General features: G+C 35.2%; 6 protein-coding genes and 1 pseudogene across 14 annotated transcripts; 5 read left to right on the plus strand and 2 right to left on the minus strand.

Annotated features, from left to right (window-relative positions):
• Nucleotides 1–29383: 29383 nt before the first annotated feature.
• Nucleotides 29384–30048, plus strand: LOC141685163 (glutathione S-transferase T3-like). The gene is made up of 2 exons (XM_074490282.1): nt 29384–29578; nt 29620–30048. The coding sequence occupies exons 1-2, from the start codon at nt 29384–29386 to the stop codon at nt 30046–30048; spliced, it is 624 nt and encodes a 207-aa protein (XP_074346383.1).
• Nucleotides 30049–49178: 19130 nt separating this feature from the next.
• On the plus strand, nt 49179–53216 carry LOC141687274 (uncharacterized). Of its 3 annotated transcripts, none has more exons than XM_074492484.1 (9): nt 49179–49462; nt 50046–50221; nt 50312–50376; nt 50733–50773; nt 50964–51052; nt 51147–51260; nt 51641–51718; nt 51929–52116; nt 52809–53216. In XM_074492484.1, exons 1-8 carry the CDS (start codon nt 49336–49338, stop codon nt 52100–52102), a joined length of 864 nt encoding a protein of 287 aa, XP_074348585.1. In that variant the 5' UTR covers nt 49179–49335; the 3' UTR covers nt 52103–52116; nt 52809–53216. The 3 variants fall into 3 exon arrangements, with proteins under 3 accessions (XP_074348585.1, XP_074348583.1, XP_074348584.1); XM_074492482.1 differs by having other exon boundaries at nt 49183–49462; nt 51929–52072; XM_074492483.1 differs by having other exon boundaries at nt 49184–49462; nt 50058–50221; nt 51929–52072.
• A 2409-nt stretch (nt 53217–55625) lies between these two features.
• LOC141687079 (transcription factor BHLH062-like) lies at nt 55626–58498 on the plus strand. 6 transcript variants are annotated; one of them, XM_074492233.1, is made up of 6 exons: nt 55626–55844; nt 55969–55983; nt 56346–56409; nt 57173–57288; nt 57396–57523; nt 57923–58498. In XM_074492233.1, exons 3-6 carry the CDS (start codon nt 56384–56386, stop codon nt 58295–58297), a joined length of 645 nt encoding a protein of 214 aa, XP_074348334.1. In that variant the 5' UTR covers nt 55626–55844; nt 55969–55983; nt 56346–56383; the 3' UTR covers nt 58298–58498. The 6 variants fall into 6 exon arrangements, with proteins under 6 accessions (XP_074348334.1, XP_074348338.1, XP_074348333.1 ...); XM_074492237.1 differs by having other exon boundaries at nt 55790–55983; nt 57923–58018; nt 58086–58299; XM_074492232.1 differs by having other exon boundaries at nt 55790–55983.
• A 7746-nt stretch (nt 58499–66244) lies between these two features.
• LOC141688321 (5S ribosomal RNA) lies at nt 66245–66363 on the plus strand (annotated as a pseudogene).
• Nucleotides 66364–67338: 975 nt separating this feature from the next.
• Nucleotides 67339–70475, plus strand: LOC141686666 (HVA22-like protein a). 2 transcript variants are annotated; one of them, XM_074491707.1, is made up of 5 exons: nt 67344–67588; nt 67765–67791; nt 67987–68109; nt 69429–69672; nt 70070–70475. In XM_074491707.1, exons 1-5 carry the CDS (start codon nt 67518–67520, stop codon nt 70139–70141), a joined length of 537 nt encoding a protein of 178 aa, XP_074347808.1. In that variant the 5' UTR covers nt 67344–67517; the 3' UTR covers nt 70142–70475. The 2 variants fall into 2 exon arrangements, with proteins under 2 accessions (XP_074347809.1, XP_074347808.1); XM_074491708.1 differs by lacking the exon at nt 67987–68109 and having other exon boundaries at nt 67339–67588.
• A 615-nt stretch (nt 70476–71090) lies between these two features.
• On the minus strand, nt 71091–73731 carry LOC141683808 (F-box/kelch-repeat protein At3g06240-like). The gene is made up of 2 exons (XM_074488572.1): nt 72240–73731; nt 71091–71523 (listed from the first exon to the last, which is right to left on the minus strand). The coding sequence occupies exons 1-2, from the start codon at nt 73538–73540 to the stop codon at nt 71469–71471; spliced, it is 1356 nt and encodes a 451-aa protein (XP_074344673.1). The 5' UTR covers nt 73541–73731; the 3' UTR covers nt 71091–71468.
• Nucleotides 73732–75490: 1759 nt separating this feature from the next.
• On the minus strand, nt 75491–78796 carry LOC141687316 (putative F-box protein At3g21120). The gene is made up of 2 exons (XM_074492551.1): nt 77430–78796; nt 75491–75709 (listed from the first exon to the last, which is right to left on the minus strand). The coding sequence occupies exons 1-2, from the start codon at nt 78713–78715 to the stop codon at nt 75655–75657; spliced, it is 1341 nt and encodes a 446-aa protein (XP_074348652.1). The 5' UTR covers nt 78716–78796; the 3' UTR covers nt 75491–75654.
• Between the last annotated feature and the right edge of the window lie 65383 nt (nt 78797–144179).

A 144179-nucleotide genomic window follows, 5' to 3' on the forward strand; every position in this document is an offset into this window, starting at 1 on the left:
GAGAAGCCCAATAAAGGAGGCCCAGTAAGTTTTGAAAAAGCCCAATAAAGGAGGCCCAGTAAGTTTTGGAGAAGCCCAATAAAGGAGGCCCGGTAAGATTTGGAAAAACTCAATAAGGCCCAATAAAGAAGGCCAGGCCCAAATCCAATTAGCATTTGGAAAATACAATACCTTAAATTAAAGTCAAATAAAGAAGGCTAGTGGAAGACCAGGATTCAAGTCGAATTCCAGGTCGTGAATCCTGCTCGAAAACTTTCGAGCAGGCACCCGAAAATAACGGATAAAAAAGACCAGGATTCAGGTCGAATTCCAGGTCGTGAATCCTGCCCGAAATTTGTCGACTAGATACACGAAAACAACGGAAAAAATAGGACTGAATTGAGGTCGAAACCTCGACCAGGAATGAGGTCGAATTAGCCAAGCATCTTTCAAGAATAAGGATTAAAAACCCAGGTCGAAGCTCGACTAGGATCCTGGTCGAATTCCAGGTCGTGGATCCTAGTCGAAATCCTTCGACCAGGAAGCAAGAAAACCAAAGAATTTTCGAACAGGATTCAGGTCGAAATGTCGACTAGAATCCTAGTCGAAATCCTAGTCGATAGGCTCATGACCAGAAGCTGCAAAAAAAAGGTGGGGGAAATTTCGACCTAGATCCAGGTCAAAATTTCGACTAGGATCCTGGTCGAATTCCAGGTCGTGGATCCTAGTCGAATTCCTTCGACCAGGATGGCAAGGCTAACCCCTATTTCGACTAGGATCCAGGTCGAAATTTCGACTAGGATCCTGGTCAAAAAAGGGCTGGAAATTTCGACTAGGATCCTGGTCGAAAAAGGGCTGGAAATCTGAAAAATCCAAAAATTAAGGATAAATCCCAGAAAATTAGGGAAAAATCCAAAAAATTAGGGGAAAATCCAGAAATTAAGGATAAATCCCAGAAAATTAGGGAAAAATCCAGGAAATTAGGGAAAAATCCAGAAATTAAGGATAAAATCCCAGAAAATTAGGGAAAAATCCAGAAATTAAGGATAAATCCCGGAAAATTAAGGACAAATCCCAGGAAATTAGGGAAAAATCCCGGGAATAAGGGAAAAATTCCTGGAAATTAAGATAATTCCTGAATAAAAGGAAAAATTCATTGTAAATGTGTAGGTCGCTCCACATTTTACGCGAAAACGAAACCCTGTAAGGGAATAAACAGACTTAACTTCTGCGAAACCTAATCAATGTTTCCCAAAAGTTGGGGGGCAAATGATAGGGATAAATAAATTATGATAGTATAATTAAATACTGCAAGGTGTGGGCTGCTAGGCCCAATAAAAAGATATATGATACTCAGACCAGAAAGGTTAAGCCTGATGGACCAGATCAGGCCTGATGAAATAAAGAAGGCCCAAAAGCCCTGATTATTAATTAATTTCGTAATTAATTAATAAGGGAAAAATCAGCTATTGAGAAGAGTCCCGATAAGGATATAAATCCTTATAGATTAGCCTCAAGGGGACCTAAAAGGATAAGGAATCAGTTTCCTACTATCTAGGACTCCAAAGTCCATTCTAATTATGAGACTTGCCCACCAAGTCTCCTATACCAAGTCCAATTCAAGGACTCCCAACATCTATATAAGGGGTCTCACCCCCACCAATCAGAACTACATTTTTTGACTTGATCCTTGGCAATCAGCAAGGTACGTAGGCATCTTGTTAAGGCAGATTGAGTCACGAAACACAAGAGTAGTCAAAATCGAGCCTTGAAGCTCACGTTCCTTATTATTAAACACAGCAATTATATATATTAGTTTTAATCCATAACACAGATGATCCTCATCATCCGTCGAGTCTACATCTGTAAGCACTCCATCTACCAAATTAGGTTCTAGTTTCTCTTTGTTCTTTTTCCAGGCTTCATCACAGAAAGACTCAATTCCTTGAACTTTGGTGATTTGAGCATGGACATCCCTGGATGTTTTCCATGCTTTAATTACCTCTTGTTCACGCTCGAGCTGCTTCTTTAAAATTTCATCTTTCTTCAAGGACTCGGTTAATTCCTCCTTGGCAATTTTACACTCAATTCTTAATTTTTCAAAATCAATAAATTGAGACTCAAGCACATTATTTCTCTCACTCAAAAACAGATTGTTTTCTTTGATTTTAGCATTTTCTTTAGTAAGAGACTTAAGTGTAACACGCAAATGATATAACTCTGTAGACATGTCATTTATGGCATCATTACACTCAGCTTTAGATAAATGTGCAAGGTTTGTAGTAATTACCTGATTACTTGAAGAGCTTGTTTCTGTCTCATCAGACTTGGCCATTAGGGCTAGATTGACATAGCTGACATCTCCATCTTCATCCAGACCATCTGTTGCCCAGTCATTTTCTTGTGTTATGAAAGCCCTTTCCTTTTGTTTGAGCAGCTCAAAGTATTTTTGCTTATAATCCACTGGCTCAAACTTTTTCTTACTGGAATCTGACTTCCTACACTCACTGGCAAAGTGCCCTGCCAAGTCACATTTGAAACATTTGAATTTGATTTATCCACCATGGTTCTATTTGGCTTGGCTGCTCCAAAGTTCTTTCCTGAACTTGAGCTTGGCTAATCTCCTGGAAAGAAATGCTAGGTGTTCATCAATGTCTTCCATGTCATCTTGGCTCAAAGAATCTTCACTTTCTACTGCAAGCCCCTTGCCCTTATTCTCACAGACCCTTGAAGTTGATTCAACAGCTTCCATCTTCACTTCCTTCTCCTTTTTCAACTCAGCAACTAGTGCAATGGATCCTCCTTTCTTCTTTCCTCTCTCCATCCTTTCATCCTGCTCTATTTCAAGCTCATAAGTTTTCAGGATGCCATACAGTCTCTCCAAAGTAAACTCCTTATAATCTTGTGAGTTTCTTAATGAGACTGTCATTGGTTTCCATTCCTTTGGAAGAGATCTAAGGAATTTCAGATTGGAATCTTTTGTCTTTCATGCAACTTTAGAGCATTTAGTAGTTTTTGAAACCTACTAAAAATGTTAGTGAGAGACTCACTTTCTTCATTGTGAAAATGCTCATATTGCTGAATCAAGAGCTGCATCTTGTTTTCTCTAACTTGCTCAGTGCCATCACAGATTATCTGTATTGTATCCCAAACATCCTTGGCAGTTTTACAGTTGATAATGTTGTCAAACATATCTCCATCAACTCCATTAAACAGGATGTTCATGGCCTTTTTATCCTTCCTGACTTGTTCAATGTCAGGATCAGACCATTCATGCCTTGGTTTGGGGACTGATGGCTCGTTTCTTGTTGCTGCTCTCATTGGAACATGAGGGCCTCTTTCTATGCAGTCAACATAGGCCTCATCTTGAGAAAGCAAATGAAGATGCATCTTTACCTTCCAATGATGGTAATTATCTTTATCCAGAAAAGGGATCTTGACTCCAACATCCTTCTTGTTCATCTTGCTGTATTGTTTTGATCTTTAAACTCTTTGTAAGTTAAGAGCTTGCTCTGATACCAATTGTTAGTCCCTTAACAATATGACAAGAATTACAGAAGGGGGGTTGAATAAAATTCTTGAAACTTTTTCTTGAAATAGAATGTTCTAACTCAGATATAAATATAAGTGTATTGATTAGCACAATGCGGAATAAAAACTTAAGTGAATAAAAACACAAGTAATTAAAAACAAGAGTCTTTAAAAACTTTCTGGTGGATTTGAATGATTCCACCAGAGATATATATTATATATCGAGAGAACCCTGTGTGCAGAAATGCTCAAAACTGCTTACAACAATTGAACTTCTAAGACTACAGAGAAATGCTAAGAATCCTGCTTACAAATGTTTATCTACTTTCTTGCTTAGATCGATAGTGTCTTAGTTGCTACTACTTGGTTTATATATCACCAAGATTACAAAGTAATAAGACAAGATAATAAAACAAAAAATATCTAGTCTATTACAATGCTACTTCATTACTCTATTCCAGCATCTTTGAATATCTTCATAATAGCATGGAAATGGCAATGCTTCTTTGTTCTCGAAAACCCAGTTCAATAGGCTACCACATTCTGTTAGTCCCTTAATAATATAGCAAGAATTACACAAGGGGGGTTGAATGGAATTCTTGAACCTTTTTCTTGAAATAAAAATGTTCAACTCGATTATAGATATATTTGTTTTGATTAGCACAATGCGGAATGTAAACTTAAATGAATCAAAACATAAGTAATTAAAAATAAGAGTCTTTAAAAACTTTCTGGTGGATTTAAACAATTCCACCAGAGATATATATAATATATCGAGAGGACTCTGTGTGCAGAAATGCTCACAGCTGCTTACAAATGGAACTTCTGAGAATACAGGAAATGCTAAAGATTATGCTTACAAAGATTTCTCTATTTTTGTGTTTCTCAGCTATCTCAGTTATTTTTCTATTTGCTACTCTCTTGATTTATATAATACCAAGATTACAAAGTCAAAAAGACTGAACAAATATAAAATCTAACAGTCTTAATCTTTGCTGCTTTTCGTCCTCTATTACCCAGTTAATGGGCTTTTACAATGTGTTTGTATATAACTCGACGGCTGTGTGTCAGCTTTCACTGTTCAACTGATGTTTGAATTCTTGATATGATCATCCATCGACTTTCAGATCATCCATCGACTTTCAGATCATCCGTCGATGACTTAATTGATCATCCGTCGACTGCTATGTTAAACATCCGTTGATAGTCATTTGATCATCCGTCGAAGGCTTTGTTAATCATCCGTCGGTAGCTATTTTGGCACTTGACTTTATTTCACTTATACAGAATTACAAGACATTACTTATGTACAATTAATCAACCTATTCTGCATATCTAGTTAAAGTCAACATGACTTATATGCTACTACAGATTCTATACAAAGGTGCATACATCACTGTGCTACAAACTTATTATTACATAAGCTACTCACTCGATGGATAATAAGTTAATCATCCGCCGGGACTATAATGAGTTATCCGTCAGGACTATAATTCTTATCCGTTGAGTGCTACATTATTTCACTAAGTAAAATCTACTTAGATGTTTTGTTTAAGTGATCATCAAGTACACAACATATTCACAACAATCTCCCTCAATTTATGTCTACTGGACTTGAGCCATAAATTAAGAGATACTTGATGATAACAAAACATCCTAAACATATATTTTTAAAGATAGGTAGATAAAACTGAAAGTGCTTCAATTAAACAAAATGTACAAGGTTTGGCTCACAGTCAGTTCAAGATGCTCATCTAGCCTGAGCAGGTTTTTCTAGTTCCTTGAAGGTCTGGATCTTCTTCCAAGCTTTCTGTTGTTTTCTTTAATTTGATTCTGGAGCTGCCTATGGAATTCTAGTTCATCAGATTCTGAGAGATCTAGCATTTCTTGCATCTCCAAGAGAGTCTCATTGCTAGAGATACTCAATTGGTCTTCTAGTCTGAAGAATCTTCTCACACCCTTGTCATCCATGAATTCCATCAGCCAGTAGGGCCTTAGATGCACTCTTCTCCCTGTGTATGGGATGATAGAGTCTTTGGGAGTGCATCTTTAGCTCTAACACTCCTCAGCTCTTCAATCCTCTTCAATACTAGTCTTCTTACAGTTACATTGAACCCAAAGTTTTTCTTGAAGGATGAATAGACTTTGATCAACACAGCTTGGCTTTCTTGAAGTATCCTGTGAAGAGGCCACTGCATCTCCCTTCCTCCTTTGTACTTGAACACCAACCTTTCAGGTAGATTTCTGTATGCATCAATTGCCCTTACTTCATCTAGTTCATCCAGATAAAGGTTTAGGTCTGAGAATTCTTTGATGTCACACAAGTACAAGTAGTCTCCCCTGTTGACCTTGGGTTGAGCTTTAACTACTGACTTGGATTTGAGAGGTGACAGCTTCACTTTCTTGACTGCCCTTGATTTTGTCCTTTTTGGCTTGGTAAGGATTGGCAAGTTGAAGTCAGGAATTGGTAATGTATCCCACTCTATTGGCTCATCCTTTGGCACAATAGGCTCTCCATGTATGTTCCTGTAGGGGTCCACCACCCTTATGTCTTCAAATACCACAGAGGGCTTTGATGCTTGAGTTTTAGCTGGTGTAGATTCCTTAGGAAATTGATCTTCCAATTCCTTGTCAACAACATCCAGTTTCCTTTTTGTTCTTCTAGCCAATTCTTTCTTTCTTGGGGATTTTTTATGTTCTTCAATCTTCTTCTTTGATTCAGCAGCTTCAGATGGTTGAGAGGGAATTTGTTGAGAAGAGTTTACAGCCTGTAGCTTGGCCAAGATGATAATCCGCTCTTTCTTTTGTTTAGATTTCTTTGCATCTAGAGTAGCTTGCCTCTTTTCCTTCTTTAATCTTGCTTTTTCTTCTTTCTTTGCTTGAGCAAATTGTGGATGTCCAGCTACCACACAAATTTCCTTTCCATTTCTGAATATCTTAGCAATTCTCCTTTTTGAGGCTGAATCAGATGGATCTTTATAGAAGACAATGGATCTTGATAGAAGCTTCTTTTCATCAGGCTTGGGTGTCTAATACACAGTGTCCAAGGGATTCTTCAAAGATGACTTTGGATAATTTGCCCTTGGTTTGAGAATTATTTCAGTCTTTTGTGATTTGATGCAGGAAGATTGTCCTTTCTCCAGATAGTTCATGCTTATCTCATTCACACTGATTGGCTTGACATGAGAGTGATGGATGGCTGACTTAACTGGCTCCTTGACTAGTTCAAACTTTTTCTGTATCTCCTCATCAATCTTATCCCAATTGATCAAACTCAACTTTCCTTTTTCAGCAACTTTCAAATTTGTTGCTGCTGCTTTAATTAGATCTATACCATCTGCAACTGGTGGCTTGGAGATAGTAATTGAAGGTACAATTACTTTGCTGATTTGTACTTGAAGTTTCTCCCCCTCTGTTGGTCCTTTCTCCCCCTTACTTGATTCTCTCTCCCCCTTTTTGTTATCATTAAGTTGAGGAGTTAGGCCTTGTGCTTTAGTCAGTTGCATGAGAAGATTTGTCTGAGTCTGTTGATTTTGAAGAAGAATAGCCACTGAATCTTCAATAACTTGAACTCTGTTTTCCAGCTTGGCTAGCTTCTTTTCAGAGTCTAATTCTCTCCTCAATCTTAGTAGTAGATCTTGCATGGTACCATATGGCATTACTGAATCCAGCTTCTCAGAGTTATAGGTCTTCAAGTCAGCTATATCTCTTTTCAATTCTTCCACACTGAGATTTTGTCTTAAGTGCTGGATCTTCATTAGATGTAGGGAGTCTAGGTGAGCTTGAAGAACAACCTTGGTACCACAATATGAAGTTTCCTGAAGGGCCTGTTAAATAGCCATTACTTGTTTGACCAAAGACACCTCAAATTGTCCTGGTGTAGATTCCTTTGCCCATGCCCATTCAGGTAAACTTAAAGCAGAACTTGGGCCTTTAGCTCCCCCTAAGTTCATGCTTCCATCCAAAGAACCAGAGTCATCATCATTAGAATTTACTCCAAATTCTTCAGATGGCTCTCCAGCTTGAGAAGGCATCCTGTTAACAGCAGTTTTATCTCTTTAAAGAGATTCTGTGGTGTGCACTAAATTCAAAGTCTGCTCTGCCTCCACATTGCCCTGAGCAGCCAACAATTGATAGGCTGACACAGGATGAGTAAAAGTGTCAGCATCCAAGGAAATGTTATCAATTTCAGCTTTGTAATGTTGCTGAAATTGTCTTTCCTTTTCAGCATCATCCACAATCATTGACTCACTAGCAATGGCTGGATCAATTCTTATTTCTCCTGTACCTGCCTTTCTCTCATAATCTCTCTTTTGTTCCATCAGGGTCTCACCCTGGCTCCCCACCCTCACACCCTCACCTTCACCTACTAAGGTGGGACTCCTCTCACTCACTTTTGCCAATCCTGAAGAAATGGATTGCTGAGATTCACTCTTTTCCTCTCCTTTTGCCTGGGAGCAACCCAGCCTCTCACTCAAAGCACTCTCATCTCTCAGTCCTAAGACTGACTGTATTATCACTAAATCTTCTGCACTTGAAATAATTGAAGTTTGAAGTTGTGCAGAGACACTCGACGGATAAGTGATATATATCGGGTGAGTGGTAAAGCTATCTGACGGATAACTGCTGTTAAGCTTATCCGTCGGGATACAATCACTACTCGACGGATGAGCAATATCCATCGAGAGAGTAGAAGTGAATGAGGTGGGAAGAGAAACTATTGTTGACTCTGTGTTGATTGAAGTTATTTGAGGCACAGATGTCACAATAGTATCTGAAAGAATTGGCAAGTGAGCCAACAAATCATCTAAAAGATGATGCTCACTTGCACTAGATTTTGGCTTCCCCAACAGAGTTAAAAAAGGGGAATCAGGAATTAAAGTGTTTATCATATCCACTTCCAGTGAGTTAGTTGGTGAGTATGGTGTTTCAGTGGCTTCTATTATAAGAGATTTTGGTTGTGACTCCACATTTATTGGAGCCACATCAATCTGAATTTGAGAAGGTACAGGGACTGTGTCTTTAGCACCAGTTTGCACTGTGTGTGTGCCCTGTGCATCCCCAGTTATTTTGGATTTCTTCTTTCTAGTGTAAGTTTGGGGTGAGCTTGTATCCCTAACCCTTTTGGTCTGTGCTCTTGGATGAGAGCTTTGTTCAATAGCCACATCCTTTTGGGAGGATGCAGCTAGAAGTGAGCTTTTGTTCCTTTTAAGCACTGCAGTTTGTTGGGAAACTGCAGTGTGGCTAGCATGGGATTCACTCAACTCTCCAACCTTATCCTTGGGGTTTCTTTGATGTTCACCCCTTCCCTCACCTATCTGACCCTCCTTCACACTCCCCTCTTTGGCTTTGGTAGATTTTTCAACTGGTACCTTTTGAGAGATACCAGAGGGGGTTTTCTTTGATTTGGATTTGGAAATTACAGTTGTTTTGGAAGCTTTGGTAGGCAACTGTTTGGTCATTGTCACAGTTGTCATAGCTATGCCTGAACTCAAAGAAAAAGAGGAGATTGGAATAGTTGAGGGTATGGATGAACTTACCTCACTTACCTGAGGTGTTTGCATTACAGGAAAGTAGAACATTGGCACATCCCTATGATGGTTGGCTCTGTTCAAATCTGCAATGATTCTTCTCTCTTGAACCCAACAAGCTAATTTGTTGTTTGGGTTCTCAAGTACAATCTCTTGACAAAGATGGTTAGCCAATATCATGAAAAATCTAGCATAATATACATTCTTTCCCCTTTTGGCTAACTCACCTAGTTTAAAACCTAACTCATACAAGACAAGGTCACTGAAATTGTAAAATTTATCTGTAACTAGCATGTATAGCATGTTAAGCATGGAAATGTTCACAGAATCAAAATTACTGACTTTTCCAGAGAAAACTTTAGTCACAACATCACACATGAAACTCCATTCCTTCCTAAGACTTAATCTTCTAATTTCACTTAGCTTATTAGTAGGAAGTGCATAATGCATGGAATTAAGCATATTGATAATATCAGTGTCAGTGTGTGGTGAAGTTACATTATCGTCAGGAATTTTGAAACATGCTTTTATCACATCACTATTGATACAGAACTCATTACCTTTGATAGTTAGATTGATGGTTTTGTCAGTAGAGTTGTAGTTTGCAGTGGTCCACATCTCTTCAACAACTTCACAGTAAACTGTGGGTGATTCAAGCATGGCATAACTTAACTTGCAGTTCTTCATGAAGTCCATCATCTTGTGATAGTCTTCTGATTGTTGAATACCCTTATTGACCAAAGCAGTGAAGTTGTTCTTCTCATAAATGAACCCAGTCTGAGACATGATCTTTACTACAGGTGCCATTGTTAGAGAATGAAAGCTTGAAGAGAAAGAGGATATTTGTTTGAGAGAGAATAAAATAAAAGCAGTTGAATTTGAGAATGATAAAAGAAAAAAATTGGAATGAATTAAGCTTTTATACTCCCTCAAAAACAACGGATGAAAATAATAAGGAAAAGTAAATTACCCAATAGAAATTGCCTAAATTAGCCATTTAAAAAAAATAAACTGTAAAAATTCCACCCATTATCCGTCGTGTAATGCTTACAAACTGTAAGTATACTCGATGGATAATGTTCAGGGAATTAACGGTTAAGATTTAGACACTTCGACGAATAAGGATAAACTGTTATCCGTCGAGTTTTAAAAGATTCCAGAAAAATAATTGATTTTTATTTGCACATTGTATATCGACGGATGACTCAACACGATGGATAGTGGTCATCCGTCGAGATGCAAATTTTGACTTAGCCAAAATTTCACTCAAGACTAAAAATCAGTTAAATTTCTGGCTACTTATCAACTTACAAAATAACTCAGATAGATTCAAGAGTAATTAAGCATACCTAACTCACTTACCAACCTAGAAAAGGTGGATTCATCCAGTGGCTTGGTAAATATATCTGCAAGTTGCTTCTTACTTGGAACAAAATGTAACTCTACAGTACCATTCATTACATGTTCCCTTATGAAATGGTACTTGATGTCTATGTGCTTTGTCCTTGAATGTTGCACTGGATTTTCAGTGATGGCAATTGCACTTGTGTTATCACAGAAAATAGGGATCCTCTCAACTTGCAAACCATAGTCTAGCAATTGATTTTTCATCCATAAAATCTGTGCACAGCAACTGCCAGCAGCAATATATTCAGCTTCAGCTGTAGAGGTAGAAACTGAATTTTGCTTTTTACTGAACCATGACACAAGCTTGTTTCCTAGAAATTGACAAGTTCCTATTGTGCTTTTTATGTCAATTCTGCAACCTGCATAGTCTGCATCTGAATAACCGGTTAGATCAAAACCAGAATCTCTAAGATACCAAATGCCAAGTTTTGGTGTTCCCTTGAGATATCTGAAAATTCTCTTAATAGCTATCAAGTGAGACTCTCTAGGATCAGCCTGAAATCTAGCACATAAATATGTAGCAAACATTATATCTGGCCTACTAGCTGTTAAGTACAAAAGTGAGCCAACCATGCCTCTATAGCTTGAAATATCCACAGACTTTTCAGTAGTGTTTAATTCAAGCTTAGTGGCAGTGGCCATGGGAGTTTTTGCAGATGTGCAATTCATTAGATCAAACTTCTTTAAAAGATCAAAAATATATTTAGTTTGACTAATGAATATTCCATTACTAACTTGTTTAACTTCTAAACCAAGAAAGTAGGTTAGTTCTCCCATCATGCTCATTTCATACTTACTTTGCATTAGTTTGGCAAACTTTTTACAAAGTTTCTCATCTGTAGAGCCAAAAATAATGTCATCTACATAAATTTGGACAAGTATGCTAAAGCCATTAACATTTCTGAACAATAAAGTTTTATCTACAGTACCTCTTGTGAAGTGATTTTCCAAAAGGAACTTTGATAAAGTGTCATACCAGGCTCTAGGTGCTTGCTTCAGTCCATAAAGTGCTTTCAATAGATAATAGACATACTCTGGGAAATTTGGATCTTCAAAGCCAAGAGGTTGACTAACATACACTTCTTCCTCCAAATCCCCATTCAGAAAGGTACTTTTGACATCCATTTGATAGACCTTGAAATTGGCATGGGCTGCATAGGCTAAGAAGATTCTAATGGCTTCAAGTCTTGCAACAGGAGCAAAAGTTTCATCAAAATTTATTCCCACTTGCTGGCAATAGCCCTTAGCAACCAATCTGGCTTTGTTCCTTACTACTATGCCATTTTTATCCATCTTGTTTCTGAATACCCATTTGTTGCCTATTGGATTCTTTCCTTTAGGCTTGGGTACCAGCTTCCAGACTTTATTCCTTTCAAATTGGTTTAGCTCCTCCTGCATAGCTAAAATCCAATCAGGATCCAACAAAGCTTCTTTTACCTTCTTTAGTTCTTCCTTTGACAGAAAGCTGCTGTATAGATATTCTTCTTGAGTTGCTCTCCTGGTTTGAACTCTAGAAGAAACATCACCAATAATCAGTTCAAAGGGATGATCTTTTGTCCATTTCCTTGGTTGAGGTAGATTAGCTCTAGATGAAGAGACCTCAATGTTGTCTTGATGTGTGATTGAGTTATGATTGCTAGAAACTCCCCCTGAGTTTGTGGATCTTTGATTTGAGAAAAGGGTACTTTCTATGGGTGATCTGCCTTGACTTCCTGCTCCTTTTGATAACCCGACGGATGGTGAATCTTGAGTACCGACGGATGAGGCAGGTTGTCTACCAACGGATAACACAGATTGCCTTCCGACGGATGAAGCATTTTGCAACTCGATGGATGTTGAGTTTTGTGCTTTATTGGTGGTAGATTTGTCTGCATTATCCTTAGATACTGTTTCTTAATCACTTTCATCATCACTTCCATCACTGACCATCTCAACATTGTCGAATTTGAGGCTCTCATGGTAATCTCCATCTCTCAGTCCTTCAATCTTTTTATCATCAAACACAACATGTATAGATTCCACAACAATGTTGGTTCTTAGATTGTAGACTCTATATGCTTTACCAACAGCATATCCAACAAAAATTCCTTCATCTGCTTTAGCATCAAACTTCCCATTTTGATCAGTTTGATTTCTCAGAATATAGCATTTACAGCAAAGACATGAAGAAAGTTTAGAGTTGGCTTCTTGTTCTTGAACAATTGATAAGGTGTCATGCATCTTGCTTGATTAATCAGAGAGATGTTCTGAGTGTAGCATGCAGTGTTTACAGCTTCAGCCCAGAAATATGTTGGTAATTTTGATTCTTCAAGCATTGTCCTTGCAGCTTCAATAAGAGATCTATTCTTTTTTTCCACTACTCCATTCTGTTGTGGAGTCCTTGCTGCTGAAAACTCATGCAAGATCTTATTTTCTTCACAAAATGCTCTTATGACATGGTTTCTGAACTCAGTTCCATTGTCACTCCTGATTCTTCTTACTTTGAAATCAGGATGATTGTTAACTTGCCTTATGTGATTGATGATGATTTCACTAGTCTCATCTTTAGACTTTAGGAAATATGTCCAAGAGAACTTTGAGAAATCATCTACAATTACTAGGTAAAATCTTTTCTTTGAAATTGACAATACATTGACTGGTCCAAACAAATCCATGTGAAGCAGTTGCAGAGGCTCTTCAATTGCTGAATTAAGTTTCTTCCTGAATGATGTTTTGATCTGCTTCCCTTTTTGGCAGGCATCATACAGTCCATCCTTTGTAAACTCCACTAGAGGAATGCCTCTAACTAGCTCTTTCCTTACCAGCTCATTCATGGTCTTGAAGTTTAAATGGGATAGCTTCTTGTGCCATAGCCAACTTTCATCTTGACTTGCTTTGCTGAGAAGACAAGTTACAGATTCTGCTTTGGTTGAGTTGAAGTCAGCTAGGTACACATTTCCTCTTCTCACACCAGTGAGAACCACTTTGTTGTTTTGATTGTTAGTCACAACACAGGCTTCTTTGTTGAAGGTTACTGAGTTGCCTTTATCACAAAGCTGGCTGATAATCAACAGATTGTGTTTGAGACCATCCACTAAGGCAACCTCTTCAATGATGACATTGTCCTTTGAAATCAAGCCATATCCCACAGTATAACCTTTGCTGTCATCTCCAAAAGTAATATTTGGGCCAGCTCTCTCCTTAAACTCTGTGAGCAGGGTAGAATCACCAGTCATGTGTCTTGAACAGCCACTATCCAAGTACCAAAGATTCTTTCTATTTCCCTGCACACATCAAAATCAAATCAAGTTGATTTTGGTACCCAAGTTTCCTTGGGTCCTGCCTTGTTAGCTTTCTTCTTCTGTTTCTTAGGTCTTATCTCATTTGACTTAGGAATTTCAGATTCTTCCTTAGTCAATTGGGTTGTACCTTTGAAACCACTAAATACAACAGAATTATCATGCATGTTATGGCTAACAGGAAATGGCATGCTTGGTGTAAACATGTTATTCCAGTAAGGCATGCTAAATGGCATTTGAGGCATATTGTATGCAGCATAGTATGGATTAGGTGCAAATGGCATATTAGCAAACTGTGCATTCATATTCTGTGTAGGCATAGCATTAACAGGCATGGCATTCATGTTAGAAAATTGAGGCTGAACAGACATGGGAGTAGGCATGGCAGATTTGCAATTAACAGACAAATGATTTACACTACCACACTTGACACAGATTTTTCTGGGGGCATATTTATCAGGTGTGTAGTTATTGTGTTTGTTAATCCCTACTTTAACATTCCTATTGTTTTTCTTTTTAGTCTCTGTTTTGACCTCTATCTTCTCAAGTCTGTCACTTAACTATTTGACAGTCATGTGACCAACATTAGCCTTTTTCTCTTTCTTAGCTTGACTTGACTCTCCTGAAACAAAGTTCTTGGAAACAGACCCATACTTTTCATTAAGCTTGACTAATTTGGCTTTGCTAATGGGTTTGCTTACAGCCGACGGATGAAGATTTTTATCATTCGACGGATAACACTTTTTGTTATCCGACGGATAGTCCTCATCATCCGTCGAGTCTACATCTGTCAGCAACCCATCTACCAAAATAGGTTATAGTTTCTCCTTATTCTTTTTCCAGGCTTCATCACAAAAAGACTCAATTCCTTGAACCTTGGTAATTTGAGCATGAACATCTCTGGATGTTTTCCATGCTTTAATCACCTCTTGTTCACGACTGAACTGCTTCTTTAAAATTTCTTCCTTTTTCAAGGACTCAGTTAATTCCTCCTTGGCAATCTTACACTCAATTTTTAATTTCTCAAACTCAACATATTGAGACTCAAGCACATTATTCCTCTCACTTAAAAACAAGTTGTTTTCTTTGATTTTAGCATTTTCTTTAGTGAGAGACTTAAGTGTAACACGCAAATGATACAATTCTGTAGACATGTCATTTAATGCATCATTACACTCAGCTTTAGATAAATGTGCAAGGTTTGTAGTGATTACCTGATTGCTTGAGGAACTTGTCTCTGTTTCATCAGACTTGGCCATAAGGGCTAGATTGATATAGCTGACATCTTCATCTTCATCCAAACCATCAGCTGCCCAGTCATTCTCTTGTGTAATAAAAGCCCTCTCCTTTTGTTTGAGTAGATCAAAGTATTTTTGCTTGTAATCTACAGACTCAAACCTTTTCTTACTGGAATCTGACTTTCTACACTCATTTGCAAAATGCCCTGCCAAGCTACATTTGAAACATTTGAATTTTGACTTATCCACCATGTTTCTATTTGGCTTGGCTGCTCCAAAGTTCTTTTTGAACTTGAGCTAGGCAAATCTTCTTGAAAGGAATGCTAGGTGCTCATCAATGTCCTCCATGTCATCTTGGCTCAATGAATCTTCACTTTCTGCAGCTAGCCCCTTACCCTTGCTTTCACGGACCTTTGAAGTTGATTCCACAGCTTCCATCTTCACTTATTTCTCCTTTTCCAGATCAGCAACTAGTGCAATAGATCCTCCTTTCTTCTTTCCTCTCTCCATTCTTTCATCCTGCTCTATCTCAAGCTCATAGGTTTTCAGAATGCCATACAGTCTCTCTAAAGTAAACTCCTTATAATCTTGTGAGTTTCTCAATGAGACTGTCATTGGTTTCCATTCCTTTGGAAGAGATCTGAGAAATTTCAGATTGGAGTCTTTAGTCTGATAGACTCTTCCATGCAACTTAAGAGCATTTAGTAGTTTTTGGAATCTACTAAAAATGTCAGTGAGTGACTCACTTCCTTCATTGTAAAAATGCTCATATTGCTGAATCAGGAGCTGCATTTTATTTTCTCTTACTTGCTCAGTACCATCACAAATTATCTGTATTGTGTCCAAAACTTCCTTGGCAGTCTTGCAGTTGATGATGTTATTAAACATGTCTGCATCAACACCATTGAACAGAATGTTCATGGCCTTTTTATCTTTCCTGACTTGTTCAATGTCAGGATCAGACCATTCATGCCTTGGCTTTGGAACAGATGGCTCATTTCCTGTTACAGCTCTCATTGGAACATGATGGCCTCTTTCTATGCAGTCCACATAGGCCTCATCTTGAGAGAGCATGTGAAGATGCATCTTTACCTTCCAATGATGGTAATTATCTTTATCAAGAAAAGGAATCTTGACTCTAATATCTTTCTTATTCATCTTCCTGAATTGTTTTGATCTTTAAACTCTTTGTAGATTAAGAGCTTGCTCTGATACCAATTGTTAGTCCCATAACAATATAGAAAGAATTACAGAAGGGGGGTTGAATGGAATTCTTGAACCTTTTTCTTGAAATAAAAATGTTCAACTCGATTATAGATATATTTGTTTTGATTAGCACAATGCGGAATGTAAACTTAAATGAATCAAAACATAAATAATTAAAAACAAGAGTCTTTAAAAACTTTCTGGTGGATTTAAACAATTCCACTAGAGATATATATAATATATCGAGAGGACTCTGTGTGCAGAAATGCTCACAGCTGCTTACAAATGGAACTGCTGAGAATACAGGAAATGCTAAAGATTATGCTTACAAAGATTTCTCTGTTTTTGTGTTTCTCAGCTATCTCAATTATTTTTATATTTGCTACTCTCTTGGTTTATATAATACCAAGATTACAAAGTCAAAAAGACTGAACAAATATAAAATCTAACAGTCTTAATCTTTGTTGCTTTTCGTCCTCTATTACCCAGTTAATGGGCTTCCACAATGTGTTTGTATACAACTCGACGGCTGTGTGTCAGCCTTCACTGTTCAACTGATGTTTGAATTCTTGATATGATCATCCGTCGACTTTCAGATCATTCGTCGATGACTTAATTGATCATCCGTCGATTGCTATGTTAAACATCCGTTGATAGTCATTTGATTATCCGTCGAAGGCTTTGTTAATCATCCGTCGGTAGCTATTTTGGCACTTGACTTCATTTCAGTTATACAGAATTACGAGACATTACTTATGTACAATTAATCAACCTATTCTGCATATCTAGTTAAAGTCAACATGACTTATATGCTACTACAGATTCTATACAAAGGTGCATACATCACTGTGCTACAAACTTATTATTACATAAGCTACTCACTCGATGGATAATAAGTTAATCATCCGTCGGGACTATAATGAGCTATCCGTCGGGACTATAATTCTTATCCGTTGAGTGCTACATTATTTCACTAAGTAAAATCTACTTAGATGTTTTGTTTAAGTGATCATCAAGTACACAACATATTCACAACACATTCCATTTGCATCCACTCGACGCATGTGACTGTGTTGTCACTGTCAACAGATATTTGAATTCTTTATCCGTCGGGTTCATGATCATCTGTTGAGTTATTGATCATCCGTCGGGTTATCTATTTGATCATTCATCATCGTCAACTTCATTGTAGGTTATCCGTCGGGTAGCAAACTGGCACTTGACTTCATTTCATTTACGCAGAATTACAAGACATCATCTATGTACAATTAATCAACCTATTCTGCATATCTAGTTAAAGTCAACATGACTTGAATACTACTTACAGAATCTATACAATGGTGAATGCAGAAATGTGCTACAGACTTATTGTTACATAAGCTACTCACTCGGTGGATAATAAGTCAACATCCGTCCGGACTATAATGAGTCATCCGTCGGGACTATAAATCTTATATGTCGAGAGCTACATTATTTCACTAAGTAAAATCTACTAAGGTGTTTTGTTCATGAAATCATCAAGCACACAACATATACACAACAACAATTACCTTGCTAACTTGTATGTTGAGCACTTTTCCCCCTCACTTGTTGACTCCTCCTAGCTAACTGGAATAATAGAGTCTTTCTCCCCCTTTTTGTTAGCATCCAGTTGAGTGGAGGTAGAGATTTGTGCAGCCACCAACTTTTGTAGAAGCAGTGTTTGTTGAGCTTGATGGAGGTGTATTTCATTGATTGAGGTTTCCAGGGTCGTGATCCTAGTGTCCAAAGAGTCCACCTTTTTGACTAGATCAGAGTTTTTCCTAAGCTGTCTGTTGATATCTAGCATTATTGTGTTAGGAAATTTAGCCTCCAATCTTGCAGTAATATCCTTTTTGACTTGACCAATTTCAGTCTTGGGCTTCTTTTATGTTCACCCTGTCCCTCACCAGACTTACTTCCCTTTACACTCCCCTCTTGGTTTTTAGTGGATGTTATAACTAGCTTCTTTTGAGACAAACTAGAGGGGGCTTTCTTTGACTTGGATTTTGAAATTTTTGGTTGTGTGGCTTAGGTAGGCACCTGTTTGGTCACTGCCACAGGTGTCATAGCCACAGATAATTGTAAAGATATAGGTGGTTGAGAAATAGTAGGGACAGAAACAGAAACATTTACCTCACTTACCTGAGGCATTTCCATGATCGGCATGTAAACAAGAAGAACCTTATTGAGGTAGTTTGCCCTGTTCAAGTCAGCAATAACCCTTCTTTCTTGAACCCAACAATCAAGATTGTTGGTTGGGTTCTCAATGATAAGATCTTCAGAAACAAAGTTAGCCAGTAACATATAGAATCTAGCATAATATATGTTTGTTGTGCAAGACATGCCTGTACTTTAACAAGACTAAGCCAAATTGACAACCCTAAGTAAGTTGTATTGTAATCTTAGTTTGCATTTGTACTTGTAACTTCTAAAGTCTGTAAAAATGAAAAAGGAGCAGACTGGAGTCTTTTTGTTTAAATAGTATCAAGCCTAAGGATTCTATCTGGAAGAAGATCAAGAAGATCATGCCTCAGAAGAATTTTGAAGAAGTTTGGAGTTGAATAAATCTGTTTGGATAAAAATATTCTTAAGTCAAAGATCTCTACAAGTCACAGATTTAGTGTTATAGAGAAGTCACTCGAGAACTCCAAATGACTTATCGAGAAGTCAGGAAAGCTACTAGAGAAGTCACAGAGATATCGACAAGCCAAATTGAAGACATGAAGATTGGAGATATTGACAAGTCATTTCTTTACTAGAGTACTCAGAGTTATCAACAAGTTAACATTCATTAGAGAACTCTGAGTTATCGATAAGTCAAATTCCGCTAGAGAACTCAGAGATATAAGCCAAAATTTACTAGAGAACTCTGAGTTATCGATAAGTTAAATTTGACTGGAGAAGTCTGAGATATCGATAAGTCAATAAGCCCTAGAGAACTCAGAGATGTCGATAAATCAAAGTGAAGAAATGAAGACTAGAGATCTCGCCAAGCCAAATTCTCTTATAGAGAACTCAGAGACCTCTACAAGTCAAATTAACTATGGAGTATTAGAGATCTCGATAAGCTCATATACTTATCGAGATGTCAATTTCTCTATAGACCAAATGGAGATCTCGAGGTAAAATCTTAAAGTACAATATTACAGACCAGTTCAATATCCAAGATCTACAATCAACAAACAATCTAAACAGCTGGATTGACAAGTCTACAAAAAGCAGCCTGAAGGATGTGCAAGATCAATGGTGAAGATTAACTGACAAAAGTAAGGGCATTATTCAAGAATTCTCAGCTGCTAGAACACCTCAAGAAAATGGAGTAGTTGAAAGAAAGAATAGAACATTAGTTGAAGCTGCTAGAACAATGCTGCAAGATGCCAAGTTGCCAACAAGTTTCTGGGAAGAGGCTGTTAACACTGCATGTTACACTCAGAACAGATACCTCATTAACAAGGCACATGGAAAATCACTTTACTCAATTATGTCTAAGAGAAAGCCTATTGTAAAGCATCTTCATGTGTTTGGGAGCAAGTGTTACATTTTGAAAGACAACTCTGAATATGTGGGAAAATTTGAATCAAAAGTTTTTAAAACAATTTTTCTGGGATATTCACTGGAAAGAACTGCCTACAAGGTCTATATGATAAATCAAAAGAAGGTTATGGAAAGCACAGATATGACTTTTGATGATGACAAGTGTCCAGGCTTGGAATGCCTTGATGAAAATGAAGCTGAAGCCCTTGCATTTGTAAACCTCAACATTGATAGTGATTCTGATGGTGAAGATGAAGTCAATGCACAACAGATTTTGAATGAAGAGATTACTGAACAAGAAAATCATGAGAATGGAAGGTCATCTCAAACACCTGAATTTGATAGCACAAACTCATGGGGAGAAAGAGAAGAAGGATCTAGCAGTCATACCAATAATGAAGAGAATGATGAAGGCGCAAGTCAACAAACTCATACAAGGAAGTAGGATAGAAGTCAAACTAGAGAAGCAATTATTGGTGATCCTACTGCTGGTGTGAGGACTAGAAGTGCAACTGCAAATGAATGCCTACATGCATGCTTTCTATCTCAGATAGAACCCAAGAAAACTGAAGAAGCTCTAATGGATCCTGATTGGATATCTGCTATGCAAGAGGAGCTTAATCAGTTTGAAAGGAACAAAGTTTGGAAGTTAGTTCTTGCACCAAAGAATAGAAGCATTATTGGAACAAAATGGGTGTTCAGGAACAAGATGGATGAAAATGGTGTAGTTACCAAAAACAAAGTAAGATTGGTTGTAAAAGGCTACTCACAAGAAGAAGGAATTGATTATGATGGAACTTTTGCTCCAGTTGTAAGACTTGAAGCAATAAGGATTTTCCTAGCATTTACTGCACATTCAAATTTTAAGTGTATTAAATGGATTTCAAGAGTGCCTTCCTGAATGGTGAGCTAGAAGAAGAAGTTTATGTGCAACAGTCACCTGGCTTTGAAGATCCATAATTTCCAAATTTTGTGTACAAGTTACTCAAGGCTCTATATGGAATAAAGCAGGCACCTAGAGCTTGGTATGATATATTGTCAGAATTCCTATTGAAGCATGGATTTACTAGAGGTACTATAGATAAGACTCTCTTCTACAAGAAACATGGGGAAGATATGATCCTAGTTCATATCTATGTGGATGATATCATCTTTGGTTCTATAAATGAAAAGCTTTGCCAAAGATTTTCTAAGCTTATGCAGAGTGAATATGAAATAAGTATGATGGGGGAATTAAGTTACTTTCTTGGACTACAATTCAGACAAAAAAGTGATGGGATCTTCATCAGCCAAACTAAGTATGTCAAGAATTTATTGAAAAAGTTTGGTATGGTTGATTGTTCACCTACTTCTACACCTATGTCTACAGCAATAAAGTTAGATGAAGATAGAAAAGGCAAGAGTGTAGACATTTCAAGCTATAGAGGAATGATTGGATCACTGCTTTACTTAACTGCAAGTAGACCAGACATCATGTTTGCAACATGTTTATGTGCAAGATTTCAAGCCAATCCAAAAGAATCACATTTGATGGCTGTGAAGAGGATTTTCAGATATTTGAAGGGGACTCCAAACTTAGGATTATGGTATCCTAAGGGAACTGCTTTGAAGTTGTTGGTTACATAAATGCAGATTTTGCTGGATGCAGGGTTGATAGAAGGAGTATTAGTGGAAGATGTCAATTTCTTGGACAAAGACTTGTATCCTGGTATAGCAATAAACAACAATAGGTATCAAATTCTACAGCTGAGGCTGAATACATAGCTACAGGAAGTTGTTGTGCTCAAGTGCTTTGGATTAGAAATCAGCTAATGGATTATGGCTTAGTGTTACACAAAATTTATATCATGTATGACAATACTAGTGCCATTTCTACAGTGGCTAATCCAGTTAACCATTCTAGAACAAAGCACATTGATATAAGGTACCATTTTTTATTAGAGAACATGCTACAAATGGTACCATTGAGCTCATTTTTGTTCCAACAGAAAAACAATTAGCTGACATTTTTACTAAACTTTTGGATGAAGCAACTTTCACTAGACTTGTAGGTGAAATTGGAATGCTTAATTCTTCATCCTAAGACAAGAACTCAGCTAATATTTTGCAGCAGATTAATTTCTAGTAAATCAAAATTAATTTGATTTAATTGGAAATTAAGTGAATTATGAATTATAAATATTTCAGAAATCTCTGCATATTTATTTTTCTAATTCCAAACATCTATTTTTGAGTTCTCGACAAGTCATTTGCTTTTACTATAAATACCCAGACATCTCGATACATATACATACTTACAACTTTCGAGATCTCAAGTGTCCTAGATTTCAATCCAAAACCGATTTCTCTCTCATTTTTCCTCTTTTATCATAAATCTCTTTTACCCACTAAACTTCATACTCATATCAATGGAAGCCAATAATCTTGTACCCTTTATCCTCAAGGATACCAACTTTCTTGCATTTATTGATGCAAACCAAGCACCTGAAGCTTTTTAGTGCTTTGCCAAGTTCCTTTTTGAGACCTACTTTGTAGGTGCTCTTACCGCTAATCATGTGTTGTATTTGGATGTGTTAGGGGATTTCTGGAACACAACAACAATAAGGACAGTCGTGAATGAGAATCAAGCTGCAACCATAGTGATAAACTGCACAATTAAGGGACAACAAGTGGAGATTCTTGAGGATAATGTCAATAAGGCTTTGGGCATTCCTACTGACAAGCTGGTGGATGCTCCAACTCAGGATGAGCTGTATGAGTTCATGGAATTCATCAATTATTCTGAGAGGATCAATCTGGTCAGCATGAACAAGAAGTATCTGAGGAGGGAATGGTCATTCCTGTTTAATTCTGTGATAAGCGCATTCACTTGCAGAAATTCAGGATTTGACAACATTTCAAGTGTTGTCCAAAAGCTAGTCTACTCAATGGCCCTCAACAAACACATTAATGCAGGTCACTACATAATGGAGGAGCTGAGCACCAGACTCATAATGTCATTGGAGTCAAGAGGTAAGGAGATATTTCTTCCTAGATTTATTATGTCAACTTTAAATTATAAAGTTAATGACATACATATGCTAGAAGGTGTAAACAGAACACTAATTGGCAATTGTAAGCAAGTATCCAAAATTTTATTTGGATCACTTCTTACTAAGAATAAGGTTCCAGTAAGTCTTAAGTTAACACCTTTCATGATTGAAAGATTTAAGACTTACCCTTATTCTATGCCAGACATGAGAAGTAGTGGAAATCAACCTAGTGCAACAATGGTTCCTGAGCCTCTGGAAGCACAAACACAGACACACCCACAGGAACCTACCCATGTTGAGCATGTTCCTTCAAAACCTGTAGAAGCTAGGAAACCAACCACCTCATTCTCTCAAAGAAGAGAAATGGGGTAACCATGACAGTTTTGCAAGAGAGTGGTGAGAACCAAATTGAAGCTGAGTCACCCTTGGTCAAAAGACCAAAGAAGAGTAAGAAATCTGAGCTGAACATTCAGGACACCTCTTTACCCTCCCAACAGGGTGCAATTGTAAAAATGGGGACTAAACAGACTCTAGATGTATCCTCTCAATAGGGTGTGTGTATTGAAAAGAGCATTCACCCCAATGCACCTTGTACAGAGTCTGCACAGCCTGCACTTAAAGCAATTCAAATGTATGGTAGGAGGAATAAGGATGGCACACACAATGAGGGCACATCTTTTGAAGCTCCCTCATCCATTCAGGGGGAGCTGCCAATACTCACATCTGAGCAACACTCCTTAATCTCTAAAATTTCTTCTCTTCCAACTGCACTTGAATCTAATTTTTAAGTGCAAGAAAAATCGAGTGACTTGGTTCAAGAAACCTTGCTCATGACCCAGACACTATTTTATATGGTGAGAGGCTACTAGTTGGGGTAGACCTTGATGACACCATAAAAAATATGGGGGATTTATCAGTTTTTACTGAAGACCCCATGAAAACTCTAAATGCACCTTCATGTGCAAATCAGTCTTCACAGACTATAAGGTTTGAGGGTAGTACTCCTGAGGGGGAGCTATTTAAATCCTCTTCAATTCAAGTGGAGGTTCCTCATGAAGGGACAACTCCCCTCAAAACTCTAGCAGAAATTGCCTTGGAAGTTGATGCTAGGAGTACAATTTCCAGTGATCCTGTCATAGGGGAGGCAAAAATAGCACATTCAGGTGATAGTGTGGTGTAAGATACACAAGGGTTTGAGACTGGTGCACATGGAAGTAACCCAGTCAAATCCCCTTCAATTTAATTGGAGGTTCCCATAACTAGTGTGGAACAACTAGCCATAACCACAGATCAATCTGTGAGTAAAACTGTGACTGCAATCACAGGTATTTCTGAACCCTCAATTTTACAACTTCAACAACCAAAACTTCTCTCTCACTGGCTACAAGAATCTAGCTCTCAACCCACATTTGTAGATGATCTACTAGTTGAGCAGAATTCTGGACTGGCAAACATTTCACACCATCTACTGACTTCAAACATGAGCAATAAAGATTATCAAGCTATCATGCTTGCATACAATGAAGAAGTTGAGAAGCAAAAAGAGAAAATTGTCAATGATGCAGAACAAGATGGAAATGTGGATGCATGACTCTCTCAGAACTTTGTATTGAAGTTGGACCAAGTCTTGGCCAGATTTAGGGAAGAATACATCACTATTCTGGGAAGTAATGCAAAGGCCTTGACTCCACAAGATGTATATGATGCAATTACAGAAGTGTACAAAGCTCAGCTCAAAGCATTTCTTCTTTTTGGTAAAGCTCTTGAAGTCAAGCTAACTGGTCATGAAGATAAAATTAGGAAGTTGGTAAATGAGAAGATGGATGAGATTTTACCATCTCAAGTAAAGATCACTTCCAAATTCAAGCACTTTGATGAGCAAATGTCAAGGATGGATCTTGCTTCTATTGAAAGAGAAGTCAAAAATCTTAAACAATCCTTTATCTCTCTCCATACAGTTGTCCAGCAGCAAATGACTCTAAGGTCAAGCTGGACCAACTTCACCAGAGCAGACATGAGCCTTCAGTCTTGCTTATGGAAGGCATCAAACAGGCTTTAGAAGAAACCTTTGGCACATCTACTAGCTCTTATAAGCCAGGCTCAACTTCCACCAATCTGCAAAGCCAAGTCTCAGCACTGCAAGACTCCAATACTTCTCTCACTGTACAAGTTCAAGCCTTGACTTATCTAGTCAAAAGTCAACAAACTGACATCCAGGCCCTGGTGGACTCTCATAAGCATCTTCGAATGCAGAATTTTGTTGCTTTGGGAGCCATCATGGAAAAGCTCAACATTTCACTGTCTGCCTTACCTGAATAAATTAGGCCAGAACTTCCAACTCCCCTGCTCATGCTTGTTTCCAAGACTAAGGGGGAGAATGAGGCTAGGATTTCACAATCCAGGGATGCTAAGACACAATCTCACAAGCTTGTTCAGGTGGGACAAAGCTAAAATACTCAAGTTGATGTTGGAAAAGAAAGACTACTAAGGGTTGCAGAAGGACCTAATCAAGTTCAGGAATTCAATGACCTTCTTGCAGCACTAAGAGTGTCTCTTTAACACAATTATATGAGTTGCAAGAAAGATTTAGGCAAGAACATCAATTTTGTAAGAGCAGTGGTGATAAAGATTGACAATTCCTAGAGAAAAGAATTGTGATGAACATAGATGATGGTGGGGTGGACAGTGTCTTCAGGTTAATTTGGGAAATCTTCAAACATTGAGAGCATCTGAATTGGACGTTATGATTGACAAAGTACACCAATGAATTCCTGAAGACACTCAACTTCTACATGAGCTTAAAAGGCACAAATAGCAGCTTTTCCAGAAGCCTATCTATCTCCAGACAAGTGAATTGTTTATGTATGCCCTTCAACCAAGCATGCCAAGCATCTCTATATTCCCAAACATTGTGTCAGATCAAACTTAAGGCTGTTCATGACTTTACAGTCTGATTTAAAGATCAAGAAGAGCAAGAAGCATGAGGATGTGGAGATGATAAAGATCTTCGAAAGATACCTTGTAGACTATGACAACATGTTGCCAACTACTAAGTACAATCTAAGGAAAGATGAGGATGATGATGAGCAGAATGATGATCAAAAACCTTCGGGCTCAAATCCAAGTCAATCCTCCAAGGCAACTAGTAGCAAGGAAAAAAAGCAGGAAAATAAGAAGAATGATGAGAAGAAAAGAGGAAGTGAAAGGAGAAACAAAACGACTCATGATAGTTCAGAACCACAGCAAACCCTAAAAATCCAAACAGCTCTAACTCAACCTCTAACCAAAACTTCTGTATCAATAACCTCAATCAACAAACCACTCTCAACCTCTAAGCCAAAAATTTTGTACAAACAAACAGCCAACTCCTTCCTAAAAATTCCAATCATCATAAGCCAAACAAGTCTCAAGAAAATCACAACCTTACCTTTAGCCAAGCCTTCACTAAAAGTCAATCTCAAATATGTTGGGAGAAAGCCTAAGAAATCCAAGCTTACAAAGAAAGGAGAAGTCACTGAAAGGGCCATCTGGAACTGTTTCAAGCAATCTGACTTTCTACCTTTAAATTGGTGCATCTCAGATGAAGATCATTTTCAACAACTTGCTGAGGAAATAGTCAGAGTTTGGGTTGTATCTCTTAGGAAAGTTAGAATTTTTTTATAAAGATGGGTCATTCACCTTTCTTGGTAGTGATTTAATGGATTCTCTTTCTCCAACAGAAATAAGAAAATAACAAGTTTGCTAAAGGATGTGACTGTCAGGTCACTATCAACTGCTCTTTTGAATTTGAACATTCGTCGAAGCCTCATTGAATCATCCGTTGAAACTCAGATTGATCATCCATTGAAACTCAGGTTGATAATCCGTTGAGACTATGTGAATCATCCTTTGAAGCTTAGTTGAGCATCCGTTGAAACTTTGTGAATCATCCGTTGAGACTGTTTTCTTGGCAGTTAACTCCATTTTATTTATACAAGATTACAAGGCATCTAATATTTATAATTAACCAACCTATCTTGCATATCAAGCTAGTAGTCAACATGACTTAAACATTCTGTAACATCTAGTTCACTAAGTCATTATAATAATCAAGAATGTGCTACTAAACTTATTATTACATAAGCTACTCTTTCAACGGATGTTGAAATGATCATCCATTGAAAGCTACAAAATCACTTAAATAAAATCTACTGAGTGTTTTGTTCAAGTTATTATCAAGTACACAACATATTCCTAACAATTGTCATAGGAGGATGGACTAAATTAAAATATATGTTGAGATGAGCTAACAAGTAATGGACTTGGATTGAACTAAATAATTAATGGACTAAACATATAATGAGAATGTAACTCAATTATATAATGGGGTGGGTTGTATTGGGTAAGGGTTTAAATTTGTTAAACCTTGACCCAATCCAACATATTCGGGATTTAAAAAAATGAACCCATTAATACTTCGATTTCGAATGATTCGGGTTGGTCGGCCCAAAACAGGGGTTGGTTGGGTCAGTTTTTTGGGTTGATCAGGTTTTTGTTCAACCCTAATTGCTAGGCCTTGATCCTAAGTTAAACACCTACAAAAGCCTACTCTCTGTATTTTGTAAGCTACAAATGCTAGAGCAACTTGAGAAACTTTTTAAAATGTTACAATCAAGATGATAAATCTTGAACGTTCTTTTAATCATATAATGATGAAAACATAAAAAAATTCTAGAAGCCATTTCAAAGCTGAAAACTTGTTGTTTATAATGAAAGAGGCTGAAATTGAATCTACAATTACAACAATTCATTTGCCAATAATCTCTTACGGAAGTTCAAGCCATCCAATTGAAGTTGAAAAAGTTATACGTTAATTTTTTTTTTATTTTTTTGTGAAAAAATTTGAATCTTAACCTTTTATTCACAAAAAATAGAAAATTTAAAAATAATTAACGGAGATATGTTGTCAAATCAGCTTAAATTATGTGCAAAAGTTATGACCATTAATTTGGGATAGAGGGAGTATCTTTAGTCCTAAATATAGGAGCAGCTATCCACTTATGAATTTACAGAACTAATTATAATTATAAATTAGAACTAATTATAGTTATACATTGGAGTGCTGATTTTACAAAGTTATTTCTATGTTATAGTTATGGAACCAATTACAACAATCAGCCCCTAACTTTTCTTACATCTAATTTACTTGCCTTTATTTTTTATTCATTTGGATATCCTGCAGTCCCTACTTACTTCAGCATCAGAGTCCCCTTAGAGCATCTGTAGCGCGGTTTTTTTCGGCGCCCAACTCCCGCCTCGGACAGTGCAACTTGACCTTGGGCTACCTTTTTACATTAGAGATAATTAAAAAACTGGGCAGGTGGTCACTTTGGCGGCCACAGGCCAACTACAATGCACGCCTTTCAATAAAATTATTTAACATTATCTTTGATTCTTTATATTCTTTTGTGTCTTAAAACTGTACTAAAATATGAAGAAGTAATATTAAAATATAGAAAAGTTGGGCAGCCCGGGTGGATCAAATTGGCCGCCTTTTATTCCTGGCCATTTTTTGCTTATATGGACTGAACATGGGGTAAGAAATCAGGATAAGTAGTTCGGAGCGCTGGAGATGTTCTTAGAGCAGCCCCAACCGGAGTCCAGTTACATGCCTCGGGACTCCCAAAATGACTTGACCATCCATTTTTTACAAAAATTGCATTGAATGAGTTCTGACCAAATTGGACAAGCCCGCTGCGGTAGCCACTGCCCATTTCATTTCTTACTTATATTTTAATATAGTTAAATTACTTTGCTCCCTCGGTGACTTACTTTTTTATTTGTTTTTATTATTTTATATGCTAGTAAATGGTCTCTTGCATTGTATAAAGTTGGCCATTACCATTTTTTGGTGAATTGGCATAAATGGAGCCCATTAAAACTGGGAAGTGGTCTTGGAGCATTGGAGATGCTCAACCCCTCCAATGTCCCTTAAAGCACATGCAGCGCATACCCATTTAGGGTATTGGGACGCGCAATATGGCATGGACAGATAAAAGCAAAGCCCACTACATTGGGGTGATTTAAAAAAAGCAGTCTCGTCCCACCACCCCAGACCGGACCACTTCTGTTGCTTTTTATTTTTTTATTATTATCTTTTCTCTTGCTGCATATCTCTGCATGCTTTCTTTACTGTTAAAAGATAATATTAATTTGTAACGTTTACTTTAAATAGTAATATTTCTCTCTTATAAATAAAATTCTCAAACCCCTATTATTCACACTCCTTACTTCTCAAAAAAATATTAGCATAAGATGAATCTAAATAACACCCCATCTTCAAATCAAAATTCAAGTCCTCAAAATCCAAACCCTCAATTTCCATATCCATATCTGAATCCTTATTTTCCGAACCCACAAAATTTAACCTTTAATTTTCAAAATCTAAATTCTCAATACCAATTTTCACATTCTCAAAATTCTCAATTTCCATTTTCATATCCTCAAAATTCTCCATATCTGTTTCTATTTCCTCCATTTTTAAATTCATAATTTGAAACCCAACAAACACCTATCAATTTTCAAAATTCTCCCGAAACTCAAGTCCTGGCCTTTGTTCAAAAAATTATTATTGATCTAAATGATGAATGAGAGGAACCGAAGAGGTACGAGAAATTATTGATCAGTGGAATTTGGTTGAGCATAAACTCTTAATCAGTGCATGGTTGAGTGTGTCAATTGATCCACTAATCGGTACTGATCAAAAAGCTGAAGCATTTTGGGACCGAATTCATCAGTATTGTGAAGAATATAATACTAGTGTCATTAAGAGAGGAGTTATGGTAATAAAAAAAGGTGGCAACGAATAAATGAAGGTGCTCAGAAATTTGGATCGTGTTACGATGAGGCTCAGCGAAATATCGGAAGCGGTTCAAACTTGGAAAACAGAATTGAAGAAGCTAATGCACTTCATTTAAAATATTACAAGAAGAAGTCTAACTTTGAGGGTCATTGGTGTGAGCTACGTAGACATCCCAAATGGAGAAAACCTGCAACTAGTGCAAGTTCTAAAAGAACTAAATTAAGTAGTTCTAGAGCATACTCATCAGAGGGAAATAATGATACATCAACATCTGATGATTGTGAACCGGTTCGTCCTAAAGGTATAAAAGCAACTAAAAAGAAGGGAAAGGGGAAGGCAACAGCTGCAGAAGTTGAAGAGTATGAATCTTTACAAGTTAATGACTTGAGAAAGATGAATATAATGGATACAATAAATGAAATTCGTCAAAAAGAAATTGAGACACGATAAAAAGAGCTTGAGGCGAAGCAAGCTGAGATGGATTTACAAGTCAATTTGGTGGATACTACTAAGATGAATGATACTCAGCGAAAGGCTCATGCGAAATTTCTTGAGAAAATTATGGCAAAAAACTAGGGTTTATCATTTCTTGTTTGTTTTTATTTATTTGTAAACTAGTCGTTGGAACCTAGTAGTTGTTTTTATTTGTTTGTAAACTAGTGGTTGGAAGTTAGTGGTAGTTTTTATTTGTTTGTAAACTAGTAGTTGGAAGTTAGTGGTTGTTTTTATTTGTTTGTAAACTAGCCGTTAGAATATATTCATTTTTACCTTCTATATAAAGAGGATGTATCATCTTTTTCAATTCATATCAACATGAATCAAACACCCACATTAGAAAGCGTCACCGAAAAATTCACTGAAGAATTTATTGAAGAGTTTGGCGATGACACTAAAAATCATCGCCGACTCGAGCTCTTTCATAAAATATATGGACAAAGCTCAACATCCACGCCTCGAAAAAGTATTTACAGAGACCGGAAGCAAATCATCATCGTCTAGTGAATGATTATTTTTCACCAAATCCAGTATATCCAGAAAATATATTTCGACGAAGATTTCGCATGGGAAGACATGCCTTTCTTCGTATTGTGGATACTGTTTCAAATTTTGATCCATATTTTCAATAGAGGATTGATGCACTGGGAAGAAAAGGTTTATCACCTTTACAAAAATGCACTGCGGCAAAATGCGTATGATGGCGTACGGCGTATCTGCTGATATTGTTGATGATTATGTTCGTATTGGAGAGAGTACTGCGGTTGAATGCTTGAAGAAATTTGTGTCTAATGTAATTACGATATTTGAGGGTGAATACTTACGAAAGCCGAACTCAAATGACATGCAACGTCTATTACAGATGGGTGAGGCTCCTGGCTTTCCTGGTATGATGGGCAGCATTGATTTCATGTACTGACAATGGAAAATTTTTCCAAAAGTATGGAAAGGAATGTTCATGAGTGGTCATAAAGGAGTTGCAACAATTATACTGGAAGTAGGGTTGTAAACGAACCGAGCTGATCGTTAGGCTCGACTCGACTCGACTCGTTTAATTTGACTCGACTCGACTCATTAAGTAATCGAACTCGAGTTCGAACAAGAAAATATGCTCATTTAGCTTATCGGGTCGATCTAAGTTTTACAAGTGGTCGACTCGAACTCGACTCGAGATCGACTTGACTCGTTAAACTCGAATCGATAAGCAATATGCATAAAAAAATCTAAATATATACATGAGCATGCTATATTCTCTCTCGTGTCTTCTTGGATCAAATAATGACATAAATGTTTTAGATCGGTCACCAGTATTTGATAATGTGCTACAAGGTCGTGCTCGAAAGGTAAATTATACTATCAACGGAAACAATTATAATATGGGATATTACTTAACAAATGGAATATATTCAGAATGGGTAACATTCGTTAAAACAATACCACGTCCACAAGGTGAGAAAAGAAAATTATTTTCAAAATATCAAGAAAGCCAACAGAAAGATGTTGAACGAGCGTTTGGTGTGTTATAGTCTCGTTTTGCAATTGTACGTGGTCCGACACGCTTTTGGGACAAAGCAGATCTTGGGAGAATTATGAGAGCATGCATCATAATATATAATATGATTGTCAAAGATGAAAGGGACACATACGCCACTCGATTTGGTCCATTACCAACTTATGATGATGCAACAAATGACTTATCACATCCAAACTTAGGTGAAGAACCTTCTATACCGTATGAAACATATATTCAAAACAGTATGCAGATGCGTGATAGAAGGGTACATCGTCAGCTACAAAATGACTTGGTTGAGCATATCTCGCAATTCCACGAGAATCGTTAATTTTTTTATTATAACGTTTAAAAGTTAATGAGTATGCTCTTTTTTATTTCATTATTTTTAATAATATGATGCATTTAATTACTGGGACATGTTTTTTAATTTAATAATAGTTTTAAAAAAATTAATCACTTTAATTTAATTATTACAATTTTAATATTAATAAAGTAAATTTAAAATCAAATTATAAAATCATTTTATTAAATATCTATATTATAGTATAATAACCAGAATGGGGTATAATTTGGTTCAACGGTTATTCCCTAATTTTAGTTATTAAAAACGTAAATAAATAATGTTATATATCCGCTAAACTACTAAATTGTTAAACTACTAGACTTAGAGTAGATATACTACTAAATTACGACCACAACTTATTCTATTATTAAAAAATAAATAAATAAAGGTATATATTCGCTAAACAAATAAATTCTTAAACTACTGAACATAGTCTACTTATCCTACTAAACTACGATCACATGTTTTCCTATTGTTTTTATTATAAATTTAGAATTGTTATATATTTATATAAATATTTTAAAATTATAATATGAAAGGATAAATAAATTTTTTAAATAATAACATGAACCTGTGCATGGCACGGGATTTAAGCTAGTATATAATAATAATAATAATAATAATAATAATAATAATAATAATAATAATAATAATAATAATAATAATAATAATAATAATAATAATAATAATAATAATAATAATAATAATAATAATAGAGACCCTAAAAAATGTGGAAAGTAGGCTTTGCACGGGAGGGATTGCATCATCGTAAGTTGGCAGCTGACCAAATCAGTTTCAATAATGTTGCCCATGTTTGAACCACTTCCCACTACTTCTTCAGCTTTTTCGTAACTCGCTCCATATTTTTGAGCCCATTCATACATTTATTGCCATATTTTTTTTTTGTAGCTATTGCTCCTCTTTTGATAAGTCCGGGATTACCCTCTTCACAATATTGGCGAATTCGATCCCAAAAATTTTCATTTTTTTGATCTGCGCCGATTATAGGATCAGTAGCTACATTCAACTTTGTACTAATTAAGAGTTTATCTTCACTCCATTTCCATTGGGTTATATCATCTCGCTTATTTTCGACTTCAATAACATCACCGTTGAGATCAATAATGTTAGTAGCATTGAAAGTGGAAACTTGTGAATGTGGAGAATTTTCACTAGTAATCGAATTTTGTTGAATTCCGAATTGTGGGTGTGCATTTTGAAAATTTTGGACAAAAGAAAATTGAGAATTTTGTGGATACGGAAAATACGGATTTGGAAATGGAAACTGAGAATTTGGAGTTTAAGAATTATAATTTGAATTTTGTTGGTTGGAAAATTGATAATTGTCGATATTTGGATTTTGACTATACGGGAAAAAGTGATTTGGGAATGAATATGGGTGTTAAATATTCGGGAATTGAGAATTTTGTGGGTTTGAGTTTTGTGAGTTTGAAGGTGAATAGTTATTTTGCTTCATTTTTGATAGGATAATAAAAGCTTATTTGAAGAAGTGAAAAAGTAAAAATGGACTGAATAAAATCATAAGGTTAGTATTTATAGTGTTAAAATCTTAGAACGTTAAGATTTTTAAAAATTTTAATGTTATAATTTTCATAAGGGCGGCTTTACTTTTCAGTTTAAAATTTATTTATCGGCTTTAATACACTTAAGTGACAAATTGATAAATAAGTTGCATAGTATAAATAATAAAATATTACATTAAAAGGACAAAAAGGAAAAATGGGACAGGTATAGTAGATTTATCTGTATCCGCAATCGTCGGATTCGAATACGGATAATTGTTATTTCTAGAGAACTAACAATGAGATTTACAGAAGGGGGGTTGAATGTAAATCTCAAAACTTTTTCAAGTTTTGAGCAGTTTATAAAGACTGTGTGTTCAAGATGAACAAGTGTGTGAATTGCTTTAAGCTGATACAGACAGATATATATTCAAACACAAATGTAAAGAACACAATAAACCTTTAAAAACTTTTCTGGTGGATTTGTTGTTCCACCAGAGATGGTATTTCAGAAATTCTGTGATCTAAGAATTTGATCACAGCTGCATCCTAGTACAAACTAGATAATTTTTCTCTCAAGATTTTTCTAAACAGCTCTGGAAAAATTCTTTTCTAATTACTAGCTACTACTTGGTTTTTATATTACCAAGTTTACAAGTGAAGACAAGGATATATAAAATAATAAAGTAAGATCTCCACTTGTTTCTTCTCCAGTTCACTCCAGTACTTTGTTGACTTAATGCCTCTTTATACTAGAGTAGAACGGCTGCTTTTTCTGATGTTCCTGAAATTAGGCTGCCACATTTCAGTTATCTCTGTTCACCCACGTGCCTCTGTTTGTAGGTACAACTACCACTTATCAACGGTTAATCAACAGAACATCTGTTGAAGCTTTCATCCGTTGATGCACTCATCCGTTGAAGGATGTTATCCGTTGAAGCTTTAGAGACATCCGTTGAAGCTTAGCTTCTCATCCGTTGAAGGTCTTTAAGTCATCCGTTGATACCACTTCATTTATACAAAATTACAAGGCATGAAATATTTACAATTGGCCTTCCTATCTGCATATCTTCTAGTAGTCAACATGACTCATAGTTTCTCTCAACTTCTAAGAATTACATCTTAAATACAGAGACTGAAATATGCTACAACACTAGACTTATTTCTAAGTAAAGCTACACCATCAACGGATAGCCAAAGTGGTCTTATCCGTTGAGGCTATAGACACTGAATTTCTACTTAAGTGTTTTGTTAAACATATCATCAAACTAATGCACATATATTCCTAACAATCTCCCCCTATTTATGTCTATAAGAATTGTAGGCATAAATTCAGGGTTATCTTGATGATAACAAAACACTTAACAGATATATGAATTGAAACTAAGTAGAAATTTGAAAATGCTGCAAAAATGTATGTACTAGGAGGAAATTGAAGATTTACAGTATTTCCAAGGATACTCCTTTAGCCTGAGCAAATCATCTTTTTCTTCTTTGTTCCCTGGTTTTCTTTCCTAGCCCTTTGTCATTTTCCTCAATTTGGAGTTGGAGTTGTCTGAAGAATTCAGCTTCATCTTCAACACTGATATCCAACTTAGATTGCATTTCCTTGAGAGTTTCATTGCTGGCAATCTTGAGTTGGTCTTCAAGTCTGAAAAATCTTCTGGCTCCTTTATCATCTCTAAATTCCATCAACCAATGAGGTGATTTGTGAATTGTAATTCCCCTTTCTTGAATGAGTAAAGCCCTGGGTAAAGCACTGGGCTCCTTCCAAGTTTTCCTTATATTGGCAATCTTGTTGAGAATTTCAGTCTTGGCAGTTCTGGTAAAGCCAGAATCCTTTTGTATAGCTGAAAAGACTCTAATCAAGGTAGAGTAGCCTTCATTCAGAATCCTGTGGAGAGGCCATGTTATTTCCCCAGCTCCTTTGTATCTGAACACTAATCTCTCTGGTAGCTGTCTGTAAGCAGCTATTCCTCTTACATCCTCCAGCTCATCCAGATAGAGTTCAATGTCTGAAATTTCTTTTATGTCACAGATGTGAACATAATCATCTTTAGAAATGGATGGCTTAGGCTTAGGCTTTTGTTTTTGAGTGAATTTCTTAGAGGTTATGGGAGGTATAGATTTGGGTTTTCTTTTCTGTTTCTTTGGTAGTGGAAGAGTGGTTAGAAAGGTAGGCAATTTGATGGTGTCCCAATCAATAGGTTCCTCTTTTGGAATGATTGGTTCACCATGGATGTTTATAGTGGGATCAGCAACAAGAGGTTCAGGTATGGAAGGTAGTGGTTTAGATATAGATTTGGTTACTTCAGTATTATCTTCACTCCTTCTATGTGCCTTGGCCTTTCTTCTGTTTCCCTTCTGCCATTCCTCTCTTTCTTCCATACTCTCACCAAATATACTCCCAAAAACCTCATCTAGGTTTGCAATCTTGTCTTCACCCCTGACTTCAATTCCTTTCTCTTCTTCAACTTGACTTGACTTTAGCTGTTGTTCAAGCTTTGCTTGTGCTCTTTTGTCAGCCTTTAGTTGCTTGACTTCTTCCTTCTTGGCTATTGAGAATTTGGGATGTCCTTGCATCACACATATGCTCTTTCCCTCTCTAGAGATAATAGCCCTATTTCTCCTTACAGCCTCATCCATGGTTTCTTTGAGATAAGCAATACTCCTACCTAAAAGCTTGTTCTCATCAGCTTTTGGAGGAGGAAAGTCCACTTCTTTTAAAGGATTCTTTGTAGAGTCCTTATTGGATCTTTTATTGGGCTTGAGAATTATAGCTTGTAGTTCTTTGGAAGAAGCTTCTCCATCCTTATGTCTCCCTACTGGCTTGAGCTCCATGTTGATTGGTTCAATCTTTGTGCTATATTTCACAGATGTTGATTTATCTTGTGTAGAGCCAAACAACAGTTGCAACCTTTCATCAATTCTCCTCCTTTGCTCTTTCACTTGAATTTCAGCTGCTGCTAGCTGAATCAAATCAATTCCATCAGGCTTTCCTTTGATTTGAATGATTGGAGAAGTAGTGATGGCAGGAACTAGCACTTTAGATATTTTGATTTTTGTAGATGGCTCTCCTTCCCCTTCCCTTTTACTCTCCCCCTTTTTGTTATCATCAAGGAGAGGGGTCAAGCCTTGTGCTTTTGCCAGCTGCATTAGGAGACTGGTTTGAGATTGTTGGTTGTGAAGAATGGTGGCCACAGAATCTTCAATAACTTGAACTCTGTCTTCCAACTTGGCCAGCCTTTTCTCAGTAACTGATTCCTTTTTCAATCTCAAAACCAAGTCCTGCAATGTACCATAGGGCATGACTGAATCCAATTTTTCAGAACTGTAGGATTTCAAGTCAGCAATATCCTTCCTGAGATCATCCATACTCAGATTCTGCTTTACTTGCTGCAACTTCATGAGATGCAGTGAGTCCAGGTGAGCTTGAAGGATAGCCTTGATACTTGCATGTGAAGTGTTCTGAATGGCCTGTTGAATAGTGTTGATTTGTTTGACTAAGGAGACATTGAATTCCCCTGATCTATACTCCTTTGTCAAAGCCCATTCAGGTAGATTTGGAATTGAACTAGGGCCTTCATCTCCCCCTAAGTTCATGCTTCCATCAAAAGAAACAGAGTCATCATCATCAGAATTTACTCCAAATTCCTCAGATGGCTCACCAGCTGTAGAAGGCATCTTGTTAATAGCAGCTTTATCCCTTTGAAGAGATTCTGTTGTGTGTACTAGATGTAGTGTCTTTTCTGCCTCCTCATTGCCCTGAGCAGCCAACATTTGATAGGCTGACACAGGATGAGTAAAAGTGTCAGCATCCAAGGAAATGTTATCAATTACAGCTTTGTAATGTTGCTGAAATTGTCTTTCCTTTTCAGCATCATCCACAATCATTGACTCACTAGCAATGGCTGGTTCCACCCTTATATCTACTGTACCTGCCTTTCTCTCTTTTTCTCTATTTTCTTGCATCAGGGGCTCCCCCTGGCTCACACAACTCACTCCCTCACCTTCACCTACTAAGGTGGTACTCCTCTCACTTACTTTTGCCATGCTGGAAGAAATAGCATGCATTTTTGAGCTCTCAATCTCTCCTTTTGCCTGGGAGCAACCCAGCCTCTCACTCAAATTTTTACTCCCTTCCCTCAATCCTAAGAGTGATTGCACAGTATTCATTTCTTCTACACTTGGAATTGATTCAGTTATGTGTGGAGAGACTATCAACGGATGTGGAATATCCGTTGAAGGTGAAACTGATTTATCAACGGATAACTGCTGTTAAGCTTATCCGTTGAAGAGCAACCACTTGTCAACGGATGAGTGATATCCGTTGAAGAAGGAAAAGAAGTTGAAATTGAAAGTGATATAACTGTTGAATCTGTGTAGATTGATTTGAGATGTGGTGACACAGATCCTTCAATTATATCTGAAAGAATTTGCGGGTGATCCAACAAATCATCTAAGAGATGATGATCACCTGTATTTGAGTGGGGCTCCTCCCTGAGTTGTAAAGAGGGAGAATCAGGAATTGATGGGAATAACATATCCACATCCAGAGATGGTGATGAAGTGTTTGGTGATTGATGTGTGATTATTGTGAGAGAATGGGGCTGTGACTCCACATTTATTGGAGCCACATCAAACTGAGTTTGAGAAGGCATAGATACAGATGGATGTATCTGTGCAGTGTGTGCACCCTGTGTAGAAGATTGGGTTCTAGCCTTCTTTCTTCTAATAAAAGCTTTTGTTGGTGAGTGTTTGGCTTCAGTGTCCCTCCCTCGTTTGTTCTGTGTTCCTGGTTGGGAACTATTTTCAATAGTAACATCCTTTTGGGAGGATGCAACTAGGGATGTGCTAGATACCTTTTCAACCACCACAGTTTTTTGAGAAACTGTGGCTTGGCTAGCTTGGGAAGCACTTAACTCTCCTTCCTTATCCTGGGGGTTTCTTTGATGTTCACCCCTCCCCTCACCACTCACACCCTGTTCACTCCCCTCAGGGTTAATGGTTGGTGTTACAACTGTTGTCTTTTGAGAAACAACAGAGGTGGTTTTCTTTGTCTTTGATTTTGAAAGTTTAGTTTTGGTGACCTTGGTAGAAATCTGTTGGGGCATTGTCACAGATTTCATGGCCACACTAGAAGATAAAGAAATAGAGGGGTTGGAAGAAGTAGGAGTTGTAGAAGCAATTACCTCACCTACCTTAGGTGCATTCATGATTGGTAAGTATACCAATGGCACACTGCTGTTGAGATCCATTCTCAATAAATCTGCAAGAACTCTTTTCTCTTGTGCCCAGCACTTGAGTTTATTATTCTCATTGATTATGACCAAACCTTCAGCAACATGGTTAGCCAATAACATAAAGAATCTAGCATAATAGATGTTATTAGGTCTATTAGCTTTGTTACCTAATCTAGTACCCAATTCTAGCATCACATAGTTGCTAAGGTTAAAATACCTATCAGAAACAAGCATATAGAGCATATTAACAAGAGATGAAGTTATGGCATCAAAATTACTGATTTTCCCAGAGAAAACCTTTATAAAGGCATCCCCAAGAAAACTCCATTCTTTCCTAAGGCCTTTTCTTCTAATACTCCCTAAACTAGCAGAGTTAAGAGAATAACCTATGGAATCTAACATGATGGATACATCATTATCAGTGTGTGGTGTCATGGCATTGTTCTCAGGTAATTTAAAACATGCTTGTAAATCATCACAGTTAATACAGTGATTTTTACCTTTGAGAATGAAGGAGATAGTCATATCTATGGAGTTGAACTCAGCAGTTGTCCAAATCTCCTCAACTACTTCACAGTAAATCGTTGGGGCTTCCAGCATTGCATAGCTAAGTTTACAGTTTTTGATGAAGTCCATCATTTTGTGATAGTCTGAATGGGCTTCATTCTTTTCTACCAAAGCTATGAAATTGTTCTTTTCATAGATGAACCCAGATTGAGACATAATTTTCACGACTGGTGCCATTGTTGTGAGTAGAAATTGCAGAGAATAACTTGAAGGTTTTGCAGAGAGAAAATGGTAAATGCTTGAAATTTTAAGAAAGCGTAAAGTAAAAATGAAAAATCAGAAGGGCTTATATGCTTTTAAAAAAAAATAGTAAAAGATTAATCAATAAGTATATGTTAGTGAATTTCAGCCGTTTAAGAATAAACTGTAAGTATTCTAACAACTACCTTTAAAACCAATACATACAGATGTATGTATGAGTATCAACGGTTAAGAAATTAGAATCAACGGCTGTGAAACACCTGAATCGACTGATGTGATATTTCAACGGATAAGGCAAATTGTCATCCGTTGAAAGTTACTTCAGTTTTATCTGTTGACGGATAAAAATTCCAGAAATGTATTTGTCTTTCAACGGATAATGAATATCCGTTGATGGAGCAATTTTGACTTTCAACGGATAGGAAACATCCGTTGATGGTATAAGCTTTGTTAAAAGTCAAATTTGTTCTAGCAACTAATATATTTCAGGCTTCAATTCAAATTGCAATAAGGACATGAATTTTAAGAGTAATTAAGCATACCTAACTCACTTACTAATCTTGTGAATGTTGATTCATCAAGTGGCTTGGTAAATATGTCTGCAATTTGTTGTTCACTTGGAACAAAATGTAGTTCCACTGTACCATTCATGACATGCTCCCTAATGAAGTGGTACTTGATATCAATGTGCTTGGTTCTTGAGTGCTGTACAGGATTCTCTGTTATGGCTATGGCACTTGTGTTGTCACAAAAGATAGGAATTCTATCAACATGAAGTCCATAGTCAAGGAGTTGATTTCTCATCCATAACACTTGAGAGCAGCAACTTCCAGCAGCAATGTATTCAGCCTCAGCTGTAGAAGTAGAGACTGAATTTTGCTTTTTGCTAAACCATGATACAAGCTTGTTTCCCAGGAATTGGAAGGAGCCTGTTGTACTTTTCCTGTCTATTTTGCAACCTGCATAGTCTGCATCTGAATAACCAATTAGATCAAAGCCAGATTCTCTAGGATACCAAATACCTAAATTTGGTGTACCCTTGAGATATCTGAAAATCCTTTTGATAGCTATTAAGTGAGACTCCCTAGGATCAGCTTGAAATCTAGCACACAGACATGTAGCAAACATTATATCTGGTCTGCTAGCAGTTAAATATAAAAGTGAGCCAACCATGCCTTTATAACTTGTAATGTCCACAGACCTTTCAGTCTTATTTAATTCAAGTTTGGTGGCAGTGGCCATGGGAGTTTTTGCAGATGAACATTCCATTTAAGTCAAACTTCTTTAAAAGATCATGAATATATTTAGTTTGACTAATGAAAATTCCATTACTAACTTGTTTAATTTGTAAACCAAGAAAATAGGTTAGTTCTCCCATAAGGCTCATTTCATAATTACTTTGCATTAGCTTAGCAAACTTTTTACAAAGTTTATCATCTTTAGAACCAAATATTATGTCGTCTACATAAATTTGAACAAGTATACTAGAGCCATTAACATTCCTAAAGAAAAGAGTTTTATCAACAGTACCTCTAGTGAAGTGATTCTCCAAAAGAAATTTTGATAAGGTTTCATACCAGGCTCTAGGTGCTTGCTTCAGTCCATAGAGTGCTTTCAACAGATAATATACATAGTCTGGAAAATTTGGATCTTCAAATCCTGGAGGTTGACTTACATAGACTTCTTCCTCTAATTTCCCATTTAGAAATGCACTCTTGACATCCATTTGATAGACTTTGAAATTGGCATGAGCTGCATAGGCTAGAAAAATTCTGATGGCTTCAAGTCTTGCAACAGGAGCATATGTCTCATCAAAATCTATTCCCTCTTGCTGAGAATAGCCTTTAGCAACCAATCTGGCTTTATTCCTTATGATAATGCCATTTTCATCCATCTTGTTTCTGAATACCCATTTTGTGTCAATAGGACTCTTGTTCTTTGGTTTGGGTACCAGCTTCCAAACTTGGTTTCTCTCAAATTGGTTTAGCTCTTCCTGCATAGCTAATATCCAATCTGGATCCAATAAGGCTTCTTCCACTTTCTTAGGTTCCTCCTGAGATAGAAAACTACTATACAGACATTCATCTTGAGTAGCTCTTCTTGTTTGCACTTTAGATGATGCATCACCAATGATCAGTTCAAAGGGATGATTCTTGGTCCATTTCCTTTGAAGTGGAAGATGTGCTCTAGATGAGGTGGCCTCAGTATTGTCATGATGTGAGACAGAGTGTTGACTAGTTGAAACTCCCCCTGAGTTGTTGGTCCTTTGCAGGGAACTTGGAGTTCTATCAACTGATGATGTAAATCGATTATCCGTTGATAAACTATGATCAACGGATGCTTCATTTAGTACTTCAACGGATGATACACCATGTCTTTCAACGGATACTGCATTGCCTCTATCAACGGATGCAGAATTCTGACTTTCAACGGATGCAGTATTTTGTGCATTATCCAAGGGCATGTTTTGAATCCCTTTTGAAGTGTTATCTCCATCAGTCTCCTCTTCACTATCATCACAATATATCTCAATGTTGTCAAATTTGAGTCTCTCATATTGTCCCTCATCTGTTAGTCCATCAATCTTTTTATCATCAAACACAACATGCACAGATTCCATAACAATGTTGGTTCTTAGATTGTAGACCCTATAAGATTTTCCAGCTGAATAACCAACAAATATTCCTTCATCAGCCTTTGCATCAAACTTCCCTTTATGGTCAGATTGATTCCTTAGTATAAAGCATTTACATCCAAAGACATGAAGAAAGTTTAGAGTTGGTTTTCTTCTCTTGAACAACTGATAAGGAGTCATGCCTTTAGCTTGATTGATCAAAGAGATATTTTGAGTGAAACAGGCACAATTAACAGCTTCAGCCCAGAAATATGTTGGTAACTTTGATTCTTCAAGCATTGTTCTGGCAGCCTCAATTAAAGATCTGTTCTTTCTTTCAACTACCCCATTTTGCTGAGGTGTTCTTGGAGCTGAGAACTCATGCATGATTCCATTTTCTTCACAGAACAGCCTCATTGATAAATTCTTGAACTCAGTTCCATTGTCACTCCTGATATTCCTAACCTTCAGGTCAGGATGATTATTGACTTGCCTGATGTGATTGATAATGATTTCACTTGCTTCATTCTTTGATCCAAGAAAATAGACCCATAAAAACTTTGAGAAATCATCTATAATCACTAAGCAATATCTTTTTCTTGCAATTGACAATACATTGACTGGTCCAAACAAATCCATATGTAGCAGCTGTAATGGTTCATCAATTGTTGTTTCAAGCTTCTTTTTGAATGATGCTTTTCTTTGTTTGCCTTTCTGACAAGCATCACACAAACCATCCCTTGAGAATTCAACAAGAGGAATTCCTCTTACTAGGTCCTTTTTGACTAGATCATTCATTGTCTTGAAATTCAAATGGGATAGCTTCTTGTGCCATAGCCAACTCTCAACTAAACTTGCTTTGCTGAAGAGACAAGTAATAGATTCTGCATTTGCAGAGTTGAAGTCAGCTAAGTACACATTTCCTTTTCTAACTCCAGTTAGAACCACTTTGTTGTCTTTCTTACTAGTGACAACACAGGCTTCAGAATTGAAGGAAAATGTATTCCCTTTATCACATAGTTGACTGATGCTCAGTAAGTTATGTTTGAGACCATCAACTAATGCAACTTCATCAATGATGACATTCCTTGTTGAAATCAAGCCATATCCCATAGTAAACCCTTTGCTGTCATCTCCAAAGGTTATGCTAGGGCCAGCTCTTTCCTTAAACTCTGTGAGCAGGGAGAAATCTCCTGTCATGTGTCTTGAACAGCCACTGTCCAAGTACCATAGATTTCTTCTATTTCCCTGCACACCATAAAATCAGTCAATTTGATTTTGGTACCCAAGTTTCCTTGGGTCCATTCTTGTTAGCCTTTCTCCTAGACTTCATTCCTCCTGCATCTCTAGACTTAGGTAACTTTGAGTCAACCTTGGTCTTGGATGTAGTTGGTTGAGGTGTAGGGTTAGTCACAGAATCATTTAGCATATTTGGAATATGATAAGGCATGGATTGTGCATACATGTTATTCCACATAGGCATATTGTATGGCATTTGAGGCATACTAAATGCAGCAAGATAAGGATTGTTAAAATATGGCATGTTTGCAAAATGTGCATAAGGATTCTGTTGAGACATAGTAGGCATAGCATGTAGAGATGATGCAGACATGTTAGGCATGGAAGAGGGTACAGTTATGGGGGTTTTCTTAATAGATTTGCAATTAGCAGATAGATGATTAACACTACTACAATGCACACAGCTTTTTCTAGGAGCATACCTATCAGGTGTGTAATTGTTATGTTTGTTAACACCTACCTTCCCATTTCTGTTAAATTTTCTTTTAGTTTCCTTTTTATCCTCAACCATCTTGAGCCTATTATTTAACTGTTCTAAGGTCATGTGCCCTATATTCACCTTACTGACATCTTTGGATGTGCTTGCTTCTTCTTTAACAAAGTTCTTGGAAGTTGAACCAAACTTTTTGTTGAGTTTCTTTAGATTTTCACTATTAGAAACATCTGCCTGTTTTAATTGAGGAACCTTCAACGGATGCTCATTTTCTTCCTTCAACGGATAACCTTCATCATCCGTTGATTCCACATCTGTTGACAGCCCATCAATTAATTCCAGTTTCTTTTTGTTTTTATCCCAGGCAGTTTCACAGAATGATTCAATTCCTTGGACCTTGGCAATTTGAGCACTAACATCCCTAGATGTTTTCCAGGCTTTAATCACCTCTTGCTCTCTCTTTAATTGATTAGAAAGTATTTCTATTTTCTTAATAGATTCAGCTAGTTCATTCTCAACAGATATACAATGCAGCTTGGTTTTCTCTAGGTCAATCAACTTATCTTCTAACATAGCATTTCTATTACTTAAAAACAGATTGTTCTCTTTAATCCTACTATTTTCTTTAGCAAGAGATTTAAGAGACACACGCAAATGATACAATTCAGTAGACATGTCATTAAAAGCATCATTGCACTCTTCTTTAGTAAGTTGTGTTACATCAGTAGTGATTACCTGAGTTGTTACCTGATTGCTTGATGAACTAACTTCATTTTCCTCAGAATCAGCCATGAGAGCTAAGTTGACATACTCCACATCTTCATTCTCTTCCTCTCCATCAGCTGCCCAATCTTTTTCTTGAGTAATGAAAGCCCTTTCCTTTTGCTTGAGCAGATCAAAATATTTCTTCTTGTAATCTACTTGGTCAAATTTCTTCTTTTCAGAAGTTGGCTTTCTGCACTCATTTGCAAAGTGTCCACTTATACCATAATTGAAACACTTGAACTTTGATTTGTCCACCATGTTCTTATGAGGTTTAGTGGCTCTAGTGTTTTTCTTAAACTTCATCTTTGCAAATCTCCTGGACAGAAATGCAAGATGCTCATCAACACTATCAGAGTCATCTTGACTGGAGTTGTCTTCATTCTCAGCAACTTGCTCTTTTCCTTTGCTTGATTCCTGATATCTTGTACCATCTTTGGAGTTTGATGTAGATCTCACAGTTTCTTGTCTGCATTCCCTCTCATTTTCAGCTACCAATGCAACTGAACTTCCTTTCTTTCTCCCCTTCTCCAATACCTCATCCTGTTCCAACTCTAGTTCATAAGTCTTCAAGATTCCATATAATCTTTCAAGAGTGAAGTCCTTATAATCCTGAGAGTTTCTTAAGGAGACAGTCATGGGTTTCCATTCCTTTGGCAGGGATCTTAAGAATTTAAGATTTGAATCCTTCACCTGGTACACTCTACCATACAGCTTCAATCCATTCAACAGCTTTTGGAATCTGTTAAATGTGTCATTTAAAGATTCATTTTCTTCAAAATGAAAATACTCATACTGTTGAATGAGAAGCTGCATCTTGTTCTCTTTTACTTGTTCTGTACCTTCACACAGCAGCTGAACTGTGTCCCAAACCTCTTTGGCAGTTGAGCAATTTATCACATTATCAAACATATCCTTGTCAAGACCATTAAACAAAATGTTCATAGCCTTCTTATCCTTGTGGACTTCTTCTGTGTCTTCCATTGTCCATTTTGCTCTAGGTTTTGGAATGGATTGACCAACAGCAATTGTGGTCGTAGCAACTGTGGCTACTTTGTGGGGAATGTGAGGACCATTCTCAATACAGTTTACATAACCTTCATCTTGGGAGAGTAGATGAAGGTGCATTTTCACCTTCCAGTGGTGATAACTGTCTCTGTCAAGAACTGGGATTTTTACTCCAATATCCTTCTTACTCATCTTTGTTAGATTCCAAGATCTTTAAACTCTTTGTTTGTCAAGAGCCCGCTCTGATACCAATTGTTATTTCTAGAGAACTAACAATGAGATTTACAGAAGGGGGGTTGAATGTAAATCTCAAAACTTTTTCAAGTTTTGAGCAGTTTATAAAGATTGTGTGTTCAAGATGAACAAGTGTGTGAATTACTTTAAGCTGATACAGACAGATATATATTCAAACACAAATGTAAAGAACACAATAAACCTTTAAAAACTTTTCTGGTGGATTTGTTGTTCCACCAGAGATGGTATTTCAGAAATTCTGTGATCTAAGAATTTGATCACAGCTGCATCCTAGTACAAACTAGATAATTTTTCTCTCAAGATTTTTCTAAACAGCTCTGGAAAAATTCTTTTCTAATTACTAGCTACTACTTGGTTTTTATATTACCAAGTTTACAAGTGAAGACAAGGATATATAAAATAATAAAGTAAGATCTCCACTTGTTTCTTCTCCAGTTCACTCCAGTACTTTGTTGATTTAATGCCTCTTTATACTAGAGTAGAACGGCTGCTTTTTCTGATGTTCCTGAAATTAGGCTGCCACATTTCAGTTATCTCTGTTCACCCACGTGCCTCTGTTTGTAGGTACAACTACCACTTATCAACGGTTAATCAACAGAACATCCGTTGAACCTTTCATCCGTTGATGCACTCATCCGTTGAAGGATGTTATCCGTTGAAACTTTAGAGACATCCGTTGAAGCTTAGCTTCTCATCCGTTGAAGGTCTTTAAGTCATCCGTTGATACCACTTCATTTATACAAAATTACAAGGCATGAAATATTTACAATTGGCCTTCCTATCTGCATATCTTCTAGTAGTCAACATGACTCATAGTTTCTCTCAACTTCTAAGAATTACATCTTAAATACAGAGACTGAAATATGCTACAACACTAGACTTATTTCTAAGTAAAGCTACACCATCAACGGATAGCCAAAGTGGTCTTATCCGTTGAGGCTACAGACACTGAATTTCTACTTAAGTGTTTTGTTAAACATATCATCAAGCTAATGCACATATATTCCTAACAATAATATCCGTTTTGGTTCGGATACGGAAAATATCCGTTTTTTTCAGGATACGAATACAGATTTTTCGGATGAATATCAGATTTTTTGAATTTTTTTGACAGAGCTACTTAGACCTAACATTCTTCTTTTGTTTCTTATTTATGGCTGACACGTGTCGTTTTCGTTCCTATCCTCGTAATAGTAGATTTATGGCATCTACATCTAGCAACATTAACAAAAAACAACATTATATTACTCGAGAAGTTTTTGTCATAATATTTTAGGAATGAATCAAAAACTCTTTTTATTATGTCCTTTTTTCTCTTTAAAAATTTATATCAAGAATTATAATTACGTAAATTTGATTTTAAATAAAATGTATCATATATGACTTAAGACAAATTTTTATCATAAAAATACTTGTTCCATCCCGATTATTCATTAATCAAATTTCTGAAATTTTATTCAGTTAAATCAAATAGATTTATGAGTATCCTAATATAAAATTAGGATAACAATATTCATCTTTCACTTACCTTTTTTCACCTTTTATTTATTTATCATAATAATCAAACTGGATAATATTTTGGAACAAACAAAATGATAATAGTGAACAACTAAATTGGGATAACTTGTGAATATATATTTACAGAAAGAGCATTTGTTAGGAATAGAATAACTTGTGTAATTAACGTGTAAAAACAAATACTCAGACAGCAGTATGTGCTTATATCTTGACGTGTTGGATCTTATAGTTCAATTCGCATTCACCGAGAACGGATATCGAGTAAAAATCACGTGCTCCTTCGGTTCCGCTTAATTATATAAATATTTTTTTGAACTTTTTTTAATTATATATTTTTAAAAAAATAAAATTTAATCATATGGACTACTTTTTTATCATGCACTCATTTTATAGTTTATACATTTAATATTAATTGGAACCACCATTTTACTCATTTTTCCTACCTTTCTTTGTTGAAAATTACATTTATTCTTAAATTTGGTATCAGGGCCCATATGAATATTGGGTCTTTTTGGCAAACCACTTATAAGTGATTTAGTGACTTTGACTTTTTCCATTTAAACTTATCTAGGAGTGTTTGTCTATCCAATATTTAAGTCAAATTTATAATTTATAAGTTGAATGTTAGTAACGTTTTACTTTTTCTCAATTTATTTTATTTTTTTACCCTTTTATTAACTTAAGTTTTAATATATTTGTTTTAAATGTTAATTTAATTTGAAGTTCATGAATTAAGATAATCAACTTTTTGAAATTTTATTCAGTTAAATCAAATAGATTGATGATTGTCCTAATATAAAATTAGGATAACAAATATTCATCTTTTATTTACTTTTTTCACTTTTTATTTATTATAACAATTAAACTGGATAATATTTTGGAACAAAACAAAATGATAATAGCGAACAACTAAATGGGGATAACTTGCGAATATATTTACATTTGTTAGGAGTAGAATAACTTGTGTGATTAACTTGTAAAAACAAATACACAGACGGCAGTATGTATTCTTAAACTCTGTGTCATAACCTATATATATCTATGGGGTATATTTGGGATCATTTATAAGTGACTTATCTCATTTAAACTTATATGAGTGTTTGTCAACCCAATTTTTAAATTTAAATTTTAATTTATAAATTGATAAATTGAAATGATAGTAACATTGTATTTTTTTTTAATTTATTCAATTTTTTGTTCTTTTATTAATGTAACTTTTAATATATATATATATATATATATATATATATGTTTTAAATATTAATTTAATTTAAAATTCATGAATTAAGATAATCAAATTTAAAAAATATTTATTTTAGTTTATTTATGTAAAAAAATTAGGATTTATAAGTAAACCAACTCTAGGTGAAATATGCAGAGTCTTATTATTCAAATACTTTATAATTTATAAGTATTTATTTACTTATCACTTATTCAATTTAAATTACAAGTTACTTATTTTAATATTTATGAAACGGACAAACAATATTCAATGGGAGGGAGAGAGTAGTTAAATAGCCTAATTATATTATTCCCTCCATCTCATATTATGTTTGACAATTATGTAGTTAAAGTGACTATATTTTTACCAAAAATTAAGACAAATTTATATTATCTTAGAATATTGGAAATATATTTCAAAGGGTATTAGATATATTTTCTAATAATATAAGTTTTGAATCATATTTAATTATGAATAAATGTGATTTATGATAAAAATATGAAAAAATTGATTATATATTAGTTAAAACAAGATACTTAATACGGGATGAAGGGAAAAAGAAATTATAAATTTGTGTTTGGCACAAAAAGAATAATATTTTGTCGACGTTTCTCCGATTCGGACACGGGTTATGCGAACACAAGGAGAGTGTTTGCGAAAAATAAAACACAAAGGAGAGGTGTGAAATTGGAATCCAATCGTAGCTAATCATGGCGGGTTTAGCTTGATAGAATACAAACAATGGCAAGGGTTTTGAATCGGTGGAGTCATATTAAAACACTTTCATTAATCTGGTTCTTCTTTACAATCACTTTCTATTCTCTGCTTCGAATGGCCCTTTTTAACTCATCCCGCAATTCTCCTTCAGGTATGCTTCTATTCTTTTTCACCACTTCTATTAAGTAATTTCAGTTCATTTCATTTTTTTACAGTTTCTTAGTATCACAATTCACAACTGATTGTTTATTAATACTAAGTGCTAATTAGTGGTTAGAGGGGGTTTAAATGAGCTGGAAGTTTGTTATATTATACAATGCTACTTGAACTTGGTTCACAACATATTGTGTGATGTGTTAACTTCAGTTATATATATACAATATTTATTGAAGTAGGCCTAGGAAGTTGCGGTGTAGATGTATGAATAACATCTAGTAGAGTGTAAATGGTGTATAACTTAATTTGTAATATTCTACTTGCATTGTGTATTTTTTTAACGGGATTTAAGGGTTATCAAGGAACGCTAAAATGATTGTCAATAGTGGGATCTGAACCAATTCTAAACTGTGCAAACGCCTGAAACTGAAAATGGAGCCTTGGAGCAACCCACTCAATTAATTTTTTTGCAATTGTGTTTTTTTATAGAAAATTAGGCGTATTTTACCGTGTATTAAAATGAGAGTATGTGTGCAAGTGGTTTTTGGAATTCTTGTTAAGCCTGCCTTACATGCTAGAGGACTTGACAGTGAATATAGTTGCAAACGATTCTCGGGCGAGGCTGTATGACAAGATGACGAGGGATTTACATGATAACGGAGCTCTTTTTCTCAAACAGGGAGAAACTTCACAATCCTTGTCACTTACTGATATCTTTGATCTCAAGGATGGATCTATCATCTCTATCCTCAAGGTAAAATGTGAGCATTTTCCATTTTCTGTTGAATTACGTGGATATCTTTTTCATGGTAGAGCTCTAATGACTAAGTGCTTTTGTGCGAAGGCTGCGGATCCTCCAGTGCGAGCTAATGTATTGTACCTAAGCCCTGAGCAGTCATTTCCAATCTCGTATGTATTTACTTACTGCAGTTTTTTCATTTCTCATACTGTGAAAGCTAAAAAAAATGTGCTTGCTCGATCCGGATGTCCTCGTGGCTTCTGCTTGAAATTTTTTAAAGAAGCTTTTGTACCCTTCTGAAAAATCTTCAAGATCTAAAAAGGATTATTAGACTGTGTAAAATGTTCTATTAATGACAAGCGTCCATAATCTCTTTGGTGTTTATATATATGGATTATGTAAGTATGTTTCAGTTGTGGAGCATAATCTGTGCGACTGTGTGAGTCCTGCTTCCGTACCCCTCTCTTGTTACTGGAGTATATATATATATATATATACTCTTGACTGGGTACTTGCGTTATTGCAGGGCAGCTGTAAGGGATATTTTCCTTCCAAGCTTCAATAAAGGTAATTCTTTCTCTTGCTTTGGTCTACCCACTGAGTCTAGTATAGTTCTTGAATTTTTACCTTTAGATTGATGTATCTGTGTCATGCTATTTAAAGCTAAATCTATCAAGTACTTGCCCTTTCAGACCAATCTGAAGTTTTTCGACTCCTTGTTCTATTCAATAATATGTTTGTTTCTTTTTATTTGTAGTGATATGGTTTCAAAATTCTAGCGTGTACCATTTTAGCATGTATCATGCTTCTCACCACATTGTACCTGTGCCTGCTACAGACACGGAGGTTAGTAAATATTCTATGTGCCCGTCTTTACTTCTCATTAGATATTATAATTATATTTAGTGTAGGCAAAATCCCTTTGCCTCCTGTTTCGCAGATTGAAGCTGAAGCTAATGCAGTCAGAGCTGTTGCAGAGACTGTATGCCCGTTGAATATTGTCCTGGATAGGGTGGTTTTGACGTCAACAGGTGTGGTATTGGGTTGTTGGCAGGTTAGCTTTGTAGTTCCTGATATATTCTATGGTGTTTGTTCACCCTGACTGTCTCTTCTGAATCATGTGGGGATAGTTATTGAGTTACAGTATGGAATTCTGCTTCTAATTATGCTTATTCTATAGAGAAAATCGTCCATGTACGATCCGTACTGGACCTGACTTTGATTATTGTCGATGATATCAATTGATTGTTCCTAAGACTTACATTTTTCATTTTAGCTGTGTGCCGTGTACATGATCATAGCCATGTTCCTTTTGTTATTTACGAGTATGCTTTTGTATTTGTTCAGTATCAGAAACAGTATCTGGGAGATCAGTTAAGAGGGAGCACATTTTTCTTTTTAATGTGAACTCGTCTTTTTTGTAATTTTCTTCAGGTACTTTCTGGAACAGATCCTGTAACAATCCGTGCTAAACTCAAAACTGCTCTTCCACGTTCTCCAGCAAAGCAGCTTGTAAGAATCGAACCAGCACATGTCATTTGACTGTTTACAACACAATGTCTGTTCATTATGTTTAGTACATATCCACTTAATGGACCATTATTAGATATCTTTATGACTCTGAGGCTGGTATGCTGAAACGATATGGGGATCTAGGAATAAAACAGTTGTGACTTGTTCACAGCTGCGGTTCTTACAAGAGATTGTGATTTACTGCTGCAGTATGATAATGTGATGCTTCATACCTCATTTGCAAGGCTTCTTGGCCATCCCAACACTTACCCTCCGGAGGGAGATAAAACTTCTGAGCTCAAGTTCTTCGATGAGCTAGTAACTCGTGCGAACAAACGACTCACTGGGATTCAGGTTGTCTGTCATAATTCGTCGAAACTATAGACATTTGTTATACGGTATGCAGTTAAAAATATATTTGCGCTTGAAATAATGAAAATATGGAGTGACATGAAGTAGTTATTTCATTTATTTTAAGCCTACCACTTAAATTTTTTGATCTCTAAAATATAATGTAGTTTTAGTTTGTGTTTATTGGGTTGTAAATCCTCAGACCTTTATGTCTAACAAGTTTTAAGTTCTAAACAATACACGTTGCTCTTTTAGGCATTGCTACCATCAGCAGTTTGGGGCTTGAGCATGTAAATCACTTCCTAATTTCAGCAGGAATTTTTTTTTTGTGACTGATAGATTTGCTACAAATATGCTACAGACGATCTCTTTCTCTTTATAATTTATGTAGTATTTTCTTTAGTCTTTCTTTGTCATTTATTCTTATTATCAAGGTATATTACCTTGGATTCGTGTCACTGTCTTTCTATGTTAGTTATTCTGCTATTGCATTTTAGTTCTGTATTTTTCTAGGTTAAAGAGATATATATATTACAGTACTTAATACTTAAGTTTGAAGGTTTCCTTTGGGGAAAATTCCTTGCTAGGTCATTTTCCTCCTGAGAATAGTGTTTATTAATGTTAGTTTTATAGCAGAAAGGTTCAAAGTTGTCTCTGGTACACTAATTAGGTAACTTTGGTCCTCAAGTTTTTTCTGTTACCGAAAGTTGCTCATGCCTTGTTATTTTGAATTCATTAGGCAACCATTACTGAGCTCTGGTATGTGGAAGAATATGATGTCCTGGCACTTGCGTTGAATGGAAGGATGAAGGCTCGCAAATTCCGACTTGGCTGTTCAAAAGCATGAAGTTGCTGAAGTTCAAAAATATAATTACAAGTCGAGTGCAAGGCAGTCCATCTCTTGTTATTGCTGAGGTTGGGATTCTCTTTCAGTCAAGTTCTCATTCCAGCCTGCAGCACTTGCTGATATCTCTTATATTGGTCAGTTTCACAGCACCTAACGGGTCCTTATACGGTTTTTATTCTCTATATGTACCGTAGTTTAGTACCTAATTAAAGGAGCTTGTTTATTTTACAAGAAGAATTTATAAACTTTTATAGGTTTTTACATTTTTATTTAACATTTATCAAGCTTTATCTACTAAAATCTACAATATAATGAATATGGAAGCAGCGAATTTTTTCTGTAATATTATGCACAAAGTTTTATAAAATTATGGAAGTGGAAGATCTGCAAGTAATCGTTGGGAGTAATATTGAATCTTGTTCATGTAAAGTGGTTTAAAATTCAATTAGTTTTATATAAGATTTCCCATGCACTGACATATGAGGCTTCTGGATTTGTGACCCTTCATTCTCTTTAAGAGCTCCCGCAGAGATTGAAGTGAAATTTGGTTCCAGTATCACTCATAGGTACCAGGAGAACTGTGCAATACATTCCTATATTTTGGGTAAGGGTTTATCAGTTTCTTCTTCTTTTTTTGCTAAATGGTTTTATGAGTTTCACTGTGATGAAATTATATATGACTTAAATATCAAAGTAGTCACCGAAGAGAGGGGCATATATCAAAAAACTCATTTTAGTTATCGGGGATTCAGTTGCACCACTCTAGTTGAGAGTAATGACAATGCCGTTAATTGAAACCTTTGACTAACGGAAAATGTTTTGATGTTAAAAAACTAACCTAACCAGGCAAGACGTGGAATGCCACGTGGAATCCAACTAAGCCAGCCTTAAATATATAAGTAACTCAACTAACACAATATCATATATATATATATATATATATATATATATATACACGTGTGTATTTACATATTAGAACTTTCCCCAATTTTTAAAATTATAAACCCTAAAATGAAGAACACACACTCGGAATCAAACTAAACGTCTTCTACTAATGCAACAATTATACAATTACAACTTACAAGTTTAAGTTTTGTATACTCAAAAAAGATGATAGTGTGAGAAGTGGGTTTGATAGATGAATCTTGTGTTTGAAACATAAAGAGATGATAGTAATAGGTGTTGTTGTACGTTAGAGATTTAAAATTAAAAAATGAATGTTCAATTTTAAAAGAACAATGCATATTCTTATATTACTAGTTTTTTATATTTTAATTTACTTATTTTTTAATTTAAATTTAAAAGATTCTAAGTTGAAATGCAATTTTATTAACATTAAAAAGAAAATTTGTAAATTTAAAATTTATATCTTGATTGATTTCTAAATAAAAAAATTATTTTTTATAAATTTTAAATAAGATTAAGAATTATAAGTAAAGTTTTCCATTTAATGTAAAATTTGAATCTCTAAAAAATACAAGATGAAGGAAATTGGTGACTAATTTATAAAATTAAATCGAGAATTTTTAAAAAATTTAACATGTAATATATTTTTTACAAAATTAAATTTTAAGATTTCGATATTTAAATAAATACACTTGATTTGATTTTAAAAATTTGAAAACAGTGATTGAACTTTTGTGAAACATCGTTACGTAGTATAGTACATTTTTCCGGCTGTTACTTCGGTTAAAATCTGTCATTTTTCCGTCAAGTCAAACAAGCTGACTAATGGGGCTGTTATTATCGTCAACTAGAGTGGTACGACCCAGTCCCCGATAACTAGAGTTAGGTTTTTGATATATGACCTTCACTTTCAGTTAAGTGATTACTTTGAGATTTAAGCCAATTATATATTGATATTGTGTTGGTGTATCTGCAGCATTTTTTTTTATTGGAACCAGGTATCTGATCATGAGTGTCTTCCACGGAATTTTATTTTGTAAAGGATTATGATAATGAAAATAAGTTAATGTTAATGTAACCTTTGTCTCCGCCATGATTCAAAATTTGATACTGCAACCTAAGTTGGAATATGCTTATTCCTTGATATGCTGCATCCGTTCATCTAAAATAAGGAGTCTGTCTTGTTTTGTCTTTCAGTTGTCATGAAAATCTGCTGAATTTGCCATATGCAGATTCGCAGTGTTTTGTATCGTTATATAGTAAAGAAGATGGAATATATGATGGATCAATGGGTATGTATATTGGAATCAGCATGTCACTACATGTTTCAGTGGTCTGAGGGCCCACGAAATGTTTCGCCTATTTTCTCCAAATACAAATTATTTTTATTGGTATCCTGAATTGTTTATCCCACTAAAATGATTTAAAGGAGAGGATGATTACTACTATAATTTGCATTCAGCAACGTCCTCAACAATTATGATTAAAATAGGGATAACCTCTGGGATAATAAAATTTCAATGAAAACATAACATGGTTATAGGCACGTAAAAAAGAAAATAATTAAATTGATGTCGGAGAAATTTAATTTTTTTTTTTAAACTGTTAGTAACACAAATTTCTTTTTTAATTAAAAATAATTATTATCTATTTTTATTTAAAAAAATTATAAATAAAATTTTTAACTACCCAATCAAAATTTATTAAAATATGTGTAAAAAATGAATGGAAAAGACAGAGGGAGGTCTATGATACAAATATTAGGAGCCTTCCAAATCTGAGCAACCTAACGAATGCACACCCTCCTCCTCACTACAATAAGCTAGCATTATATTAAGCACACAAACGCCAAAAGAGGGCCCACCTCCAGTCCACGTAAGACCACCAAACTGGCGGTGGCGGGTGCCTGCTGCCCTAAAAAATACAAGAAATAATAGGGGTAAAAAGGTAAAAACACAGGTGCGTGCTGAAAGTGGAGGTGGAATATGACATCGATGCTCTCCACGCTCTCCATCCCCCCCTGTATTATCCTCCCGCCACTCTTTCCACACGCCCCCCCATCTCCCTTTATATTTTAACAATATTTATACATATCAAGTATCAGCTCACAAATATATCATTTCTAACCCTCTAAATTTCTCTTCAGGGTCTTTTACGACAGGTTAGTTATTTATCTATTTTTTATTAGTAGCTTCTTTTTTTGGTATTTAGTAGTCATTCGTAATCAAATATATCGGTGGTGGTCGTGGTGAGCGATAATCGAACCTCAAACTAAAACGAGGATCGGTCTTTGGGCTTTTGACTTTGATTCATAAGTTTGATCAGTCTTTTGATTATAAAGGACATATTCAATTATGTTTAACTTTTTCGTACTTGTCTATCCGTGTTACAATTTCTGTTCAAGTTCTAATATATTGGATATCTTGCTTCATTTACTAATTGAAATTAGACAATACGTGTTGCCTCCATTCTGATATCTTCCGGATAGGATGTATATGATATGTTTGATGTTTTTTTTCCCAGGGATCTAAAGCGTGATCGAAAATACTAGTGTTGCTACAATGGCTGACAAGAGCAAGTCATCCAGGTCATTGATTCGACATTCATTACTTATTCTATTTGTTTGTTGTAGATTAATGTGCTTCGTATTTGCAATTTATTCTTGCATAGCTCTATTCATCCATTTAATCAACAAACATGTTAATGTTCATCTACTATGAGTCGTAATTTTACATAATAAGAGAATTCTACATTATATATGCTCAACTGAAAATTACTAAGAAATCTGTTAGTTGCATATATTCGGCATTTGGCATCTAACAAAAAAGTTCGAAATTGCATGGAATAAGGTAGTTGCAGGATCTTTCAGTTCTACAGTGGACTTATTAACTGAAAGAGCTGCTGCTCTATTAATGCTATGCTGTAATGGTCTTAGATGTAGTGCATTTCACTTGGCATATGTTTCGATGTTGATTATTTTTTACCTTGAGAAGACATTAGATAGGTATTAAAACTTATGGCTAGTCAAAATTAGAATCTGCTGCTTCATGGCACACCCGGCCTTAATGTTCTTGGCCAGTTGTCCGAACCGTATATGGGTTCTACAGATTGTAGGCCTTTTATAACTATTCCGGCTGACTACTTATTTTATCATCAAGTTGATACTATCGATAACTATTACCATATGGGGACTTGCTACAGAGAGTACATATGTTAGTGAAGTATTTATATGCTAGCTAATACCACTGTTGTACAAAGTGTACGTAAGTTATCAGTATAGAGTACTGCAATGTGTTCCTTAATTTTTTGCCACTTTTTTCCGGGTAGCCTGAAATCTGTTATTTGTGCAGTAGGCAATCTATCAAGAAAAATCAAGGGAAAGCTTCTAGAGTGAGCAAGGCTGAGAGGGAGAAAATGAAGCGTGAGCATCTGAATGACCTCTTTCTTGCACTGGCGAATGCTCTTGGTAATTTCTACTTTTGAAGTGTGACTTTAGTGTTACCGTCGAATTGGAAAGTGTAATCTACAGACAAGACTCTATCGTAAGTCATAACTCACTAGATCCCTTTTCAGAAATTTCAGAGCAAGCTAATGGAAAAGCTTGTATAATTGGGGAGACTTCTCGAATGGTAAAGGACATGCTTAAGCAGATTGAATGCCTTAAAAGAGAGAATGAAGCTTTGCTGTTTGAATCTCAATACGTAAGGCCTTTATTCACACATAGATGTCTAACTACAAGTTCATAACTCGAAGACCTTGCCATTTTCTAAATGTTTTTTAAGTGGGAGCGGAGGGGTAGTGTAGTGCCCTTGGTTGGAACCCTGTCTGTAGTGATATACTAACATGTGAATCTATATTGTACTCAGACTTGTTCCTATTCATTTGACTACTCTCTACTCTCTACTCTTTCCCATTCGAGCTATTTGATTGACTTTTTTTTGTATCATTTTGGAACTTGTTACTATTTGTTAATCTCATTACTAAATGGTTGAATATTGTGAATAAAACACAAACCCTTTACTCTCATGATAATCTGTACAAAGCTAGCTGCACATTTTGTGGTATGTAAGATGTATATTGTTAAACTTCTCTCATTGCAGGTGACAAGCGAGAATAATGAGCTTCAAGTTGAGAATTCTGCTATGCAGGATCAAATTGTGAAACTTCAAAAGGAGCTAGAAGAAAAGACGTCTCAGGTAAACCTGGATCTGAATATAGCTCCACCTGAACCGAAGAGATTAGATTTGATGCATTTGACTGCAGATGACCAAATTACATTTCCTGCCGGGGAACCAATATTGCAGCAACCACCAGCTGGGACTCCGGTTTATGTAATCCCTGTCTGTTCTGATTTCCAAGTTCATCAGCAGCCTAATTACACTGCACAAATCGCATGTCATCCCGTTGCTAATGTGAGCAAACCACATGCTAGGTATCCCTCTCCAGGTGATTCTTGGCCTTCACAGATTCTATAAGATTCCCCAGTATAAGAGAGAAGAACTTTAAGAATAGGAATAGCAATGACAGAAAGAGTCAAGGCAAATGTAATGTGTATGTTTGTTGAGTTACCAGTGATGTGCTAGTTGGGGAACTTACTCTCCATCCCCATTGTCAAATCTTGGTGTCGGGTTTGGAAAATTTTAAAATAAAATAACTAATGGCTTAAAATAAATAAATGATAAATAGATAATTATTTATAAGTTATAAAAATATTTGAATAAATTTATTTATAAGTTAAATTTTTTTTACTTAAATGAATCAAAAAAATAATTTTTAAATATAAATATTTTAATTCGTAAATTTTAAATTAGATTAATATTAATAAATATATATTTTAAAACCAAAATTAATAAAAAAGCGAAAATTCAAAATTAGTTGAGGAAAAATATGTTGTTGCCAATATTTAACTTATCGACTTATAAGTTATAAATTTGATTTATAAACTTGATTGGCAAATACTCTATCAATAATTTATTTAGTATTTCTAATTTACACGCTATTACGAATTTATAATTCACACTAAGGTCTCGTTTGTTTCGATATAACTCAACTCTGTAACGTGGAGTTTCTTAGATTATAAAATAGTTATATTGTTTGGTTTAATATATTTTAAATTGGATAAAGGAAGTTGAAATTCCATGATATTTATAAATTCTAGAAAATATAAAATATAAGAACTTAGTTACCAAACCAACCATGGTCACAAGAAGTTATATATAACTACCCAAGTATAAAATCATCTAATGCTTACCAAAATTAACTACATAACCACTAGTTCTATGATCATAAACCAAACACATACATTTTTAATTACTGTATAATTTATAACGGTAACTTAATTTCAAGTAAGTTTAAGTTGCCATGTAACTATAAAACTGACGAAACAAAAGAGGCCTAAGTTACAAACACGCCCCTTGTAAATTTGACTGGTACTGTGCGGTGCTTTGCCTGTTAATACGGATTATTAAGCATATTAGCTTTACAATCCGGACTATACATAGGTCTACTTTTAAATTTTATATTATTTATAGTTTTAATAAAAAAGAAATACAAGTAACATGATATTAAAATTAATTAATATAGAACTATAGACTTATTAGAAAAAATTTAATTTGAATATGTATAATTCTAATTAAAATCAAATAATTAGAAAAAAAATATATGATTGATGTGATTTGAACCTTGTTAGTATGTTTATAGCATGAATGGGGAACGGTCTACAACAACCGTTTGTTGTAGACCGGTTTATAACAAACTGTTTTTCCACCGTTGGATGGGGATTGGGCGGCTGGGATGAGGGACGGACCGCGAAAAATTTCTGCGGTTGGTAGGACGGACAGCTGAAAATTTCCGCGGTTCGTAGGATTTGCTCCCTTATCCCAACAACCCAACAACCCCCATTCACCACAAAAATCCACAACAAAAGTTTTACTTAAAGAGTGATCAATTTAGGCGATTTTTAGGCATTTTCATCAAGAAATTCAAATACTTTTGTCAATTAAAGGTATATTTCTTCTTTTCAATTTCACATTTTCATGGCGAATAATTTATTTGCTCGTATGTTTCATCATAAACGTAAAAACGAAAAAAAAGAGGCTATTGATCATATTTTACATCTTGATGATTTAAATACTAGTGAAAAACCTAAAATCCCTGTATTTGTTGAAGATGATGATTTTGTAGATAAAAATGAGGAATTTATTAATTTAGATGACGATTTGGTTGATGTTGAGGATGAAAATGAGGAAAATGAGGTTGAAAATGATAATGTTGAGGGTGAGGATGAAGATGATAATGTAGAAGGTGCAAATATGTATGAAAATGTTGATGGGGGGAGTTCCATATTTGAATCAAATTTTTCAAAGTGTGGATGAGGCCGGTCATTTTTTTAGGGCTTATGCTTTACGAAATGGATTTGCTATTAAAATTCAAGCGAGTCATCGTAATAAAGACAACGAGATATATGATCGTTTATATGTTTGTAGGCTTTATGGAAAAAGTGTCATTGCCGAGAGTAGTCAAAATAAACGGCGTAGAGAGGTTCTTCCTAAAAGTGAGTGCAAGGTGAGGATGTATGTCAATTATCAAAAGAAAAAACGTCTTTGGGAGGTAACTAGCCTTGAATTGGTACACAACCACGGTCTTGTTTCCCTTAGTAAGATGAGTTTGGTACAACGTGAAAGACATGTCAACACCGCTACACGTAGTTTGATTAAAACGATTTATGATTCGGGGGTTCGTAATTGTTAAGTGATGTATGTGATTGGCAACATTCATGGAGGTAATGATAAAGTTGGTTTCAATGTTCAACATGTTAGGAATGTGTTAAGAGACGAGAGGAAGAAAAGGTTTGATATTAGTGACGCCCAAAAGGGTTGGACTTGTTCCATAGGTTGAATGAAGAAAGTGGTTCTAAATATTTTATTAGGACCGAAGTTGATGAAGAGAATCGTTTGAAGTGTCTAGTATGGATTGATCCGAGATGTTTAATGGCCTACCAAAATTTTGGCGATGTTGTGGCTTTTGATACCACTTATCGGATAAATAGATATGCAATGCCATTTGTCCCATTTATCGGAGTCAATCATCATTATCAATCGGTGATTTTCGGGTTTGCATTGATGTGGGATGAACACGCGTCGACTTTTGAGTGGATTCTTCGTACTTGGCTTGAAGGTGTGGGGAATAAGCCTCCATTGACTATAATCACAGATCAAGATCAAGTCATGTCAAACGCTATTGCGGTTGTATTCCCGAATACTACCCATTTATTATGTTCTTGGCACATAAGTCAAAAATTCCCCGAGAAATTAGCTCATTATTATTCGGCTTTTCCGGAATTCAAGACGGACTTTGTTAGATATATTTGAGATGTCATGTCTAATCTGTTGTGCTTAGTTTCAGAACTTAATATCAGGACTTACTGGAAATCAGGACTTACTAAAGTCAGAACTTATATCAGAATTTAAGGCCGTCAGGATTTATATCAGGACTTAAGTGCGGGTACTTCATATAAGGAATGCGGCTGATTTACAGGAGAAGATCATGACTAAAACAAAAGAAGATATGGATCAAGAGTTGGACAGCTAGAAGACTTGTAGAAGATAATATCTGATTGATATATTTTAGGAGACAGAATTATATTCAATATCAATTAGAAGATATCTTGTAATTGTGTACTATATAAACACAGCTTAGGGTTTACACTAAATGTGTTATCATTCACGATTAATCTAAAACGTCCCATGAAAATGCATACCACATTGGAGTATCATGCTTCTTGTATTTACACTAAGGAATCTGGGGACTAGCACCAAACTATCTGCTCACCCTGTCTGGATGCTTCCACTCGACCACATCATAACATACAAGGGGAACTCGATCGCACCCAGCTAATTGTGCCTGTATCATCTCACTGTCCATAATATCGTCGAATCTAGCATTAAACATATAGCCTCGAAACCACCTCATCACCAGCAACACCATCAAACTCACCCCTATAGAACGGTAAGCTGTGGTGAGTACTTGTCTTCCATCTTCCTGTGTTTTTTTGAAACCCCCACATGAGTATGACTAGAATAGGCCCATCCCTCAGCAACCGGATAATTCTCCTGACCGGGAGACCGTAAAGGCACGCCAATATGAGGAAATCTCTCGTAAGCCCAAACCTGTAACACCCAGGCACAACAAGTAATGCTCTTACTGTCCTTCTTTGCAGCATTCTCCAAACCCCGGTATATATGAGCTAACACAGCTGCACACCAAGCATAATAAGGAATCTCCCGCATATTAATCAATGGGTGCATATACCGAACATGAATAAAAGACTGGTTGATGCTAGGGAAGAGGATACAACCCATCAAGAATAGCAGATACGCCTTAGTATGTATAACCGTGGTCTATCATATTATTCTTCTCAGGCTTATGTGCATCATATCTATCAAACAACCACCCTAACTTGATGTTATTCCGATACAAAGCCTCGTTCACCTCCTACTCAGTCAAAGGCTCAAACCAGTTATTAACAAAATACGCAACCTTGTTCTCTATCACCCCACAAGTCAGTGCATCCCCCTGAACTGGCAACCCTAGAATAAACCCTACATCCTCCGGTGTAACAGTCATCTTCCCCTGCCTCGTGAAGAAAGTGTTGGTCTCCGGTCTTCAACGCTCTATCAAAGCAGATATCAACCGATTGTCAGTAGTCAAGACAACAACAGAATCTGCAAATATCTCAAACCCAAGCATGTGTAACAATTCCCGTTGTGGTCTCCATAACTTCCAATCGTGTAATGACTTGTTCCCAGAATAGCTCTGCAACTCCTCTCTCCCTGTACCGTCCCAAACATCCTCATTAACGTGATACTAATTATCCCAAATAATATTATGCGCGTTCGGGCCCGGCAACATATTTCCGAAATCATCAAAATTATCCATACCTGAAAATATTGTCAACAAAATTCATCAATCACCACAATAAATACACCACCACGTACACACTAAAACAATCACCACATATATAAACACCAAGTACACAATACATTCAAAATATCTAACTATTGTAAAAATCATCCCAAAATCATATGTTAATTACATCTATACTTTTACACTAATATAATTCGAATTTAACACTGAAATTATCCTAAAAAATTCAATTTAATTGAATATCAACAAATTATACCAATCAAATACATAATTCCAAGTTATTAACCCTAAAAAATCTGAAAATTCGAATTTAATCATGCTACAAATCATAAGCTAATTCGAATTTAACACAAATTTTTATCATTAAAATTTCGAATTTTACACTAAATTCATCATTAAAAATTCGAATTTTATCATATAACTTTATCATTAAAACTTTGAATTTTACACTAACATAACTCGAATTTAACACTAAATTTATCATTATAAATTCGAATTTGACAAAATTATCACGAATTATCCTAAAAATTTAACACCAAAATTCGAATTATCACTAAATTTCTCGGGTTAATAATTCGAATTTAACACTAAAATTATCCTAAAAAATTCGAATTTAATTTAATATCAACAAACTAAACCAATCAAATACACAATTCCAAATTATTAACCTTAAAAAATCTAAAAATTCGAATTTAATCATGCTACAAATCATACGTTAATTCGAATTTAATCATACTATAATTCATACATTAATAAACCCTACAAATTCGAATTACATACAAAATATTAATATCTACAACAAAAAAAACACAAAAATCAGTTCAATAAAACACAAAATAACAAAAAGGGATCGATTATATACCTTAATTACGAAAAAAGGAATGATTCAAGGCTCAATTTGGTGCGATTTGCAATTGCTACGGTTGCTCTCTCTGTGTCTCTCTTGCTCTCTGTGTTGATCTCGGTTGGGGGCGGTGTCTATTCTCTGCCTTTCTGTGTTGTTTGCTAGGGATTTTGTAAAAAAAAATATACCAACCGCGGAAATTTTCCGCGGTCCGTAAGACGAGGGTATTTTTGTAACTTCAACGGACCGCTGAAAATATCTGTGGTCCCTTGTATTTGTTTTTTAATATTAACCGTTGGATTAACCATCCAACGGTTCAGAAGGTGTTTGTTATGCAAGCGTCTCTAGCAACCGTATGCTAGAGACCGGCCCCCAGCATGAATAACAATATAGTATGTCAGTATGTTTTAGTATGTTTACAGTATGTTTATGAATAATAATATACATATTTGTTATTGGTAGGATTCGAACTTGAGAATTATTTATATCTTATAGATATAAAAATAATAATATAAATGATTGTTGCGAGGAACTTGAGAACTTGATAATGTATAAATAAATATAATTACTTGTTTATTTGTTGTTGAGGGAATTTGAACCCAGACACTTGGTACTATATTATTTTAATAATATATATATAATTGTCCTTATTTTTAGATTAAAAAAATTTGACAATCATATGATTCAGGATAGTCAAACCAAATAAAAAAAGATATTGTACTAAATTATACGGTCATTATAGTAAAACCTCGATAAATTAATACCTTTGAAACCATGAAAATTTATTAATTAATCAAAATATTAATATATTGATTAAATTAATAATTTATTAATTTATCGATATATTAATAATTTATTAATTTATCAAGATATATTATTTAAAATTTTATAACATATACAATTCTCAGAATAATAATTTATTTTGGTCTATTGAATACTTAAAATAATATTAAAAAATATTTATGAATTGAAGTAAATTGAAATGATTCACTTATTTAATTAGATTATGTAATTTCCTGAAGTTTTCAAAATGGTTCAAGTGAGGGCCCTATCTTTTCTAGATCAGCCTTGGTCCTATTTACCCGACAATAAAAGGGACTTTATTTGTACAAGATTTGAACCAGTCTTACGGAAAGATGTCATTAAAACAACAATTACATTACGTAATTTTCTCTTGTAATATGAACATAGTACGCTAGAGCTCCATAATGCATCAAAAAAGGTTTAAGATGAAGTACAATGTGACATCAATTTTAAAAAGAAGCAATTTACAATTGAGGTTTACTGTGCATACTAGAAATCTATAATTTTGATGTAATATGCAATTATTAATTTATATATTATATGGGACTTATATGCATTAATAAAAAAATAATTTATCGAGATTTTACTGTATAATATAATATAATACAGATATATCAGAATTAATGTTCTAACATGCTGAATCATAGCCCAACTGATGTTTTAATTTGGGGTTAAATATCAAAATGGTCACTCAACTGAAACTCATATATCAGTTTAATCATTAAACTTAACGGAGTATCATTTGAATCACCAAAATCATAATAAATATCAAACAGATACCTCAAATATGTGTTCGAGAATTAAAAATTATTTTATGGCGTTCAATATATTTTTCTTGAATCATATTACAACCAAATGAAAATGTATGAATTCTAGTATTTTATATAATATAGTAAGATTTTTAAAAATTTATCTACTATTTATTTTAATTTTGTAGTCATTTTCTTTATTTAAATAAAAATAATTAGTAGATATATTTTAAAAATCTCACAAAATCATCTAAAATACTATGAATTTATATCTTTTCATTTGGTTGTGATAGAAATTAAGAAAAATGTTTAAATATTCATAAAATAAATTTTAATTCTCGAGCACATATATTGAGATATCTGTTTGATATTTATTATGATTTTAGTGATCCAAATGATATCCCGTTAAATTTATTGATTAAACTATATATGACCTTCAGTTAAGTGACCACTTTGATATTTAACACTTTTAATTTAACACCTAATTATATTTGATGAAAAATATAGTTGCCCAGTGGCCCCTGCACTCTGCGATCATGTTTGAACTCTGAAGTCTGAACCTTTCTACCTCAGTAAATATTCGAAACTTCTCTGCAGATAAACTCGAAGCACGGGGTCTAATCGGAGGCTCGGTCGGAGCACACAAATGTTATTAAGAAATCATTATTTTTTATATGACAAAACGCGATTATTCAAGAATGCATTTAATTGATTGATTAATTAAAAGATTCATCATCTCACATATATTTGCATTAGGCAATTTGATTGATTAATTTTAAAACCATTTATTCATACTCTAAAAATGAAAAATTCATCTAAGGTAATAGATGATGTAAAATTGAAATAAAAAATAAAAAATGGTACCAGTCAATTTCATTTTCTTCAATTAATATTAAATACAAATTTCTAACTTTTTATTTTAGATAACCCGCAACCGCTACACTTCGGGTGCGTATTGGGTAAATCCTACGCGCTCACGTAATAGCCTGCAAACACGTAAAGCAGGGTAAACCGCATTTAAGCGACAAACTCTGACTCAGAAGGAATAATTATAAATTCTCCTCCAATGTCATTCGAACATGTGACTAGTTATCTCTTTTTAGTGCGATCATATCAGCACTAATGTACCAGATCCCATCAGATTTTCGAATTTAAGCATGCTTGAGCGAAAGTAGTATTAGGATGAGTGAGCCCCTGGAAAATTTTCATGGTGCACCCCTTAAAAAATTTCTGATTGCGCACTTTGTTCTTGACTAATATGACTTACAAAGTCTTGAAATGAGAGTATATGTTGTAATAAATTTTCGAAATGAGTCAGAGTTGAATCAAGGACATGAGTAAAACTAATAAGCAGCCTCATAATCGAAAAGTCGATTAAAAGTCGGCCGATTCGGTCAAAAATAGACCGGGCCAAAAATCGGCTAATTTGGTAAAATGTGGAAAATTTTAAAAAAAATCAAAAAATTAGTTAATATTTAATAATGATAATAATAATAATAATATATTGTCTTATATTAACTACTACCTCCGTCCCCCTCATTTCTTTACAGTTTTTTTCACATTTTTGATGGGCATTTTACGGAAAATATAAAGTATATTTAAGTCATTTATTTTTAAAATATTCCTTTTTTTGTATAAAAGTTTGAATATAATATTTTTATTTAAAAAAAATAAAATAATGCAAATACATTTAATAAGAATATTAAAGTGCGTGCCGAGTCTCCGTCCCCCAATGAAAAGAATTGAGTAGGGACAAGGGGAGTATCGTATATCCCTAAATCATAATCTCCAATAATTGAATTAGTTTCTTAATTAAATTACTCTTATTTTTCCTTCACGATCTCCTGTAGTTGATTTAATACGAAACTAATTTTCGCAGATTACGAATTTATATCTAATTTATATAGAATAGGTACTAGCTTTCGAATTACTAAGCAGTGAGTATTGATTATTACGTATAAATTAATAATAGAAAAATATGTGTAGAATATTTAAATATGATATTATTTTTATAAATTTTATGAAAGGTTAATGAAATTTTAAATAAAATTATATATTATTATTTAATTAATTAAATTAGTTTTGATTTATACATCTCTCGAACAATATTGATTTCTGAATTTTAGAACTTTGGTTTTGGACATATATATATATATATAATGTATAATGTAGCAGTAAAAAAAAAACAAGTAAATAAATCTTGTACGCGTGCTTTTTCTCTCTCGCAAGTCTTACCCAACAAGCACCAAACCCCCTTTTGTACACTTTCCAGTTTCTTCTTGTGTGTTTTTCTGAAACCATACAAAAACACTGCTGCTTATACACACACACATATATATATATATATACAGTCTTGCTGCTTGGTTTGAGAAGATGGGATCTGGTGGATCTGGTTTTGGCACCTTCCTCAAAGTTATTGTTTCCAACATTGATGTTCTTGCTGGGTACTTTTCAATTTACTACCCTCATGTCTTTTTTAATTTCTTTTTAAAGTTAATTGTATCTCTCTATCAGTCATCAATTAGAAACCCCAGTTTTATTTTATTTTTTGAAGGGCAAGTGTGCTTCATGGAGTTGAATATTTATGTTAATTGTATCTCTGTGTTTGGTGTATGTGCAGGCCTTTGGTCAGTCTTGCTTATCCACTGTAAGTGGGCCCCTTATTCTTCTTATTATAATCTAAATGTTTGTGCGTGTGTGTGGTCTCACTAGTCAATTATTACAGACTTATTATATCTGTTGTAGTACATTTTGTTGTTATGATTGTTTATCTGATTTTGATGATAAGATTTCATTTATGGTTGTGTTCATTTCTTTTTTTGGTTCCCGCTACTTCAAATAGGTACGCATCAATTAGGGCCATTGAAACCAAGTCTGTTGTCGATGACCAGCAATGGCTTACGTATTGGATTTTATATTCCATGATAACCCTTTTTGAGCTTACCTTTGCCAAACTCATCGAATGGTAAAATTTCCTTAACAGAGATTACTTTTGCTTCCGCTATTTTCATGATATGAGCATAAAATACTTCCTTCACTTGCTTAATTGCACATTTGGCTTCTAAAAAGCGAGATGCTGTATATATCTGTTTTTTCTCACATTGATAAAAAAAACTATTCCTCCTTTCTCCTTTACTAACAAATTGATAATCCAGCATAACCTTTTATTATCGTACAGATATAGTAGTATGTGTGACTGATTTCAAGTGCAAACTTTGTTAATGTTCAGTAGACTATATAATGTGGTTGAATGTGTGTGGGGGGGGGACTTCAATTTCTGCTTATGATGTAGTTCTAATAATATATATATAAATATACATAAATATATATATCATGGAAAATAAAATTTTAGAGTTTATAACTTGTACAAGGTTAATGGAAGTTTTTAAAAATTAATATTACCTAGAAGTTTTTGCATCTCAGAAGGGTGATTGTTATTCTGTTTAAAGGCGGTTTTGTTTATTAATTTGGAAATTATAATAGTTAATTAATGTACCTAAATGGTTAGAGCAGCAGTTAATTCAAGTCCTTAATATAACTGTTGATTTGTGATTGTCTGGTATCTGATAAAATGTGGTCTCTGAATACATAATGTTGCGTTGGTGAAGGATGATTAAGTGCAGTTTGGGACAAACATAAATTTGTGTTCAGTGTGCTTGACACTCTGAATCCGTTTTGGTGAATTTTCTGTAGATTTTTTTCAAATTAAAAACTTTGGTTTTTTAAAATGTGAATGCCAAAGGACATTCATATGGTACCACAAGATACCACCGAAGCATTTGTGCTTCCTTTCTCATTTTTTTCCAAAATTGGCTGAGTGAGAAATTATTCAAACTGCTAGACTCCTATGCAAACAAATGAATAAAAAAAAGCGCGTGTGTGATTTTAGGGAGCCAATCTTGTAATCTTATCTGTCAATTTATTACATATTTACTTAAGGTAAAAATGAACCTTGAGTCCTTAACTTATTCATTAGGTAGCCACTTGCTTGTCAATCGCCTCTGTATAGTATAAGTCTGAAGTGGCTAGTATACATGATTAAGCACTCTGCATGTATAGTTTATCCATGCTATTCTATATATCTACACATATTTATGTTATTTGTATCTCTCTCTTCTGTTTTTGTCTCTGTCCTCACATGTCACAAGTAACATATCTAGTAGCTGAATCAGTTATAAGTATGAAAGTCTATGAGATGTGTTAATGGTGTCCTAGCAACTTGTTTGCTCAGTGTTTAGAATGGTCCTTGTCTTAGTGACTGCCTCGTTTGTTGGTATATGGCAGGATACCTATCTGGTCATATGCTAAGCTGATAGTAACATGTTGGTTGGTCATACCATACTTCAGTGGTGCTGCATATGTTTACCAGCACTATGTGAGGCCTTTTTATCAGAACCCAAAGACTGTCAATATTTGGTATGTCCCCAGGAAGAAAGATGTTTTCAGCAATCCAGATGATATTCTGACAGCTGCAGAGAAGTATATTGAAGAAAATGGACCAGAAGCATTTGAACAGATTATTCACAGGGTAAAGCACTATTTACTAATCACTAACAACCCTTAATTCTTTTGAGAATTATTCTCCTGTTATATGACTATTAAATATATTACGGGTAGGGATTGTCTGGAAGGTGAATAGAAATATTAGAAACTATGGTAATTGGGAGATTTTGACCGTGGAGGTTAAAAAATGACCATTTGGAATACTTTTAACATGGTAACTGAGGCACATGATTATAAACAACCTTATGGCCTCTTTAGGAACTTGGATTTCACTTGAAAATCTGGATTTGATTAGATAACAACATCATTTAAAATGAAATACACGTTTACAAACGCAATTTTAGTTTACAGCAGTTTGTTGGAATTGCTTTAGCTACTTTTACTTGAAATATCACATACCAGTATGTTTTTTTCCTGTGCAGAGTGCTGGTGATAGGGCAACGAGTTACTCGAGTGGAAGTTACATCTTCTCGGGCGAGGATTACAGATATTGAAATAATTCTGAACTGATGCTGCATAATTGAGTAATTTTATGAGCAAGACTTGGTTATGCAACATGCTGTCAGTAGTGCAAAAGTTTGGAAATATGTTCAACTGTTTTGTACCATAGCCATTAACTTGGTATTTCTTCCCTTCAGCTTAAGACTTGAGAAAGCAAAATTCTGTATCTCGTTATGTGTAATTGGTTTCATCTGACTTTTAATGTGTACAATTGGTTGTATATAGTGCGTCTTCATTGGCATCCTGCCTTTTGAACTGTTTGCTTATAAATTTGGTGCACCAGAGTTGAAATATTTTATTCATTCAATAAATTATGTAATTAAATACTGTGTGGGTGCTTGAGTGTGTTCAATTATCAAAATTAAATAACAACTGTTTTTCTATGTATATTGTAATTATATGGTCAAATTCTTTTATTATAAAGTATCCCCTTGTATTATAAAATAAGGAGAGCCAACCTCTTACCTCCTTCATGCAAATGTACTACATATGCTGGTAAATTACACTTATATAATAACTTGACAGTTGATGGAAGTGAGCTTGCTATTTCAGAATTAGGGAAGTATTACCCACTGCTGCAGGATATTAGGTGGTGGGATTCAAAGAGAGAAGGGGAGGAAGAACGCGGATATTGCCGAGGCTTTAGCATGGATTGGAGATGCTTTAAATATCAATCATTTCACTTTTTATGTTCTGGATGGCTGGAATTGACATTGCTAATTAAAAGTTCGAAGATATAACTAATTATTTCTTAATGTTGTCTGCAAAGATTGTTAACATACTGTATCCAGATTTCAGGCACAATAACATAATAAGTATCTAGCCAAAGCAATCAAAGATCAAAAAAGGCCTTGATTTAAGAAGATCCTTGGCCGAAAGACCAACAGCCAATCCACTTGCCAGGACCAAAAATCTTAACAATGACCATACATGAGATATAAATGGCATAATAATCACTGAAGTAATTTATACAAATCAAACTTGCATGGTATACTATCATTGAAGACGGAACAAATTAAAATCTGCATTTCTAGGTTCATCATAATCATCCAAACTTAGAGGTTAGATTAGGATGACTCCGCATTTAAGAAATTCGAAAACACTTCCAGCAAACAGAAGTACTAGTACACAACAGGGTTTAGAGTTTCCATTCTACATTGAGATTCAGAACAACAATTGTTTCACTCAAGTTTCGCATAATACTGGATAAACTAAACAAAGAAAACATTCCAGTCCAATCCCTTCCACGAGCTACCGAATACCTTCACTTCAGATACATTCATCATTTCATCCATTTTCAGACTTCATAAAAGCGCATTATCAGACTTCATAAAAGCGCAGGACCAGCTTGAAACCTTCAGATAGATACTTATCCCTGGAAGGGAAAAAAACTAAATAAACATTTCTACCATCCAAAGAAGGTGCAAATTGTACTACACATCGCAATCAATCGTAGCAGAGACCACACGTGACACAAAACTGGAAATTATATATACAACTCTCTGTGTGCTTTGAAAGAAGCATAACAAGAAACTGTCACGGGCTGTTATGCTTACTTGTCACAAACACTTACAGCCATACCACCGATGCATTGGTCAAAGTAGGAGTAGCAGAGATTCAGCTGACTATTACGAATAGGGAAAAAATAGCTAGCTATATCATTATTGTATTTTAAATGGAGCATGTCCTTTCTGCTTTCCATGTTGAATGAGCAAATCAGCAAATCAGTAAACTTAATTACTTAAAGCTAGTGAAACAATACTCTAACGTCACAGGCTTCATAGCGTAGAATCCTAGATGCATATCCACATTCTACTATCAACCAGTTTCTTATGGAGGTTACTGATAGAGTAGTTGATTTAGGTTGTCTTGACACCTAAAGACTATTGTCAACAAATTATCTTTCAATTAGGAGTTATGTTTATGTAAAATAACTATAATTGATATAAATTTTATGTTCATGCAATCTACTAATAGGAGTTATATATCTATGACCTGCATCAACAAATTACTAAAATGATTGACAAATATAAATTTTATAAAACATATTATTAAACAGGTGTAACAAATAAAGCTCACAAATACATATACCTGTTCTTCGTCCAAGGTTTCTTCTTGTTTTTACTCTCGTTACCAAAAGGCTCCATTCCCTTGACAGAAACAAGGCTCTCAACATGACAATAAGATTGATACCAAAGTGACTGAAAAGCAACAAACTTACTAGAGCAATGACTAGTTTTGGGGTCATAGAAGAAAGTACTCCTGTAATCTGAAGTTTCACCTTTCCACATCTCAACTACAATCTCACCAGTAGTAAGGCACTGAGGCATCCGCAGTGCTTCACCAGCAATTGGCCCAGTGGTAATACCCTTTATCCACAAACCAGAGCTATCCAACACATACAAATCGACCATTTGATTTGGAATTTCACCAGGAGAGTAAACAAGGGCAGAAACCTTATCCATCATATTCACAGGATGCACCTCAGTCCTTTCATTCTTGACAAACCTTGGATAAGGAATATTCTTATACATCCCTGTACGAGGATCAAATGCACCAAGACCCAATTTATCATTATGCCAATACGGAACCCCCTTTACTATAAAACTGCAGTTCGGCAACCTAGGATAGAAGTTGATTTTTGCCCCATTACAAACAGGTTTCCAACAATCCTTATTTGATGAATAGATCTCAACCCTAGACTCAATATGTCCAACCACATCTGGAATAGCAACCGAAACAAGCCTAATGATTTTATAATCATCATTAGCAGCATCATAACCCAAACCAACCGACACCATTTGCCATATATCAAACAACGATTTCCTAGGCGGGAGGCTAACTAATTTAGTACGATTAATAGCCGGGTTCCACAACACCGCAAAACTTCCCCAGGAAACATGACGCCCACCCTCCTCATTCTGACTATGCGACAGACAAATTATCCCATTCACCGAACCACAAAACTCCATCTCATCGAAAAATTCAGCAAAGCTAAAATTATCAGGATAATCCGATCTCCGAACATAATTCCTTTTCAATTCATACAAAGGCACTAACGGCTCATCAACATGAAACAAACACATAACCCTAGCAGTTAAGTTAGGTGCAAATCCATGAAGTACTAATCGCTTGTTTTGCGACAAATTACGTTTAAGATGCATATCAATGAATTTAGGATGATGAGTTAGAGAGAGCCAGGACTTGCAAACACACCTGAAGCGTACGAGAGATTTGGCCAGAGTTCGACAGAGAATCTCGACGATTAGATCTTCCGGCAGAGATTTTCCGGTGAGGTGTTGTTGCGATGATAGATCTGAAGATGACGATGAGGTGTGTGAAGGTCGAGTTGGCCTTCGATATATGTTACCTCCCTTTCCTTTCTTCGCCATTTTGAAAGGGTTTGTTGAGCTCAGAAATGAGAAGTTTGGGAGTTACACTCACTGTGTTACTCAAGGGGCTAATATTTGTTTGTTACCACAAAACTCACTCACGCGGAAAATAATGTCATTCCTTCCTGCGTGGCTTTCTTTATCAGAACTGGATCCGGCAACATTCCGTGTCATTCATAAACCTTTTGTGTATTTTCGTGTCTCTATGTACCAAATCTTAAACCCAAATCTGACCCGAATTTATATTCATGTATTCGTTTTTACCCGTTTTAATATACTAAAGTATACAGATTATACTGGGGCGGAGCTGCAACCCGAAATTTTAGACTAAGTAATATTTGTGCCGTTAAGGTCAAAAAAATGGCTTTGGTGTAGTGGTGATGATATAGGACATTGGCTAGGGAGGCCGCCGAACGATTCCCATGACCATATTTTTTAACTTCTTTAATCACATTTGTCTCAATTTTTTTTCAATTTTTTAATAGCTCGGCCCTCACTAAATTTTATTCCTGGCTCCGCCACTGAGATTATATATGAAAAATTCTAATTGTTAAAAAATGCAATATATAATTAAATGGTAAAGTGCTCACTCACTCACGTAATCAAGAAACAATAAAATATATTTTAGTATTTACAATTATATATATATTATTTGGAATAGATTTAGTATATATATGTATATTATATATTTTTAAAGATTTAATTATTTATTTATTCCGTGTACTTTCGTTCCATGTCGTGTACCTATATTGGAAACTCAAACCCAACACTAATTATGTTCGTATTTTTCCGTGTTTGTATACTTTCGTGTTCGTGTACCAAATTTTCAAACCCAAACACTAATTATTATTCGTATCGTTTCGTACCGTGTTCGCGTGTCGTATATCAATATTGCCGGGTCTAATCAGAATTGCCGTTGGATCTGTTACCTATTTCCTAAATCCGAACTAATCATGTTGAAAAAATCGGAATTGATCAGTTTGACATACCGATTTCTTATAATTTATGTGTCAGTTTTTAAAAAATTAGATAATTTATTAATAATTTATCGAATCGGTTAAATATTTATTAGCAATTCATTGAAAATTTCAACATCTATCCGGTGTCAAGAATTTTATCTTTCAAAATTAGCAAAGAGAAGAATTTGATTATTTCTGATGTCATTGCTTTAGGCAAAGCGCTTGAGAGCACTACCTGGATTTGGCAATCTACTTGGATATTTCATTTGTGTTGGCTCAATCTAGAGGACGAGGGAGCCTGTAACTCTTAACTTAGTGTGGATTTGACAACGAGGGGAATTGATATTCCCGGTGCCTAAAAGGATGGGCGAATTGTGATTACGTTTGGGACTTGACGAGTCTTTTGAATCTGTGTATGTAGGCACCTGATATCTATGAGGGTTCATCCACCGCGTTCACAGCGTTCCTTTCTATTGCTACTTAAACTCTCTGTTTTCGTGCTATTCATATCTGCCACTCCACTTGAAGTTGTCCAGAAGGCTGAAAATAATATGCTGCTACTGTCGCCTCCTCTTTGTCAAGGTTAGTAGATGCAGGGTACCCGACAACTAAAGTAAGCTTGTTAGAGAACGAATTGCAGGGCGAAGGTTCTATTATTTGCAGGGTGAAGGTTCTATTCCAATTGCTCAGGCTCTGGAGCAAGGGAATGCCCGGTCACCGGATATTTTTATGAGCACAAACTTAACAAGAAGGGTTGGTGCTAGGGCATTACCTTGGACTGTTATAGTGAAACATATTTTTGTTTTTTGAAGTTGCTAAACCCTGTTAAAATTGTTGATGAGGTCAAGGATGCAGTTCCCTGCTGCACTGGGTCCTTTTGATGACTATGATTCCAATAACAAGAGTGATACAAACTGGGATCTAAACTTGAGGATCTTAAAATTATGCAGGAGGGGGTAGTTGGCAATATAGATTAGAAAATTACACAAGATTAAAAAGTTTAATGCATTGAGATTAAAAACAACAAATGTTTAAGTTTGGTTTTGCAGAACACCGTAGTAGATGAACTAAAAATAGAAAGCAACCTAACATCCAATATTCCAATTCCTTCCACGAGTTGCTGAATGCCTTCACTTCAACCAAACTCATCTATTATCAGACTTCATAAAAACGCAGGACCGACTTGAAACCTTCAGATAAATACTTATCCCTGGAAGGGAAAAACACTAAATAAGCACTTGTGCCATAAAAGAAGGTACAAATTGTATTAAAAATGCAATTAACATTAGCAGAGATCATCAAAACTAGCAGAGAAACAGGAAAATATTCAGCCATGAAAATTTATACATTCTATACAAGGTAAAAACATGAAACCGTCACCCAAATGTAGCAAAATGGAAAATAATTGACTTATGGAAATATTGTGCAATGACTATAATTTGAAAAGACTCTGTTAGCACAAAGCACTTTAAAGCAATATTTACAACCAATGGCGTGTTTTTCTCAAACAGCCATCAAGTTGGTTGAAGAAGTTAAATTTAAACAAATGAATGAATGATTGAAGTTTAAAGATGATTAATGATTAAAGGCAATTAAACAAATTGTGTTTCTGTTGAGGTTGTTAGCGTTTAAGTTGGTTGGTTTTTGTTGAGTACTGAACAGGGGCGGATCTAGTAAAATCAAATTTTACGTTTTTTCATCATTAAAGTTTTTATAAATATATGATAGTGCCCCCATAAAATTCCAAATCATCATAGTGTCTTTCCAAAATTTGCTCGGTGTCCCCCTGAAAATATATTTCTGGATCCGCCCCTGGTACTGACTACTGATAGAATTTTAAGTGATTAGCCTATGGCATACATGTAAACCTCCACTAATTAGCTTTTGCTACAATATGTCACGGATGTCTCCCAGGGTTATTAACAAATTTTCTTCTCTCTGTAATATATCCACTCGTTGAAATGTGTATATATATAGTAGAGGCTCAATAATCACACGATATCTAGCCAAGCAAATGGACTGCTAAAGATTCATATTGTGGATATACTTCTGAATCTAACATTCTTGACAACCTCTAGTGAAAGACATACAATTTTTCTTATATATTTATACATGGTAGTCAACTTTGTAAATGCCAGAATAATGTACAAAATACCTTCAATCACCTCCTCACAGCAATGGCATCAGTTTTAGACATTTACCAGATTGCTCTATCGCAAAAACGAAAAACATTTACACATACAAATGCTTTTTCCCCAGATCGTGATATCTAGAGTAGGCATGGATTCAACAAAAACATGATTCAAATTATTATAATATATCACAGACAATGAACTTATATATTCCCTGATCTTAATAACATCCATCTTGTAGGGTAGGGAAATATATGAATAAAAACTTTTATGTTAAGAAATCAGCATCTTAAAAAAGAATCTTACAGAGAACTTTGAAATTTATCATTGAAGATCTATACCTGCACAGATTCAGCTGAGTATACGAAGAGGAAAAAACATGTAGTTGTATGTCATAGTATTTTAAAAGGAACATGTCTTTCCAATTTCCAAGTTGGAAGAGCAAATCAGTAAAGTTAAAGCTAGTGCAACACTACTTTTAAATCATAGTCTTCATAGCCTGGAATCCTACATGCATATCAACATTTTAGTATTAAATTAAATAGTTTCTTATGTAGGCTTCTGTTAGAGTAATCGTTATAGATTGTCTTGACACCTAATACTATTGACAGCAAATTAACAATAAACTAGAGCTGTGTCTTTGTGGAAAGATAATAAAAAAATTAGTAACGGGAATTATATCAATGTAATAGGACTTATTCTACATCAAGCTACAAGAATGATGAACAAAAACAAATTTAAGAACACATTATTGAATCAGTGTTACAATGACAAATTAAAGCTTGCAACTACATATACCTGTTCTTCATCCCATGTTTATTCTTGCTTTTCCCCTCGTTACCAAAAGGCTCCATTCCCTTGACAGAAACAAGGCTCTCTACGTGACAATATGATTGGTACCAAAGTGATTGAAAAGCAACAAAGTTACTAGAGAGCTGACTGGTTTTGGGATCATAGAAGGAAGTACTCCTAAGATCTAAATTTCCCCCTTCCCACGTCTCAATCACAATCTCACCAGTAGTAAGGCATTGAGGCATCCTAAATGCTTCACCAGCAATCGGCCCAGTGGTAATTGTCTTTATCCACGAACCACAACTATCCAACACATAGAAATCAACCATTTGATTTGGACTTGTGCCAGGAGAGTAGACAAGAGCAGAAACCTTTTCCATCATATTCATAGGATACACCATGGTCATTTCATTTTTCACGCACCTTGGATAAAGAATATTCGTATGTGTACCCATACGAGGATCAAATGCACCAAGAAAACATTCCCCATTATCCCAATAAGGAACCCCCTTGACTATAAAACTGCAGCTCGGCATCACAGGATAGAAGTTAATTTTTTTCCCATTTCCAACAGCTTTCCAACAATCCTTATTTGACGAATAAATCTCAATCCTAGACTCAATATGCCCAACCACATCTTGAATAGCAACCGGAACAAGCCTAATGATCTTATAATCATCACCAACAGCATCATAACCCAAACCCACAGAAACAAGTTCCCACATATCAAACACAGTTTTCTTAGGTGGGAGCCTAACTAACTTTGACCGATTAATAGCCGGATTCCACAACACCGCAAAATGCCCCCATTCAACATAACGCTCACTCTTCGGATCCTGACTATGCGATAAGCAAATAATGCCATTAACAGAACCACAAAACTCCATCTCACCGAAAAAATCACGAAAATTGAAATTCTTCGGATAATCCGATTTCGGGGTGTGACCCATTTCCAACTCATACAAAGATACCAATGGCTTATCAATACGAAACATACACATAGCTGTAGTATCATAATCAGGTGACATTCCGTGAAGTAGCAAGCAATTGGTTCGTAATGTACTACGCTTAAGATGCATATCTATAAATTTAGGATGATATATTAGAGATAGCCATGATTTGCAAACGCACCTGAATCGTACTAGAGATTTGACCTGAGTTCGAGAGAGTATTTCGACGATTGTATTGTCCGGTAGTGTGGTGAGTTGGTCTGGAGATGATAGTACATTTTTTGTTGAGCTGTGTAAATTTGGCCTTCGGTTTTTTTTCACTGCTTTTCCTTTCTTCCCCATTTTCAAATTAGGGTTTTTGAGCTCAGAACTGGAATTGGTTTGGTTCGGGGGTTTTGCAAATATGAGCTTCTTTTCCTTTTTTCCCTTTTTAAGTGAATTATGAGCTTTTAACGGAATACGGATTCCGTCGTGACCAAAAATACCATTTTCTTAAAAAAAATGTGATAAGAAAATTATTTTTAATTTTTTTTATAAAATATAATACGAATATCATTTTTTAATTTTGTTAGTAAAAAATATCAGCCTGATACATATTTGGTAAATTAATAAGTCTCACCTTAACCAAAGTATTAAGTAATTATTTTTAAAAAAAATGAAAACTTTTTTTTAACACAGGTTATCCATTTGTAAAATGCATATTACTAAAACTCATCTTCAAAATACGTAATAGGATGGTATTTTTGGACAAAAAATTTAAAATTAGTATTCTTTTCATATAATTTAAAAAGTGGTAATTTTGTCATTTTTTCATAATCCTTGTAAAAGTGAGTTAAAATAGAAGTGCTAGTTATCCAAAATTTGGTAAAATAATAGTTTCAAGAGGATGTGACATGATTAATGTGTCATTTAGGCCTATTTTAATTATTGAGATTGATGTGAATATATGGGTAGCTACTTATTTTTTTATCGTAGGTAACCTGCATCCGCTAATATTCGGGTGCGCACTATTAAACCCTACAGGCTCACGCAATAGTCTGTAAATCACGAGAACTAAGGTAAACTGCATTTAAGCGATAATTTCTGACTCATGAGGCATAATCATGAATTCTCCTCCCGTGGAATTTGAACCTGTGACCAAGATGATAGTTATCCCCTATTTAACCAACCGAGTCAACCCTTACGGGCTGAGTATTTATTTTATTTAGAGTTTGTTTAAAAAGCTTAAATAATTTTCTCGACCATCCAACCATACAGATGTTAGGATATAATGATTCCAGTTTGAAAGGATATATTCGATTTATTATTTATTCTGGTATTTGTACGATTAAACATAAAATTTAAGTACACTTAGATCCTCTCCATTAGGACATGATTTTAATTGATCCAGATCAAAGTCAAATAGTCAAGCCAGCTAAATTATTTTCAAGACTATTTATAAAAGAGATATTCCATTATTTTAAAAACATCAAAATTATATTTTATGGAATATATCTCTAAGGCAATTTGATCAAATAAGAAATATCAAGATATGATATTTTTTAGATCACAGTTGCAACATCAATAAAGTAACAAACTCGAATAAGGAATATATGAGAAATATTCTTTAGAGATCTCGTGCTAAATAAAAAATGTTTTACTATTTGCTCCTAAAAATATTTTACATCCTTCAAAAGAGTTTTTATTCAAAATTTATTAATATTTATGGTTGAAGTATTAATATCCATTTTTACACCCATTATGTGTGTTCGTAAAGTAATTTTATCCCGTTTCGTAAAATCAGCATTTTTCGGAGAAAATTATTCAAAAATACTCAAAAATATTTCCCACCACTCAAATATATTTTATATATTAGGAAATATATTTTAAGTATCTATACAAGTTAAAACTTTGTTCAAAATATCCATCTCTTTCATTCCAAGACCAATAGTATTTTTATTCGGAAGTAAAGGCTGACAATAACGCTTTAAATCTAAATAAATACTTTCACATACTAGAATGACTTGAAATTTGGCATGGATCACTTAAATGGTATTTTATATGCTTGGTAAAAATTTCGTAGCGTTTCGAGAATTTTTGTCCGGGAACGAATTTCGAGGCAATTGGTCCCACAGTTGAACACGTTTGACCTAGCTACCATTGACCATTATTGACCAAACTTTGCAGGACATCATTTTATAATATTTAGGAAATTATCATATTTTTATGATATTTTTTAAAGAGTTTTTGGGGTGGTCATAATTAATGGTGCTTAATCCTTAATTAAAGTAATTAAAGAATAATTAAAAGAAAAGGAAAATATATATTTAATATATATATATATATATATATATATATATCAGCTGAGATTTGAATGAATACTAGCTTGTGCTTCCTTCCCACTTTCAAAGAAACACAACCTACTTGTCATGTCATCAATCCATGTGATACACTCCATCCACCATCCATTCATTCTCAAATCTCAACCATTCATTTCACCCAACTTACTCTATAAATAAACCCCCACCCCAACCCATTTTAACCAAGGTAAAGAGCCAAATACTTGCTGGGAATTTTTCAAGAAGTGCCTCTATTCATCTCTTTCAAATTCTATAAACACACTTCTTATCAAAAACCTTCTCTCTCTTAAATATATACACATATACTTAAGGTTTTTGATATCCAAGCTTAGCTTCATCCAACCAAGCTTGTTCCCACCAAGTGAGCTCATCCACCACCACTTTTCGGCCTCCCGAAGGGCTACCCAAGTTCGTCCATAGTGCCAAAATCCGGCCGAACCTCCGGCGAACTTTTCCGACCGTTTTCCAAAAGAGGTGGGTTTTTAGCTTCTTCTTTGGTTTTCTTTATTTTGAGCTTTGTACTTAATTTCTCTACTCCATCTCAATCTCTAATACAAGATCTTCTATAAAGAAGGTTCTCTAAGAAAAGAGAACGAAGATTCGAACTCGGAATTCGAATAAGTACTTGATCTTCAAACCGAAGCTCTAAACGAAGAAGAACTATAATATACAAGTACTTAAACCTCTAAATAACTCCTCACGAGTGAGATTTCATAAATCTCTAAATAACTCCTCACGAGTGAGATTTCATATTTGACATCGCGAGTGGGCCAATTACTTGCATTTTATTTATCTCAACCTTGACCAATATATTTCGTGAATATCATATAATTACGAAAGGTATCGTTTTATAATCTCGCTAACATCTCTAGTGTTCCGAGAGATTATAAATCGATCAATAGTGATCTTCGTAATTTTGTCAAATATAAGAGACGGATTAAATCACACGAGTTGGCCAATTACTCACACTTCTATTATTTGGATCTTGGCCAACGCATAGTTCGTGTATATAGTCCAATTACGAAAGATAACGTATAATCCCCTTCTAGCACCTTAGTGTTCCGTGGGGGTTTTTATTCGATATATATAAACTTCGTTATCATCCGTCTAAGCTTCAAAGGTGGATTTAATCACACGAGTTGACCAATTACTTTGCATTTCATTTATCTCGATCTTGGTCAACGTATACTTCGTGTATATAGTATCATTACGAAAGGTATCACTTATAACCCCTTCTAGCATCTTCAGTGTTCCGGGGGATTATAAGTCGATCAATAGTAAACTTCGTAATCATCCACCTAAACTTCAAAAGCACAAATTCAAAGCCAATTACTTGCACTTCTATTATTTGGACCTTGGCTAAGAATCATAGAACCTATAAAGTTGCTTGAAGTTAAAAGTATACTTTGACCACACAATCGTCAAATCATAAGTATACTAAATCCATAATCCTAAGAGCTTAAAAGGATAGGTACAATTCCGAGATTGTAACCAAAGTATTCTTCGATCCATAAATACATAATTGAAAGAAGAAGAATACAAAAGAAGTCACAAGCCATAGTGCTTATACATATATAAAAGATTTCTTATTACTCCGATAAATATATATTTTACAAAGACGGAGTAATCATAAGTATACTTGACATATAGATATATATTCCGAGTTAAGTATACGTATTGAGCTTAAAGATCAAAGAAGTCATAATACATATTGATTATACATATAAAGGACTTCTTATATTACTCAGATTAACATATAATCCATAGAGACGGAGTAATCAAAAGTATACTTGATATAACATTTTATATCTCAAGTCAAGTATAAATATAGAGTATTAATATTCTTATTTAAATATTATACTATCTTTTGGGCTAGTACCGTAACATACTAGTTCAACACATATTTTCTCTATACTTTGTGTTTTGTGGATTGTCTTATTAGTTTTGCACTGAGGTGAGGTGACGTGAGGTGATCTTCGTTCTAAGACCCAAGTCTCATACGCACTAGCGGGGAGTTAGTCATATTTGCACCGTGAAGAAGAAGAAAGACCCAAGACCGGATACTAAGATCCGAGACCGGTGAAAGTTAAGGAAGCCAAGTCCACACAAGGGATCTACATCAACTTTGAAGAGATAGCAGGGAGTTATTGTCTAAGATAAGTTGTGTAGGAATTGCATTTATTTTAAGGTGGTGACCCTTGTGTTACGCACCAAGATAAATATTTGTAAGAGTGTAAAGGCTTCTACGTCTTGAAAGAGATGTGTCCTAAGTCCAATCATGTATGATGATTTAGGAATAACTTTTATGTAATCTGTTTTGATTTCATTGATATTAATAAAAGACTTGTTTTGTTTTTATTGCGGGCTTTATCTATTTAAGTGTTTAAATAAGATATACCATAGTTTAGAGTAAAACTTTTTTATGGATTATGATAAGATCATAATAATGAGACCTAAAAGATGATAACTTTGAACTTAAATAGTTCCTGGTCGTAGGATTACTAACTGGTAATTAGTAATCCGCAAAGATCGGTACATATTATGCTTGCTTCATTATGAAGAATGTCTGTTCTCAAAGATATTTGTGTGGTGACACTATAGCTAGTATGTAGGTGCTTATTATAGAATAAGTTCACTGAACATGACTCACACAGCTGAACAACTGATGGAGTTCACTTACGTGTCAGCAGATGTTCACATAGTGATAGTTGTACAAGTATCCTTAGACTTGAGGTCATCATAGTCATCTTGTGTACACTGAACTATATTTTGGTTTAGTTCTTAGTCTCCAAGGACAATGATAAGGGATCTATTGGGTGTAGGAATTTGTACACGAAGATAGTGTATGATCAATAAAGGATCTACCCCTTCCAGTGAAGGAAGAGAATGTTCAATGCTGATCCACTTATGCTAGTTCAGGAATCTCTGGCCAGAGTGAATGAAATTAGAAGGGAGTTTATAATTCACATTAATTAGAACTAAGCATAGTGAATGAGAAAGCATATGATTAAATAAGATAGGCTTGACACAAGTTACATGCCTTGTATTTAATCGTGACATTACAGGGTAGAAGGAATTGATTGTACGGTAACTATTCACTGAATAGGTTCTTGGTATTCTAAGTAGTGAATTCGTATTATCCGGATAGTCGCGATGTGCTGAGAAGTATCACTCACGATGTAGAATAAATATGATTAATTTATTAATTAATCATATTTAATGAATTAGAGAATTTATATAAATAATGATAAAATAGTTTTATTATTATTTATTTCTACTACCGGCTTAATATTGAACCTACAGGGTCACACCATAAAAGAGAATGATTTAATGGTGGAGGAATTAATTAATAATGGCTGGTAATTATTTATTTATGAAATAATTAATTAGTAAATTTAATAATTGATTAAATGAGATTTAATAAATTATAAATTAATTAAGAAAAAGTTCTTAATATTATTAATTAAGAATTTAACTTTTGGAAATTAAATCAAGTGAGAGAATTATTTTCTAAAGTGTTTAGAAAAATGATTAATGATTAAAAGGTGTTTTAATTATAAGTTAATTGGTTAATGAGAATAATCAATTAAAGGGTTAATAATAATAATATTTTATGAGAAAATTTTCAGCTAAATTTTTTGCCTATAAATATACTATTATAAACCCTATTTGCCTCAACCCAAAAAAACAAACCTTAATTCTAAAGAAGAAAAGAAAAGGAGGCAACCCTAATTCTCTCAACCCCTTCCTCCGTCATTACTTCGATCTCTTGGTGGATACCAGTGGAGTGCTTCACACTTGAGGAGCAGCTGCTAGGGATCTCCGCTCATCATTCGTGGATCACTTTTAAAGGTTAGAAATCGATCCCATATGTTTTATTCACGATTTGTATGCGATTATATGGATTTTATATCAAGAAAATGTTATACCATGCTTCTGTGATGTATAAAATCCTACAATGGTATCAGAGCTTAGGTTGTATGCATATAGATATGTGATAAAAATTTCAGAATTTTCTGATCTTGTATGAATTTATTATGATTTTTGTAAGTTATATCATGGATTAATTATGATTGATTATATTTCTCAAAATTGTTTTGACTGTAGATATGGGTTCTACAAGTTTCGTAGATCGTCTGGGTATTTTTTTCATAATTTTCTGATGTGTGGATTAATTATTATGAATTTTTAAAGATGTTTTAATTAAAATTCGTAATTAAATATGTATATATGTGTAATCTGTTATGTATATATATATATTGTATCCTGCTGAAAATCAATTAAAGGTGTGTACTGATGTTGATGGGTTGGCACGGCGTTCCATGGCGGCTGATTAAATAAAAAAAACGGCAGAAGACAGAAACAGGCGAAGGACCGCGCGGCTGGCAAGCGCGCGTGAGGGTCACGCACTCCTGTGTCATGCGCAGCGCGTGTCAGACATGCGCGGTCAACTGGTCAGCGCTGATGTTGACGTCATCAGATGACGTCACGCTGACATCAGCTCAGCTGTCAGGGCACGTGAGGCGCGTGTGCGCGTGGGGGCGAGTGGCTGAGTGTCATTTACGCGCCTGACGGCGCGTGTGCGCGTGGTGGCGCGTCAGACTGCTTCTCGAGGCGCTTGAGGGTGCGTGATCGGTCCGTTTGGGGCGTGCTTGGTGCCGTTGGATTCGTTTTTTCGAGACGCTTCTAATGGTATATTAAATTATATTTTCTGAAATTGTTTCAGACTGTTTATAGCTAACAGTAGTGTTTTAAAGCTTTTTTAATTGTTTTAATTTCTTTTAAATGCTTCATGTGATACATAGAGATGTATATTGCTTAGAGTAATATGCTACATGATTTAACATGCCTACCTTTACGTTTATTCATGCTTATATATGTGATATATGCTTAACTTATCATGCGATGATAGATGTAGGAGAACTTAATTAACATAAGGCGTATGTTAGACAATCTAGTATAGTGAAATTGTTTAATGACCTTAATATAAATATTATGAATACAATCATGAGATTCTTGTGTTTATGAAAAACGTAATTAAATATGAATTTTCAATATTGAGAGAAAGGATGATTCTGTCAAAAACAGATTTTGATCTGTAAGAAAGGGGTATTAAGTGGCGCCTCTTGACAATGCCCCCCCGATCTGGGAATCATCTGATTATCGATTATTGATTTGAAATATTTAATTTAAAAGGAAGAATCTCTTTATAATATGATTATGATTGTAACATAATATAATCCCTCTAAAATTAAATAATATCAAGTAGTAATTGGCTAATGACATAACGAGCTTGTGTCGGTCAAAGCCTTCCAACATGGTAGAAAGTAGTTCTTATTTTTAAATCATTGTCGTTTCGTGCTACAGGCGAGGGCTTTGATTTCGAAATAAGAAATACTTGTCTATTACATAGAGATGTGTACATTGAATTAGAATCTAAAGGTCGTTACGTGCTGCAGCCGTGGGCCATTGGAGACTGATTCAATTGTACGAAATGTTGGGTTAGACTTGACTTAGAATATTGAGTCTGTCGTGCTACAACCATGACTCAATTATTCAAGAGGCTTAAGTTTTATTAGGGAATAACATAAGATGTAATTGACAAGAGTTTTCTGCCTATTGAACATCACATGACGTTTCGTGTTACAGCCGAGGTTGTGTGATGGAATGAAGGATCCCTATTCCCACTAGCATTATGAATGCTTAATTTTTCACTTAAGGGGGTTATATAAATTAGATAAACTAGTGGGAGCCACTTATGAATAAAGACCCGATTCATATAGTGTTTTGAAATGAAATTGAATATTTGCTAAGTGTTGTTATGTGTTCATCATTTACAGATTTACTATATACGTTATGTCTTCTACACTATCACTCCGGAGTATACTAGATGCTCACAAGTTGACTGGTCCTAATTTTGCTGACTGGTTTCGAAATTTGAGAATTGTTCTCAGGGTTGAGAAGCTGGAATATGTGCTTGACTCACCTAATCCTACTGAACCTGCTAATGATGCACATAATGATGAACATGTTGTGTATCGTAAGTGGATAGATGATGCAAATGTTGCTCAATGCATCATGCTAGCTTCCATGAACATTGAGCTACAGAAGCAACATGAGCATATGGATGCTCATACTATCCTTATGCATCTACAAGAGTTGTATGATGTGGCAGGGAGGACAGCTCGATATGAGATATCGAAGGAGCTGTTCAGTTGTAGGATGTCTGAGGGATCATCTGTGAATGACCATGTACTTAAGATGATCAATTTGATTGAACGTTTTGGACAACTTGGTTTTTCCATGGATGGGGAGCTGAGCCAAGACTTGGTCTTGCAATCACTTCCGGGTTCGTTCTCGCAGTTTGTTGTGAACTTTCACATGAATAAGCTGGATGTCAGCCTGCCTGAACTTCACAACATGTTGAAGACTGCGAAATCAAATTTTCCCCCTAAGAAGAGTTCTGTTCTTCTAATTGGTGAAGGTTCCAATCCTAAGAAAAGGAAGAAGAACCATTCTAAGAAGAAGAAAGTAGGTGAAAAAAAGCCGGTTCCACTAAAAGCTGAAGACCCCAAGAGCAAAGCTGTTTGCTTTCACTGTAACAAGGTGGGGCACTGGAAGAGGAACTGCAAGGTTTACCTTGCAGAATTGAAGAAGAAGAAGGGTAGTGAGACTACCACTTCAGTTTCAGGTATGTTCATAATTGAATTGAATATGTCATTAAATCAAATTTCTACTTGGGTATTAGATACCGCCTGTGGTTCTCATATTTGCAATTTGTTGCAGGGACTAAGGAGAAGTAGGACTCTTGAAGAAGAGGAGGTGATTCTACGGATGGGAAATGGAGCAAGAGTTGTTGCTGAAGCTGTAGGATCATTTCATTTATATATGCCTACAGGCAAGACTATTGTTTTAAATAATTATTATTTTGTTCCCTCGATTGTGAGGAATATTATTTCTATTCCCATGTTAGACTTGAATGGATTTTCGTTTGTTATTCAGAATAATAAATGTTCAATTCTTAGAGATAACGTTCTTTATGAAAGTGATATTTTAAATAATGGTCTGTATGTATGTGACGTAGAGTATAATTTACTATAAATTGAACATACTAATAAAAGAAAAAGGGATGACGAAAATCTCACTTTCTTGTGGCACTGCAGACTTGGTCATATTAGTGAAAATAGACTGCGGACATTGCATAAGGAAGGGTTACTTGACCCCTTTGATTATGAATCATATCTTACATGCGAGTCTTGTCTATTGGGTAAAATGACCAAATCTCCATTTAGTGGACATGGAGAGAGGGCTGCAGATTTGCTAGGATTGGTACACACAGATGTATGTGGACCAATGTCTACGCAAGCCATGGGTGGATTTTCATACTTCATTACTTTCATAGATGATCGATCTAGATTCGGATATGTGTATTTGATGAAACACAAGTCTGAAGCCTTTGAAAAGTTCAAAGAATATAAGCATGAAGTAGAGAAACAAACCAAACATAGTATTATAACTCTTCGATCAGATCGAGGTGGTGAGTACTTGAATGGAGAGTTTCTAGATTATCTCAAAGAAAATGGTATAGTCTCCCAGTGGACTCCTCCATATACTCCACATTTGAATGAGGTATCTGAAAGGAGAAATCGAACTTTGTTAGACATGGTTCGGTCCATGATGAGCTATGCGAATCTTCCAGTATTCCTGTGGGGTTATGCATTGGAAACCTCAGCATATTTACTGAATAAGGTGCCTTCCTAATCTGTTCCTCAAACTCCATATGAGATATGGAAAAAAAGGAAACCGAGTCTTAAACACGTTAAGATTTGGGGATGTCCAGCTTATGTCAAGAAAGTTGACCCAGATAAGCTGGAATCTCGATCCGTAAAATGTAATTTTGTGGGATATCCTAAAGAGACTTTAGGGTATTACTTTTATACCGATCATAGGGTGTTTGTCTCCAGACATGCTACCTTCTTGGAAAAGCAGTTTATCCTTGAACGAAACAGTGGGAGCAAAATTGAACTTGATGAAGTTCAATAAGTACAAACTACTACGGTTCAAGTGGAAACAACTATTCAGACTGAACAACCTTCTGTGGAACAGCCCATTCGTAGGTCAGGGAGAGTGTCTCGCCAACCTGAGAGGTATTATGGCCTTGTCATTGAGAATGACAATGAGTTGTCAATCATTGATGATGACGACCCTATGACCTATAATGAGGCTATGAGTTGTGTTGACTCAGAGAAATGGCATAGTGCCATGAAATCCGAAATGGAATCTATGTATACCAACCAAGTATGGACTTTGGTTGAAGCACCTGAGGGTGTGAAGCCTATTGAGTGCAAATGGGTATACAAAAGAAAGATTGGAGCAGATGGCCAGATGGAGACCTATAAGGCCAGTCTCGTGGCAAAAGGATTCAGACAAAGGCAAGGGATTGACTTTGATGAAACTTTTTCGCCTGTAGCCCTGTTAAAATCAATTCGGATTTTGCTTGCGATTGCTGCTTACTACGACTATGAGATCTGGCAAATGGACGTGAAAACGGCCTTCCTCAATGGGAAACTTGAAGATGAAGTGTATATGACACAACCAGAGGGTTTTCTTTTCAAGGGAAATGAACACCTAGTGTGTAAGCTGCTGCGAACCATATATGGTTTAAAGCAAGCTTCTTGTAGATGGAACATCCGTTTTGATGAGACAATCAAAGAGTTTGGTTTTATCAAAAACATAGATGAACCATGTGTCTACAAGAAGATTAGTGGGAGCGCGGTAGCATTTCTTGTATTGTATGTGGATGACATACTTCTTATAGGAAATGATATACCGATGCTGCAATCAGTCAAAGTGTGGCTATCAAAGAACTTCACTATGAAGGACTTGGGAGAAGCATCCTACATTCTCGGTATGAAGATCTATAGAGATAGATCTAGAAGAATGATAGGTCTTACCCAGGGTACATACATCCAAAAAGTGCTTAAAAGGTTTAGCATGGAAAACTCCAAAAGAGGTCTCATACCGATGAGCCATGTAGTGTCCCTTTACGAAAAGATGTCTCCTAAGACACCTGAGGAAAGAGAGTGTATGAGTAAGATTCCTTATGCTTCAGCAATAGGATCTATCATGTACGCGATATTATGTACTAGGCCTGATGTTGCTTATTCAATTAGTGTGACGAGCAGATATCAGTCCGATCAAGGTGAAGACCACTGGAAAGAAGTGAAGAACATCCTTAAGTACTTGCGAAGGACTAAGGATATTTTTCTTGTTTTTGGTGGTGAATCTGAGTTGAAAATAGAGGGTTATACTGACTCTAGTTTTCAATCAGAAAGTGATGATAGCAAATCAATGTCAGGGTACGTGTTTACTCTAAATGGTGGTGCGATTAGTTGGAAGAGTTCCAAACAGTCTACAATGGCTGACTCCACAGCGGAAGCAGAATATATAGCTGCAAGTGAGGCTGCAAAAGAAACCATTTGGATGAGGAAATTTGTTTCTGAGTTGGGAGTTATTCCTAGCATTGAGGAGCCTATTGTGTTTATTTTGATAACAACGCAACAATAGCACAAGCTAAGGAACCAAGATCTCATAAGAATTCCAAGCATGTCCTGCGGCGCTTTCATCTGATTAGGGAGATTGTTGAAAGAGGAGATGTCAACGTCAAGAGAGTTGACACACATAACAACATAGCAGACCCTTTAACAAAGCCACTTTCTCAAAGTCACTTTGATCGTCATAAAGACAAAATGGGTATTAGATACCAGAGTGATTGGCTTTAGTACAAGTGGGAGATTGAAAGAGATGTGTACTAAGTCCAATCATGTATGATGATTTAGGAATAACTTTTATGTAATCTGTTTTGATTTCATTGATATTAATAAAAGACTTGTTTTATTTTTATTGCGGGCTTTATCTATTTAAGTGTTTAAATAAGATATACCATAGTTTAGAGTAAAGTTTTTTTATGGATTATGATGAGATCATAATAATGAGACCTAAAAGATGATAACTCTGAACTTAAATAGTTCCTGGTCGTAAGATTACTAACTGGTAATTAGTAATCCGCAAAGATCGGTACATATTATGCTTGCTTCATTATGAAGAATGTCTGTTCTCATAGATATTTATGTGGTGACAATATAGCTAGTATGTAGGTGCTTATTATAGAATAAGTTCACTGAACATGACTCACACAGCTGAACAACTGATGGAGTTCACTCACGTGTCAACAGATGTTCACATAGTGATAGTTGTACAAGTATCCTTAGACTTGAGGTCATCATTGTCATCTTGTGTATACTGAACTATACTTTGGTTTAGTTCTTAGTCTCCATGGACAATAATAAGGTCTCTACTGGGTGTAGGAATTTGTACACGAAGATAGTGTATGATCAATAAAGGATCTACCCCTTCCAGTGAAGGAAGAGAATGTTCAATGCTGATCCATTTATGCTAGTTCAGGAATCTCTGGCCAGAGTGAATGAAATTAGAAGGGAGTTTCTAATTCACATTAATTAGAACTAAGCATAGTGAATGGGAAAGCATATGATTAAATAAGATAGGCTTGACACAAGTTCTATGCCTTGTATTTAATCGTGACATTGCAGGGTAGAAGGAATTGATTGTACGGTAACTATTCACTGAATAGGTTCTTGGTATTCTAAGTTATGAATTCGTATTATCCGGATTGTCGCGATATGCTGATAAGTATCCCTCACGATGTTGAATAAATATGATTAATTTATTAATTAATGATATTTAATGAATTAGAGAATTTATATAAATAATGATAAAATAGTTTTATTATTATTTATTTCTACTACCGGCTTAATATTGAACCTACAGGGTCACACCATAAAAGAGAATGATTTAATGGTGGAGGAATTAATTAATAATGGTTGGTAATTATTTATTTATGAAATAATTAATTAATTAACAAATTTAATAATTGATTAAATGAGATTTAATTAATTATAAATTAATTAAGAAAAAGTTCTTAATATTATTAATTAAGAATTTAACTTTTGGAAATTAAATCAAGTGAGAGAATTATTTTCTAAAGTGTTTAGAAAAAGGATTAATGATTAAAAGGTGTTTTAATTATTAGTTAATTGGTTAATGAGAATAATCAATTAAAGGGTTAATAATAATAATAATATTTTATGGGAAAATTTTCAGCTGAAATTTTTGCCTATAAATATACTATTATAAACCCTATTTGCCTCAACCCAAAAAAACAAACCCTAATTCTAAAGAAGAAAAGAAAAAGAGGCAACCCTAATTTTCTCAACCCCTTCCTCCGTCATTACTTCGATCTCTTTGTGGATACTGCTGGAGTGCTTCACACTTGAGGAGCAGCTGCGAGGGATCTCCACTCATCATTCTTGGATCGCTTTTAAAGGTTAGAAATCGATCCCATATATTTTATTCACGATTTGTATGCGATTATATGGATTTTATATCAAAAAAATGTTATACCCTGCTTCTGTGATGTATAAAATCCTACACGCCTACTAAAGGAGCAAGTTTATATTAAGGGAAAATCCTGAGTCCGGGAGAGGAGCTCGGGGACTGGAGCAGGGGTGAGTGAATCTATTAGAGGTTGAGCCATCGCGAACCAGGATAAAATCGCCGTGTGGTATTTTCTTTCCTTGCACTTTATTTTCTGCACATATAAACTGCATAGCCGCTCGGTAAAGTTTTAAAAAGGGTTAAAATTATTTTAAAACGCCATAATAAATTTTAAATTGGTAATTAAGCTATTCAACCCCCTTCTAGCTTAACATAGCCCTCATACGGGACCTAAAAATTGGTATCAGAGCGGTGCTTTTTAACGTGTTTGTTAAGTGATTTGCAGATTTACAGGCATAACAAAAAGTGGTCCAAATGGCGTATATTAATCCCGTTGGTTGTGGTAAAGGATTGTGAAGCTCACGATCTCCTCTGTTCGATGGCACCAACTTTGTAACATGGAAAACTAGATTTCGCATTTATGCAAGATCTCAAGGAGTCAAAGTATGGATGGCTATCGAAAACGGTGTTTGCATACCTACCAAAATTGTCGATGACATCCTCATCGAAAAGAAGGTTAGTGAATACAATCTCGAGGAAGAAGCCACAATGAATATATCCGCCAAGGTGGAAATGATTCTCACAAGTGCACTTGCATAAAAATAATATAAAAGAGTAAATAATTGCAAGTCGGCACAAGAGATGTGGAACAAATTAGTGGTAACATATGAAGGAACCATTGATATAAAAGATTCTCGGATGGAAACATTGATCCAAGATTATGAGAACTTTAAACTCCAATAAGGAGAAAATATCATCGATATGGAAACAAGATTTACTCGTATAATCGATGAATTATCTCAGCTAGGAAAGAATTATACTCAAAATGAAAAGAATAGAAGAGTGCTTAAATCTCTACCTCCAACTTGGAAAGTCAAAGTTACTACTATAAAATAGATGCACAATCTAAATGAGTATAAGATTGATAACCTTTTCGGAAATCTTTATGCTTACGAAGAAGAAAATATTCCGGAAAAGGTTGCTCCAAAAGTGGAGGAAAAAAAGAAAAATATGGCACTAAAGGCCATATTAATAGATGAAGATGAAAACGACGAGGAGTTAAACGAGGAACTTCAAAATCTCAATGAGAGTGAAATTGCTCTTCTCACGAGACAACTCCGTCGTGTGCTTCAAAGCAAAGCTCAAAGATACGGAAAAGGCTTCCTAAAATCAAATAATCAACAAAGAGTTTTTAACTTTAACGGAAGGCCTAATTACTCCCAAAATTATTCTTCCAACAATAAGAATAATTTTCCGTCAGCGAGCTACAACAAAGGCAAAGGCAATCAAAATATAAATACCTATATTAATGCCAATGTCTCTACTATGCATCCCGTTTACACTCCTCCAAAACCAAACGATGCATCTCCGGAGGAAACACAAGATGTGTGTTTTGAGTGTAAACAACCCGGTCACTATAAAAGAGAATGTCCTAAACTTTCAAAGGGACGAAGTCTCGTGGCTGAAAATGGTTGGGATTTGAGTGAAGATGAAGAAGCTCTGGAAGCTAGTGAAGAAGTGGTGAATCTATACTTGACGGCTCTCGGAGAAGAAACTATATCTAGGGAAGTCTCCTCTACAAATGAAGAGGTAACATCTAACTACGTCTCAATTAAGTCATTATTGGATGAATCTAATTTATCACTTATGGACATGAATAAGCATGATTTAATTGGACTTGTGGTAGAATATAAAAGTAAATACAAAGATGTTGATCAAAGTTTTCACTTAGTATGGTCCGAGAAAATGAAAATAGAAGAAATACATCATACTCAAAATAAAGAGTATACTCGGATGATGGACTGAAGAGTCCAAGATGAAAAAGAGATTACATCTCTAAAACATCAAAACCATCTCATCAAGGTTGAAGTAAATAAACTTCAAGAAAATATAATCAACCTTGAAATAGAGAATATATCACTAATCCTCAAAGACGAAGAGATGGTACGTGAAAAGGTTCAATTGAATGAAAAAATATATGAACTTCACGTTGATCTGTTGAACCTAAAGATTCAAATGGAATCAAGTGTTCAAAATAAAGAAACATCTTCTAAAGACAATCTTGATAAATAAAATGAGCTAATAAAGATCAACGGGCTTACTATTGAATCTCAAAAGTTGAAAGAAGAAAATCATAAGCTCATAGCTCAAGTTAAGGATCAAGAAATAATCCTTAACAACAAGATTGATGCCTTACAAAAAGATAATGAAAGTCTTGAAAATGTTCTTCAAAGATTTACAAAAGGCAATAAGATGTTGGATCAAATGGTGCATATAAAAACCTCATACAATCATGAAGGTTTAAGATATAATAAGAATTCTCCTCCTAAAAATAATATTCGGAGATTTATATCACCAACTAAGACTTCACCTGAATCACCATCGTATAAATGTTCTTATTGTAACAAGATTGGACACACTGTTCAATATTGTAAATTCAAGAATGGTGAAATTAAGGAGAAACATTAATGGATTCGCAAGGAATCATACAAGAAAGATGATAAGCGTGTGCCTTACAAAAATATGGTATATAAAGATCAAAGGCAACAAAGGTCTCATCAACCTACTATGTTTCCAAATAGAAGCAACCAACATCATGTCAACCATAATAATTATGCACTTAAACGACAACAATTTCTTATATATGCATATCATCATGATAATAATAGACATAATGCTTATCATGCTCAATCTAGATTCTATGGTAAATCTAGAAATTACCCAACTAAGAATTATGTACTTAGAAAGGTTCATGTTCCTAAGGAAGATAATAACATGCCTAGCTATGCTTATAAACATTCAAATGCTCTTTATGATGTACTAACCCCAGGACCCTCAAGACAAAGGGGTACCTATAAATTTAATTTATTTATTTTGTAGGTTTGTCTTGCCGCAAAACAAGACATATGGTACCTTGATAGTGGGTGTTCAAGACACATGACCGACAACAAGTTACTCTTGAACAACATTAAAAAGATTACCGCGGGAAGCGTAACATTTGGAGATAATAATAAAGGAAACATTGTCGGCATCGGGGATATTGGAAATGGAAAGGTTAGAATTTCCGACGTACAATTAGTCACCGGATTAAGTACAATCTTCTCTCCATTAGTCAACTATCCGACAATGAATACAAGGTAATCTTCCACACTACTCATTGTTCAATTTTAGATTAATCCGGAAAGTTGGTCCTCACTTGCCCCGAAAATAAAAATGTTTATATATGCGATATGAGCAAGCAAGTGAGCGTATGCCTAATCACTATAAATGATGATCCATGGCTATGGCATCGAAGATTAGGACATGCCAACATGAAGTTGATAAATAATTTATCAACTAAAGACCATGTACGAGGTATACCAAAGTTAAACTATCAAAAAGATCATACTTGTGAAGCTTGCAAAATAGGGAAACAAATTCGAGCCTCTCACAAAGCAAAATTTATGGTATCTACCTCAAGACCTCTTGAGTTATTATATATGGATCTTATTGGTACGGTTCCTATACAAAGTCTCGGAGGTTGTTCATATATGTTAGTAATCATGGATGATTATTCACGATTTACGTGGACGGAATTTCTCAAAGCCAAAAGCGATGCTTTTGAATCCTTTTCCTCTCTATGCAAAAGGATTCAAAATCAACAAAATACGACCATAGTCTATATAAGAACCGATCATGGTAAAGAATTTGAGAATTCTAGTTTTACCAACTTTTGTGATGCACATGGCTAGCATCACACATAATTTTTCCGTTCCATATACCCCACAATCAAATGGAGTTGTTGAAAGGAAAAATAGAACACTCCAAGAAATGGCTAGCACAATGCTAAATGAATATCGCCGACCAAAATATTTTTGGGCCGAGGCCATGTCGACGGCTTGCCATATTCTTAATAGGGTTTTACTACGACCTATAAAACAAAAGACTCCTTACGAGCTCTATTTTGGCAAAACTCCAAAGTTAAGCTACTTTCGAGTATTCGGAAGCAAGTGCTTCATATTAAATTCAAAAGAATACCTTACAAAATTTGATCCTAAGTCGGACGAAGGTATATTTCTTGGATACTCGAATAATAGTAAAGCTTATCGAGTGTTTAATCTAAAGTTGCTAGTGGTGGAAGAATCAATGAATGTAGCATTTGATGAAAGTAAACCACATGCAAAATATAAAGATCTTGTTGATCAAGGAAATGTCGAGAAAGATGATATTGAAATTATCATTTGACAATTTGAAAATATGGATCTCGGGAGTCCCGTCAATAAGAATTCATTAGAAATAGACGAAAAAGAGGATGAACTACCCAAAGCCATTCCTACTATAAGAAGTCATCCACTTTAAAATGTTCTTGGAGACTTAAGGAAGGGAGTTCAAACGCGGTCACAAGTTCAAAACGTTGTGAATCATCTTAGCTTTTTATCTCAAATAGAACCTAAGACCACTAAAGAGGCTTTATTAGACGAGGATTGGATCTCTGCAATGTAAGAGGAACTACTCCAATTTACTCGAAGTAAAGTTTGGGAACTTGTCCCAAAGCCTCGTGATACATCTATAATTGACACCAAGTGGGTATTTCGAAATAAATTAGATGAAAATGGAACGGTAGTTCGAAATAAAGTGAGATTAGTCACACAAGGATATACCCAAATGGAAGGCATAGACTTTGATGAAACATATGCACCGGTAGCAAGAATAGAAGCAATAAAAATGCTACTAGCCTATGCATGTCATAAAAATATCAAAGTATACCAAATGGATGTGAAATCTGCATTCTTAAATGAGATATTAGAAGAAGAAGTATACGTCAAACAACTTCCCGTTTTTGAAGATGCAAACCATCCAGATTACGTCTATAAATTATATAAGGCCCTATATGGGTTAAAACAAGCTCCAGGAGCTTGGTATGAAAGGTTGAGCAAGTTCCTCTTAGAAAATAAATTTAGAATGGGAAAGACCGATATAACCTTATTTATGAGGCAAGAAAATGATGATATATTGCTCGTACAAATATACGTAGATGACATCATCTTTGGTTCAACAAATGATGCACTATGTAAAAACTTCTCGGAAAATATGAGTAAAGAATTCGAGATGAGTATGATGGGAGAATTAAACTTCTGTTTAGGATTGCAAATAAGGCAATCAGATGAAGGCATCCGTATCTCTCAATCAAAATATTGTAAAGAGATGTTGAAAAAGTTCGAAATGGAAAATGCCAAACCCATCTCTACTCCTATGTCTACATCCGATAAATTAACGGAATATCCAAAAGGAATTCCCATAGACACAAAGAAATATCTAGGAATGATAGGTAGCTTGCTCTATATCACTGCAAGTCGTCCCGATATTCAATATAGTGTTTGTAAGTGTGCTAGATTTCAAGTCGCACCAAAAGAATCTCATTTATCAGCAGTAAAAAGGATATTGAGATATCTTAAAGGAACCATTGATGTTGGTCTTTGGTATCCTAAGGGTATACCATTTGACTTAGTATATTTTTCTGATTCTGACTATGCTGGGCATTTAGTTGACAGAAAAAGTACTAGTGGTACGTGTCAGTTTCTCGGTGGATGCCTAGTTTCTTGGTTTTCAAAGAAACAAAACTCCGTACCCATCTCGACTACAGAAGCTGAATATATAGCAGCTGCAAAGTGTTGTGCTCAAATATTATGGATGAAGCAAACACTTGCTGATTATAATATAAAATTTGAAGTGATCTCAATATTATGTGATAATAAGAGTGATATTGCTCTTAGCAAAAATCCCGTATTACACTCAAGATCCAAACATATAGATGTGAGTCATCACTTCTTACATGATCATGTCAATAAAGGCGACATAAAAATGACTCATATAGATACTGAGTTCAATCTCGCTGACATATTCACAAAACCATTGAATTCCGAAAGATTCACTAAACTCCACTTGGATTTAGGAATGTTGGAATCAATAAAATAGATATACTATGGAATTCTTATCTATCTTTTGGGATATATAAGCCTATCTCATGAAAAGGATATTTTCTCGATCGAGTTATTAAGTCTCGTAAATTCAGATTTGTCAATAAAGAATTTTATTGATCGGATTTAGTGAGATCTTATATAGCTTTGATTAACCGGGAAACTAAACTGTTCAAGTAATTATTTAAATTATAATTGAAATTTATAAAGGCTAAATACATATATATATACTATTTTAAGATAAAATTATATCTTATTATTAGTAATTATATATATATATGATTATTCGGGTTTATCAAAAATCTATTTTCGAAATATATATTCAAATAAATAATTTTTGGATTAAATATTATTCTTTTTAAATCCAGCCCAAACAATAGTCAAGGCTCAAATCCATTATAAGACCCAAAAACATATCAATATATATACATATATATATATAACCCATCCCAAATCATTTTATATTAGCCCATTTTTTTAACAAAAAAAGCCCCAGAAAACTAAACACTTTAATCTAGGCCATTGATCATTTGTTTAGATCAATCTAAGCCGTCCATTTCGGTTAATATAAAATCGAATACACTGTTTGCACAGTGCACTCGTTTTCATTCCTAACCCTATCCTCTTCTCTCATTTTTTTTCGCCTCTTCATTCTCTCTGTAAACCCTAGATCAAGTTCATCGTATTCTTTCAAAAACTCGATGAATATACACATATACAATGCTTATTACTCATATCTCATCATTTGTAACATCCGATTGAGGGTTAATCATGTTTGGGTTGGAAAAAGGAATGATTTCGATGATAAAAATCGATGATTCTTATATGAATCCATTGAGAATCATCAAATCGAACATTTGAATCACGTTTATATATATATACTTTCGATTTGATTCAATTATAACTGATTTGATGAAACTCTAACCATTTTATTGAGATAATATGCAGGAGAAGAACGAAATCAAGGCTAAAATAAATCGGAGATAAAGAAAAATGGATGCATGCAGAGTTTTGGAAGTTGACTCAGTCCGCGTCTGAGTCAACCAGGTAAGACCTGTAAGCCAGGCCAGGCTACATGCTAAGGTATGAACAGATCTAACCCTTAATGTGTTTTAATGATTTAGTTTTTATGAAATTGAAGATTTGAAGCATGTGTGATTGGAAATTATTGAAGTATATGTGCTATTTGTGGAGACTACTTGAAAGATATGCTTGTTTCTTTTCGAAATAGACTTGGTTTATGAAATATTTGAGAAAATCGAATTCAAATATAATTAATTGCTTAGACGAGATCATAAATTGAGAGATAAATATATATGTTAGTTGAGGAATTTCTTCAAATATGTCTCTGGATTGATATGAACAAAACTTTATATGTGATAATTTTTGATAAAGTTAAGTCAAACATGACTGATTAATCAAAACTGATGTATGAGCTATTTGTGAATTTTGTTCTAAGATACAACTTTATTTTGATTCAAAAATAACTCCTTGTGTGATATAAGTGAAAAATTAAATTCAAAGATACTTGTTTAAGCATATGTGGTCTTAATATGAGATATATGTTCTATATGTAAGAATGTGCTTGATATATGTCACTGATTTGACTCAAGTAAACCTCTAGTTGAGAGTTACTTGGTGGAATCAAGACTAAAATTGATTATTTGTGTGTCTATGATCAAAATTGATAAATGTATGAGAAGTGTTAGTGAATCTAACCATGATTGTTTGATCAAAATTGATGTATGTAACTTGTATGTGAACTTTTGATTGAGATACAACTTTGTTTTGATCCAAAAATTGACTCTGTTTTTGTGTTATCTGGGAAAATCAAGTTGAGTGTAAGTGTTTAAACATATGTGATCATAACTTGATATAGACATGTGTTGTGTGTAATTATATTCTTGGTATGTGTCACTGATTTGATTAAAATAAAACTCCATGTGTGATTTATTAGGTAAAATCAAGACTACAGTTGATTATGTGCTAGTTGTGATCAAAATTGATATATATATATATATATATATATGTGTGTGTGTGAATTGTTAGTCAATTCTTGTGCAAAATGTATCTTGACTTGAGTTAACTGCTATTCTGGGTATAACAGTCCTGAATGAATCAAACTAAACTAAGATTAAGTCAATTTCTGTGGTTTATATGTTTGTCATGTATGCTGAGTGACTATATGCAGTAATTGAGCACTATCACTTGAATGAAATCCAGAATTTGAACTCAATGGTATGATTGATTTATCTGAATGAATTGAAAACAAATGGATAATGATATTTTGTGGTTAATCTGAATACTTTTGATCTATAAACATTGTTTTAAATGCAATTGTATCTTAATTAAGATAATCATGTTAATTTGATATAACCAAGTGCTCTGTGATTAGGTAGACATATATACAATTGATTTAATTCAAAATATGAACTGACTTTAGATATGAACTGATTTAGTATAAACTGATTAAGTGTGAACTTTTCTTGATATAATCTAACTTAGTGTGTAAGATGCATAGATAATACTTAATATTGTATGATCTAAAGAATCTACGTGCTCTTATTAAACTGATCTTTTGTTCACTTAATCAAATATAACTCAGGCTTGGTTATACTTAATAATTTGATAAAGTTATGTTAACTGATCAACTTGTAATTAACTATAATTTGCTCCCAGCCATAACTACTTAGCAATATATAAATGATAATCCATAGTTAAATCAATTATATGTGTAGAATCTCTTGAATGTAACTACAAACTGAAATTGATTAGAGTAACTTAATCACTAAACACTGCTTTAATCACATGTGTATCTTGAAATAAGTACAAAAGTGTGTAAGTTATTTAGGAATGCGTACTGATCCATGGTTGTGTTAATGTTTATGAGAATTATGTGCTCAACAGTGTATCATGTATCTGGACTCATTGTATCTTATTAATATCTACTTGAATCAATCTACAATGTGTCATGTGCTTGTGATCTTTTGAAATATGTGCACTTGTTTGCTTTGTCAGATTTATTTGAATTCAAAATGTGATATACTTCTTGATTCATTGAACTTCTGTGTACTTCAATCTTTATCTTTACTTGTGATATATGTACTCTTGTACACTATGATTGATTATAATGTGATGACTTAATATAGAGTTAATATATGAATTCAAAGGCTTAAAGCAAGTAATTGAAACACAAGCACACACTACCCTCACAGAAAGACCTGACAGGGGAGCCATGAGCACCTCTGTATCTGGATCACTGCTGTGATTAATGGCCACTTAGAGGTCTTAGGAGAAAAACTTTAAAATGCCATGAAGAAATTGTGTTTAAATCTGACTTATTGTTTATTCAGTATGATTGTGTGATATTAATTGCTATCTGAATTAAATGGAATTGCACATGTAATATAAATGCATCAATTGTGTTAAATGTGATATTATTCTCATTTATTCCTTATCATTTAACATAAGCTACCTATAGATATAAATGCATTATTTTGTGTTAAAAACAAAAAGGTTATTCCATTAATATCTTTGAAAAGGTGTTACACTTTCTGCATATTCAAGACAACAAACTGAACATTCTTAAATGCACAATTTGTCATCTTACTAGAGTCTATGTGTTAGGGTATACTACACTTCACCTTTATGTCACACAGTTTCCCAAAATCTGTGCACTATGTACTTAAAACAGTTTTAAAATAGTATAATTAGGCACTTCATGTCACTATTTGCCTATAACTCCTATAAATATATCATGTCCTAGAATAACTAAGTAAATACCTAGGACTTGGACTTATGTGACACATCATGCTTTGGCAAACTGCACTTAATGATAAACACTATTCATGAACATTAAAAGTGATGTTAAAATGAAATTATTTTCTAAACTGATCTTGGATTTTGTGCAATGTGCATGCATATATACCTGTTACTTGCTGCATTCACACACATACTTAGACAAAGCTTGTCTTCTCTACTTTACAAGTAATTAATCCATATGCAATACCATATTACCCTAGACCAAGACCAGCCATAACCAATCCATATCTACTTCAAGATATGGAAAAGAAACAGTTTATCCATCACAAAAATTCCGCCTTCAAAACTGTAAACACTTCCCAGTCCAGAAACCCTAACCAAAGAGCCTTGTACAGAAACCCAAGAAAAGGATTTAGAAATCACACCATTCCATTCTATCAAAGCAGAAAATTCCAAATCCCAAATGCTCAAAACCCTAAACCCTCTAAGCCTTTTCAAGCTAGGGTATACACTAGGAAATCAAACCTCAGAAATGAACCAAACACAAACACAAACACAAACAGTTCCAAACCCCCTCCTCCAGACCTTGCAAACCCTTCCAACTCAAAGAAATACCTAGACCTTATCAAAAATGTCAAGCCTGGTATTTGTGTGAATCTGACTGGTGAAGTTGAGAAGGTAATCAGAACTGCTAAATGGGATGGGTTAGTCTTTTAATTTTGTAGACAGTACTTCATACATGTGATGGGTGAATTCTATTGCAACATGAATATCATAATATGAGTAGATGGTGTGCTACATTTTACTACCACTGTGAACAAGAAGGTTATTTGCATTGATAACAAGAGTCTAAACAGAGCTTTGCATTTACCTTTACACTTGTGTGAACTTCCTTGTGATGATATTTATTCCTTGTTTGTGTTTAACAAAGCTGAGTATGAGTTAATGTTGGGTGTCTTCTGTGAGTCTAATGTGCCTTTGGGGTTGTGTGATGTTAACTGTGGTATCCATTTTAAGCATTTTAAAGGGGTATTTCAACACTTAGCTTTAATAATTAGGGCCAATGTGTTACCTAAGCCTAATCAAAGCAAGTATTTTGACTTTTATGATGTAAAACTCATTTACCTCCTTTATAATAACAAGATAAACTTCAGTATATCCTATGTAATCTTGTTAAACATGATAAATGCTAATATGGTAGGATACATGCCCTATGGTCTTCTCATTACATGTTTCTTTCTAATGTGTAATGTTCACCTTCCTGAAAAATTTGCTAACTTGGGTGATTCTCATATCACCAAAGACCATATAAGACCTCAGATCTCCCTTACAACCTGTGAACCTCAAGAGGTTGAACCTACTGTACTTCCTCCAGTACTTAGAGAAGAAGACATCTTCCTCTCAAATTATGAGTCTGTGAGAGTCATGATTAGTGAGCTTAAAACTGAACTTAAAAAGGTTAAACAGAAAATAAGGAGATTAAGGACAAGGTAGCTTACCTAGAAAGTGTAACTATATCCTGTAAGAATAGGATTTCCTATTTAGAGAACCTAGATGGATCAAACCTAGGGGAACCTAGTTTGACTGACCTAGAGATTGTGAACTCATTCCAAGTTCCAGTCTCTAATGACTTAGATATGGTTCAGGAATTAGAGGATATAGGATTGGATGCTAGAGGACCCCCCATTGAACTCTTACTTGATATGATTCATGTTTGTGATGTGGATGGAAATATGGTTGGATGATCTGTGTTTGCTGAACTTGAAGTGGTGTTTGATCCTGTGCTACTTAACTCTGCTGATCTGATGTTAACTTTTTATATCTTTAACTTTGTTTGTAATGATGGAACTAGATGTTGAACTTGTAATTCTCTGGAGTGTATGCACTCCTTTTTCTTTGTAATGTTAAGACATGTGCAAATGTTTGTTCTCTTTAATCAGTGAACCACACTGATTGAAAAGGAACATTTTTGGCTTCTTGTGAATATAAAATTTGCATTATGTTACATTCCCTTGCAATACTGTATTTATGCCTTTATGAATCACTAATATGCATCTACAGGTACCGTTGTCAATATACTAAACGGTTGTACTGATAAACTAAGGAAATGATTTCAGTTTGCTAATAATTGTGATAGTTAAACAGTTTGATATCCTAGAACTACAACTGCTTTGTTTAAATCTAACTAGTCTACTAACCAGTTGTATTCAGTCCACTAGTTCAAAGAATATATATATGGATTAGCAACTGTGTATAGTAATCATTTTGCAGATTAACAAGTTCATTTCTAAAAAACTCACACAGTGCACAAACAAAATGCAAAAGAAGTGTATTTGACATTTACACACTCACACACATCACTCAGGTATGAAAGGTACACACTGTTGGACTTATTCAAACTGTATTATAATAATTGTTTATTTAACTTATAACATGATAAGTTAGAATCAGTTTAGAACAATTTGAATGTAAACAGTTGGTTCCTTAGAATGTAGTAGTGTTTATCCCATGTAAATTGCAAGAACGATTATGAGTTTAGATAAAGAGCACTGAAGTAATGTAACGCCCCCAAATCCGGGGTCAGGAACCTGGGTCGTCACGCAATCCTTCAATCATGTGTAACCTGCATTAACTCGATAATCCAATAATTCCATATCACAGACCCCCAGTCTCACACACTCATAAGTTATAGCCTTAGAAACGACGTACGACAAGTATCATCTGTTATTAAAAGTCAAATGTACTTTACAGGATCTCAAACAATTATTCATAACCTCTACATGAAGTTACAATAATTACGACTGATATCTTTGTTAGTGTAGGTGCCCTAGAGGCACTACATTATTCTTTAAAATCTTTATGTCAGTTGATCATTCAATAAATGTATTTATTATGACCTTAATTACTGCGATATTTTGTTAGCATAATAAATGTCCTTAAAATCATGATACAAATTGTATAGTTTAAGTACATGACTTGAACTTGAGATTATATGATATATCATATTCTTAAAGGTCCCTAGTCGAGTATTATTATATAGGACAATAATAATACATAGATAGACTAGTATGTTGTTTGACAAGATAACCACATCTCATTGGTTATAAGTATGGGGATACTAAAGTCAATACATAGGTACATGTGAGAGTAGATGGTACTGGACAGACCCACAGTGAGATTCTTCATGTTTAATAAAGTCATAAGAAAGACTCACAGTGATAATGGTGTAACGATCCTTTGACTTGAAATCATTATATTTCTATACGAGGATTAATATACTTTGGCTACATTAAAAGTTACTTTTGATCGGGTGATGATAAAAGTGGATATCGGGTATATCATGAGTCGTATGAGAAATATGAATGATAGATAAAGGATTTAACCCTCCTATAATTAGGAGAAATATTATTGGCCTCTTGATTGAGTGAGATTATAAAAGCATGGCCATGCTCAAATAATGATTTGTCTTGATAATCTACTCATGGATCAAGTAAACCCGGATTAAATGTTGAAGAGGATGACTAAATACATGCCTCGAGTTTAATCTATAATATGTATGGTTAAAGGGATTATATTACACGAAAAACATTAATCACGAAAGGTTTTATCTAATCACGATTTAATTATTGTTTAATTGGGTAACAATGATGTATTACTAGATACCGCTCATTGTTTATAATTTTATTAGAGAATAAAATTATTACCAATTAAATAATAGCCTATAGGGTCGCACAAATAGAGCACTTAATGGAATAGTTAATTTAAATTATGGATTTAAATTAATTGATGATTATTTGAATTTTATTATAATTAAGTAAGACTTAATTGAGATAATATAAATTCGAATTAAAAGGAATGTTTTTGCCCATAATAATTAAGTATGACTTAGTTATTAATTAAATAATAGAAATTCGTTTTTATTATTTAATCCAATACCTACTAGGGTTGGGCTTTGCTATTATGGGCCTTTTTAATCAGCCATTATAAATACATAATGATAGGTTAAAGAGGCTTGTACGTTTTTGAGAAAACCCTAGCAGCAAAGAGAGGCAGAGGCAATTCAGATCATCAAGAAGGAGGCTAGTACATCCATTCTGTAGTCAAGTTCGTGAGACGTTCTTGAAGGTGCTCGTGTGGATACCATAGAGGTGTTTCTCCGAGAGGTAGACACAAAGCGTGATAGCTAGGATCTCCGTTGAGTTCGTGAAAGTTAAGCTCTTGAAAGGTATGATTCGTTATCTCCATAATCTGCCCATAATTATACATAGATCCTATTTTTGGGTTTCGAAATTTTTGTTTTATTAACGTTTATCCGCTGCGTTTTATGCCTTCGGAACCTAGCAATGACATCAGAGCTACGTGTATAAGGGGCTGATTTGGTTACGTGCTTACTGTATTTTTACAAGTATGCATGTGTGATGAATCTGCCATGATAACAGTTATGTTATATGAGTCTTCCATGATAACAGTTATGTTATATGGATGATATGATGAATCTGTTAATGATCTATATGATGATACTAGTATGTTTAAGATCTGCCATAACTCATATGTATGTGATCTCTTAAAATATGTATACTGATACATGTTTTTGGTAACTGGGATATGGATCGTGTGTATACTGATACATGCTTCTGGAATAGTATTTTGATACATGTTTTGATAGTATTCTGATACTTGATTTTGCAAAAATTTCCGCCATCGGGGGGCTCGCTGCCCCCCCGAACCCCCCCAGCGACCTCACCGTGGAGGTCGATCCGCGTGCTTAGGGTTTTGTTTTTAATTTGTGCTTATGACATATGCTTTACTTATTTATTATTCTTGATTGGATCATGATAAGTGATAAATAGTATGTCATCTTTATATGATCTATCATGTTCTTTAATGGTTACTTGAGCATGGTGCATAGTTATGGCCTTAAGACCTTAGTTGTAATGGTTTATTCTTTTGGTTTGTAATAAATACGACTTGCATGTCGTTTTCTATTTGTAGTTGTTTTATCTCGAATGTAACTCGAGTTCTTTTGTAAGTTCATTAGTATAATTCTTAATGTAACATCCAAGAAGGACAAGGGAAAGAGGAGGCATCCTATGGAGGCCAAGGAAACAATGGAAGCAATAGAGAAGACATATGTAATAGTTATTTTTACACCATAGATTGACCTTGATCTTTTCATTAGCCTGAAAAGATCACATAGGATTGGGCCATAACTATTGCATGTTCATATGATGTATAAATAGTATGTGTAGAGTAGAAAATGCATGTTTTAATTAGATCAATGATGCATGTATGTATTAGATACATCACCCATGCCATGCCTTTAAACACGATAAAATCTGTAACGACTCAAGATTTAAAATTAACAAACGATCATGAGATTCTCGTGTTTATGAAACACGGAATAAAATACGAATTTTCTTTATTTCTGACATGGGGAGATTTTGTCAACAACGGATTCATAGAACTTGTAAGGCTGTGGGTTTTAAGCGAGACCGATGTGACTCCTCCACTACCTGGAAATCAAACCATTGACGAGTATTGATTTGAAGTATTTTATTCAAGAAAAAATTGGAAATCTCTTTATGATGGGATCATGATCGTTCTAAATTAAAAATCCCTAAGTAAAAATATTAAGTTTTAATCAGATGCTTTCCAATGAATGAATACTCATTAAATCCTAGATCGATAAGGGGAAGGACTGTCAGTGGCAGGGGACTCCTATCTATCGTGGTGAAATGTGACGAATATAAACGGTTATATTCGGACGTTGTATCATTGGGTCTAACTTAACTGAGTCATCATAATAAGGTGAATATAAACGGTTATATTCAACTATTATGAACTTAGAAGCATAGAGTTTGGTTAAAAATCTATTAGATAGATAAGATCAATTGTTGTTCACCAAATTATCCAAGAATTATATATGATATAATTGACAACTGTTGTCTACCTAAATAATTATGATTTAAGGATACCAGTGGTTGACTTAGAACATGACGAAATATGGATCTTGGCTCACTAGAAAGATTTATGGGATATACTTTCCGAATTAATAGTTAGGGCTATTAATTTGATAAAAAAAATAGTGGGAGATATATTATGAATATATCATAATTATATGAACATAAAATTTTAACTCAGACAATCTAATGTTTATTTTGCGCTTTTATTATTGTAGATACTGAGTAATGGCAAACAATACAAACACAATATCCGTACATTCAGTCCTTGAGAAGGACAAGCTGACAGGAGGAAACAACTTCCTAGACTGGTAGAGGAATTTAAGGATTGTCCTCAGGCAGGAGCGCAAGCTTCATGTCATTGATGAATCCTCCAGGCCCCCTTCCTGAGGGTGCTACTGCTGATGAATGAGCAGCACGCATAAGGGATGAGAATGATGCAAATGATGTTGCATGTCTTATGTTGGCAACTATGAGTGCTGAGCTTCAAAGACAGCATGTGCATATGGATGCATATACTATCAATGAGCACTTGCAAAGCATGTTTGCAAGCCAAACTCGTCAAGAAAGGTTCAACACGATGATTAGTACATTTGTTGGAGCCACCGCATACGATGATTAGTCGTACTACGATAAAAGTAACCTTTTCTACTAATAGAAGGACGACACCTTCGTATCCCGGTTATCACCCTTTGCGCATACGGGCTATGTGTCCTCATTTCGGGTATACACACACTTCGCAGGTCCTTAGGTACATATTGTACCGTCTCCTATGGTACCAGTAGTATATCCAATACACGAAGTACTTAGATCCTACCCCTCCCTTTTCCTTTAGGAAATCCTATCATATCTCGAGAACTCGAACCACATCGAAGTTCCCCCAAGCATTTTGCTTGTTGATAGGCATAACTTTACTTCATATATATATATATGTACTTCCGAAAGTTTTCGGAGGAAGTACTAATGATGTGAGTTGACCGTTGTCAACAGATAATTAAATAGGGGGGGTTTCTCTTTGAAACTATATTCAAAATATTCATAATAAGTCAAGATAATATTCTTCGACGATCTGAAATTATTCGAATGATTTTCCGAAAATCAGAAAGTATTTTAAATTAGGCCTATGAATTTTAAATCATAAATAAACCCTTTGATGAATAATAAATAATTAAATGATAATCGATAAATAATTAAACCTAGAATGAGTTTATTCTTTAAAAGAATATTTAAGATACTATTCCTCAACTAGTTTATGTCTACGCAATCAATAATCTTTAATGTTTAATCGGGTTTGAAATACATAATCATTGGAGTATACTTCTCCCATAATAGAGGAATAGGTATATAATAATTATTGTTCGAATAATAAAATATAGTTGAGGGAATATGATTGTTGGGAAATCGTTTTAATAAAAGTTTGAGGTATTTTAATGTTTCGTAAGTGGACGTTGAGTCCCATTTTTCCCGGCTGGCATAGAAGTATCTTGCGCGGGCGCTTGGACCAAAAAAACCCGTGCTCATTTTTTTTATCTCCACTCGAACCAATCCGTACCATTATGGACTTTTAATCATCCAAAACATCTCCGGGATGATTTCCGGGTTTATACTTTATAAAACAAAACTGGCCGACTCTCGGTCTTACGACTTATACATCACGCTCTACTATAGCGTTAATATTCTTAATCAAAACACCTCCGGAATACTTTCGGGTTTTCATCAATTTTTTTACTGACCGATCCTCGGTCTAAAATATATACACGCCACGCTTCGCTAGCGTTAACGTTCTCAATTATAAACTCCTCTGGGATACTTCCGGGTTTTTATAAGCTTACACCGACCGACTCTCGGTCTAAATATAACATTTCGAACTCGGTATGAACATATACTAGAAATTATCAATAATTGAGTAATGTAATACATCTCAAACTTCGTAAAACAGTTTAAAGCAATCTTATGCATATACCACAGTTTTGTAAAATATTCACAACACAACAGTTCTTAAAAGGTAGGGTTTGAAAACTTGCCTGGGTATCTTGAGGTGGAGGATACTCTAGGTTCCGCTCGGAAATCTATAATCATAAACACAAGTCATTTTGTTATGTCCCGTTCTAATTTACGGCTACCCGCACTCATGCGCTAATCATTATGCACACTCTCAACCTATATTATCCTTATTATTTCTTTAAGTCCTTATTCCCATTATGGTCGCTTCCTTTTTCAAAGTATCTTAAGTGCATTTTCATTTTCGTCATCGGCTCCGCTTATGGATTCTACAGTTTCTAATCGCGCGGTCTCGGCTCCGATATTTTTATAAAACTAAAAAATCATTATTTTCACTTGAAATCTTTATGGAAGTTAGGAAACTCAATTTACTAATCTCTGTAAAATTTTCATAATTTATAAACATTTTTAAGTCGATCCTTTGTATTTCAAAATTTGTAATTCGTAGCAGTTTTTGTTGCGTAAATCACTTTTAGTAAAACGGCCAAAACTTTTGATCCGTAAATCGGAATCAAGCGATTCAAGTGCCTAAACGATCCTTGTAACATTTTTTTTATCATAATCAAGGGTTATTTTTCAAGAAACTACAGTTTACATCTTCGGGACTTTCTGCAGAAACTTAAAGTTATGTTTTGTTCGTTTTAACGAGATTACGTTTATGATCGGAGTTTCGTTTATGCCTTAGATCTTTATACTACCACTACCAATCAACATATCATCATCAACACACTAACTCATCTCAAGAACATCATGTTATTGAGGTAACATCAATCAACTTTAAATCTACTTAACTAAACATCAATATCTCAACAATATCACCACTAAAACTAGCTTTACCACTACATACTAAAATAAACCAAAGAAGAGTTAATATTCATACTATTCACTAGAAACTTTCTTGATTTTATTTCACCCATCAAACCTTGATAAAAAGAGATCAAAGAATTATCTTACCTTAGTTTGGTTGTTAGGAATCTTGAGAATTAATGGGAGGATTTATCCATGGCTAGAACTTGGAGATTTGATTTTGAATTCTTGGTTTTTGATGATATAGCCGAATGGAGTGGTTTTGGGAGAGAAGAAGTGTTTTTATGCTTGCTTCCTTGGTTGCTTCGTGGTTGCTTCTTGGTTTCTTCTTTGAAATGAGGTTGTGATAGCTTGTAATTGATCTTTCTTCTCTAGTATATATCCTAGGATTTATTCTTGTTGCCAAATCCTTGGACATATCTAGCTAGGCTTCCTAGTTTACAAGCTAACCTAATTAGCTTAACCATTTAGCTTACTATTCTCTAGCCCTTGGTTGATCATTCTATACCTTAGCTCACTATTTGATAAAGTAACCATGGTTACTTTCCCACCATGGTTAGTTAGTGCGTTACGTTTATTTAATCGTTTACGCGTTCGCTCTGTCGCTTAAACGTTTTCGTAATACTTTCTCGAATATGGTTCGCGACGTAAATCCTTTCATATTTATTCCTTATGCTTTGAATTATCATACTTGAATATAAATCCGTAGGGTTTTAAATTTGTAATTATATTGTGATTCCCGTAATCCTCGATGATTCATAAATATGGTCATTTTTCAAAGTTCGTTTTCTTCGAAAACTAATAGCGTTTATATACACTCATTTGGTATGTATAATCATGTTATCAATTCTGAAACTCATTTTCTCATACACAACATAGTGTGGGCTAAGACGTCTTTTTCCCCGTCCGTCAGGGTTACTATTCATTAAACGTTTTATAAGGTCTTAAAAATTCAAGTTATTATATTACTATTCATAAAGGCCTTTTACCGATCTAAAAAATTTGGGTCTTACAGTCTTCCCCCCTTAAAAGGATTTCGTCCTGGAATCAGTTCAGAAACAGGTAGGGATATTCTTCTCGCATGACAACCTCAAGTTCTCACGTTGACCTTGCAGTATTTGATCTTTTCATAAAATTTCCACTCATCCATCCAATATATTTCCGGGTACTCGTCCTTGTAGTCTTATGACCTCTACACGTTACTCGACATACGCTAAGTCAGGCTACGAGTTTATTAGCTCATTTTCAATCATATGTTTGGTTTTGACGATTAAATTTCCTAACCTCGATTCGTGGTACTCGTTATAAACTTGGTGACCGTTCGACGATGGTGCTAATTTATAAGTCAACTTTCTTAGTCCTTTAATTCTTCAACTGGTCCAATAAATCTTAGGTTCAACATTTCTTTCCCTTTCGAATCTCATCACTCCCTCCCCGGGAGGTACTTTCAACAATACTTGGTCCGCTACTTCGTACTTTCTGTCTTTATAGTTCCGGTCCGCATATCTCTATTGTTCATCCTGGGCTTCCACTTCTAGGAATTCCTTTGGTCTATTGACTCAACTATGGTCCAATATCCTCCACTTACCAATTTCTTCCCATCCTAAGAGAGAACGATTCTTTCTTCCGTACAAAGCTTTGTAGCCGTTCCAATACACGCATGATAACTCGTTATTGTCGATAATTCGATTAACGTCAACTGGTTGCTTCATTACCCTTAAAATCTATAATATGGACGATTAGCGCATCTTGTTTAGAATCATCCTTCAACTTATTCGTTTCCCCCTCCATCGCTCCTACTAGTGCTAGAGTTTCGTTTCTTAACGTTTTCCATTTTGGCGCATCATCTCTATCGATTATGTTGTGTAAGAAGTTCTCGTCATATTTCTACACGCTCGTCTCATGTTACACGCTTAGTGTCAGATTTAATATTTCTTCCCGTAGTAACGTAAGGCACATCCTCGTCCTGTTTCCATCTTGAAGGAAGCACCATTTCATACGCAATTGATTGATACGCCTTTAGAGTCGTGGAACGCACAACTTCCGTTATCGGCCGGACTTCTTTAGTCATTCCCCGTATAATACCTATAGTACTACGATACCTTCTGGGTCGTACTTGTTATTCTCGCTAGCGCCTTAGACATATTCGCGTTTATTGTTACCTGCTACCAGTGGTCTTTGTAGGGTATGTACGATCTTTCTTGCCTTCTGTCAGTCCTCACCATAACATTCTTCATTCTTCCACGTTATCCTTCATGAGGGATATCAACGTCTAATTTCCGTATGCTCGCGTGGTAAGTATATCTATACGAATTTTCTATCAACGATAGGCGATTCTCCTAACCGTTCCAATTAAAGGTAAGCCGCTAGACGTATCTTCAATGGCCCGGATAGACTTCTCATTCTACTTGTCGATTTGAGAACTCTAAGTTGTGCCTCTGTTCGTCTTTTTTTTTTGCAAAATATCTTGGGAAATAATCCAGTTGTGAAATTAATTCTTGGGTCCTTGCGTGGCACAATATCACGGGTAGTGGTGACCATTCGTGCGGTCCGGGCCGGGCTAACTACGGGTCGAGCACGTTAATTTTGGACACTGAACCGGCACGCTGGAGAATCGGGCCGGGCCGAGCCGGGTTCAGATATGAAAAAAGGAAACCGTATTCGGCACTGTGACTCGCGAGCTCACGGGCTTGTGCGAGCCGTGCGGGCCGAGTCGCGCGGGTTGAACGAGCTGCTTGATTGTTTTTCGATTTTTGGCTACAATTTTAATTATTTATTACAAATATTTGTTTAGTTACTTTCATTTTAAATAAATTTTTAATTCTTAGTAACTTTCATTTTTTATTAACTAAATTACTTAATTCCTAATTTAATTATTACAATATAATATAAGTATGTATATGCTCCTATGTAGATGCCTGTTTGACTTCAAAAATAAAATATTAATTTTCATATTAATGTATCTTAACAATATGAAGGAAAAAAAAGATACAGCAAACTATTAAGTGATAAGAAACCCGCGAGCCAGGTGGTTTGTGCGGGCCGGTCCGTGCAGTTCCACTTGGCGTGCGGTTCATGTGCGGGCCGGTCCGGGTCCGAATTTTAACTTTCTAATTCGTAAACGGCACTCCTGTTTTAACGAGCTGTGCGGGTTTGAACCGGCCCGATTCGGGCCGAATAAAATCGGGTTTCCGTACGAGCCGGTCCCGAGTGGGCAATTCAAACCCGCACAAGTGGCCACCTCTAATCACGGGGTCTCTATATCACCAATTATCTCTTCCATGTTCATAAAAATTTTATAGAGCGTAAATCTATCATTTGCATAATAAAATAAGCGGTCTTATTGAACCTATTACTCAAAATCCTAAAATAGCACGACGGCTTACTTGGTTCTTGATAATCTTCCTCCAGAATTTATTATAATAAACTCTTACTCCCATATGGGTCATTTATAAGTCGCAATCACCAAAATTTTAATCTTCGCCTTTCTGTTTTCATTTTCAACCATGTCGACTACTTACTTACCTACTTAATAACATCCCTTTTCATATCCGGTCATGACTAGTAACCTCTTAAGTTTCTAGTTTTATTTAATCTTTCCCGTCACGTTATTAAGGTTCTCTTCACATTGCCTTACTTCAAATTCATTCGTGTGATCCTCCTCATTAGTTATTTTGAGATTTTTCATCCTCAATATATCTTTTCCTACTTAAAACGTCGGTCACCACATTGGCCTTTCCTTGATGATAATAAATTCTCAATCATAGTCTTTGATCAATTTGACTATGGCCTCTATCTCGTGTTCAGTGTAAAAAACAATTTCCAAAATTTTCTCATAAGTAAACTCCTTGTCCCTTTCCGTGCGAACCTTATCGCAATTATTCTAGATCATTATTAGGACGCCTTATATCACGGTCCTTAAGCTGCGTAGACATATTATTAGACTTCTCGCAACATCCTATTTTTATCGTCGAGTATTTCTAGCACGGGATTGCTACTAACCTTACCTTCACCTTTTAAAAATCTTATTCCTCAAATTCATACATGCTTGATCTTTCCCGAATTTATTAGCACTTATCCCGATAATGTTTCATAGAAGTGTACCTCACTAATCACGTTATATCTCTATTATTGTCCTTCTATAACCATGTTAAAGATCCTTATGATAATAAATAAACATGGTATTCCCTTTTTAAAACAACTTATTCATCACGATGCTCCGATTGCACCATCATAGCACTGAGCTTTCAGTCTCATATTACAACAATCGGTTCTCAACTATACCTCTCTTTGTTGGGAAGGCAATTAGCCTTGGAAAAATGATTTTTCATGATATCGACGAAATTTAGACAATCTTAACAAGATTTCAAAATCTAACATCTAAACAAATAATGAGCTCTAAATAAAAGAGTCGTAACACTCAGAAGATTTATAACTTGGAAGGAAGAATATAACAAGGATTATCCTTCCATGTCCTTAGAATTCTATATTGTGATATTATGGAGAATATCCATTGAAAGCAATGATTGCTAAATAATAACATCATACGAATGATACTTGTAAGATTTTCCCATTGAAAGAATACTTTTATTCTCGAATAATGAATGCAATATCGAATAACATCCTCAACCAAGGGTTAACCATTGGGGTCTCAAAGAGGTGCTATTTTGGAAGAAGGAATTTTATCCAACGATTAATAAATAAGGAAGTATATTGTTCTTCAATCACTTTGTAATTTTAATTGGATATTCGTTATACAAACGAAAGAATAAAATATTTCATGAATAAAATATTTCATAAACGAATATGAATTCTCGTTTGAGTGGGCGACCTAGTTAGGTGTCAATTAAATCATTCTTTGAAAATTTCATCAATAATTAAATCTGGGATATATAATGCACTATGGAATAATCAAAATTTTATTGGAAGTGGAACTAGAAAAATAATAACAAGTCCATATCAAGCAATATTATCAACCGGCTAAGAAAATGGCCAGCACAATTGGTTTGGCCCATAGCAACTAGCTAGGATGATTAGCTAGGCTTTCGTTGTATTAATTAAAATTTTGACTAGTTAGGACTATTAACTAGTCATTCATGAGAACATATGCAACTAGGCATATTTCAGTTTGTTCGTAAAAATCTCAACATCGTAACCACTGAAGAAATTATGGCTACCTGGATGACGATTTTGAAATAACGAGTTTTTAAATTTGGGCCGAGAAAGACAATTATAACTCTTAATCGAGTGGTCTTGGCATCGGAACAATTGATAGCCTCTTATCAAATATTTCTTTCCAAAAAAGGGTACACTCATAGGTTCCCTAGTTCACATACTTTATCAGATCTTTAAATAGAATTGAATCGGAATACCAATATCAAATTGATACCCTTTATGACGGCCTCAACCCCGGGGTCAGGAGTTGACGTCATCAACAACAACCAAAAGATAAACAATTCAATAATAGGATATAACTACGACCCCTTTACCAAGATCTTTGCCAGGTTTAAGTATGACTTAGGTTACTCAACTAACACAACTCAAACTTACAACAATTATCTCGACGCAACTAACTTAACACAGCAACTCAACAGACCACCCTTGGTCTAGCACAACCATCTCAGAGGAGTCTGACACGAAGGGAACTGGAACTCTGCCCGACTATCACCGAAGAATCTCCTAGGCATCTGCAATACATATATAAAACATTCTGCAAGGGTGAGCAATTGCTTACTCAGCAGTACCGCTATATGAATAACAAGCAAAATAGTTTAATATAAAGCAGTTATAGGAACAGAATTTATAACTTGCCAGAAACATGTAAATCAGGTATAAACTGGATATCAAAACTAGCATGCTCTGTAAAACAAGATCAACTGTTGTATGCTGTGCATAAAAACCATAGTTCAATTTTAGCATGCTATTTCCATTTTCAAACCTTCCGTTCCATTACAGGAACCATAAAACCATATGTCCCGTTATGGGGACCCAAAGCCATTTGTTCCATTACTGGAATCATAAAATCATAATCAGATATGTATTGGATGTTATTTAGGGATGGCTGATCAGGCCTCCACACAAATTATCTAGGATAGTTGGCCGGGCTATCACACAAAATGTCTAGGAAAGCTGATCGGGCTTTCACACAAAATCGCCAGATCCGCAGAGACTAGCTAGGTCTCTGATTAACTATGCTGGACTAATCGGTTATGTAATGCGCGCGACCGAATTAGCCACTTACGCAATGTTATCCAATATCTGATTCGTTTTATCCAGTTTCAAAACCACTTTTACCTATCTCTTGTTAAAATCAATTCTATCACAGCACACTATTCAAAACCTCTTTTCATTTTAATCACATTTAGAGATAGGTATTTTCAGAAGTTACTTTTCCCCAAAACATAATTTTAAACAACATTTCAAATACGGGGGGATATGTAACTTAAAACGTTTCTGTTACATTACGAAAGTAGAACATTTAGCTATTCATATATACTGAACCATAACAGAATGGTCAGGGGTACTTGCCTTGCAGAGCTTTACGACCATCTCTAACTGATTTTGATAGACTTGAACGTTCAGGCTCTCATGGAAAAATGACTGTCTCACTAGAAGACATCCCTGCTTCGCAGCAATCTATCTCAAGATAGTATCCAGGACTCTCAGGGTTCTTTGCTTGGGAACCTCGAGGCACTTGCCGACTGATCACTAGAATATCTTAATTCGATATCAATTCCTGAGTCCTTCGACCAGAACCTACAGAGCCGAAATACCCTACGTTAGACGTCTAGGTATGCTTGACATATTCTCAACACCAATTCTACCCAACGATATTCAAACCCGACTCGTAATTGTATACATTATTACAATACAATAACACATCCAACAGTCAGGGTTCACGTTCTCGAGAAATCGGTTTGGTGTTCATTTTCAGAAAATACATATACTCGTCATTTTACGAAAATAGGGTTACTGGATTTTGACAAAACATTCACGACAACATACAATCAGGTTTCGTACAAGGTATATGTATATACTTGTTTATACTTGTTCGATGTTTCGATAATCACAGGGTATGTCCCGAATTTCCGAAGTTAATTTCCAAAAATTCGGGTAGCACTTCATCTGTTTATCGGCCTACCCGTCAAATAATTCGACATTAAATCAATCACAACCAAAACCAAACCAACTACAATCCAATTCCCAATCACCGATTTCAGTCAATAACGCCAATTAACATATTCTCCAACACCAATTAAATATAATTATTTACATTTTATATTTTATTTATTTTAAAATATTAGGACTCAGAATTATATCATCACTGTCCACCGTCCGCTCATCGAAATTCATCGCGGACGGCGGTAAAATCTGCGGGTACCCGATTAATTCGGGTTTCCGATGCGAACTCCACCGATTAATAAAAATTTATGCACGAGAATATTTCACGAAATCCAATCAAACAAATTTCCTGCAGTTTTAATAAAATTACAATATCAGTAATAAGCAAATCAAAATAACAAACTGCATCACGCGCCCACGCGCACGAACAACACCAAATGAGCACAGAACAGGACAGGAACAACAACGCACACGCGCCGCTCCAAAACGAAGTCGCCTCGCCGGAATTCAGTCCGGCGGCAACCCGATGGAACGGAACAACAACATCACCATAAACATATACACACAGGAACAGACATATATACATACGGGTATATATATATATATATATAATCGAACCATAAGATAAACCGAAACCATCAAGTCTCGCTGGAGTCAAACGGCGGCTCACCGAAAATGGAAAGAAGGAAGTATCTGCGAATCGAAGCAGAGCAAGCCAAGATGAAGCCGGAAAAAGAGCGAACAGGTGGAAGGAATTAAGAGCTGAGAGAGAGACCCTCGAAATCGAGCCCCCTGCCCTCTTTCCCCCTGTTCTCTTTCTTCTTCTTCCATTTTAATTCATTTTTTCTTTTCTTTATTTTTTTAACTGAAAAGCCCAGCATCTTACACGTATATACAAAAGTATAGGAATCTGACACGTAGCAAAAAAAGATAAGTATAACCTTCTGGTAGCCCGATGTCGATTCGTTTTTTCACAATTTAATAAACAACTTGCGGGTGAATATAATTCAAAATATTACCAAAATAATTTGAAAACTTCCGGAGTATTTAAAAATTAATAAAGCAAAAATTTCCCTAATTTTTAAAGCATTTTTGAATCGCACTTAGTACCCGCATTTTACAATTAACGAACCGAGCTACACTTAAAACTAATTCAGAAAATCACGAAAATAGTCTTCAAATGATACAAATATCCCGAAGTTTATAAAAACCTAAATTCGAAATTTTAAAACAATTTTTGAAACGCAATTTATACCCGCTTTTTAACAATTAACGAAACAAGGCGCGGGTGAAATTAGTCTTAAAAATTCCCAAAATAATTTTAAAATTCTCGAAATATTCCAACCTTAAATAAATATGAGTTTCATAATTTTTGAAGCTTCCCATAATTAAATATGGATTTTATCATTAAACACACTCAGAAAATCATACAGGGCTAAATAATTGAGGAAATATTGATTTCTAAATTTTATAAAATCGCAAAAATAATTATTGTAATTATAAAACCATGAAAACAATTTTAGAGACATTCCAAATATTTATGCAATTAAATTTGCACTAAATTCACTTTTGAAAGTGAAAACGATTCAATACAACTCAATAGCTAATTACACAAACAACTCTATACACCCTAATTCACACAAGGATAATAATAAAATAACACATAATGATCGAAACCAATACACATATTTTATTTAACTATTTATTTTAATAATTACACTTTTAAATAATATAAAAGTATACGAGTCGTTATATCCTTCCCCCTTAAAAAGATTCTGTCCTCAGAATCTGATTTAGCTAAACGAATGAGGATATTTGTCAAGCATATCAGACTCTAACTTCCAGGTAGACTCTTCTACTCGGGGATTTATTCATCGCATACTCGCTATAAATATAAATTTATTGATGAGGACTCGCTCTCAACGATCTAGGGTTTGGATCGATCATTCTAAGAAGAATTATTTTTGGATAAGAGCACATTGGCTCCCTAGTCAATAATTTGATCCGAATCAGATACACATCACCTTAATATTGATACGCAAGACACATTATATATATATATACTGCGACTACAGCAGCCACGTCAACTCATGGCAACTATACCTATTTTTATCAATACCTTGAATGATTCACTATATTGAGGACTCAACTTGTCCCTTATGTTCAAACTTAACCAATCTCTTTCAGGGTAAAACTTTCGCCTATACCTCGATCCTCATTCTATATATTCGTATTTTCTCGATGCAAACCCGTTTTCTCTTCTTTGTCTATCCCGAGCTGTTTCCACTCTTTCTGAGTCAACACCCCCACTCTGGATGTACTGAATTAATTCAGGACTTAACAATATCTCTACTCCCACTTTCTCTTAATAGAGGGAGGACTCATGCTTATGTCTACACAGCACTTCGCAAAGTAGTATTTTCTTACTAATAGGGTAACTATTATTATAAAAACTCAATCCATGGTAGGTAATTACTTCATTTTCCTTTATAAACCTAACACATATACTCTCCACATTTCTTATATTGTCCGAATCATCATCTCACTATAACCCTTCATCTAAAGATGATAGGTAATACTGATTTTCAATTTAATTTCCAACATCCAATCGCTTCTTACTCATTTCCAGCAGTTAAGGCTGGGAAATAATCTTATATACTAACGTCTCGTCACCTTCATATACTCAACTTTAATTCCCACAGTTTTCAATTCCTTTACTGATTCCTTAGCAATCTTAACCACACTACACTGGCTTTGCTTAGATGGTTGTTAGTGAAATACCCAAAATCTCTTGTTATTTTCAACCAAAATTCATACTTCAAAACTTAGCTTATAATTGCTTCCCTTTTAATCTTTGTAGGAAAATCCTTGGGCATTCTTCCCAGATCTTCTTAATCCTTAGATAGCTGAGGATGTTATCAATAAATACAATTTACTTATCTAAGTATTCCTTATACACCATGTTCCTTGATTACCTGTAGATAACTGATGCACTTATTACTCCCCATCATATCACCAGAGATTACAATGTTCATAACTCATTCTGATCATAATTCCTATCATGTCCTCAAGCTGTATCTTAAGTCAATCCTCGAGAAATAACACATTCTTTCAATTAGGTCACATAAGTAACCAATTTTCTATAGAGGTTACCTATTCTTATTTATTATTTTATTAAACTTCTGATAATCATTACACAATCTCATAATTCCATCCTCTTTCCTAGCAACATCACTGGTGCACCCCCAGAGAACTACATCTGGTATGCTCACTTTTCTTTCTAATAACTGTTACCATTATCAACTAATTATTTCGTTCCACTGGCCTCCAGAGATTCCAGGGCATTTATTATTACCCAACATTCTTCCAGCTTAAATATTCGCTTCTTCGTATCTTTACAGATGGTGGATCTACCTCATATCCTTAGCTTATTACTTCTTTTCTCGCATGTTTGGAAGAATTCCTTATATTGCTTCTGCCTCCAAAAACTTATCTTACTATTGGCTTCTGTACACTTTACACTTTGCTTCTTCTGAAACCACTCCTTGCCATGATACAGGACAACCAACTCAATCCTAAAATCATATCAAAACCCTCTAACTCGGAGGGTGTCAGATCAACTGCAACTACGTCCAACTTCTAAACACTTAATTTCTTGTTTCTTTTGAAAGTTTTATCTCCAGCTGAGCTGTATGTTGACCCTTGGGGTGTAATATCTTGAATAACCATTCTACAATTCCTTGCAATATGGCCACTCTTCCATAATGGTGATACATAACTCTTGCTATTCTGGATTATATTCTGATGCATGATGACCCTTATGTCCATACTTGAAACATTGCACATTCTTTTTGCACGAACCACTATGTCTCCTATCATAGGACTTACAATCCACTCCTCACTCGACTGACTGGGCCGGAGTGGAAGCAACTAAAGTAACACTAGATCTATCTTGAAATAAACTCTATCTCCGGAATCTCTTACTCATGTTCCGGCCAAGCCAATTCTCAAATCCTTAAATGGATTCTCCTTGGTTTGCTTTATCCTTAACACCTTCCGACTTACTTTTCCTATCAATTCCGTCCCTAACAATCAACTTCTGGTCACCTTCCATTACTAGGGCGACCTGAACCATAGAGGAGTATATCTTAGGTTGTAATGCCACAACTCCTCTGCGAATTCCAGGCTTCAAACCTTGTTGGAACCTCCTTACTTTCTGAATCTCCATACTTACATACTTAGGAACTAATCAGGTCAATTCTGTAAACTTGGTCTCAAATTCTAACACACTTCTTTCACCTTGTTCCAGTTCTAGAAACTCAATTTTCATTTAACTTCGTACACAATCTGGGAAATAACTTTCAAAAAAGAACTCAGTAAACCTAGCTCATGAAACAGGGCCTTCTCCTTCTAACGCTCTGGTTGATTCCCACCAATAATTCACTTCATTTTTCAACAAATAACTTACATAATCGGTCTTACGGTTATCACTTACTTGCACGAGGTTGAAAACTTCCTCCATTTCTTTTAACCATGCTCCAACAGTTACTGGATTAGGTTCACTTTTAAACTCAAAGAGGTTAACATTCCAATAAGATTTGAAATAAATACTTGGGTTCACTCCTTGTTGTTGCTACTACAACAGTAGTTGCTGTTGCTGAACCTGTTGGATTAGCTGCAACTGTTGTTGCTGCTGCTTGCGCAACAAGTCTAGGATTTCATTTATAATTGGACCCTCTACAAAACTACTACTATTTTCTTTAGACTGGGTAACTTTCTTGGGTGGCATTTTCCTGGAATATATAAATGAATTTATTCAAAACATAGCAAAATGTTTAGCAAAAGATATCACCGTTTAAACGGTGTACCTGTATCAGGAAAATGCCGCCCAATAAAATACCTATGTCTTTAATACCGGGGCCCATTTACCAAAGAAATCTAGATTAATAGCACTAGCAATCACATCAACAATGACAGTAGCAGAATCAACAACAGTTCAGGGGACTAAAATACAAAGAAACCGAATACCATAGCATGACTCCTCAATACAACAGCAACGGATTAACTTCCGGTCATTGCTCTATTATCATACTAACACTAATCTGATACACTACGAGACTTATCTGGCCATATCAACCACCTACCTTGAACAAACTGTTTAATTAGGTCAATTTAAGGAACGCTGAGCTCCTCTAGGCACCAAAGTTCAAATTTCAACCAATCACTCTTCTAGAGAGGATTTCTTTTCACCCACGAGCGGTTCATCCACCACTGTCTTACTTTTCCCGAAGCTGTACCTTCATCCTTAGATCCTGAGCTCTCGCGGTTACCATTATTCTTAAATGATATCCTGATATAGGACCCTCGTTCTTCTCAATAGTCGCTCTTACTTGCTTTCAACAACGAGGACCATCAAATCGCAGGAATTCATTATCACAGAATATCGAAGGAAATTTCCAACTCAAGGGAATCAAATAAGAAGAAACAGTGAAGAAGATGTAGGTATGACTGAGGGAAATCATACAAGTATATAAGATGGCCAGTCTTAGTACCATACGGTCACAACACATAATTCGGTGGCATCCCACCAGACCCTTTTGCCACACAGACAAATGGTCAATTCATACGCATTGTTTGCCCTAATCAACCAATAGAATTTCTGAGAGATGAAACAATGTTAAAAATAAAATTCACAAATAGGAAGGGGTGAATCTGGTTTGTGATGAGATCAACAGAACCCTAAGTAACTTACCTCAGGTTCACAACTTTCTCACAAGAAAGATAAATAACTTATGGAATAAAAAAACAATTACTCTGGAGATAAAATACATTTCAAGGAAGAAATAAAAGAGTTCAAAGATATCACCTCCCGTTCTAATTCACAATAACTACCAAAGTTAGTCGTCATAACAACCCCTGACTGTTATCACGTTATCCGAACTCATAACGTTGGCGTCTCTTCAGCTGACACATCAAAGGTCTGCTCAGAAGCTGAATTCGCTCAATCAGACTCAAATTCTCGAGAGGGAATCTAGAAATCTCTATTGAACCTTACTAATAATACATATACAAAGGAGACGTACTCTAAACTAGGGTAGTTCCAGCAATCCTCAACAAACGTCAGGGTTATGCTTCTGAAACCCTTGACTAAACTCATAGACTTGCTCATCTGATTGAGTTGCAGACTCACATCTATCTACGAACCTTTCTTCACTCTTTTGACTCTACCCATAACCTAAATCAGGTACTCAAACCTGTAGCTCTGATACCAACTATGACGGCCTCAACCCCGGGGTCAGGAGTTGACGTCATCAACAACAACCAAAAGATAAACAGTTCAATAATAGGATATAATTACGACCCCTTTACCAAGATCTTTGCCAGGTTTAAATATGACTTAGGTTACTCAACTAACACAACTCAAACTTACAACAATTATCTCGACGCAGCTAACTTAACACAGCAACTCAACAGACCACCCTTGGTCTAGCACAACCATCTCAGAGGAGTCTGACACGAAGGGAACTGGAACTCTGCCCGACTATCACCGAAGAATCTCATAGGCATCTGCAATATATATATAAAACATTCTGCAAGGGTGAGCAATTGCTTGCTCAGCAGTACCGCTATATGAATAACAAGCAAAACAGTTTAATATAAAGAAGTTATAGGAACAGAATTTATAACTTGCCAGAAACATGTAAATCAGGTATAAACTGGATATCAAAACTAGCATGCTCTATAAAACAAGATCAACTGTTGTGTGCTGTACATAAAAACCATAGTTCAATTTTAGCATGCTATTTCCATTTTCAAACCTTCCGTTCCATTACAGGAACCATAAAACCATCTGTCCCGTTACGGGGACCCAAAGCCATTTGTTCCATTACTGGAATCATAAAATCACAATCAGATATGTATTGGATGTTATCTAGGGACGGCTGATCAGGCCTCCACATAAATTATCTGGGATAGTTGGTCGGGCTATCACACAAAATATCTAGGAAAGCTGATCGGGCTTTCACACAAAATTGCCGGATCCGCAGAGACTAGCTAGGTCTCTGATTAACTATGCTAGACTAATCGGTTATGTAATGCGCGTAACTGAATTAGCCACTTACGCAACGTTATCCAATATCTGATTCGTTTTATCCAGTTTCAAAACCACTTTTACCTATCTCTTGTTAAAATCAATTCTGTCACTACACACTATTCAAAACCTCTTTTCATTTTAATCACATTTAGAGATAGGTATTTTCAGAAGTTACTTTTCCCCAAAACATACTTTTAAACAACATTTCAAATACGGGGGGATACATAACTTAAAACATTTATGTTCCATTACGAAAATAGAACATTTAGCTATTCATATATACTGAACCATAACAGAATGGTCAGGGGTACTTGCCTTGCAGAGCTTTACGACCATCTCTAACTGATTTTGATAGACTTGAACGTTCAGGCTCTCATGGAAAAATGACTGTCTCACTACAAGACATCCCTGCTTCGCAACAATCTATCTCAAGATAGTATCCAGGACTCTCAGGGTTCTTTGCTTGGGAACCTCGAGGCACTTGCCGACTGATCACTAGATTATCTTAATTCGATATCAATTCATGAGTCCTTCGACCAGAACCTACAGAGCCGAAATACCCTACGTTAGACGTCTAGGTATGCTTGACATATCCTCAACACCAATTCTACCCAACGATATTCAAACCCGACTCGTAATTGTATACATTATTACAATACAATAACACATCCAACAGTCAGGATTCACGTTCTCGAGAAATCGGTTCGGTGTTCATTTTCAGAAAATACATATACTCGTCATTTTACGAAAATAGGGTTACTGGATTTTGACAAAACATTCACCACAACATACAATCAGGTTTCGCACAAGGTATATGTATATACTTGTTTATACTTGTTCGACATTTCGAAATCACAGGGTATGTCCCGAATTTCTGAAGTTAATTTCCAAAAATTCGGGCAGCACTTCCTCTGTTTATCGGCCTACCCGTCAAATAATTCGACGTCAAATCAATCACAACCAAAAGCAAACCAACTACAATCCAATTCCCAATCACCGATTTCAGTCAACAACGCCAATTCACATATTCTCCAACACCAATTAAATATAATTATTTACATTTAATACTTTATTTATTTTAAAATATTAGGACTCAGAATTATATCATCACTATCCACCATCCGCTCGTCGAAATTCATCACGGACGTCGGTAAAATCCGCGAGTACCCGATTAATTCGGGTTTCCGACGCGAACTCCATCGATTATTAAAAATTTCCGCACGAGAATATTTTATTTCACGAAATCCAATCAAACAAATTTCCTGTAGTTTTAATAAAATTACAATATCAGTAATAAGCAAATCAAAATAACAAACTGCACCACGCGCACGAACAACACCAAATGAGCACAGAACAGGACAGGAACAGCAACGCACACGCGCCGCTCCAAATCGAAGTCGCCTCACCGGAATTCAGTCTGGCGGCAACCCGATGGAACGGAACAACAACATCACCACAAACATATGCACACAGGAACAGACATATATACATACGGGTATATATATATATAATCGAACCATAAGATAAACTGAAACCATCAAGTCTCGCTGGAGTCAAACGGCGGCTCACCGGAAACGGAAAGAAGGAAGTATTTGCGAATCGAAGCAGAGCAACCCAAGATGAAGCCGGAAAAAGAGCGAACAGGTGGAAGGAATTAAGAGCTGAGAGAGAGACCCTCGAAATCGAGCCCCCTGCCCTCTTTCCCCCTGTTCTCTTTCTTCTTCTTCCATTTTAATTCATTTTTTCTTTTCTTTATTTTTTTAACTGAAAAGCCCAACATCTTACACGTATATACAAAAGTATAGGAATCTGACACGTAGCAAAAAAAGATAAGTATAACCTTCTGGTAGCCCGATGTCGATTCATTTTTTCACAATTTAATAAACAACTTACGGGTGGATATAATTCGAAATATTACCAAAATAATTTGAAAACTTCCGGAGTATTTAAAAATTAATAAAGCAAAAATTTCCCAAATTTTTAAAGCATTCTTGAATCACACTTAGTACCCGCATTTTACAGTTAACGAACCGAGCTACACTTAAAACTAATTCAGAATATCACGAAAATAGTCTTCAAATGATACAAATATCCCGAAGTTTATAAAAACCTAAATTTCGAAATTTTAAACCAATTTTTGAAACGCAATTTATACCTGCTTTTTAACAATTAACGAAACAAGGCGCGGGTGAAATTAGTCTTGAAAATTCCCAAAATAATTTTAAAATTCTCGGAATATTCCAAACTTAAATAAATATGAGTTTCTTAATTTTTGAAGATTTTCATAATTAAATATGGATTTTATCATTAAACACACTCAGAAAATTATACAGGGCTAAATAATTGAGGAAATATTGATTTCTAAATTTTATAAAATCCCAAAAATAATTATTGTAATTATAAAACCATGAAAACAATTTTAGAGACATTCCAAATATTTATGCAATTAAATTTGCACTAAATTCACTTTTAAAAGTGAAAACGATTCAATACAACTCAATAGCTAATTACACAAACAACTCTGTACACCCTAATTCACACAAGGATAATAATAAAATAACACATAACGATCGAAACCAATACACAAATTTTATTTAACTATTTATTTTATTAATTAAACTTTTAAATAATATAAAAGTATACGAGTCGTTATACCCTTACTATGATTTCAAAGTTCAATATATAATTTCATCCCGATTAGAGGAATAGGATTCCCGAGGAATATATGGATATTAGATCATCCATGTTTTTAACAATTTGTTAAATATTTACAATCTCGACTGAGAAGAGTAAGTATGAAAGAAGAATCAAATGAAGATATTCATTATGAATATTCATCAATGAATTGAGGAAAAAGAAATTTCTTGGATAAGTGAAATAAAGTATAAATAGCTTTGAGCCGAACAAGAAGATTGTAATCTATGAATGAAAGTTCATTGATCAACTAAAAGAATTGAACAAGTCCTGATGCGGAGAAAGACTATTCAAGATGGTCACATCAGAAGTTCAAAGTAAGGGACACAAAGGATTGCCTGATATGACTTATCAAGGAAATACGAATGATCAACAGTTTGGAGGGTAACGTGACAGTGAGTAGGTGCCAAAATATTTCACTCAATATCCTAACTCTCGACATTATCCATCTGAGGATGATACCACCTATTTGTCTTTGTAATTCCATATTTCAGCTAGTATCTCTTTCATATAATTTTAAAATCACTTACTAATCTTGACTTTCGCACGTATATCTGTCATTCCGGTGTTTTACATCGAAGACCTTACTCAGAAATATTCCAAAAACATCTGTTAAGCCGATAGTTGCCTATTACACGCATCCGTTACTAATTATAAGTGGCCATTTCCGCTGGGAACATATCAAAGAGATCTCTTAGGGATCTCAATACAGTCCATAAGTTCAGTGGCATGTGTGTATAATTGAACATACGTTACCGAATATATTAGAGGTCTACGAGTATATATATGTAGCCTCTGACATCATATCTACCGAAGAATTCCGCTCTAGACTCACTGGTCTATCCCTTTTAAAAAGGTTCTAAGATCGAACCATCGCTCGTTAGAATCTTACGCCATTTAATTATAGACATGCCATCGATCTCGATGCTCTTAATTTTTAATCTAAACCATCATATCCTTACATGTTAAGTGCACTAATAATATCATGTAGTGTAGTCGTCTTACGTTAACATTCCTATATTACATTCAAATCTTCCTTAATAGAAAATATCCTTAAGGGTATATTGGACACTATCTATGGGGAACTCGTGATTAATACAATATTCACATCCTCATTGGTAAAATGACACATTTAACTAGTTTGGGTCAATAACCTCAACTGTATATTAATAATTAGACTTTATGGTTCTCACATGTGATGCCCCTTCATGGGCAACCTATAAAGAACTACGAGTAACAAGGCTCGTGTTATCAAAATTTACATATGGTGTTGGTAATATCGTCTTTACCCCAAATGCCCCGGAGACTCAGCTCCGAGTTCTACATCCACATCCTTGCCAAATCATATATGATTATAATTTTTTTTTTCTCATCATTCTGATAATCTCTAATGGTTCTATTAGTCACACTTTAATACCTCAAATATGCATTTAATCTAACCTACACATTGAAGCTACATCTGGTAGTCCAATGATAAACTCTATATGAGCTCTTATGAAATCTCACATCTAGACAAAATACTAACACTCTCGTCTCTAAGTACTATAACTTAAGGCTCTGATACCAATTCTGTAACACCCCCAAATCCGGGGTCAGGAACCTGGGTCATCACGCAATCCTTCAATCATGTGTAACCTGCATTAACTCGATAATCCAATAATTCCATATCACAGACCCCCCCAATCTCACACACTCACAAGTTATAGCCTTAGAAACGACGTACGACAAGTATCATCTATTATTGAAAGTCAAATGTACTTTACAGGATCTCAAACAATTATTCATAACCTCTACATGAAGTTACAATAATTACGACTGATATCTTATACCTATCTGATACTCTGGCACACCTGAGACAAGGCTGCCAGAGATTCTCCCAATGACTACAAGCGACTAAGTCCCACACCGGCATACTGGTTATCTGTTGTGTTGTGTCATTTAAAAGAAAGCAAGAGTGAGCTATAATGCCCAGCATAATAATGTACAGTGTGAAAATGTATGATAAACTCATGTAAAATATCATATATGATAATTACGTTTTATTCAAAAATAGTTTTCCTTGGTGACACACACCTTCTCATGAAAACAATTCTTTAGTGGATTTTATTATCTTGCGAATACCTTAATGGTAAACCCATCACCTAGGCTTGGGTTATGTTATTGCATCACAATTCCAATTGGACGAATAGGACATTCGTTGGAGCCACCGCATACGATGATCAGTCGTACTACGATAAAAGTAACCTTTTTTACTAGTAGAAGGATGACACCTTCGTATCCCGGTTATCACCCTTGCCGCATACGGGCTATGTGTCCTCATTTCGGGTATACACACATTTCGCAGGTCCTTAGGTACATATTGTACCGTCTCCTATGGTACCAGTAGTCTATCCAATACATGAAGTACTTGGATCCTACCCCTCCCTTGTCCTTTACGAAATCCTATCATATCTCGAGAACTTGAACCACATTGAAGTTCCCCCAAGCGTTTTGCTTGTTGATAGGCATAACTTTACTTCATATATATATGTACTTCCGAAAGTTTTCAGAGGAAATACTAAGAATGTGAGTTGACCGTTGTCAATAGATAATAAAATAAGAGGGGGGGAGTTTCTCTTTGAAACTATATTCAAAATATTAAAAATAAGTCGAGATAATATTCTTCGACGATCTGAAATTATTCGAATGATTTTCTGAAAATCAGAAAGTATTTTAAATTAGGCCTATGAATTTTAAATCATAAATAAACCCTTTAATGAATAATAAATAATTAAATGATAATCGATTAATAATTAAACCTCGAATGAGTTTATTCTTTAAAAGAATATTTAAAATACTATTCCTCAACTAGTTTATGTCTTCGCAATCAATAATCCTTAATGTTTAATCGGGTTTGAAATACATAATCATTGGAGTATACTTCTCCCATAATAGAGGAATAGGTATATAATAATTATTGTTCGAATTTGAGGGAATATGATTGTTGGGAAATCATTTTAATAAAAGTTCGAGGTATTTTAATGTTTCGTAAGTGGACGTTGAGTCCCTTTAAAACGTACCATTATGGACTTTTAATCGTCCAAAACATCTCCGGGATGATTCTCGGGTTTATACTTTATAAAAAAAAACTGATGGACTCGCGGTCTTACAACTTATACATCACGCTCTACTATAGCGTTAATATTCTTAATCAAAACACCTCCGGAATACTTCCGAGTTTTCATCAATTTTTTTACTGACCGATCCTTGGTCTAAAATATATACACGCCACACTACTCGCTAGCATTAACGTTCTCAATTATAAACTCCTCCGGGATACTTCCAGGTTTTTATAAGCTTACACCGACCGACTCTCGGTCTAAATATAACATTTCAAACTCGGTATGAACATATACTAGATCAACAATTGGGTAATGTAATACATCTCAAACTTTGTAAAATAGTTTAAAGCAATCTCATGCATATATCATAGTTTTGTAAAATATTCACAACACAAAAGTTCTTAAAAGGTAGGGTTTGAAAACTTTCCTGGTTATCTTGAGGTGGAGGATGCTCTAGGTTCCGCTCGGAAATCTATAATCATAAACACAAGTCGTTTTGTTAGGTCCCGTTCTAATTTACGGCTACCTGCACTCATGCGCTAATCATTATGCACCCTCTCAACCTATATTATCCTTATTATTTCTTTAAGTCCTTATTCCCATTATGGTCGCTTCCTTTTTCAAATTATCTTAAGTCCATTTTCATTTTCGTACTCGGCTCCGCTTATGGATTCTACGGTTTGTAATCGCGCGGTCTCGGCTCCGATATTTTTATAAAATTGAAAAATAATTATTTTCACTTGAAATCTTTATGGAAGTTAGGAAACTCAATTTACTACTCTATGTAAAACTTTCATGATTTATGAACATTTTTAATTCGATCCTTTATATTTTGAAAGTTCGTAATTCGTAGCAGTTTTTGTTGCGTAAATCACTTTTAGTAAAACGACCATAACTTTTGATCCGTAAATCGGAATCAAGAGATTCAAGTGTCTAAACGATCCTTGTAACATTTTATATCATATTTAAGGGTTATTTTTCAAGAAACTACAGTTTAATCTTTGGGACTTTCTGCAGAAACTTAAAGTTACGTTTTGTTCGTTTTAACGAGATTACATTTACGATCGGAGTTTCATTTACGCCTTAGATCTTTATACTACCACCACCAATCAATATATCATCATTAACACACTAAATCCTCTTAAGAACATCATGTTCTTGAGGCAACATCAATCAACCTTAAATCTACTTAACTAAACATCAAGATCTCAACAATATCACCACTAAAACTAGGTTTACCACTACATACTAAAAGGATCTTGAAATTGAATCTTAAATAAAGTTGGGTCAAAGATTTTTACCTTTCTTGAAAGCTTGAGATGTGTTCTTGAGGATGGTGGAGTCTTGGGAGTGCTTGGTATAGGTTTTGGAACCTAAAACCACCATTGAAATCAAGAAACCAAAGAAGAGTTACTATTCATATTATTCACTAGCAACTTTCTTGATTTTATTTCACCTATCAAAACTTGATAAAAAGCGATCAAAGAATTATCTTAACTTAGTTTGGTTGTTAGGAAGATTGAGAATTAATGAGAGGATTTATCCATGGCTAGAACTTAGAGATTTGATTTTAAATTCTTGGTTTTTGATGATATAGCTGAATGGAGTAGTTTTGGGAGAGAAGAAGTATTTTTTGCTTGCTTCCTTGGTTGCTTCTTGGTTTCTTCTTGGAAATGAGGTTGTGATAGCTTGTAATTGATCTTTATTCTCTAGTATATATCCTAGGATTTATTCTTGTTGCCAAATCCTTGGACAAATCTAGCTAGGCTTCCTAGTTTACAAGCTAACCTAATTAGCTTAGCCATTTAGCTTAGTATTCTCTAGCCCTTGGTTGATCATCCTATACCTTAGCTCACTATTTGATAAAGTAACCATGGTTACTTTCCTACCATGGTTATTTAGTGCGTTACGTTTATTTAATCGTTTACGCGTTCGCTCGGTCACTTAAACGTTTTCGTAATACTTTCTCGAATATGGTTCGCGACATAAATCCTTTCATATTTATTCTTTATGCTTTGAATTATCATACTTGAATATAAATCCGTAGGGTTTTAAATTTGTAATTATATTGTGGTTCCCGTAATCCTCGATGATTCGTAAATATGGTCGTTTTTTAAAGTTCGTTTTCTTCGAAAACTAATTGCGTTACATACACTCATTTGGTATGTATAATCATGTTATCAATTCCGAAACTCATTTTCTCATGCACAACATAGTGGGGGCTAAAAAGTTTTTTTTCTCGTCCATCAGGGTTACTATTCATTAAACGTTTTACAAGGTCTCAAAAATTCAAGTTATTATATTACTATTCATAAAGGTCTTTTACCGATGTCAAAAATTTGGGTTCTTACAAGTAACATGTTTTAGTCTTCTGGATATGTAACAATACAAGACATAGAATGTATTAGGCTCTCATATGTGTAACAATTTCTATTTCAAGACTGTACGTTATATTATTAAATATGTACAACTCGACAGGGTCATACGTACTTCTACTAAAACATCATGCATGCAACAAGGCCAAGTAAAACGTGCATAAATGAATTACACTTAACATGTTTTCTTACTAAAGGACTATAAAACTATCATTGTTTGCTTAAGGTAAATTCAGATTGTAAACTATGCCATGATATTTTTCTTATTTAAACAATTTTTTTTTCACATTGCTTTTGACCATAACAGCTATATTCTTATTCAAGCTATGTATACTTAAAAAAAATCCTATGCTTAATCAGAAATTAGACTGCATGAATGAAACTGAAAACCAATAAGAAACTACTTGCACTTCTTCACATATTCCATGTCTTATAATGATCATATAGTTTCTAAATTGGGATTCACCTACTTTTTGTTATCTTCCAAACAAAAGGTGAAGAGAATTTAAAGTGTTTTATTGTAAACTAAAGGGAAAAAAAGAAAAAAAAGTACTTAAAAGAATTTAGACCCCTCAATTTTTCAAATGCCTAATTTTGCTAGATAATCACTATGCTTCAATATTTTTAAAATATTTAACAAAGTTTTGCAGGATTTATCCTAAGAGAGGAATCAAGCTGAATCCCAAAATTTGTATGTGCAAAAATATTTTAAAACTCATGCATACACCAAGGGAAAGCACACACTTGAAAATTTTAAATTTTATGTTTGTTTGGAAAATACCTAAAAGGGGAAGATTGAAAGGATATCTTCGATATATTATTTATTTTGGTATTTGTATGATTAAACATTAAATTTAAATATTTAGATCATCTCCATTAGCACATGATTTTAATTGATCCAGATCAAAGTTAAATAGTCAAACCAGCTAAATTATTTTCAAGACTAATTATAAAAGAGATATTCCATTATTCTAAAAACATCAAAATTATATTTTATGGAATATATCTCTAAGGCAATTTGATCAAATAAGAAATATCAACATATGATATTTTTTAGATCACAGTTACAACATCAATAAGGTAACAAGCTCGAATAAGAAATATATCAAAAATATTCTTTAGAGATCTCGTGCTAAATCAAAAATATTTTACTCTTCGCTCCTAAATATATTTTACATCCTTCAAAAGATTTTTTATTTAAAGTTTATTAATATTCATGGTTGAAGTATTAATATCCATTTTTACACCCTTTCTGTGTGTTCATAAAGTAATTTTCTCCCTTTTCGTAAAATCAGCATTTCTCGGAGAAAATTATTCAAAAATACTCAAAAAAATTTCCCAACACTCAAATACATTTTATATATTAGGAAATATATTTTAAGTATCTATACAAGTCAAAACTTTGGTCAAAATATCCATCTCTTTCATTCCAAGACCAATAGTATTTTTAGTCGGAAGTAAAGGCTGACAGAACCGCTTTAAATCTAAATAAATACTTCCACATACTAGAATGACTTGAAATTTGGTATGGATCACTGTGGTGCCCCAAAATCAGGGGTCAGGGATCTCGGAGGCCACGCCATCTCAACCACTATAAACCACATAATATATAAATACTCACACCTTACAACCCCATACTTATCACACACACACACACTTACAGATTATTGTCTTGGAAATGAACCATTCATTACTCGAGTAATCCAAACCATAAAGTGATAGTTATTACAACTCAAAAGTAATTAAGTCTTACCGGGAATAACCATTAAGTAAGGCTAGTCCGTCGGCCAAATATACGTTTCTTATTTATTACCTTACATAAGTCATACTTATAAATAAGCCGAACTAAAAACAACTGAAAACCAATCCAGCTTATTCGGTCTATCTGTGGTACAACACCAAGCAACCTACGGAACAACTGGTCATTTCCTACCCGTTTCCTGACTGTGAGTCTCATGGTAGGCATCTTGATTCACTGTTGTGTTGTGTCAATTTAAGAAAACAAGTGTGAGCTATAACGCCCAGTATAATAATGTACAGTATGAAAATGCCCAGCATAAACTCACGTAAAATATCGTATATGATAATTACGTTTTATTCAAAAATAGTTTTCCTTGGTGATACACACCTTCTCATGAAAATAATTCTTTAGTGGATTTTATTATCCTGCAAATACCTTAATGGTAAACCCAACACCTGGGTTTGGGTTACGGTATTGCATCACAATTCCAATTGGAAGAATAAGACATTCACTGGAGCCACCGCATACGATGATCAATCTTACTACGGAAATAGTAACCTTTTCTACATGTAGATGGACGATTCCCTTCTTTTATTGGTTATCACCCTGGCCGCATTTGGGCCTTTTCTGTGTCCATCCCTCTCAGGTACACACTTCGTGTCTATCCCCCTCAAGACACGGTTTTGCGTCCATCCCTCTCCGGTACGCATAATCCACATGTTCATCAGTATATAAGATACCTTCTCATATGGTAGTAAATTGGTAGTCTCCCCAGTCCATGAAGTACGAGAATCTACCCCTCCTTGTCCTTGTAAGAATCTCATCATAAATCTGGAACTTATATTATTCCCCAAGCATTTTGCTTGTTGATAGTTACACTTTGATTTGTACGTATATATATGTACTTCCGAGAATTTTTGGAGGAAGTACTAAGGATGTGAGTTACCGTTGTCAACATATTTGTTATATAAGGGGGAGTTTCTTTTGAAACCATAGTCAAAATATTTAAAATAAGTCGAGATAATATTCTCCGACGTTCTGAAATTATTCGAATGATTTTCTGAAAATCAGAAAGTATTTTGAATCAGGTTCTATGATTTTTAAATCAAAATTAAACCATTAAATAACTAATGCTTAATAATCAAATATTAATTTTTGAATAATTAAACCTTGAATAATTATACTTTTAAAAGAATATTTGGAATAATATTCCTCAACTAATTTATGTTTAAGTAATACAATAATCTTTAATATTTAATCGAGTCTGAAATAAATATTCACTGGAGAATACTTCTCCCATAATAAATGAATAGTAAATAGATATTTATTATTCGAACGATAAAGTATAGTTGAGGGAATACGATGTTTGGAAATCGTTTTAATTAAAGTTCGAGGTGTTTAGTATTTTGTAAGTGGACGTTGAGTCCTTTTAAAACGTACCACTATGAACTTTTAATCGTCCTATAATATCACCGGGATGATCACCGGGTTTTTATCTTAAAATCCTGACCGACTCTCGGTCTTATACTTATACATCACGCCTAAAGTGGAATTAAACATTCTACGATACATATTTATCGTACAACATCGCTACATTATGCGAAAAATTCAATTATTACGTATCATGGCAAGCATGGTATTTATGCAATGATAATAAAACAATCCTTTCACAACACAACAGTAAATGGAGTTGGGTTCATAAACTTGCCTGGGTATCTCGAGGTGGAGGATGCTCTAGGTTCCGCTCGGAAATCTATAGTCATAAACACAATTCATTTTGTTAGGTCCCGTTCTAATTTACGGCGACTCGCACTCATGCGCTACTTATTATGCACCCTCTCATCTTATATTAACCTTATTATCTCTTTAAGTCCTTATTCACATTATGGTCGCTTCCTTTTTCAAAGAATCTTAAGTCCATTTTATTTTCCATCGTCGGCTCCTCTTATGGATTCTACGGTTTTCTTATCGCGCGGTCTCGGCTCCGATATTTTTATAAAATTGAAAAATCATTATTTTCACTTAAAATTTTTATTGCAGCTAGAAAACTAAATTTAACACTCTCTGTAAAAATTTTATGAGTTATGAACATTTTTAAGTCGATCCTTTTTATTCTCAAAGTTCGTAATTTGTAGCAATTTTTGTCGCGTAAATCAATTTTAGTAAAACGGCCATAACTTCTGATCCGTAAATCGGAATCAAGCGATTCAAGCGCTTAAACGATCCTTATAACATTTTATATCAAAATCAAGTGTTATTTTTCAAGAAACTATAGGTTACATCTTCAGGACTTTCTTCAGAAACTTAAAGTTATGTTTTGTTCATTTTAACGAGATTACGGTTACGATCGGAGTTTCGTTTATGCCTTAAATCTTTATACTACCACCAACAATCAACATATCATAATCACCATACTAACTCCTCTCAAGAATATCATTTTATTGAGGCAACAACAATCAACCTTAAATCTACTTAGCTTAAACATCAAGATTACAACAATACTTCCACCAAAACTAGGTTTACAACTATGTTCTAAAAGGATCTTGAACTTAAATCTTAAATAAGGTTGGGTCAAATATTTATTCCTTTCTTGAGATCTTGAGATGTGTTATTGATGATGGTGAAGTCTTGGGAGTGCTTAGTATGGTTTTTGGAACCTAAAACAACCATTAAAATCAAGAAACAAAACAAAAGTTACTATTCATACTATTCACTATCATCTTTCTTGATTTTATTTCACCCATCAAACCTTGATAAAAAGAGCTCAAAGATTTATTTACCTTAGTTTGGTTGGTATCAAGCTTGAGAATTAATGGGAGGATTTATCCATGGCTAGAGCTTGATGATTTGATTTTGATTTCTTTGTTTTCTAGAAAAGGGCCGAATGAAGCTAAATAAATGGGGGAGAGAGTTTTTGTGTTGCTTCTTGGGAGCTTCTTAAAATAATGTGGTGATATCTTTTAGTTAATTTTTATTCCTTAGTATATATCCTAGGATTTGATCTTGGTTGCCAAATCTTGAGACAAAACTAGCTAGCCTTTGTAGTTTACAAGCTAAGCTACTTAACTTAGCTCTTTAGCTTACTATTTGCTAGCCCTTGGTTGATCATCCTATGCCTTAGCTTACTATTCGATAAAGTAACCATGGTTACTTTTATACCATGGTTAGTTAGTGTGTTACGTTTATTTAATCATTTACGCGTTCGCTCGGTCGCTTAAACGTTTTCGTAATAATTTCTCGTAAACGATTCGCGACACAAATCCTTTCGTATTTATTCCTTATGTTTTGAATTATCATACTTGGATATAAATCCGTAGGGTTTTAAATTCGTGAATATATTGTGATTCCCGTAATCCTTGATGATTCGTAAATATGGTCGTTTTTCAAAGTTCGTTTTCTTCGAAAACTAATAGCGTTTACATACACTCATTTGGTACGTATAATCATAATATCACCTCCGAAACTCATTTTCTCATGCACTATATAGTGTGGTAATGTTTTCCTCGTCTGTTAGAGTTACTATTCATTAAACATTTTTACAAGGTCTCAAAAATTCGAGTTATTACAGCCTCTTCCTCTACCAAGGATTCCGTCCCGAAATCAATTAGAAAATAAGTGGGGATATCTATTCCTCATTGCGTCTTCAAGTTCCCAAGTTGACTCTTCGACATTTTGATTCCTCCGCAAGATTCTAACCAGCTTCACAGTCTTGTTCCTCAGCACTTGTTCTTTTTGGTCCATTATCCTTACTGGGTGCTCGATGTAGGTCAGGTCTGGTTGTAAATCTACCTGCTCGTATTTTATTACATGTCGTGCATCTGCATGGTACTTCCTTAAAATGGACACGTGAAACATGTTGTGCACTTATTGCAGATTAGGAGGCAAGACGAGCTCGTAAGCTAGAGGTCCTATTCTCCTCAAAATTTCAAAGGGTCCTATGAATCTGGAACTCAGCTTGCCTTTCTTCCTAAATCTCATCACTCCTTTCCACAAAGATACCTTCAACAACACTGAATCCCCTACTTCATACTCCCTATCTTTTCTTGTCTGGTCGGTGTACTTCTTTTGTCTGTCTTGAGCTGCTACCAGTCTTTTCTTGATGAGTCCCACCATTTCCCTAGTCTGCTGGACTAACTCTGGTCCTATTATCTTGTGTTCTCCAACTTCATCCCAATATAGGGGAGAGCGTCATCTCCTTTCGTAAAGAGCTTCATACGGAGGCATTCCTATGCTAGTGTGATAGCTATTGTTATAAGCAAATTCGATCAGGGGTAAGTGGTTATTCCAATTTCCTTTAAAGTAAATCTTCTAGGGTCTGAATAGTCCTTTCGCTTTGTCCATCAGTCTGGGGGTGGTAAGCGGTACTCATGTTTAGTCTGGTGCCTACACATTCCTGGAAGCTTCTCCAAAATCGGGAATTAAACCTTGGGTCTTTATCTGACACTATGGCTACAGGAACGCCGTGTCTCACTACAATTTCCTTCAAGTAAATATCCACCAACTTGTCTATGGTGTACCTTTCGTTGATTGGTAGGAAGTGCGTGGACTTGGTCAGTCTATCTATGATAACCCATATGGCATCGTGATTGGTCTTTGTTCTTGGTAGGCCTGTCACAAAATCCATGGCTATATGCTCCCATTTCCATTCCGGAATTTCCAGGGGCCGTAATAGTCCACTTGGTCGCTGGTGTTCATCCTTCACTCTCTGGCATGTCAAGCGCTTGCTGACCCACTCTGCTACTTCTCTCTTAATGTTAGGCCACCAATAATATTCCTTAAGGTCACGGTACATCTTTGTACTTCCTGGGTGGATTGAATATCTGGAGTTGTGCCCTTCGTGCAACAGCTCGTCCTTTAACTCTTGCACATTTGGAATCCAAATTCGGGACGCATACCTCATGATCCCTTTTTCGTCCTTCTCACATCTCACTTCCTCACCGGTCAATGTTCCTCTTTCTTCACTCATCTTCTTTTCCTGACATACTCGTATCTTTTCAGTCAGTTCCAGCACTACCTTAATCTCAAATAATCCTTCTATTCCTTTACCAGTCATCCTCACGTCAATTTCCATTTTCTCAAATTCTTTCATTAATTCCTCAGATGTCATTATCATTTTGAGTCTTTCCTTCCTACTAAGGGCGTCAACCACCACATTGGCTTTACCCGGGTGATTCAAAATTTCACAGTCGTAGTCCTTAATCAACTCTAATCATCTCATCTGTCTCATGTTCAGTTCTTTTTGAGTAAAAATATATTTGAGGCTCTTATGGTCTGTGTAAATCTCGCATATCTCACCGTACAGGTAGTGTCTCCAAATTTTCAGGGCAAATACTATGGCTGTTAATTTTAGGTCATGTGTTGGGTATCTGACCTTATATTCCTTCAATTGCCGAGAGGCATACGTGATAACCTTCCCGTGCTACATAAGCACACATCCTAATCCTTTATGCGATGCGTCACTGTATATCACAAACTCTCCCTTTCCATTGGGAAGAGCGAGCACTGGTGCCGACATCAGCCTCTTTTTTAGCTCCTGAAAGCTTTCCTCACATTTCTCTGTCCATACAAACTTTTCTGTTTTCCGAGTAAGTCTAGTTAGTGGGCCGACAATCTTAGCAAAGTCTTGCACGAATCTTCGGTAATATCTTGCTAAACCCACAAAGCTCCTAACCTTTGTTGGGGTAGTTGGTCTTTCCTAGTTGGATACCGCCTCTATCTTGGCGGGGTCAACTAAAACTCCTTTTCTACTCACCACATGTCCTAAGGAACTGAACTTCCCTTAACCAAAACTCGCATTTCGAGAACTTGGCATATAATTTCTCCTTCGTCAAGATTTCTAAGACTATCCTCAAATGTTCTGCATGTTCTTGCTATGTCTTTGAGTAGATTAGAATATCATCTATAAAAACTATCACACATATATCTAGGTACTTTTTGAACACTCTGTTCATCAAATCTATAAAGGCTTCGGGTGCATTGGTTAGCCCAAACGACATGACTAAGAACTCATAGTGTCCATACCTAGTGCGAAAAGCAGTCTTTGGTATATCCTCAGGTTTAATATTCAACTGGTGATATCCTGTCCTCAAATATATTTTGGAAAAGTGCACAGCTCCCTTGAGTTGGTCGAATAGGTCATCAATCCTAGGGAGAGGGTACCTATTCTTAATAGTCAGCTTATTCAACTCTCGATAGTCTATGCATAATCTCATACTACCTTCCTTTTTCTTTACGAACAGTACTGGCGCTCCCCATGGCGACACACCGGGTCTTATCATTCCATTATCTAATTATTCTTGTAGTTGAGAAGCTAATTCCTTCATCTCAACTGGGGCTAGCCTATAAGGGGCCTTGGACACTGGTACCGTTCCTGGTGCTAATTCTATAGCGAATTCTATTTCTCTTTCGGGTGGCAACCTTGGTAAGTTCTCTGGAAATACATCCTCGAATTCATTTACTATGGGTATGTCATTTACGTTAGGAACTTCCTTCTTCGTATCCATCACATAAGCTAAATAGGCCTCCTTACCTTTCTTTAACAATCTTTTTGCCTGTAGCATGGTCAAAAATTTCTGGGTCTGTCGTTGCCCTCTAAACACTACTTCCCTTCCATTATGCACTCTTATCTTCACCTTCTTCCATTCACAATCTATTTGCGCTCCATTACTGGATAACCAATCCATTCCTAAGATTACATCAAATTCTCCTAACGCAAATGGGATTAGGTCAATCTCGAAGTCTTTCCCTTCTAATTTTAACTTGCATTTAGGGTGTACTTGATTCACAACAATTATTTCTTTGTTTGTTATTTCCACTTGTAATACCTCACGTAAGGGTACGGCATTAAGTTTTAACTTTTTAGCAAAATCTTGAGATATAAATGACTTGGTCGCTCCAGAATCAAATAGGACATTTGCATGTTCGGAATTTAACAAAAGGGTACCTGCTATCATGTCAGTGTTCCGGACAACATCTTGAACAGTCATGTTGAAGGTCCCAGCAGCTGGGGGCCGGTTGGATGCAGCTCTGCTCATTCCCGAGGCTGGGGGCTTCAATGTCGGGCAATCCTTCCTCATATGTCCTACTTTCCCACATTGGAAACATGTCACGCTGGGTTGGTTGCAGTTGTTGGCAAGGTGTCCAGTTTGACCAAACTTATAGCATTTCAAAGGGGCTCTCGCCTGGCTGCACACTCCAAGGTGTCTCCTCCTACAGGTTTGACACTCCAGAATTGGGGCGCGGGGTTGGCTATGAAATGTTGACCTATATTGTCCGCCGCCCTGGCCAACACTCTCACTTGGGGCCTTTCTGAATTCGAGGCCTCTCGCAGGTTGGGACACCACTCCCCTGACGAACCTGCTCGGAAGGCTCCTGTTCTCGGTTCCTACTCCTCCTTCGCCTTGGCTTCCTATCTTCCTCTTCCTATTTTCCTTTTCCTTCACACTCTGCTCACTGCCAGCTTCAACAATCGAGGCTTTCTACACTAAGGTGGCATAATCGGTCAGCTCTAGTACTGCCACTTGGTTCTGGATCCACTGTTTCAGACCAAGCTGAAACCTTCACGCTTTCTTCTCTTCGGTATTCACGAACTCAGGCACAAATCGTGATAGCTCAGTAAATTTGGCCTCATACTCTGCCACGGTCATCCTATCCTATTTCAACTCCAGAAACTTAATCTCCATATGGGTTTTCATAAACCTAGGGAAATACTTGTCTAAGAATAGTCGGGTAAACCTATCCCATGGAATCACAACATCAGTCTCTAGGTTTCGTTTGGACTTCCACCAGTGATTAGCTTCTCCTTTCAGCATATAAGAAGTAAAAGTGGTCTTGTGTCGTTCCTCCACACCTAGTATCTCGAAGGACTATTCTATCTCTTTGAGCCAGGCCCGTGCTTCAACGGGGTCGGCAGATCCTAGAAACTCTGGGGGTTTGAGGGATTTGAACGCCCTGAAGGCAGTGGCTGCAGTCTGTTGGGTAGCATGCGGCTGTGGTGGAATGGGCTGTTGGTTCAGATTTGCTCTTAAAAGTTTTATAAACTCATTCATGGGGTTCCATCCATGATGGATATCCTCAGCCTCTTCTTCTACATATTCTTCCTCATCATATTCATTATAGTCTAGGTCCTCTTCACTTTCTTTATTCCCTACATGGTCAGGTTCATTCCGTTGTTAGTTAACAGATTCTGCGGGTTGTGCCCTGGTTCCTCTTCTACGGGGTGGCGTTGTTCTGATAATGAGAATTTGTCAATATAGTTGCAATTATTTTTATAGTTGGATTAATTTATTCATATGTAAGCATGTTATTTATTATCTATCATGTTTTTATCAATGCAATAATATGGAACTCAATTTCTTAATAACTGCTAGATATATATACCATAGGGTCTCCCACTTATATCTGGGGAACAAAACAACTAACCGAGTTCCTACATTGCTTGATTATAATACATCATTACTTGTCCTGAATACTGAAATGCAAATACATAAGTCGTGTACCCTGAAGGGCTAGGAACGCTATCTACTACTAGCTATCCTATCAAAATTGGTGACAGGTTACCCAGCCTTCTTCAAGGTCCATAAATAGTCACTAGTCCCTTACTCACTATCACTGCGTGTGAGGTCATGCACCCTCCTCATCACTCTTGCCAACATCAACTCTACGTCAACTACTGGGATGTATCCTCCAACCGCCGTCATCCTCATCTGAACCCGGGTACGGAGCTCGATCCCATCAATCTTTCGGCGGGCTATGGCTTGTGAAGAAGCTCTGAAGTCTCCTGGGTATCCTAGTCTAATGGTTCTGTCAGCTGTCAGTGCCTGGCGTAACTCCACAACACGGGCAGATGCCGCAGTGATCTCAGCGTTAAGCTGAGCCACTATCCAGTCATGTGCAGCTACATGTATGGTCTCCAGAGGTGGTAGAGGTGAGTCTGGGTCGCTAAAGGATATGTCATAAGCCTCGTAGGTCTATGCATCCATCCCATCCTCCTCCTCGTCATCAGTATAGGGCAAATGACTCTACATCCCTGGGTGTGATGTAGGAGAGTGAACAGTCGGGAGAGGGTACATCTCTACATCCCTCCAGCCTAAGTCATCTCCCTGGGGCATCTCAACATCGTCAGCTAGGGGGACAGGAAGGTCAGTCTCCTTCTCCGGGGCATCCTCAATAGGGTCATCATCTGAGTCATCAATGGGTGGGTCCTCCGGCTCGGGAGTAGTGTCACGCTCAGGGACTATAACATCATCAACAGGGTCAACCTCCCTTATAGGCTCCACTG

The sequence above is a fragment of the Apium graveolens genome, chromosome 9 (assembly GCF_009905375.1).
Source record: "Apium graveolens cultivar Ventura chromosome 9, ASM990537v1, whole genome shotgun sequence".
In the NCBI taxonomy this organism is placed as follows: Eukaryota; Viridiplantae; Streptophyta; class Magnoliopsida; order Apiales; family Apiaceae; genus Apium; species Apium graveolens.

Bases quoted from the DNA above. Each gene is read 5' to 3' on its own strand.
- LOC141686666 (XM_074491707.1), top strand. From the start codon at position 67,518: ATGGGATCTGGTGGATCTGGTTTTGGCACCTTCCTCAAAGTTATTGTT. The intron at 67,589-67,764 runs GTACTTTTCAAT...GTGTATGTGCAG, and splicing joins AACATTGATGTTCTTGCTGG to GCCTTTGGTCAGTCTTGCTT. The intron at 67,792-67,986 runs GTAAGTGGGCCC...TACTTCAAATAG, and splicing joins GTCAGTCTTGCTTATCCACT to GTACGCATCAATTAGGGCCA.
- LOC141687274 (XM_074492482.1), top strand. From the start codon at position 49,336: ATGGCAAGGGTTTTGAATCGGTGGAGTCATATTAAAACACTTTCATTA. The intron at 50,774-50,963 runs GTAATTCTTTCT...TTTTATTTGTAG, and splicing joins CCTTCCAAGCTTCAATAAAG to TGATATGGTTTCAAAATTCT. The intron at 51,053-51,146 runs GTTAGTAAATAT...CCTGTTTCGCAG, and splicing joins TGCCTGCTACAGACACGGAG to ATTGAAGCTGAAGCTAATGC.
- LOC141685163 (XM_074490282.1), top strand. From the start codon at position 29,384: ATGAGAGGAACCGAAGAGGTACGAGAAATTATTGATCAGTGGAATTTG. The intron at 29,579-29,619 runs GTAATAAAAAAA...GAAGGTGCTCAG, and splicing joins TCATTAAGAGAGGAGTTATG to AAATTTGGATCGTGTTACGA.
- LOC141683808 (XM_074488572.1), bottom strand. From the start codon at position 73,540: ATGGCGAAGAAAGGAAAGGGAGGTAACATATATCGAAGGCCAACTCGA. The intron at 71,524-72,239 runs GTATATGTATTT...TTTCCCTTCCAG, and splicing joins AAACCTTGGACGAAGAACAG to GGATAAGTATCTATCTGAAG.
- LOC141687316 (XM_074492551.1), bottom strand. From the start codon at position 78,715: ATGGGGAAGAAAGGAAAAGCAGTGAAAAAAAACCGAAGGCCAAATTTA. The intron at 75,710-77,429 runs GTATATGTAGTT...TTTCCCTTCCAG, and splicing joins AAACATGGGATGAAGAACAG to GGATAAGTATTTATCTGAAG.
- LOC141687079 (XM_074492233.1), top strand. From the start codon at position 56,384: ATGGCTGACAAGAGCAAGTCATCCAG. The intron at 56,410-57,172 runs GTCATTGATTCG...TTATTTGTGCAG, and splicing joins GACAAGAGCAAGTCATCCAG to TAGGCAATCTATCAAGAAAA. The intron at 57,289-57,395 runs GTAATTTCTACT...ATCCCTTTTCAG, and splicing joins TGCACTGGCGAATGCTCTTG to AAATTTCAGAGCAAGCTAAT.